The sequence below is a fragment of the Chironomus tepperi genome, unplaced genomic scaffold (assembly GCF_022539635.2).
Source record: "Chironomus tepperi strain 1889 unplaced genomic scaffold, CSIRO-AGI_Ctep_v1 contig_298, whole genome shotgun sequence".
NCBI lineage: Eukaryota > Metazoa > Arthropoda > Insecta > Diptera > Chironomidae > Chironomus > Chironomus tepperi.
Window position 1 is genome coordinate 3445902 of NW_027226420.1, and position 130794 is coordinate 3576695.

General features: G+C 32.8%; 14 protein-coding genes, 1 long non-coding RNA gene, 2 other non-coding genes and 1 pseudogene across 20 annotated transcripts; 6 read left to right on the forward strand and 12 right to left on the reverse strand.

Moving 5' to 3' along the window:
• Positions 1 to 5119: 5119 nt before the first annotated feature.
• On the forward strand, positions 5120 to 6361 carry LOC139092358 (uncharacterized). The gene is made up of 3 exons (XR_011544582.1): positions 5120 to 5239; positions 5337 to 5538; positions 5605 to 6361. It is a non-coding gene; the product is annotated as an uncharacterized lncRNA (long non-coding RNA).
• LOC139092355 (cytochrome P450 4d2-like) lies at positions 5666 to 7452 on the reverse strand. The gene is made up of 3 exons (XM_070642707.1): positions 7199 to 7452; positions 6685 to 7135; positions 5666 to 6631 (listed from the first exon to the last, which is right to left on the reverse strand). Exons 1-3 carry the CDS (start codon positions 7362 to 7364, stop codon positions 5743 to 5745), a joined length of 1506 nt encoding a protein of 501 aa, XP_070498808.1. The 5' UTR covers positions 7365 to 7452; the 3' UTR covers positions 5666 to 5742.
• Positions 7453 to 7555: 103 nt separating this feature from the next.
• LOC139092343 (suppressor of tumorigenicity 14 protein-like) lies at positions 7556 to 9564 on the reverse strand (annotated as a pseudogene).
• LOC139092356 (uncharacterized) lies at positions 8232 to 10506 on the reverse strand. The gene is made up of 6 exons (XM_070642708.1): positions 10400 to 10506; positions 9550 to 10331; positions 9165 to 9491; positions 8783 to 9106; positions 8417 to 8727; positions 8232 to 8357 (listed from the first exon to the last, which is right to left on the reverse strand). The coding sequence occupies exons 1-2, from the start codon at positions 10432 to 10434 to the stop codon at positions 9797 to 9799; spliced, it is 570 nt and encodes a 189-aa protein (XP_070498809.1). The 5' UTR covers positions 10435 to 10506; the 3' UTR covers positions 8232 to 8357; positions 8417 to 8727; positions 8783 to 9106; positions 9165 to 9491; positions 9550 to 9796.
• Positions 10507 to 11241: 735 nt separating this feature from the next.
• On the reverse strand, positions 11242 to 16705 carry LOC139092344 (rifampicin phosphotransferase-like). Its single transcript, XM_070642693.1, has 10 exons — positions 16371 to 16705; positions 15629 to 15907; positions 15383 to 15566; positions 14956 to 15330; positions 14426 to 14901; positions 14026 to 14371; positions 11803 to 13956; positions 11647 to 11748; positions 11489 to 11586; positions 11242 to 11433 (listed from the first exon to the last, which is right to left on the reverse strand). Exons 1-10 carry the CDS (start codon positions 16489 to 16491, stop codon positions 11327 to 11329), a joined length of 4242 nt encoding a protein of 1413 aa, XP_070498794.1. The 5' UTR covers positions 16492 to 16705; the 3' UTR covers positions 11242 to 11326.
• Positions 16706 to 17272: 567 nt separating this feature from the next.
• LOC139092142 (PEST proteolytic signal-containing nuclear protein-like) lies at positions 17273 to 19270 on the reverse strand. 2 transcript variants are annotated; one of them, XM_070642449.1, is made up of 5 exons: positions 19133 to 19270; positions 18995 to 19072; positions 18572 to 18910; positions 17970 to 18509; positions 17273 to 17913 (listed from the first exon to the last, which is right to left on the reverse strand). In XM_070642449.1, the coding sequence occupies exons 1-4, from the start codon at positions 19161 to 19163 to the stop codon at positions 18439 to 18441; spliced, it is 519 nt and encodes a 172-aa protein (XP_070498550.1). In that variant the 5' UTR covers positions 19164 to 19270; the 3' UTR covers positions 17273 to 17913; positions 17970 to 18438. The 2 variants fall into 2 exon arrangements, with proteins under 2 accessions (XP_070498550.1, XP_070498551.1); XM_070642450.1 differs by having other exon boundaries at positions 18995 to 19069; positions 19133 to 19267.
• A 45-nt stretch (positions 19271 to 19315) lies between these two features.
• Positions 19316 to 29829, reverse strand: Hel89B (histone acetyltransferase 1). Its single transcript, XM_070642825.1, has 10 exons — positions 29491 to 29829; positions 25936 to 26034; positions 23769 to 25876; positions 22729 to 23642; positions 21022 to 22272; positions 20496 to 20884; positions 20192 to 20424; positions 19966 to 20123; positions 19785 to 19868; positions 19316 to 19720 (listed from the first exon to the last, which is right to left on the reverse strand). The coding sequence occupies exons 2-10, from the start codon at positions 25944 to 25946 to the stop codon at positions 19379 to 19381; spliced, it is 5490 nt and encodes a 1829-aa protein (XP_070498926.1). The 5' UTR covers positions 25947 to 26034; positions 29491 to 29829; the 3' UTR covers positions 19316 to 19378.
• LOC139092429 (uncharacterized) lies at positions 29491 to 31643 on the reverse strand. The gene is made up of 2 exons (XM_070642826.1): positions 31486 to 31643; positions 29491 to 31426 (listed from the first exon to the last, which is right to left on the reverse strand). Exons 1-2 carry the CDS (start codon positions 31548 to 31550, stop codon positions 29914 to 29916), a joined length of 1578 nt encoding a protein of 525 aa, XP_070498927.1. The 5' UTR covers positions 31551 to 31643; the 3' UTR covers positions 29491 to 29913.
• A 364-nt stretch (positions 31644 to 32007) lies between these two features.
• Positions 32008 to 36491, forward strand: Rab3-GAP (Rab3 GTPase activating protein). Its single transcript, XM_070642778.1, has 5 exons — positions 32008 to 32171; positions 32236 to 32992; positions 33145 to 34856; positions 35012 to 35943; positions 36062 to 36491. The coding sequence occupies exons 1-5, from the start codon at positions 32090 to 32092 to the stop codon at positions 36440 to 36442; spliced, it is 3864 nt and encodes a 1287-aa protein (XP_070498879.1). The 5' UTR covers positions 32008 to 32089; the 3' UTR covers positions 36443 to 36491.
• A 6-nt stretch (positions 36492 to 36497) lies between these two features.
• Positions 36498 to 42755, reverse strand: gig (TSC complex subunit tuberin). Its single transcript, XM_070642776.1, has 8 exons — positions 42502 to 42755; positions 42296 to 42363; positions 41390 to 42231; positions 38901 to 41252; positions 37549 to 38731; positions 37230 to 37344; positions 36996 to 37166; positions 36498 to 36887 (listed from the first exon to the last, which is right to left on the reverse strand). The coding sequence occupies exons 1-8, from the start codon at positions 42685 to 42687 to the stop codon at positions 36690 to 36692; spliced, it is 5115 nt and encodes a 1704-aa protein (XP_070498877.1). The 5' UTR covers positions 42688 to 42755; the 3' UTR covers positions 36498 to 36689.
• A 565-nt stretch (positions 42756 to 43320) lies between these two features.
• On the forward strand, positions 43321 to 45573 carry GAA1 (glycosylphosphatidylinositol anchor attachment 1). The gene is made up of 3 exons (XM_070642484.1): positions 43321 to 43565; positions 43634 to 45285; positions 45345 to 45573. The coding sequence occupies exons 1-3, from the start codon at positions 43379 to 43381 to the stop codon at positions 45462 to 45464; spliced, it is 1959 nt and encodes a 652-aa protein (XP_070498585.1). The 5' UTR covers positions 43321 to 43378; the 3' UTR covers positions 45465 to 45573.
• A 205-nt stretch (positions 45574 to 45778) lies between these two features.
• On the forward strand, positions 45779 to 58663 carry l(3)05822 (lethal (3) 05822). Of its 3 annotated transcripts, none has more exons than XM_070642416.1 (5): positions 45779 to 45937; positions 55296 to 55816; positions 56164 to 56803; positions 57327 to 57578; positions 58123 to 58663. In XM_070642416.1, exons 2-5 carry the CDS (start codon positions 55332 to 55334, stop codon positions 58258 to 58260), a joined length of 1515 nt encoding a protein of 504 aa, XP_070498517.1. In that variant the 5' UTR covers positions 45779 to 45937; positions 55296 to 55331; the 3' UTR covers positions 58261 to 58663. The 3 variants fall into 3 exon arrangements, with proteins under 3 accessions (XP_070498517.1, XP_070498519.1, XP_070498518.1); XM_070642418.1 differs by lacking the exon at positions 45779 to 45937 and adding an exon at positions 52087 to 52209; XM_070642417.1 differs by lacking the exon at positions 45779 to 45937 and adding an exon at positions 55124 to 55227.
• A 2268-nt stretch (positions 58664 to 60931) lies between these two features.
• On the reverse strand, positions 60932 to 64004 carry LOC139092124 (WD repeat-containing protein 3). Its single transcript, XM_070642415.1, has 2 exons — positions 63641 to 64004; positions 60932 to 63582 (listed from the first exon to the last, which is right to left on the reverse strand). The coding sequence occupies exons 1-2, from the start codon at positions 63799 to 63801 to the stop codon at positions 61020 to 61022; spliced, it is 2724 nt and encodes a 907-aa protein (XP_070498516.1). The 5' UTR covers positions 63802 to 64004; the 3' UTR covers positions 60932 to 61019.
• Positions 64005 to 64309: 305 nt separating this feature from the next.
• Rheb (Ras homolog enriched in brain) lies at positions 64310 to 67009 on the forward strand. The gene is made up of 5 exons (XM_070642454.1): positions 64310 to 64469; positions 64563 to 64595; positions 65164 to 65192; positions 65260 to 65477; positions 66016 to 67009. Exons 1-5 carry the CDS (start codon positions 64427 to 64429, stop codon positions 66239 to 66241), a joined length of 549 nt encoding a protein of 182 aa, XP_070498555.1. The 5' UTR covers positions 64310 to 64426; the 3' UTR covers positions 66242 to 67009.
• A 9127-nt stretch (positions 67010 to 76136) lies between these two features.
• On the reverse strand, positions 76137 to 76242 carry LOC139092453 (U6 spliceosomal RNA). Its single transcript, XR_011544596.1, has one exon. It is a non-coding gene; the product is annotated as a U6 spliceosomal RNA (small nuclear RNA).
• Positions 76243 to 77556: 1314 nt separating this feature from the next.
• On the forward strand, positions 77557 to 77662 carry LOC139092455 (U6 spliceosomal RNA). The gene has a single exon (XR_011544598.1). It is a non-coding gene; the product is annotated as a U6 spliceosomal RNA (small nuclear RNA).
• A 12540-nt stretch (positions 77663 to 90202) lies between these two features.
• LOC139092345 (arrestin domain-containing protein 17-like) lies at positions 90203 to 112256 on the reverse strand. Its single transcript, XM_070642694.1, has 4 exons — positions 112190 to 112256; positions 110792 to 110887; positions 109905 to 110415; positions 90203 to 90308 (listed from the first exon to the last, which is right to left on the reverse strand). The coding sequence occupies exons 1-4, from the start codon at positions 112254 to 112256 to the stop codon at positions 90203 to 90205; spliced, it is 780 nt and encodes a 259-aa protein (XP_070498795.1).
• Positions 112257 to 119886: 7630 nt separating this feature from the next.
• LOC139092346 (solute carrier family 25 member 45) lies at positions 119887 to 128192 on the reverse strand. Its single transcript, XM_070642695.1, has 6 exons — positions 128150 to 128192; positions 126968 to 127011; positions 125412 to 125436; positions 122020 to 122155; positions 121865 to 121879; positions 119887 to 120535 (listed from the first exon to the last, which is right to left on the reverse strand). The coding sequence occupies exons 1-6, from the start codon at positions 128190 to 128192 to the stop codon at positions 119887 to 119889; spliced, it is 912 nt and encodes a 303-aa protein (XP_070498796.1).
• Between the last annotated feature and the right edge of the window lie 2602 nt (positions 128193 to 130794).

Genomic DNA, 130794 nt, shown 5'->3' on the forward strand with positions numbered 1-130794 from the left:
AGACCAAACCAGACCGGTTGAATGAGGAAGAATTTAAATGAACGCAAAAACAATCGTGCTGCATACAATTGCAGTCACACAGACCACAAAATACCATTTCTTTACTCTAGTAATGGCAGCTAATTCGAGAGGGAAATTGCGTAAGAGCAAAAAAAGAGCTCACAATGTGTTGGCACTTTTTGTTGTTATTGCTACTGCAAATATAAAGTTATACATTCAATTACCATAATATACTCATTCATATTTATTCATGTTAGCAAACATTGCTTTTATGAGCTTCAAAATCGAATTTAAATTGTAGTAAAATAGATTTTTTTCGATTCGACTCATTATGCTGTCGAGCAGCTTTATTACTACTTGCTCATTTCTTTTTGGATTTCGTGTTTATTCAATGGAAATTCCTTTTCGTAAAAACTTTCTACTTGATCACGTTGCTTGATGCAATATGCTTACACTCAAAAATTCAATTTTTGGTGCTTGATTTTGCAGCTTTTCAGCTACTCGATTAAGTAATTTAATTAAATAATTTATCATATTGACATGGCATGAACATGCGTTAAATTGAGGAGGAAGCTTCATTTCTTTTTATGTCGCTAAGTCAATAGGTCAAATGTAAATTTATTCATAGTGTTCGCATTCACATGATAAGATGCTTAATGCTGTATATACAGCCATAGCTTCATCTTTCTCACTTCCACTTAACTTTTGCCTTCTTTACATCCAATCCATTCATTCTCACTTCTGTGCATTTTGATCAACAAAAGAGAATCTTTTGAGACACGCAATGCTGAATATGCTGCATGGATTTTGTTCTCAATTTCCTTTTCATTGTTGTTGCTGTGCCGAGAATCTTCCATGTTAGTCTAATTCAATTAAGTTGAGCATTTTATGGGTCAAATTGTTGACTCTCGCAGTCACCTCACATTAAGTTAATTAATCCATTTTTGTGTATGACTGAATCATCACTTGAATGTTCTGGACACGTTTTTTCTATTGCTTAATGTCTTCAATTAAATATTTTCAATGTCATTCCTCAATTTCTCAATGAGAACAGCTATTCTGATAAGATTCTTAATGACTTGATATCTATCCAGCCAAGACCATCCACGACATCCAAAATTCTAGTCAATACAATGGACATAAACAGCACAATGCCAACAAAATAAATAATTTGATACAAAATGATAAGATAAGGCACAAAATGCAATCAAATAAGTTCCGATAAATGTCCAAAAAAGTGATAAAAATTTCATCAATTCTTGTTCCTTATCACTTTCTGATTTTTCTTTTATTTCGTGGCTTACATGTGCCGAATGACTATGACAAATGCTTTATTGTTGAAATCCAGCCGATAAGTAAACAATTGAAAACTTTATGTCAGGCACAGTGAAACAAAAAGGGTCGAAAAACTTTTAAGAGGTCATGAAATAGCTGCGAATATCCCCAAATATCTTGATTTTATGGCGATAACATTAACATTTGCCTTTTTCCTAAGAACAATTTTGTTGACTGTTGTCACGCAAAATTAAGTACATTTTGGTAATGAATTCTTATTCGGAATCAGAAAGCAAAGTTTAGGAAAACAATAATTAGTCTTGAAAAATTAATGACTAAATTCTTAGACTTGAGTATGAACATTGCTTCTTGTTAGAACTATTTTGGGTTGGCATGGAAAATTAATATTTCCGAAATGGAATGGCAATTATTTCTGTAGGTCTTGGTCTAGGTAAGATTAACATATTGCGACATTCAGAGTTGTTGGCTTGGCTGTTGCTGTAATTAGGGGAAGTCGGTCAGCTTTGTAGTAAGGGTTCCTGATGGCGAGTCTGAGAACGAGACTTTTAGGTAGTATTAGTCCCGGTCTTGATCTCAGTTCCGGTTTCATCTCCATCTCAGTCTTGGTCTCGTCTTCGTATCAGTCCTGGTCTCGTCTCCGTCTCAGTCCTGGTCTCGTCTCCGTCTCGGTCCTGGTCTCGTCTCCGTCCCGGTCCTGGTCTCGTCTCTGTCCCGGTCCTGGTCTCGTCTCCGTCTCGATCCTGGTCTCGTCTCCAGAATTTGTCCTAAATCCTTACTTTGGCGTCATCTGACTGTCCAAGTTAGTATTTGAGCATGATCATCTGATATCCAAACGAGTCATGATGCATAACCTCAGTAAACATCCACAATCTCAACAATTCTATCCATCTGAATCAACAGCACTGCAGAATATCGCAAGATGAAATCCGAAATATTACTGATATGGAAGTTATGGAGGTAGACATTGATGATTATTAATATTTTATGACAAATGAACTTTCAAGGTAGCAAATGTCATCGAATTGAGAAGGTTGCAACCAGCACCGGATTCAATAATACATGTGATGATTATATTCATAAGCAACTGCTGTCGTTTTCACTTTCAATTCCATCCACATGTTAGAAGTCAGCACATAATAACAATGGGACTGATTTGATGACTCAATGACTTGAGGAAATCCCTTCCTTTTAATTCAATACTGAATTGTTTAAGGGGTTAATTTATGCCACAAGTCTATAAACAGTATAACATTATGCTTTAATGAAGGAATTCGATAGATTAAAATCGTAAAAATGAGAAATTATAGTCAGAATCGGCATGAAAAAGCTTTGTTGTGTGGGAAATGACATTCAAGTATGAGCCAATAAACTTCTTAAAATTACGGTGCATGAAGATATTTTTAAGCATTTGCAGCTTCAAAAGTACTTTAATGAATGATGATTTATTGTCGACGATTTTGTTCACGACTTTCTAGGTCATGACACTTTTTTTTTACAGAAAATACCAAAAAGAACTAATATCAGTAACCTTTATGTGCTTCCACTGTAATCTCTCAATTTCGTGTCACATCATTCTATGTTTTACTGTGTGGTATTAAAAGGTAGAGGAAGACAAATTAAATGGAATTACATTTTTGTCTCTAGATGAAGCATTTATGTGGCTTTAGGCAATCATTCTATATTGGGTAGGTCACTAATTCTGCCATATTGGGCTACATTGTAATAGGCAAAGGTTTGATTATTATTACATTGACATCTTAATTACAGGGGCAAGAATATAAAATGGCAGTAATAAATTTGCGTGACGGATTCTTGCCACTTTTGTTGTTAAGTGGGAATATTAAGTTGTTGGAGAATTGTGAAATTGATGGAATAATCGAGCAATTAGATTTTGAGGTGAGCATTTTTTTTTTTTTTTCAAAATTCTGCTAACTTTTTTGAATTTTCAAAAACCGTTAAAATGTTAATTTTTTTGAATTTTTGAAAACCGTTAAATTTTTGAATTGATATTTTGGACAAAAAACTAGAAATTTTATGATTTTTTGACGAATTTCCAAAATTCAATATTCTGGCAACTTTTTTGAATTTTCAAAAACCGTTAAAATGGCAATTTTTTTTTTTTGAATTTTTGAAAACCGTTGAATTTTATGGACAAAAAACAAGAAATTTTATATTTTTTTAGCAATTTTCTGTCTTACTCATAATTCCACATAGAAATGCGCTCACAAATGTCAATCATCTTCACTTCCTCCCATCTGATTTGATTACTTCTTTATAATGTCAAAATATAATTGAGAAAAACTTTCATTTCACTTTTTTTCCGTTCACAAATTGCCTCCATTAATTCAATGTGACTGTTTTACGTTGGAAGTAGTTTAAGAATCATTTTTGATAACAAATCTGTTCATCAACCTCGAATAGAATTTCTATTCATAGGATGTAAATAGCACCCTATAATCAAGAATCTAATTCAGAAGTTGTCAAATTTTATTTTGGATTCGCACAAATACGTTGATGGCGGTAATTTTTGATTCTAATGGAGCAAATGAGATAAGTAAATTACATATATATGCAAAATAAAATTCTACATCGTTGCCGAAAATTGTGAACCCGAAAAGGTAGGCAAATATAAAGCAAAAAGGTTCATTACCATAAATATGAGAATTTTGTTAATTAGGACTTGTGTGCGAGATCTTATTCCTCGATTACAATTCCTTCCATGCTATTTTAAGGCATAACTTATTCAATCAAAATTAACACTCTTTGTACATATTTGCATAAATGGACATGAAATTGTGTAGCAACAAACTTATTCAAAAAAAAACAAACGTCGAGCAATTATTGTATTCACTTATTTCTCTTTTAAAATAGATCGATACGGTACAATAAACCAACAAGACCACTGTTAAGTCTTTTAATAGCTTATGATCACATCTTTTGCTTTACAGTCGAAGTCATTTCAATTGAAACATTTTTATTTTTTTATATTTTTTTCTCAATATTGCAGTCAGTTGTATAAAATTGCTTTTAATGAACTGCGAAAAATGAAATATAATTGTGATCGTAGCATGATGTGATCTGTCTTAATAGGTCTGAGAGCTTTTAAGTTGTAGTTTAAATAGTAGCTTTTTCAAAGCTTTTGTAGTTTACTGAGATGATTTAATTTGAATTCAAAATTTTCAAAATACAACTCTTAACGAATTTTCAACTTCAAAATCTATCAAAGTATGCTTTGAAATTTTTAAATTTTTTTATAATATTTTTGTACAAAAGGTTCAAAATGAGTGACGATAATAAGGATAATGAACATGATGTTAAGAATGTTCTTAATCAATTTTCGGATCAAGACGTAATAAGAAATCTGTTGTTTGAGAGTCTCGATAGAGAGAAGAAATTGAAAAGATTGTTGAATGAGCAAATTATTATAAATGATAAGTTGAAAATTGAACTAGAAATAGAGAAAAGGAAGACATCAATAAATGGTAATTAATGCTTCTAAAATGCGGGACTTCTGAAAGTGGTGATTTAAAGGCGTAACATATGTGGTTCTAGCCGCTTCTAGCTTAACTCCACCATGTACTTCACTTCACCTTCTCGTCGTGAGGGCCTTCAATCCAAGCCAAAAAGTAGGACGAAGTTAAACAAGGTTCTGGTAATTACAGGGTGCGTTGGTCTATTAAGCCTGCATCCTAAAACACGAGCTAAGAGAACTAATAAGAAAGCCAGACTAGAACTTCATAAATCCGAAATAATTTATATAAAAGAACTCCATAAATTGATAATTGACAATAATACAAAATTTCAATTTATTTACAGTCGAATCTTCATCAGATGAATCCGAAAAATCTCTAGAAAACTGTCCAAAAATAGAAGAAGCACATCCTACTGAAGAAGACTTGAAAGATACATTTGGTACAAATAGTGGATTTTTGATGCAATACAAGTATTAATGTTTAGTTATATTAATGACTTTTCTAAAAGCCTTTGTTAATCTAAATCCCTTGAAATCCTAGCCCTGATCTAATCTCAATTCGTTCCAGATATGACGACCTCCGACAATCGTACACGCGATGTGTAAAAAAACTCAATAAGAAACACAAGCAATTAAAGAAGATTCTTCAAGATGCAGAATATCAAAGATTTCTAAACATTCAATTGAAATCTGAGAATGAGAAGCTTAATGAGAAAATCCAGAAAATTTGTCATCGTTATTTTATACTAATGGATAGAAGATGCGAGGAGGTATTCAATTTAAAATTCCGTTCCTTAATTGCAAAGTATTAAATTTAATAATTTTAATTTTTCCAGAAAAGCTTGCTTGAAAATGAAATTGAGAATCTTCAAATGAGACTGAGGAATTGCGAGGAACTTAATGAGAAATTCTATCGCACACATATTAATTTATTAAAATAGGAAAGGATGATTAATCTTGATAGAAACTTAAAGTTATTGCTTTCTTGGCTTAAATCCAACATGAACTCCACTCATAGACTTCAAAGTCAACTGTACGATTACTTTAAGCTCTATGTCACTCTTTGTCAACTCAAAATTCCTTAAAATATGACACATTGTGCTTTTAAGTTCCAGCATAGCAAATTTCTGACCAATACAGTTTCTCGGACCAGCACTAAATGGAACATAAACAAATGCATTCTCATTCTTTAAAACTTTATCAAGGAATCGTTCAGGCTTAAATTCTTCTGGATCATCAAAATAAACAGGATTTCGATTTGCGTGATAAATTGACAAGCTGACATTGACTGTAGCTGGAATGATTTTTCCATCAAAATCCAGATCTTCATCCAAACTTCTTCCAATCATTGGAACTGGTGGATATAATCGCAATGATTCTTTGATGCAACATTCAAGATATTTCATGTCCAGTAACTGATTATAAGTTGGATCAACATTCAAGTCATCTCCTACAATTTTCGTCACTTCCTCATAAGCCTTTTGTTGAATTTCTGGATGTTGAGATAATAAATAAAGTGTGAATGTCGTTGTTGCTGTGACTGTATCATGTCCTTCAAACATAAAAGTATCAACTTCTTCAGCTATTTCTGCATTTGTTAAAGGTTGGCCATTTACATTTGATTTAAGCAATACATCCAATAAAGCTAATCTTTTCTTCATTCCAACAGATTCATCATCGGAATCAGGAATGTCAATATCCTCATTCACAATCATCTCACGACGTTTTTCAATAATATTCCTAGTAAAGCCATGAAGTACTTCTAGATATTTGTCATGTTGCACCTTATCATTTGTTAGATTAAAGATAACAGCAGGTCGTTTCCAAACGTGCATCATTCGATTCGAGATAATGTAAGTCATTCTGAAAATAAGTTTAATTAATACGTGATATCATAATTAAATTAACTAACTTACTCTCTGACTGTTTGTGCATATTCAGAATTAGTAATCTGAGCATTTAACTCAACTCCCATAGCGGTTTGTGATATGATATCAAGTGACATCAGTGTAACTACATCATAAATGTCAAATGGTTCCACACTTTTCATCCCTTTGAGTTTATTGACAAAAACACGATTCTGTTGATTAAAAACATCCACAAATTGCTGTAGAATCTTAAAATGAAATGTAGGTGTGATGATTTTACGTCTTGTGAACCATTTTTGACCTGTAGATATGAGAAGTCCATTTCCAAGCCATTCGTAAAGATGCTCATATAAATTATTTTTTGTTAATTGCCTCTGATTTGATAAGAGAATTTCAAACAGTCTTGGATCTTTTGTGAGAATAACAAGTCGTTTAAAGACCCAGACTCTCATACTGTCGCCAAATGTATCAAAATAGTACTGCATTAGCGGCATTGTATCTATGAATAAATTGCAGCTTTTATTAAATAATTCTCAATCTATGACTTTATATGATTACTAACCTTCAGGTTTACGATTTAAATACAATAGACTATTTCCAATTATTGGAAATGTCGGTGGACCGGCAAATAAATTTGCACATTTCACTCTACGTGGATCCTTAAATCCAAATTTGTCGTAGATAAGTAAAAGCACGATTATTATCAGCACAAACCATAAAAATAACATTATTTTTTATTTAAAAATCACGAATCACTTGCAACTTATTTAAAATCGGAACTTGAACTGAGCTAAATTTTCATTTAGAGAACTAAAGTCATTTAAATGGAAATGAGAATGAGAGTGATTATAGAATAGCTTTATCAGTGAGATTGTTTATAGCTTATAAAGAGAATATGAGCATATAGTCAGGTACTTAAATTCTCAGACCTAGACATTATTTATTCACATTTTCCTTAATCCAAGTCATAAAAGCATTAATGTCGGTAAATCCAACAGGATTTTCTAACGAACATTTCCCATTAGATCCTGTTACTGTAATACTTGCGATTCCTCTAAGATAATATTTATTATTAATAATCTCAACTATACCGCCACCTGAGAATCGCCTGGACATGCAAGTCCATTTTGATAACTTTTGGCACAGAATGTTGATTCCTCTGGTAATAAGGCAAAGAAAATGTTATCTGTACAATCTTCACGTGATATTACTGTCATTTTTCCATAATGTAGATATCTGCTAGGCTCAAGACTTTCTATTGTCGATCCAAAACCAAGAACTGTCATATCCTTATTGATTTTGTCTTTAATTAATGGTAGTCTTTCTGGTAAACAAATTGGTCTGATAAAGCCAGAGAATTGTAGGATACTGTCCAAAATCATAATTGCTATATCCTGTTTGATTACTTTGTCATGATGATACTTTGGATGCTTGATTATCCTCGACACTCTTCTCAATCTTTCATGTCCTTTTAAACTTTCTAAATCAACCGATCCAAAAAGTAAGTGAAAATCTGTAGCTGGCAATAGTTCCTTTTCTGAATTGACCACACAATGTCCTGCTGTTATCGATGCTTTTGCCGTTATTATAGATGCTGCACATCTATAAAGGGACTTGTAAAATATTGCCGCATGAAACGGAAATTGACCGTCATATGCAGTTTCACCGCCATTTACTCGAAATACTATTGAATTGACAGAAAGTCCGCATTCGTAGTTTTCCTAGAAAATAATCAGAATTAGGGATTTAGAGTCGATTCAAAAGAAGGATATAAACTTACATTAAAAACATATCTCGGAATTTGTGTAGCATTCGGAAATAAATGAAAGGAAGATTCTCAAGCCTTAATTCACTTTTGGATTTACTGACAGGTTTGGCTGTTGAGTATAGATTAGATCTATTGATGTTATCATCTTTCGACAGACAAATGGGAATATTGTCCACATAAACTTGCTGAAGCTTTGGAGCTTTCTCAAAGTCATCGAATTTGACCCGAAAGTTAATGACCAAATTCGACTTTTGACTCCTTCCTTTATAGTTTGATATTGAGAATATCTTCTGGTCATTTGTGGTTGAGTCACCGACATCGTTCTAGAATAAATTTAAATAAGTATTAAAGTTTAGTCATAAGAATCTTATTCCTTACAATAAAGGCAAGCAAGTCCTTGTCAAATAGAAAATCAATTTTCCTTCCAATATTAAATTGATGTCCATAAATAGTCAATATTCCTTCCCAACTGTCATTTTCATTATTCACAATTTCCAAATCAGCACATTCATTGCTGACAATTTCCTCAGGACATAATTGAACATCATTGACCTTAACTTTAAGTATAGCAGGTAAAGCAGATAGCTGATTATAATTCACAAAGAAATTAAATTTAAGCACTTCTCCTCGTTTAAGCATTTTTGAGTCATCAGTTATGACGAAAATTCGATTATCTCGAGATGTTGAATGACTGAACTCATTCTGAAAGTAGTTCCTTTTAAGATGATTTTCTTAATTAATTTAAGTATTATTTCCTCACCACAAATCCAATAACAGCATCATTAAATTCAATCTCAATTTTGATTCCTTTCTGATCACGATTTGGATTATAGTTAAAGCTTCCATACCATCGATTGTCCAATGCTCTTAGAAAATCAATTTGAGGACAAGAACTTGCTAAAATAATCGGTTCATCCAATGGTTCTTGATGATGCTCATGTTGATTACGATGAAAATGTTGAAATTGTGGATGATTTTGATGTGAATGACCAAAATGATTTTGATTATTCTGATTGCGTCGTCTACGGTAAAATCTTCTATGCTGTGCATTGGCACATTCGTGGATTAAGAGTATTAAACTAATCAACTGGAAATTTATCAAATAGATTAAATACTTATATATCAAATTTAAGAAGTTCCTTTACTTTATAAAGTTCCATTTTACAGGATGTTATTTATTTCTAAAAAATCAACTTTGCTTTCAAAAAATTCTCAAATGTGAATGCTTAAAATGTATATTGATGACTGAATGACTCGCTTCAATTGTAATGTAAATGTACTTTTAAAAAATATTTGGGAGAATAAGCAGAAATACTCGAATAATTAAGTCTGTCGAAAACTTTCAAGTGTCTAAATGCTTAAATTTAACTTAGATCATCTTCCAATACATGCTTAATGCTTCCATTCTGCCCAATGTGACTCAGTCCCAAAATGACGACTCTGTATGAATCTTTCAAGTCTTTCACCTCGTTCAATTAATTCATTAATCATAAAGTCAACTTGACGTGCATGTTCTTTAAAGTCCTTTATGTGATTCTCGATGAAGACCTTTTCAACCTTCGATTGAGCTTTTGTGTCCAAAAAATTCTCTAATTGCGAAAATAGATTCTTGAAATGACCGCTAACAATGTCCAAATGAGTTGAAATGTCCAATGACGTAGAAATGTTTAGTTCGTTACTTTCGTCTAGTGATGTTGAGGCTGGCGTATAAGCGTCATCGTCGTGGCTCTGATTGTTTTCTTCCTCAATTCGACTGTATTGATGAATATTTTCCGGAGAAATTAGCGCAGAAACTTGTAAGGATATACAAGATTCAGTATTTCGTCGTATTAGTTTTTTGTTATTCGGTTTTCTTATTAAAGGAATTCCATTTGGCCAACGAGTCTGAACTTTCGGTGCTACATTTGAGTAATAATGTCTGTGATCACTGGATGTTTTCAAAATATGAAGATTTAATGTTTTTTAAAACAAAATTATATAAATTTCAATTCTTACCTCAAGGACCTACGTTTGTTAGGTGTATTCATCATGTTGTAATGTTAATTAAACTTTATATCAACGTTATTTTAATAATTTTTCAAAAATATTCTTTAACCTTAAATGTTGTCAAAAAATCTGAAGTTCAAAACCATACAATTGAATTTGTAAGGTTTTCAAAAAGTCTGAAATTTTGAAAAATATATGGCCGTTAAATATTTTAAAAAACCCTAAGAATTACAAAGTTTAATTAAATATAAAATATGAGCACTAATTCATGAAATATGTTAAACAACAGCAAATGCATCTGACACATTAAAAACAGCAGATAAGTAAAATAAGGACGATTAAATTAACTAACTCTAATTTATCTGGATGATGTAATTGTACACAAATTCGCCGCTACTTCGAATTCTTTATTTGCAACTACACTTTGCCTATCAAGAGCAAGCCTTATTAGATAATCTGCCATACATCCTTTTTCTTCAAGACTTTTTTCCGGATATATTAAAGTTAAATAATCTATTAATGAACTTTTAGCCATCATATTCCGAAATGAACTCTCGCAAACTGACATTAAGCAAATTCCTACTATTGCTAACAATTTTAATTTCCTGGAATACAAAAAACATACTTTAGATAATGATAAATTTAATTAAATTAATTTTTACCTCATTTTAATAGTTTCCTTTTAAAAAATTCTTGTTAAACAACAAAACCTTACAACAGTAGGTAACGACTCATTATTTGAATATAAATTCAAGTTCAAATGAGTTCAATTTTTTTGTCTAATTTTTCAAATATTTGTTAATCGTTATTTTTCAAATATTTTTTTAACCGTTAATAAAAATACCTAGGTAGTTAGACACAATAATGTTCTTTATTCAGTTGATTAAAAATATCACCAAACCATTTCTATGGCTATAAAATTCACTAATTGACAATTTAATTTGCTTTAATTATGATTCCATCATCAGCGTTTAATGTTATTTGATCGCCATGTTTGATCTTGTCTGTAGCCCATTTGGCACCAACAATGCATGGAAGATTGCCTGTAAAGGAATTAGTTATAAGTTTCGTTTTCGCTACAAGTCAACAATAGCTTACATTCTCGAGCAACTACAGCTCCATGTGATATTAGTCCACCAATCTCAGTACAAATTCCATTAATTACGTTGAAGTATGGAGACCAAGCTATATCAGTGCTGTAAATAGGAAATTGAATTAGATGTGGTCTATAATGCTCAATATAAGGTGTAAATTACCAAAAAGTTATTAAAATGTCTCCTTTTTGAAGCTTGTGAATTTCTGAAAAGTTCTTGATCACACATGCTCGACCTGTTACTTTACCGCTGCATACTGGCATTCTGAAAACATACACATAAAGTATCAAGTTCCAGACCTACAAATTCAATACTTACCCTTTCACTAAAATATCACCTTCCTCCATATCTACTTCATCATTTGACTGCGATAATGGCTTTGGAATTCCGAAACAGATTTCCTCAAAAATGAACTGATTATGGATCTCAATCATCTTCTGTCTCCTAATTGCCTTATGTATCAAAGACACTTCTCTGTTCTTTATAACAGCTTGAATCTCTTGAACTGTCAGGTGATAAATCAAGTCTTTATCAGGAAGTAGCCCTTCATTGACCATCTTTTTGCTAAGATGTATAACACCTCGACGCAGCTCATTGACGCTTTCTATCAACATGCTTTTAGCAGTTTCTCTATACTGTACAGCTTTGCGACATCTTATAATCAGGAACCTTAAAAGTTTACGTGACAGACCCGTGACTGGTGTCTTCAATTTGTTGATTATATCCTCAATATCCACTTCAGTAGATCTTTCAGTGCTTGTTTTAGGGGATATCCTTAAATTCGTTTTAATCATCTCAATAACCTTCTCAGGTTCCATTGCCCATGTTTTGGAAAGTAAATCAAATTCTTTAAGTGTTCTGTGTCCATGACGTTCCATAAATATTTGGAACAGACTAAAGGAATACTCATCATTTGTTTGCAGCCATTCTGGACACTTTTTGTCATCAACTTCAAGAAATTCGTTCTCTCTTCCTGTTGCCTTGATGCTTTCTGCGATTTTTTGGATCGATTCGGGTATATTAGCAGACTCGATGTTACCAATGGAACCTAATATAAGAGTTACATCACGTTGATGCTCAGTAGTCAATTCTTTTGATCCTCTGGTTAGGACAGCAAAGATTAATGCATTATAAATTGCACTGTAGCTTGACACATACATATGTCCAATAACAACGTCAGAAAAGCTTCGATTCTCACGTAAAATTAGTTCCAATATTTCTGATGATGTTTTGTATTTTAGTAGGCTTTGCTCTGATAATCTCATCTTCATGTTGTCCAGTCCTTTCTTTGGTTTCTTACGATATTTATCAATTGTATACATGCTGTATGCGAAGAACTTCATTTCATCCATAGCTGCTTTAAACTTATTTGCAAACATATTTCTATGGGACATAATCTCATTAAGGTTTGGATATTGCTCGAATATATCACCTCCAAAGATAGAAAATGATATTGCTTTGTTCATTACTGTTGGTTCCTTTGCCATCGACTTTAAAGCTTGATTGTATGCTTCCATAAATACTGTATCATTAAAACAGGTAAACAGATGTCTATAAAGTGGGCTATACTTTCTACTTCCCATCAGTTGCAGGTTTAATTCTTCAAATGTTTCTGTTATTATGGCATTTGTAAGCTTGGATACAGCTCCATTTAACACTTCTCCTACATTAGCTCTTGTGTATATATCATAACCGCTCATGACAGCTGTATCAGTTTCATGTGCAATCTCAAAGTCTGTAAAGTTATTTAATGCAGTTATGGCACGTGATTGCAACAAGAATATCCTCTTGTCTTTAGTTATGGCAAATTCAATATCTCGAGGAGATCCGAAGAACTTCTCCATGATGATGGCAAGTTTAGCTAGTCTTAATGCTATGTCTTCAGAAAGGCACAATTTTTTACGATTTTCCTCATCAAGCTCCTTTTCAGTCACAGCTGATGAATCGTCCATTTCTATTATATACTTTTTATCACCCGGAATAGCTGCCAATAATGTTAAATCATCTCCTTTATAGTTCTGTCTAATCAAATAAGTATCAGGTTCCGATTTTGCAGATACAACGGACTCTCCAAGTCCAAAATTTGCCGTTATAACAATAACACTTGGATCTCCACTAAGAAAATGTCTTGAAAATAGAACACCTGCACTTTCAGCTACAACCATTTTTTGAATAACAACAGCCATTGAGCTATTTACTGGTTGGATGTTCTGCTTTCGGTATAGTGTACTTTGGAATGAAAATAGCGATGCCCAACACTTAACTATGGCTTCAAAAACTTCTTCATTAGTTTTAAGACCTAAGAATGTTTGATTTTGTCCAGCAGCTGAAAGTTCCTCGGCATCTTCCGTGACACCTGATGAACGGACAGCAAATCGAGCTTGAGAGTCGTAATTAATCTGTTCTAGTTTTGGAGTCATGGCTAGTTTTAAGCTGTCATTGATTTCTGTGGATATGAATGCTTGTTGGACTCTAAAAAGGGAGTAGATAAATAGAATTAAGTATCAGCTACATCAATTGCTTAAGGATATCAGAACATACCTTTTACAAGCCTCTTCCAAGCTTCCTTCAGTCTTTTCATAAGCTATGTCTTCCATTTCCTTCAATGCAATTCTAATCTCATCGTTATTCTTTACATGCTCATCAAAAGCAGACACACTGACTACGAAACCTTGAGCGACAAAGAAGTCAGGTGTATCCACATCATTTGGGTCATGGAATATAGTTTTTGTAATTGATCCTGAACGCTGTCTTCCTGTTTTTGGTGCTTCACTTTCCATTAACTGCTTAGCTCTCATTGATTTTCTTAAGGCTGGGATTGATAAATGATCTACCAGTGCATTGAAGACATGAAAACTGCGACTTCGAGGATCGAGTAGTTGCTCTCCTGTAAATGGATTAAAATTAGCATCGGAACTTACATTTATTAACAATCTATTACCTTTGGTCTCCTGAATCATCCTTAAAGTAGCCAATGAACATCCCTTACCACCAGCTACCAAAACACTCTGAGCTTCCTTATCAGCAAAAGACAGAATCTGCTTATCAGGTGATGGCAAGTCAGTGCGATTAAATATTCTTTTAATCTTGGTCGGAATGTCTTCATACTCAAAATGACGAATATTTCGTGGGTACCAAAAGACTGCAACACCATATCCACGAATACAATTACATACAATGTCAACTGGCACTATAAATGCATTCCATTTCTCTCCTACATATCCACCAAATAATGGAACCTTTTCGTTATTCTTAAAGGTAACTACAGCAATGAATGAATGATCACCAGCCTTAATTTGAACGATCGTTGCCTGTGGAAGTTGGTCTTGATATTCACCAAGTGCTGCTAAATGAAAGTCTGTCCATTTAATTGGCAATACTTCACCGTTGCAAGTTCGGACGCTTCCAAATTGTGAGCTGGAATGGATTATTTTGAATATGCAGCTATGATACTAATATATATGAACTTACTGAGTAACTCCAATTTTTGAACTGAATGCTCCGACTTCGATATTAGTTCCATCCCTCATGCTGCCTATAATGACTCCTGTTCTGTGGACATTTTCATTCTTATGCGGTCCCCAGCGTCTCTTCCTCAATCCAGGTAAATTAAGTTCCTTAATTTCTGCTTTTGGCAACAGACCTTCCATATATGCGTCATAATTCTTCTCATAAACTCTAACTTGTCCTTTACATGCACCGAACTGATCATATCCACCAGCATCATTAAGATTTATTAATTTACTCCATTTACCATCTCGCCATTTTTCTGTTGCCAATGCACTTGCAATCAGTCCAGTATTCCATTCATATGGCCAGAATGAAGGGTCACTAGCTGCTGTCCAACTAAAATTGTTTGTTATTTAAGGACTTAGATGTTAAATAAAGAGAAACTTACATGAAATTAAGCTTCACAAAGTGGTAGTCAGTCTCATCATCTGACAAAACCTGTGATATACCCTTCCTCAGCATTCCTGCATATGTGATTCTCCATCTTGAATATGGCACAAGACATTCTATTTTTAAGCCGGATCCTTCAAACATACTCGGATGTGCATTTGGAATTTTCGTATGCGGATGATCTAATCATAAACAGAGAAATGTTAAATGTGCATCTATAAATAAGTCACGATGATTTTCTAACCAGGCAGTGTGTATGTCTCGAACTTATTATCACATTTAAGTCGCAAAATCATCCAAATTTCTGCAATTCGATGCTTTCGTCTGATGAACTTAATAAACAAGGAATTTCCATCTTGATCAGTTCCATAAATCTTCTGCGAGTCTGTGCTGTCTTCACTATACAGTAATTTTGGAGTTTCGCTCTCATATTTTCTCAGTTCCTTTATGAATTTTAATTGCCGCTTTTTGTTTTTCTTGAGAATATACTCAGCATACATCTTTTTGAGGAAGAAGTTCCATGCTAAAAAAATTGTAAATAAACAATGTACTCATTATTTGACGTAAAGCTTTCAAATGGATGATAAGAGGAAGTAATTGATAAGTATAGCAAAATTTCTACTTTGGACTTTGATACACAAAGTGAGCAAAAATCACTGTGGGAAATAAATGAATGAGTTCCCATTATTGTCTAACAAACATTAATGATCTTCGTTGAGAACAAAATGTTCAAGGTCAACTGATCAGTCGTCAGGAACAAATTATCATAATTGAGGTGTTATTGGATGACATTTAGATTTTTAACGACTTTTTGAATTTTGAAAAATTTTGAACCGGTTTTTAAACCAAATTCAAATATTTTTCTAACTGATTTTTTGTCAAAATTAAATGAATGTTCCAAAAATGTCGTAGAATGTTTTCAAGTTCAGACTCAAATTATATAATCACAATGGTATATAATGGCAATAACATAACACCTAGCTTACCCGGCCGTGTATAATGATCTTTTGTCTTTTCTTTATTCTCTAAAATCAGCAGTCTATAAAAGATAAATGTTATCGTTCCAATCGCTAAAACTTTCATGTAATATAGAAAGTCAATATCCATGTTTGATCCCCCGATATCTTATCTGTCTATCAATAATTATTTTATTTTGTTCTGGAATGTTTATTGTCACTTGTCTCTTCGGATGTTAAATGTCGACTACTCGCTTGTACTCAATATCATTTAATTTTTCTTTCTATATTCTCACACATTTCTTGTTTTTTTTTGTTTTGGTTCTCTCATTTTTGCCAATTGCACGAGCACAGATGATAAAGCTATTGACCGATATATTTTTTTTGTGGGAAGAAAAGCATGTGTACTTGCTCGCTCAGAGCGAGTGAGCGATAAGACATGTGAATGAAGTTAATTAAAAAACAAAAATAAATGTTATGCAATGCGCGTAAAAATGAGTAATAAGTTGGAATGTAACATGTGCTAACTATAAAATTTTTGTTGATATAAAATCACTTGAGAATGGCCTTAATGTATTTTTTGGGAATAATACTGAACACTCCTTTAGAAAATTAATTTTTTGGAAAGGGAGGCTTTGAAATATTTGAAAATTTATAACAAAAAATTAAAGGAAGAAAAAGAATTTAAAAAATAACGGCCAAATAATATTTGAAAATTCAACATTTTACCGGTCAAAAATTCAAGTTCAAAAATTCAAATTCAAAAATAACGGTCAAAATGTTAAAATTCAAATTACCACGTCCAAAAATAATGCACATTCCGTATGAAGTCTTCCAAAAAATTCGTCATGTTTTATTTTCTGAAATGTTTCGTAAAACATGTAAGTCACGCGGACCAAAGGTCATTCAAAAAATAACAAACCAATCATACATGTGTGTGTGTAAAATTCTTAAAAATTTTATTAAAATATTATTACAAAGCTGCAGTTACATCAGATCTTTAATTAACAGAAAAATACTATAAGTACTTGTGAGACAACGACAATATATATAAACTGCATAATTGAGATTAATTGTGAAAAGTAAACAAAAGTACTCACACCTACCAATCGATGTGTATTTGTAGAGTACGAACGTGTTATTTGAGTTAATAATAGAAAGTTTACATTAACTTATGTCCAATAAAAAATAATATATAAATTAACAGCAAATACACTTGATAAGACCGCAACACACTGAAATGATCATAACGAGCAATCCGATGAGGATGCAAATGCCAAGAGGTGATTTAGCAAAAACAATCCACTCGCACTTAGTCTCGATGGTTGATAGATAAGATTCCATTTCCCTTTCAAGCTTACGATGGTCAAAGACAAGATCACTTGTAAATTTTTCACCAATTCGGTCATTTTTAAACATATCCACTATACACTCGCGTTCCTCTAAACTCTTTTGTGGATATCTAACTTGAATGACTTTACTAATCGCACCATAAATAGCATTGTCGAGAATGTCGAGACTTTGGCAATAAGACATCAAGCAAATGCCTAAAAATGCTACTAATATGCACTTCCTATAGAGTAATAAAGATGTTAGGAACTGATAAAGTCAATAAAGCTATTAAATTACCTCATTTTTATCAAAATAATTGTCCAGACAAATAAAACTTGTACGAATGCTTCTGTTACTTAAACACTATTGAGCAGCAACACTATAAATAGACACTAATATGATCTCACTAAACGAATACTCAAGGAGAGAATGAGTTTATTCAAAAAATTCGACAGAGACCGTTAAGTATAAATTTTATAGCTAGAGACGATTATGTGCGTGAGAGAGAATAAAAAACTGGATTTTTTATAGCTTATTTTAGGATTTTTTTTTTATTCATTCTTATTAGGTATTTATTCAATCAATTTTCGAAATGCATCAAAAATCTCTTAATGGATCAAAGATAAAATTGATTCTTATAACAGGGAAATATAGAACATGTACATAAAATTCTTTCACATATCATCGATTTTGGTAAAATTTACTTACTGCTTTGTTTTATGCGGTCTTATTGTGTGCTGTTGCCGCCTTTTAGTCTCATTATAATCTAGTCATTTGAAATTTCATCAGCCATTTGCTTTAATTTCCTTTCGAATAGCTTCTTTGTATCAATAAATCCTAGATGGATGTGATAACATTAGTTATAGAAGCAAGACTTGATATTGTCAAGTAATTCTTACCCTGCTTTGTCTTGCCAAAAGAATTTGGTCCAGATGAAGTCGGTGTATCTTTACCGATATTTCTCATACGCATTTTTGCTTCTGCTGGCATCTCTTCAGGCTCACTGTCGTCATCAGCATTGAATATATTGCTGATTTTCGTACTTTTTTGTATCAAAGGTGCTGGCTTTGCAGGAGTACTTAACTTTATTTGAATTCCAGCTGTCGGCTTTACCAAATTTGATGATTTATTAAAATTCATAGATATTTTCGGTGCTGGAGGTGGATTAGTAGGCTTCTTGTGATGTCTTTCATCGTCACTTGAATTACTGGATGATGATCTGGATCTTTTTTTGTAGTCTGACAAAATTTGACGTTAATTCACAGAATTTCATTATAAAAACCTGTTGAAAATGTACAAACATTATTCTACAGACAAATTACCTTCTTTACTACGATGCTTTCGATGGTATTTATCATCTTTTCTATCAATTGGACTCCTTGATCTTCGCTTTTTAGCTACTAAAGATTAAACTTGCATTTCTGTTTAAAAATCATTGCGAAATTAGCTATGAAACTCACATTCAGATGAACTTTTGTAATGTCTATCCATTTATCAAACCGTTCTTTTAGTTAATGACTTAATTCAAGCGATTTGTACAATTTATTTTACTTCCTGATAATCAATTTTTTTTACGTATGAAAAAAATAAAGGGCAAGCAACTTTGTGACTGAAAAAAAATTCAAATATTTCAAAACCGTTAATTTTTATGCATTTCAAAATCTTTATTAAAACAACTTAATTAATCAAATTCTCATTTAAAATCATCACTTCTTCAGACCTCCAATAAAATTTTCAATATCAAATTCCTCTGCATATTGACTATCATCCCAAAGTTCAGGCAAATTCTCCAAAATATTCTTAACAGAACTTCCACTCTTATTTGCAGACTTTTTACTATCATCATTTTGCTCTATCGAGAATAGATCCAACAGCTGATCAGTTGCCATAGTTTCCATCGACTGATTATTTACTCCAACAACAGTATTTGCTGTAAGCAATTTGAATTTCTGCAAACACATGATTTTCTCTTCCAATGATCTTCTTGTAATCAATCTATAGACATTGACGACTTTCTTTTGTCCAATTCTGTGTGCTCTGTCCATAGCCTAAATGAATAAAACATGTAGGTATTAGCAAATGTTTGATTTTCGGTTAAATATTTAACATTACTTGTAAATCTTTCATCGGATTCCAATCATGCTCAACAAAGATGACTGTATCCGCACCTGTTAAATTCAGACCTAATCCACCAACCTGTAAGTAAAGTTATCATTAGTGAATTTGTTTTTCAGAAGGAATTAAGTAAATCCTAGGATTAAAATAAATCCATGGATTTAAAGTTAAGACTTACTTGAGTAGTCAGCAGTAAAATGTCATATGAAGGATCATTGTTGAACTTGGACACAATTTCATGACGTGAATTAGCTGGAACCCCGCCATCAAGTCGCAAATATGAAACAGTTGGCAAATGTTTCTTCAGCAGGTCATTTTCAATGATGTCAAGCATAGCTATAATTAATACAAAGTAAATTAATTAATTAATCACGTATTTAGTGACATAAAATTATTGGACATACATTTAAGCTGACAAAATACTAATGCACGATGTTGATTAACAGATATTTCGTCATTATCATCCGTTCCGATGCCGCAATCTAATAATAATTGCTTAAGTGCTGGTAATTTTGCTGAATGTTCAATTTCGTCTAGTGACGTTTTATTGCGCTGCAAATCGGAGATAATATTTTGATATTCAGGATGATGTGGCTTCAAAACAAGTTTCGGATGATTGCAGACATTTTGTAGATATCTAAAATTAAATAATTTTATGCTATTTAGCTACAAATTGTTATTTCAAAAAATATAATGAATCTTAATTACCGTAAAGCTTGAAAGACGTGGGTCTTCTTTGTCACATTATCATTGGATGATGACATATTGTCAAGGCATTCCTGAAGATCTGTATTTAAATGCGTTTTACTGAAATCTTCATAAAGTCGCTCTTGTAATGGACTCAATTCACAAAGTAAATCCTGTGTAATCTTTGGTGGTAAATCTTTCAGCACATCTTCCTTAGATCTACGCAGTAAGAATGGCAAAACTTGTCGATGTAACGATTCCATTGCCAATGCACCAATTTCTTGCTCTTTTGGTGAACTCTTCCCGTCTCGACTTGCGAGAATTGGACGACTGTATTTCAATTGGAACTGCTTCTCTGATCCCAAAAATCCGGGCATCAAGAAGTCAAAGAGAGACCACAATTCAAGAACCTGTAAAGAATCAAAAATAACTGTCATTAGAAATTTAAAATTTAACGGTTTTTAAAAATTTGAAAATTCAAAAATATTTTCTAACGGTTTTATCCAAATAGACAGTAGTAAGTAAAATGATAGGAATTCAATTTTACCTGATTTTGTATAGGTGTGCCACTCAATATTAATCGATGATTTGCTATCAATTGTTTTATTGCCTTTGATGACTTCGTCTTTCCATTCTTTATTATATGACCCTCGTCAAGAATACAATAATTCCATTGAATGGTTTGGAAAAAGTCAATATCTTTACGGACAATATCATAACTGGCAACGACTAAATTATGATATTTTATCTGACTTCGCAATCTTTCACGCTCAATGGGCAATCCATAATAATGGAGAGGCTTTAAAAATTGATTAGCGACAAATTTTTTAACTTCATAAACCCAATGACCGGTTAATGTAGGCGGACAAATTACAATGCTTGGCAAATCAGCTTGCCTTTCAACTTGCCGCTGATGATGATCGCCGGCGACAATACAAAGTGTTTGAAGTGTCTTGCCAAGACCCATTTCATCACACAAAATTCCATGTAACTTGTATTTATTCAGGAAATAAAGCCAATTGACACCAGCTTGTTGATAACTTCTTAATGTTGCATTAATTGGTACTGGAACCTTATAATCAGGTATAGACTTTGGTCGAAATAGATATTCTAAAAATTCTCGATCCTTCATTTTCCTTTTCATCAGTTCCTCATTCAAATTTTCCTTTATATCCGGTGAATTTCCATCCAAAGGCATCAATTGGATTAAAGTAGCAAAACAGCTTGTTGATATTAATCGTACAGGTTGATCTTGATCACTCATACGTCCTAAAACAGGCACAATCATGAGAACACAATACGGAACAATGTCAAATTGTAATTTATTGACAATTGATGTTATTGCCTCAATAGCTCCTTCCCGATTTATTGGATTTTCAATTTGTCCCAATAATGGTATTAATGAGTCAATCACAAACAGCATGACACTTTGTGAATCAATAGCTGCAAATGTTGCTAAGCATCTTGCTGCCATATGACGAATCGCCTTTAATGGATGCTGAATAAGAAAGCATAATTTTGTGAGACTTTCAAATAGTTCCTTATGCAAATCTTTATGTAAATGCGGCGATGCAATCTCAATCAATTGCAATGCTATTATAATATTATTTGTCTCATCTTGCGGTATCAATTGACATGATAATTGCCTTATGTATTGCTCATCAATTTTCGATAATGTATTAAACATTAATTCCCATAAAGTTGGAACTTGTTCGCGTAATGATGCGCCGAAAAATTTACAAACACTTTCAATTGCAAATGTGGATCCAGTTCGTTGAATTTTGTTGGATTTACGTACCTATGTAATTGTAATTATGGAAATTAGTCAATGAATAAATGAATTACGAATGCATTAAATTACATCTTTGGAGGTTCCGAATTGAATTACATAAAATTAAATTTAAACAATGCAGAAACTACATTGTATGTGATAGAAGCTTGCATAAAATTATCATTAATCACATAGCTTGCTTTAATTCAATGAAAGTGATAAACGATTAGAAATTGCACAGTTTAAATGTTAAGAGTAGTGTTTTGCATACGACTTTTGACATATAACCTTGAGTATCCCAGTTATTTGAGACTAAACAACAAAAATCGCACTCTACAAACGACTTTCAGTATCATGTCATCAATATGTGACATAGGTTATAATAAACACCAAAAGTCGCATTATGGACACAATCTTAGTCAAATACAACTCAATTCATACAGAACCTCCGTAAAAACACGTTAATTAAATGATATAACTCACTGGATCATCATTTTCGACTGCACTTTCATCAATTGACAATTGATTCTCTATATTAGGAGGTCGACCACGCCCAGACGATCCATTATGGCTCTCTCGAAACTTTGTTTGTTTGTCTAATGAAATGATTCCGTAATAAGCATTTTCGATTAGACTATTTGGCTTAAAATGCATTAATTCACGATCAGGAAAAATAAGCTTTGGTGTAAAGTCTTCATCGGATTTTAAGAGAGTCGATAAATTAGTTAAAATCTTTACATTTGGTGATGGCTGACGATCTGCAACTTGACTCATCAAATAAGTCAGACTTTCGGCCGTCAATTTTTGTAAAATGACATTTTCTTCACGCTTAATTGATTCCATTAAAGGCTTCACAACAGGATTCAATTTCTCGGGTAGACATTTCAATCTGGCGACAGCAGAAGCCAATGCTGATTGTGTACTTATATTTAAATGCGATTGTTCAGTGCTGGTTATTGTGTATGAATTAAATAAACTCTTCCTACGATCATCCAATAATGTTGCAATTTTAGTCTTTAAATTGAAGCGAACTTTGAGATTTTCTGTTGCTGTTGTTGATAATTCCTTAATTTGATCCATTGTTAGCATATTTGTTCCTTCATAACCTGGGATAATTACTTTGTATTGTTTCATTGATGCTACAAAGTCACTTGCTTCTTGTAAAAGTCTTGTGACCATTGATGCGATTTCATCGAAGTAGATGTATTCAGTTAGTGCTGATTTTAAGCGGGTTTGAAGTTGTTCATTTGTTGTTAGTGATGGATTAAATTCGCCCCAAAATGTAATAATCATGCTGCTTATCAAGCGTTGAAGTGATGATCTCGAACTTAAATATCCAAACAGCAGTTTGCAATAACATTCAAGTGGACTTTCTAATGTATTTGTGTAGACAACACCTGAGTGGATTAAAATGATTTTATTAATAATTTGCTCGTATTTTAACGTCTTTTTGAAATTTGAATATTTAACGGTTTTCAAAAATTCAAATTTCAAAAATACGTTAAATTTTGACAGAAATTTACCTGGAGCCGGCAAAACTAGATATTTGCTTAACAATCCAAGCATCCGACATGCTTTGTATCGAGCTCGAATGACATTTTTCTCACGAGTATCCTGAGGAATTGTTTCTAAACCTCCTAGAAATGCCTTTTGCATTGGCATTGAGTCACATACTAATCGATTGCTTTTAGCACTAATTAATAGATTTGGATCAAAGGCTAGTCTAGCTGGTTGCATAGCAAGACACATGAAACAAGAGACGAATGGACAGGCAGCATGAAGTAGTGCTGATAAATCAGCATTCATTACAATATTACTCCAGACATCCTCGACAAGCGATTGAATGTCCTCAACATGCTCTACTAAGACTCTTTGATAGATGTGACGAAGTGCTTCTTGGAGTAAATTTGGTGGCCATGATCGAACGCCAAAATTAAGACATAAAGATGGTTTTCCATCATTATTAACATCATTTTTGTTTGCCTCAATAACTTGATTATTTGTCTCGTCCGTAAGTTTCTTTAAGGTCTGCAGAGTTGACCGTCGAACACTACTTGATGGATGACTCAAAAATGGCCATAAACGAGGTATTAAATTAACCATTGGTTCCATTTCAATCCACTGAGATGCATTTGGTAAACTTAAAATAGCTGCCATTGATGCCATATAGGAATTGCATGCGGCAGCTAATTCATCTTGATCAAGCAACAAATCCCAAAGCATTTTTACAATGCATGATACTTGTTGATGAGTTAGCAACTTTGGTAAATAAGATGATATAGGAATTAAAGAAGATGCTGACACGGAGCTTACATCATCGACAGTATCAAGTAATCCATCGAGAATATTTTTGATGACAAGTGGCAAAATTGTGGAAATTAAGTCTTCACGTACAACAAGCATGTACTTAATTCCAAGTAATCCACTATGTCTTACTTCCCAATCATCATGTTTTACGAATTTCTGAAGAATTTCAATGACTTTAAGGACTAAACTTGTATCCATTTCTTTTAATATTGTTGCTAGAACTTGTGAGCATGTCTCACGAACTGGAGCAACGACCTGATCCGAAACGAAATCTCCAAATCGATCAAGTGCCAAGACACATAAAATTCTTAGTGCTATATCTTCCAGCCATTTATCATGCGATATATTTTGTTCATCCTTTGTCATGTAGACACTACGTCCGCCACCTTTAATGTGCGTTTTAAGCAATTCACGTAATGCAGTTGCTGATCCATGTCTTACTTCCCATCGTACACTAAACAAGTCAATCATTAATTTTGAACAGAATGAATCAAGTGGCCAATCAATTGCATTATCTGTCCATGATCCAGTCAAGTCAGGCGTTGGCTCATTCTCGAAGTATTTGACATTATGCTCTGACTTGATTTTCTTCTTGTCTGGCTCATCCTTGACCGAGTTTGTCCGACTAATGGTTTGATTCTGACGTGCCTTACGCTTTGCACGATTTATCTCTCGACTACTCATACCAACAACTGACGTTTGCTGACTAGATGATGCTTGATTAATTAGAATATCCTGAACATTAATTTTGCTCGTCTCATTTTCAGTCTTGATTTGTTTCATTGGAGTCATATCTTCAAGCGTTACCATATCATCTAAATTTATGCCAAGATTCTTGGCGGCAGCAAATCCAAGCTTCTCATTTAATGCTTCTCGTTGCTTAATCAACACTTCACGATTATCGATATTATCGTCTATAAAGTCGAATTCTCGACCTTCACTTCCCATTAAACGAGCTCCTTTCTCAAGGATCAAGCTTAGATTGAATTTCTCGAAACTTAATCTTGTTTCTAATCCATTGCTATCATTATTAGTTATACTATGTTTAGTGGATGATCCATTTGTCTCAGTCTCTTCTTTCTTAATAACATGAACACGTTCTGTTGGATTCCATTGTGGGACATTTTCGAGGATAGCTTGTACGGCTTGAGTTGCTGCAATTCTTGTGTCCCAATTTTGTGAATGAATGAAGACAATCAAACGACTTAGTAAATTATGTAATTCGTGTGGATGTAACTTTTGAACTTCGCCAATTTGCTTCGCTGCCGCCTTTCTTGTTACTGCAGATGATCCTGACTCAAGCAATATGAATAAACGATCCAATCTATAAATAAGCAATTGTTTATGGATGTTTAATTAAAGAGATAAATTTGTGTTATTTACCGTGATGTCATCTTTCTGTTGTATTTACTTGATGTCTGGATTTTCCAATATCAAAGTACTTTCTATCGATGCTACGTCTTCAATTTAATTGTATTTACTCTGTAGATTACAAAATTGTAGTAATATTAAGCAATTATTAAGCTATTTTATTTGAAATAAATTGAAAAGTGATGAATGTTTACATTTTGCACTTTCTTTGTCTCTAACATTTTTTTCGTTCGTATTGCGTAGTTATGTCTCTTTATTGAAATTTTTTCATATTCTAACAACTGAATAGAGCGTTAATGAATAGAACAAACAGATGTAGGAACTTTAGAAACACATGCTTCCGGTTAGATTTTTTTGCCGGAAATTACTGGTCATATAATTTTCAAATAAAATTTATTGCATTAGAAAAACGAGAAAAAACTACACAATGAAATGTCCCAATTTCCCATTTATTGTTGATATTTAGCACCTTTATGATTATGAAACAAGTTTTGATCCACACATTGAGTGATTTACTGTGTGAAATTGATATCATATTTGATAAATTATATTTAGACATGCTGAAAATTTAAATATTCATAAAATTTCCAATGATGAATGATTGACATTGAATCATTCTGACATTTGAATTCAAAAAAGTCGTTAAAGTTTGTTATTGTAGACAAATGAGTTTAATTAATTAATGCCACTTAAACTAACTAATGTAAACACACCTTTGTTGATTACTTTCATAATTAATGAGTCAATTAATAATTAAATTCCATCACATCTAACTTTCATTAACACGAAATGATGAGCTTATCGAGTTTAGGAATCAATGCCCTCAACATGATAAAATATCAAATAACAAAGAAATTAAAAACAACTAACTCATGATACGTTTAATTCCGTCATACAAAATATGACAAATTATTCGCTGACGACAAAAACAGAATTACATTTGTGTGTCATTTATTTTGGCCATGCTGCTTCTATTACACAAAACTGAATTATATTCAAATAAATGCTAATATAAATCCATATATGAGAAATTATTGTGTGTACGGAAATTGTGTGCATGTATACAGAAAGTGGACAGAAGTCAACTCGATTGATTAAAGCTTCTTTATGTCATTTTTATTCGTGTTTGTGTACATAAATTATATCGATTTATTTCATTGATTAGCACACTGGAGTCTTTGGTTTAGATAATTGTTATGCTGTCTGCAAAATATACGTTGCACAAAAATTCAAATTTCAAAAAGGATGCCAAAATTTGAAATTTTGAAAACCGTTAAAAATTTAAATTCTGAAAAATCGTTAAAATTTACAAATTTCAAAAAACAGTTGTTCAACAAAAAAATTTATTCCATTCGCAGACCCCCAATTGCATATCAAAATCCATTTAGTCATTCCATTCATCATTTTTATCTATGTCCATTTTGGAGCCTGTTATCAGTGACAAGAATGTTCGATATAAAATTTGAGAATAATCAATCGACGAAAGCAAAAAAACTTCTTGTTTATTCACCTTCTGTATGGTGCTTTATGGGTCAGAGCTATAAAAACTGCTATCATTAAAAAGATTAAACTTAAAAAATATTTTTAATTTTTTTTCGTGAATTTTTTAAATGACAAAAGTATGAAATACACAAGGAAAAACATTCGAGTTGACCTTCATGAAAATGATAATGTGATTAAATAATGATGTAGGTACATAATAAGCTATACTTAATGTATTCATCGAGTCAAGTTTTTCATTATTCATAATGTTTTTTTGGACTATCTTCTGTGAAAACTGGTATGTAGCTTCCAGATATCTTCTACAGGATTTTATGCTAATTTTGTTGATTTTCAAAATTTTTAATTGGTTAAGTGGATTCCTGACATTTTGCAAATTAGATGCAAGTTCCTAATTTTTTTTTTTGTCAACCGTCATTGGAAAATTAAATTAATCAAGCAGGAAAAAGAGACTGCAAAGATTTAATAAATCTGATTGGCACTTGCGTCTAGACAATCGTTTAACTTTGCTAATGGGATTTGTGGCTTAATTCAATTACTTACAGCTACCTTCATTTGAAAGATTATGCAAAGCAATGTAAATAAAAACCGTTAAATTTTGAATTTTCAAAAACCGCTGAAATTTTGAACCTTTAAAAACCGTTGAAGTTCAATTTTTGAAAACCGGTAAAATTCAAATTTTAAAAAACCGTTATATTTTGAATTTTTAAAATCCGTTACAATATCAAATGACAAAAAAGAACCGCTACAATTTTACAAAAAGTATGCTACAAAAACTCGATCTAGACGAGAAATTCCAACCAAAAGCAACTAAACAAGAAGAAATTTTTTTCCTCGTCACTTTCGTCATTCCGCCTTCGACGTCTTATTAGCTTGTCTAAGAAAATCTAGTCTCCATTAATAGTGTTTAATGTCTACATGTTAATTTTTTAGTTCTTTGCATAATCTATTTTTAGACAATCCAAACCAATTATCATCTCACGACTTTTGTGTGTTAGCGGACTAGAAGAAGAAGCGTATCGGCACAATTCATATAATATAAAAAATTATTTCATCTATTTTGTGCATGTAGCTATTATAAATTTCGCGGAGAATTCATTGTCATGCTTGACATAAATATAGCACGTTAAGATGTAATATGTAAAAGAGAATCCCTTAAGCATGAATCTTTTATTGACATTCCGTTAAGTCTAACGTTGTGTGTGCTGTATACAATGGCATCTTCGACTGGAAGAAGAACTTTACATGATGCATATGAGATTGAGAATTGATCTAGACGTGAGATGACTGAATTTTTACAATAGCAGTGCCTCCGGCTTATGAAATTACAAAATAGACTTAAATCTGAATTAAATCCTAGGATTAAAAATTTAATCCTGAGATTAAAAATTTAACTCGCCGGAATTAAGTCAGTCAAAACCAAACAATCGAGTTTAGAAACCTGATTTTGTATCCACAACAAATTCCATATCCCATTCTACGATGTAAATTATGCACATATAACAATATGTAAATCAAGGAAAACAAGAAACCCTACCCGTACCCCAGAGAGTAAAAATGAAAGGAAATTAGAGAAGCTAACCATCTGCCTTTCTAAGAAGTTTTTTATGAGTGTATTGTGTATATATAAATTTTTATTATCTATCATATTCGCAAGCACCTCAACATTTTTATACGTGCTTAGTGTCTGTAGATGTAGGTTTTGATGTTATTAATAAAATATAAAAAAAAAAACTTGAAACACACACGAATAAAAGTTGTGTATATATACACTTGAGGCAAAACTGCAAATAACCCCCAGACAATTTTAAAAAGATTATAATAAAAACTCGTAAAAATGAAAAAGAATTCACGAATATGTGAGGATAGAAAGGAACAAAAAATCGATACTAAAATTTTTTTTTCCTTTTTTTTCGAAAAAAATTGAAATAAAAAAAAATTTTTCATAGCTACAAAATTCGAGGAATTACGGTAATTTTACGGCAATTTATGCCACATAGTCATAAAGATCTAAATGATTGCTAATCAGTCCACCACTTTTCAATAATTAATTTGTCCTTAACTTACCCGAAATGTGTCTGAAATTATCTAATAAAAGTCGGATTTCAAAATGTCGCAGGCGTCGTAGTGAACTTAAAAATTCCATAAAAATTTCATTCCTTGATTCTCATTTTTAATAATCATTAAATCATTTATTTCATCTGCCATTTGTGAGAACATGATCTAAATGGCCATTATTATATATATATTTTTTTAATTCCAATTCTTCTATGTGCACATCCACTTTCAAATCACTTTTATTTTAATGCCTTTCAATCGAACACTCGGTTTCTTCACAAAATTCACTAAATTTAAACGAAATTTTTTAGATTTCCGTCTCATGGCTTTTGCTTTATATAGTCGAATGAATACGGCTCACTGTGGACGGTCTGTTTTTGTGCCGAACTGCTTCATATTGGGACATGAAACTTTTTTCGCGTCACTCTGTTTTTATGTTTTCCTTTTTAAATCGCTGTGTCTGCATCTTTTGAGATCTCCTTTGAGTGCGAAGGAATGATTGCATATTGCACAATTGAATAGCTTCTTCTTTTCGTGTTGTGCCTTTATGTGCTGCTTTAAGCCATGCTTCATTTTGAAGGATTTATCACAAATATTGCATTTATGTTGGGACTGTCGGTGTGTGGCATTCTTATGTTGGTAGAGATTCTTAGATCCTTTGAATGTCTTATTGCAGATTAGGCAGATGAATGACGTTTTTCGTGGCTTCCTTTGCTTGTTCTTTGATCCTTCTTTCAGTTCCTTTAATAATTTTAAGTAATTCTTCTTAACTGTCTTCATATGCTTACAATGAAATCTTTTATGGAACTGCAAACTCTTTTCTGTAGAAAACTTCTTCCTGCATACAGCACAATGATTCTTTGACATATCCTTAATTTTATGCTTTACAATTTTATGAAGCAAAAACTGCTTAAATGACTTGAACTTCTTTTTACAGCAAACTCTTTTTGGATGTGCTGCTTCTTGTGTAGATGACGGTGTTATAGATCTGCTGCTTTGTACTTGAATATCTTCATCAAATTCTGTTTTTACATTATTGCCGTGATTTGATTCCTTTACATAATTATGATCATGCATGAAGATTGTGGATATATAGACATAATTTTTAATTAATTCGAGTTCATTTTCACCGTCTTCCTGATCATTAATCTCTACTTTAAGCTGCTTTGGACTAAGAATTTGGATCTCATCTTCTTCATAGCTTGTGTCATTAACGACATTCTGTTCTGATATCTCACATGTTAATGCATTAGTCTCAAATGGAAGGAAATTGAATGGCTTAATATCTACAATCTCTAAAATTTCACATTTCTTCTGATTTGTACTTGTTCGATTCTGTTGCAGTGCTAAATGTTCCTCAAAATTCTTTGGTGCCAGTCTTGGAATATGCAATTCATCTTCTATTAGTGGTTCTAGCTTTATACTTCGCGGGATCTCGTCTATTCGTCTTATTGGAACTTCCTGATTTAGCATATTTTGTGCCACAATCACACGATCAATAAAACTTGAAAATGTATTTAAAATTTCATTGCATTCACAGCAAATTTTCTGCATTAAACTAAGATTAAAATTTACAAACGGAAGACACTTTCTCATGATAGAGAAGTTATTGTCGTCTATTAGAATTAATGACCTTTCTCTTGATAATGTTCTACAAAGTCCACAAAACTCGTAATTTTCAGTTTGTTCTTCCTCAACAAGGATCACTGGTTCTTGAATTGGCACTTGATATACTTGTCTAACATTATTTAATGATGGAATTGCATGTCTTTTAAGTGATTTCCTTGAATTAGTGCCATTTTCGAGTATGTCTGAGGCTTTAAAATGCTGAGAACATATTGATGAGAATTTTGTGATTTTACGGGCTACATTATCGCTGTCCTTTGATACATTCTTAACAAATTCAATCCATTTCTCGCAAACTTCTTTGTTTTGGAAAGGAAATCTAAAATAATTAAAGTAATCAATGAATATCATTAAAATTATTTGCTCAAATGAACTTACTTGTGAAATGAAACAGAATCTCCAATTTGCTTAACTCTCTTACATACACAACAGGCTGATGGCATTGTTATTGAATATTAGCATAATATAAACTCTTGTTTATGTTTTTTGCTTAGTTCCTCAATTGCTCAGTCTTATTAGACACAAAACTGTTTTGAAGGCTGAGTGCATCAAATTGAATATTCACACCGATTGTTCATCTGATCAGCTGTTTTTCAGCATGCTATGATTATTTTGTTGTTTCTTCACTAATTGTTGTAATTTTCTGCATTTGATTCAGTCTTTTATGGCCAAAATTTAATTAAAACAGTATTCTATAAATATCAATCCTTGTCACTGACACAAATCCACAAAAAAATAATAAAATCATAAAATTCAAATATTTAAAATACGTTATAATAGTTTTAACTACAAAAAGTCGGTAAATTGTTTAATCAGCAACTTAATCAAAGCAACTTGCCAAAATCAATCAATTGTAAAATTGTTTAAAGGAACCAGCATATAAGGTGTGAATATATAAATAGATTTTTGTCAAAATAAATTCTCTCAATCTTTTTTTCTACTATTTAAAAACTTCTAATACCTGCTTTAATTAGTTTATTAAATGTCTTGTGAAATCAATATTAATGCAATTGTTAACCATCTTGATGATATTCAGTCGTTCTTTGGATTAAATGGAATAACTGGTAAATTGTCTTTGTTTTGATTTTACAACAAAGATCCAGCGTATTAAATTTTATTTACGTTTAGATAAATCATGGCTTAATGGAATCTTTATGAGTTATCATAGTGATACATTGTGTATGGGCTATGGATCAAAACTCACAATCTTGTCATCTTATTATGATAAGGAACAACAACAGAAAATTTATTCAAATTTGAAGAAAATTACACTGGAAGATGAAAATCAAATCATAACAAACTCGTTGACATTCCAGGTAACTGGAGGTAGTAATTATGTCGATTGGACATGTATAATAATCGGATTAAGTACAGGAGTTCTACAATTCTATTCCGATAATGGTGCTTTATTATACGAAAAGAATCTTAACAATGAAGCTGTTTTAAACATCCGAATTATTGGCGATGATCTTACAATATTCTATCAGTCATGCATTATCGTATACCAAATGAGTCACTTGATCCCGTTGTTGAAAAGTTTAAAGGAAATGTTCAATAAAGCCAAGACAACTAAAATTGATCTTATGGATAAAGATTATATGGTCATGTACAAGAAATGGGACTACAAAACTAAAGAATTACTCATTTCTGATGGATTAATGATTCCACAACAAAAGACATGCCTTTTTGATCACTTAGTGTCTGAAGGATTAGAACTTGGATTCACCAAAAAGTATAGGAATACACCAATACAAAGTGCATCTGTGATTTCTACTGGTTCAAAACCTTACATTAATTTCCACCTTGCAAGAGAAGGATTCAAACAACAAGGTGTATTGACGGATGTTGCAAAAGCTTTAGCAAATAAGATTACATCTAGATTGCCGTGAGTTTTAAACGTATTTTATTAGTTCAAATGTTTTAAAACCGTACAAATGTTCTGAAAATTCAGTTAGAAATTGTATGGTTCTGATTTTTTTGATGTTATTCAAAAACTGTATCCGTTAATTATTGATTTTTTATTATCCACAAATATAGGTCATGGCTAACAGGATCTCCACAACAACAAAGTTCGGACAAGTCTGAAGCAAATGAAATAATAAGTGAGACTTTATATCCAAGACATGAATTAGTTGATTATCAACGTACTGGATGTAATATTTATATGAGTCCAATAAATTATCAAATAGCAGCAGTTACTGACACATTAGGTCGAATTGTATTGATTGATATTGCAAAAGGGATTCCAATAAGAATGTGGAAAGGATATAGAGAAGCACAATGTGGATTTATTGAAGTTAATGAAGGATCGAAATCAAGGAAGGAAAATAATGAAGGAAGAAGATGTGGATTGTTTCTTGTTATTTATGCACCGCGTAAAGCAATTATAGAAATTTGGTGCCTTCAAAAAGGACCAAAAATAGCAACGTTTCAATGTAGCAAGCACGGTTTTCTATTATATGATAATCACTTAACCGATTCAAGTCATCATCACAAATCAAGGCACAACAAAATTTCATGTCTCTTTTTTGATTCCCATGACAATTGCTTAAAGACATTCTCCATTCCATTTCATTGCATTTTAAGTGAAGGCAATTCCAAAAGTGCTGAAGATTTTCATCATTTAAAGAGATTGAAAATGACTTTAAAGAACATTAATCTTAATGACGAAGAAGCTGTCCAATCTGGAATCATCCAAAATTGCGAGAAGATTCAAATGCCTGAAATAAAGCTGAAATGTCTAGAATTAATGACAAATTATAAGAAAATTCAGCCACAAATACTTCGTGACGTCATTGACGTTTTTGAGTCAAAAATGGAAGAGCATGTTGATGTACAGGAAGGTGATGAAGAACTGCATGAAGGAGAAATTCAGGATGAAATCTACAGGAATCAACTAAGTGCATCTTGTGATAATTATAAGAAATTAATTGAATGCTATGTCCTGGCTACTTCCGATTGTGAAGGTGAATGCCTGAAAAATGAGACTATCGAATTAATGGAACCTGAATATTTAACAATGCAGCGATTGATTGAGTTAATGAACATCAGCAAGAAGAATCAATCGAGTACATCTAAAAATGTCACATTTGAGGATGCAAAGGAAAAAGATGAGTCAATTGTGGCATTTTTTGGATCTTTTATAGTCACTGAAAAAGATAAAATTCTCATAAATACTGAGCATTTGGATAATCATTACGATGTAATCGGTTCCGTACTATTTACACATGTTTGGAAGGAGAAATTGCCGTCCTCAAAACTTGCAAAAATCTTCGAATTAATTAATATTTCCAGTGAAGAAGTCATGCGATGCTTTTTGCATTTCTACCTTAAACAAGTTACTGATTTCTCAAATGAGGACAGCGTTCTAGCGGACATGACAAAATTCAAAGTTATTCTCGATGAAGTGTGTAGTTTTGCAGGCGACAAGGTGACTTATGCTTATGACTCAATTTGCATTTTCTGGCAAGATGTTCGTGAATATTTATTGGAAAGCAATAATCCAATTAATGGATTGTTAGCTGCTATTCTATGCAAAATATATGCATTAAAACAAGTCCAAAATTCAGATGAGGCTAGTTTTGAGCAAGTGACCCAAGAAGAATGTCAGTGGGTCCTGTTGACCGAGAAATTAAATGACGTAGCTGTTCTGTCCATTTTTATACGGCATTTTGCAGGTAGTCAAGTTCAGAAGGGGAAATATGAGATGCCAAGCATTTCTTTGAAGAAAATTCTTAATGAGGGAAAAGGTAAGATTCTTGAATTTTAACGGTCATTCTGAATTTAAAAATCTAAAGGGTGTGAAACTGATGAATTTAAATTTTCGAAATCCGTTAAAATTTTGAATTTAAAATGACCGGTATAATTGCATCCCTATTATTAATTAACATTTTAATCTGAACAGGAATAATCAGCGAACTCGTTGCACAATGGCTTATCCACACAAACTTATCAATCGACTTATTATTCAAGAATTCGACTGACGAAAATCTCGAACCAGATGAGCGAGATGTTATAAAGAAACTGGAAATACTAAAGATTCATTTCCCATACAGTCTCGATCCATCGATAATTTTATCACAATTGATATGGATAACAATGTCACATTGGTCGAAAAACTTGTCTGAAATTCATTATCTCAAAAGTAGTATTGAGTATTTAAATCTATTTAAAGAGACTGAATATCATTTGAAGCATGGACTTTGCGTGATGTTATGGAATGGAAATTTCAAAATTCCACTAAAAGCGACACAAAAGTTGATAAATAAAACGGGAAGATTACCAAAGGAGAAGTTATGTCTGCAAAATACAATGATTCCTGACTTTTTGATTCCCCAGTTCCTTGAACAGACTTTAATCTTCATCAATCACTTCCAATCATCTCGTAATTTCAATAACTTAACATTCAAATGTGAGGAAATATTACAACAAGGCTCAGCATCCGACCAAGCATCACTTTGTGAATTAATTTTACAGCAAGCTCCAGGAAATTCAACACTTTTGACCCTCCACTATGAAATGGTGTCTATATTGGAACTAATAGCATTTTTAAACATCAAATATACAAAACCAATGCAATCTTTATTTGACGAAATGTCAAACGAGTCATTCTTTATGGATATTAATAAGCCTTTGACATACAACCTTCAAAAAGCAGACGAAATAAGGCAAAATACGAGAATATTTTTCCTCAAAAAAGCTATAAGTTGTACGATTGATTTGATTGTTGAATGTCAACAAAGTACATATTTTGATGATCATATCAAATGGATTGAGAAGGTCAAAAAAGTTGGTCATCTTTGGGATTTGGACGGTGGATTGCTTGATCGCCATCATGTAAGTTTTAGTTTTATTTTTACATATCAAATTACGTACGTATTTTAAGTTTACATATCATTTTACGTACGTATTTTGAGTTTACATATCATACTTACATAATTTGTTTCCAATACAGGTCCTTGAACTTTATGTCTACGGGTACGATGACCTAGCTGGTGAACTATTCGACAAAGTGTCAGAACGTGAAAGAATCATTAAACAATTGCTCGATATATCCGCAAAAAGACTTAATTTATACTTGTCAAATAATCGTGCCGGATGGAAACAGGTCGCTTCTGGTGGAGCACTTCTTACAAATTATTTGGAGACAATTCATGCACGGAAGGATGACGCACTGCTTGACAATGTCCGATCATCAAGCACTGATAATTTATACAGACTTGCTTATAGGATTTTCGAAGTTGCTTCAACGAGTAAGAATTTCAGCGATCCACGAGCTCTTCGTCTTGCAGGTCAATTATTAGATACTAGCCTTTTATTGAAAAATGAAAGTTAAATAATGTTTTAATGAAGTTTTTAATGTTGTAAGATTTTTATGCGCCTTATTCTGTTTATAAAATATTTTCTCCAATCTTTTATGGTTTATTAGTTCCATATAATTTTTTATAATTTACATGATTTCCTCCTCTTTCCAAAATATTAATAGCATTGATGCAATCATAAATAAATTAATTAATAAAAAGTGAGACATATGCGCATACAAATATTATAATAATAAAAGAATTTGACGATTAAAAACTCTTCTATGTATATTTGGTGAATATATCCTTCAGAAATGATGTTGTGGAAGTTGTTGACACTGTTGTTGTTGGAACTGATTGATCTGTTTCTTTTAATATGCGATTCTTCAATAATTTTATTTTACGCAATCTTTCCAGCCAATTGTTAGCATATGGACTAATTTTTGGATTTTTTAGCGATGTTGAAACTAGTGAAGCCATCTAGATAGGTAAAGGAATCAGAAATTAATTAGAAAATGGTATAAAAATTTTTAATCCTAGGATTTAAAATTAAATCCATCGGATTAAAAATTAAAAGCTTATTCTTACATTAGCATGAAGCGCAAGCTGCCTCGCAAGCAAGGGAGCGCCACGATCTGATATAATTTTCGGTTCCTGATGTCTAAAATAGTCTTCGATGTCTCCCTTTGCTCTAATCGATATTAAATTTGATCCCATTTCCAGAGGTTGCACAATAATACATGCATAATTGAATTGACCCTATAAAGTCATAAATAAAATAGAATTACATCGTAATTATAAATAAAACTGTATGTCAATTACCTTAATTGTATTAAGATTATAGTCCTCGCCACTTTCGTTGTAGACAATTGTTGCAAAATCATTTCCGATGTATTTCTTCTTTTCATTACAATTAGGATCTGACTCGAGTGTTGGCCTGAATTAAATTTAATTGATTAATTATATTAATTGCTGGTTATTGATATTAATCGATATTTAGGAGATTATTGAGAAATGAACAAAAATTCGTACAAAAAGTCGTTAAAAATTCAAATTCTACAAAATTAACCAAAATTCAAATTTTACAAAACTGTTACAATTTCAAATTCTCAAAAACCGTTAAAAAATAAAATCAACTTACATTAAAGTAGCAACATGGAAAGTCATTTGAATGATGTCATCATGCCAGACATATGTGAAATTTCCTTCCCTTTTAGCTTCCATATTAACAAAAAGTTTCTTTTCTTTTGCATCCTTGATTGCTATAAGAGTTCCAAGATTTTGAAGGAACTGCATATATCTAACACTTCCATTGACATTTCTCAATATTTCTGACTCATTATTAGCTTGTCCAGGTTTAACATAAACGACTCCAATTTTATGAATTTCATAAGGTGGAATCAGATCTAAAAGATTCAGTGTACCCATATGCTTATCACCAACCAGCAATGGCTTATCAGCTCCTATATCCATTTTACCAGTATTGAATAACTGAACAAAAATAAAGCTTGGACAGATACCAGAAGTAGCAACAGGTTGTGATTGTTCAATTGAGGATGTTGAGACTGAAAAGTCAGAATTTTTCGATTGATTCTCAAAGACTTCCTTGTTCCTTCCAATAACTGAAATAGTTTTTGATCTCGCACGATAAGCACTTCCTTCGTCACTTTCAAGTGGAAGTTGATGACTAACTTGACGACTTATAGTGACTTTATATCTTGGTGATAATGGTAAATTACTAGATGATGCTGATGTCCATTCTGGATTCTTTAATGTTGTATGTATAGGAATAATTGAACCTGCTGACATTGTGTCTGATCTTCTCAATTGAATTGTGTCATCTGCTGAATGCTGCTTTTTAGGAATATTAGTGACATTAGCTGTTTCCTGTGCTGATATTGATGATAATAATTGAACTGGTCTGTGACTACTTAATGTCTCTTCTTTTTGTCCAGAAGTGCTTACTTCTTCAGGAATTGCTTCACAACTAACTTTTGTTTCTTTCGAATAGCTTGACTTCTTTTTCTGCTGAATTTCACTAATTTCTGATGAATTTTTCTCTTCCTGTTCATCAGTTACTGTTGAACTTGATCCAGACTTACTTTCTTTTTCACTTCTTTGTGCCTGTTTAGCCATATTTACTTTCCAGTTCGATCTCATTTCTGGCGATGAATTAACTCGTCTTACTGGATTTCTCTTTGGATCGTCAGAATCGTCGTCATCGTATGAAATGTCATCTTCAGCTGCAATTGGTTCCGGTTCTGATTTAGTTACAGGGATATTAATTGGTTGTGTCACAAAACTAAAGACAGATGAATCACTTGCTGTTGAATAAATGAAAATAAATTAATTTCATGGATTGACTTAACGGTTTTTAAGAAGTTTAAAAAGTCCAGTTCAATTGAAGTTCAAAAAGTCGTTGAAATTTGAATTTTAGAAAGCCGTTAAAATTTTGAATTTCAAAGAACTGTTAAAATGTATAACTTATTTTACCTGTGGATTGTAGTGGAATTTTCTTCAATTCCTCATTCATGGTTAATTTCTCCATTAATGCTAATGTCTCATCTGATCTTGACTCTTCCTCTTTCTTCTTCCTTACTAATACACCATTTGGATTTGCAGCATCAAGTTCATATTCTGAGAATAATCCTTTCAAATCATGGAACGAAAATTCATTTGCAAATTGACCGACTTGATTCTGAAACTTCATCATCCACGATAACATTCCAGTTGGACGACGAATTGATATTTCAGCCCAATCAGAACAATAACATGAACAGCTCGCCCAATCGTGATTATCCATGCATGCATTTGTCGTTATTGTAACTACGACATGTCCAACAATCCATGTTTTTGACTGTCCACCTCCTCGCAATAAATAGTCACTATTCGGTAATCTTGGCAATGCCAATGATAATGAATAAGTATGGCGTGTCATAAAGTCTATACATGTCTCTATCAGCTCAATATGAAAGCTATGCATGTCAAATGTTGATAAGTTTTGTAGTGCAGCACGTTGTGCCTTCATTTTCATGATTTGTGGATTATTTAATTCCTTTCGTCGATTAGATTGTTCTGTTAAACTTGAGCTTCTTTTTCTAAGTGATGAATCCTCATTAACTAATTGTAAGCCTTTATTGGCATCGTCTTGTACATGTCGTTGAAGTTGTTTTGCATCCTGCATGGATTTGTCAATATTTTTAGCAATTCCTTCAATTATATAGTCAGCATATTGTTTACGCCATTGAAGTCGTGATTTAAGGAACCAACTGGAAATGATGTGATGAGCAAGTGACACAATATAATGATCATAACGTGCTGGACTTGTATAAGGCAAGCAAGTCGCAAAGACATATGAAAATTGCTTCTGATTGAGATTTGTAAATGAATATGGTAAATGTGCGATTGTGGACATAAATTCTAAAATCGGAAGTGCAACATGAACTGTATCAGATACTTTAGAAATGGCCAATACAATGTCAGCAAGCTGTCTTTCAAATATATCACAACGTTCCATTAATAATGTTGTAAATGCCTGAATACAGACACTCAAATTTCCATCCATTCTCACTTCCGATTTGAGAATTTCGACAATTTTCTTCTTGGTGATTGTGCTGAGAAATGAATTATATGTGATTAAGCTTGCAATAGCTGGAATAACTAATGCCCGAAAGTCTTTTTGCTCATTTGTTGTCGTAAATCTTTCAATCAGCTGTTCCTTGCCATAACTAAGACGAAACAGTTCAGACAATGATCGTGCAAGGATATCGACATCATTTCCTTGTATTAAAGTCTTATTTTGCATAATCTTTGGAAGTTCACGTAGCACCAATTGTATAGTATGCCAGTCTTTTTCATTATCGAGACATTTTACGATTATTTTACATCCTCGTTTGATTGAAAGTGCTGTGACTGCATTAAAATTAAATAAATTTTCTGGTGGCTTATCGTCAATTGTTTCTTGAATATTTGGTGTCTGTGGAAGCGGTGGATGTTGAAATTCACCTTCAACTGCTAAATAGTGACTATATCTAATATTTTCACTTATTAATCTTGGTGATGGATATCCTATATGATATGTTGAATTTGCTCGAACTTTCAACATCCAATTTAATATTGAATATCTTATTTTTGTTGCATTCTCAAACACTTTTGGCTGTTGATAATGCGTCTCTAAATGTCCAATTAAAATATGATAAATCTTGATTGGATGACTTGTAGGCAATTGATGGAGTTTCTCTAAAAACAAATCAATCAGTCCAAGGACAACGACATTTGAGTCTTCAAAGTCATGTTCATTCTTAAATGACGTGTTACTTAGTGAATATAAATCAAATGGATGATTCATGACTTTTTCCAATATATCAAGCAGTTCCAAGCATCTTTTTGTATCACAATGTGAACAAATTTCCAATAAAAGTTTACAAACGGACGATCGAATTTTTACATCATGTTCCTGTGCTATATCCGAAAATATTACAATCACGACTTTTTCAAGTATCTCTTCCTCATAACATATCCGATTTAGGGCAATTATTTCCTTCAAATGGTCAATCGTTGCTAATCTGATATTTTGATTTGCCTCATTTCGATAAAATCTTTCCATGAATATATTCAAATGTTTAAGCCAATTTGGCATCATTGAATTTAATTTTGATGCTTTATGATTAATTAGATTTAAAACGGATGACTCTGAACGTTTGTGGCTGATTCTCTCAATTACTGAATAAATTCTATCCTCATTCGCATTGATATTCTCCTTATTATGAACTAACAATTCCAGATTGTCAAACATTGTATGCAGTTGAATCCAAATGTCCGAATTTTCAGGAACTTTTTCGCGTTCTAATTATGAAATAAATGAAAATTTAACGGTCAAAATTAATTTAAATTCAATACAAATGTTTTATAAAACCATACAAATTCTATCAAAAATTTGTACGGTTTTAAGAAAATTCAAATCAGGAAAGTTCGTTACTCACCAACAATATCCACAATTCTCTCCAAAATGTCAATAATCACATCCCACGATGGTTCACTTAAATCTTTTCCACATTTTTTGATTAATGTGTGTAGACTGAGTATGACTTCATAAGTCACAATCATTGATCCCGATTTTAAGACTTCATAGTAGCTTGTTAGAACTACAGAACTATATTTGATTCCACTATTATTATTTCCAAACCATAGATTAATATTTGTATGAAAAACAGCACCACGTAGGACATGAGGATCGATATGATAAGCACTTTCTTTGAGCATATTACACATTGTGAGAAGTGAAGCATAGCCCAATTGTGTTCCTAGCAAATTTCGCATAATTTTATATGATGGCTCAACATACATCTCGAAATTAACAGCTCTACACAAAACGATTATACACGAAGCCAAGATTTCATTTGGAAATACACTATAACAAATAATTGTCTCGATTAAAAATAAACATTGAAGAAATGTGTCCCGATCGTCAAGTGACTTAAAGCAGATATCATTACAAACTCGTTGGACGATTTTAATGATAATTTCTCGATCGATATATGCTGAATTGAATTTGATAAGATTCACTAAGAGATCTAGATACGCTGCAGTTAATTGTGCTTCGATTATTTCATCCATCCATGTGAGCATGAAACTTCCAATTTCCTCTTCGAAATTTTGAACATCACGTCCATTTTCTGTGAGTGTTTTAAGCATCTGTAGACATAATGGCAGGTCTTCTGGAATCTTGTGGGTTTGAACCACTTGAAAGAATTTCCCTCGCATAATCGCCAAGTCACGGTATTGACCTTGAATTAATTTGGTATAAAATGATAGTGCTGCCTCCCTGAAATACAGTAGATCCAGTCGTCAGTTTTGATACTTTTAAGTGATTAGGTATTTAAACTTACCGGACATCTTGTGGTTTCTGTGGATCTAGTAAATCGTTCGTCAGTGACCAGATTTTCTGAATTGCAAACTGGAATGGACAATGAATTGGCAATAATTAGCAAAATATACAGAAGAATCTTCAAAACACAGAAACATCCATTAAAACGTAATTTAAGGAATTTCAGCTTCTGACATCACTAAATCTGATTGATATTGACTTAATTACCTCTTCTATTCTGGTTGATACTAAAATTTCTCCCAAATCTTTAATTAATTTTAATCTTTTCTCGATCGAATTATCTTTTCTCAATTCTCGCTCAATTTCACTGTTTAATACTTGTACCCGATCTTGTCCACTATTCGCCTTATTACTCCGGAAGAATTGCTTCAGTTTGTCTAGGTTTTTACTCATCTTTAGTTTAATTAGTCAATTTTTGAAAGAAAATTTAGTGTCGATATGAAATGAAAACAACAAGGATTTGTTCGCTTATGATGTCAATAGAAAATTTGGGTTCTGTGTCTCCTCCTCAATTTGTCACGTACTGTGAATTATTTCTAATTGTTCTTAGATGTTTACTCGACTTGATATTATCAATGACTGCTAAATTAATTAATTTTTTTGAAAACTTTTCAAATATTTCTAATGAAGTTAGCTTTGAATTTTCAAAGTTTCAATACCTTTTGTTTACAAAAAGTACATATCATGTCATGTATTTTCATCCTCAATTCACATAATGTCATGTCATGTTTCTCATCTTAATTAATACATAAAAGACTGTTGACGTCATATTTGAACAAAGCCTTCTGAGGGTCTTCAACTATGAAATCAGCAAAAGAAAAAATAAAGAAATTCAAAAATTTAATCTAACGTTTGTCATTTACTTTTATTATGCTTATTTCATAGCAAACTAAGTTTATAACCATATAATTATGATTAAAATCTCCAACTCTAATGTAATTAACTGAAAATCATCTTTCAAAATGCTCAAATTTCAAGTTCAAAAATAACGGTCAAAAAATATTCAAAAAATTTGTAAACAAAAGTTTTGTTTTGCCGTAAAAATTCTGAGAAAATTTCATAAAATAATTTAATTTAGGCAGAAATGGGTCTCCTATCAGATCCATCGCTTAGTGCTAGTGACAAGAAATTAAAGTACATTAATTTAATTAGTAAATATGCAAATGGTTTCTGTTTTTTGCTGTATTTAGTTGGATTTTTGTGGTTTTGTGCTTTAAGTTTTCCTCAATTACAATCAAATACATATTTCTCGGAAAATGCTTTACTTCCTGGTAAGTTAAACACATGAAATATTAAATGACATGACCATCTAACATAATAATTGCTTAATTCATCTCAGGACTTGTGTTATCCGAAATTAAAATGGATACAGTTAATATGGCAAGAACTTTATTGACTGAACTGGAACATGAGAGAGAATCACACAAATCAGCTATTCCATATCCATGGATGCAAGCGAAAATGAAGCAAATAGGACTAGAAACCTATGTGCACAATTTTACATTAAACTATCCATTCGGAGGAGGCAAGACATTTAAAGGCAAAAACATCTATGGAATCTTGAGAGCACCAAGAATTGGATCAACAGAATCAATAGTATTAAGCATACCTTATAGACCACCAAACACAGCACATACATCAATTACTGCTGGAGCTCCACTATTACTGGCATTTGCTGATTTTGCAAGACGACAAAAGTATTGGTCAAAAGACATAATATTTCTAGTCACCGATCAGGAACAGCTTGGAATGCAGGCATTTTTAGAAGCTTATCATGGTGACGATGAGAATAATATTCTAGATTCAGGAACTCTTTATGGAAAGGCTGGAAATATTATTGCAGCTATTAACTTTGAGATTCAAGACTTTGACGTCGAGTTTAACAACTTGAAAATTGAAGGACTTAATGGACAACTGCCTAATCTTGATCTTCACAATTTAGTCGTCAAACTGTCACACAAATTCGTCCTTCCAATTGGCTATAAAATGAAAATGTCTAGTCATAATCGTGAAGATGTCGTCGAGAACTTTTTCAATCTCTTATCAATGATGTGGACACAAAGTAGTGGAATTCCAAATGGTAATCATGGATTATTCCATAAATATGGAATAGAAGCATTAACAATTGAGAGTGTAAAACGAGAATCAAGTGGAAAAAATCAAAATATACATCATAAAATTATGGCACTGATGAAAATCATTGAAGGCATTAGTCGCAGTTTAAATAATTTATTGGAAAGATTTCATCAAAGTTTCTTCTTTTATGTAATTGTTTCATCTGATCGATTCGTATCAATTGGTGATTATATGCCTAGTTGTGGATTAATGGCAGCGAGTTTATTCGTGAAATCACTTTTGATATGGCTTATGGCCAATAATAAGCCCGATGAGGAAGAGGCAAATGAAAAGAAGAGTGATGATGATAAAATTGTGATTATAAGGAAGTCGAGCATGAAAATTGAAGTATTGAGGATTGGCACCGTCATTTTATGCTCACATCTGGTTGGTGTTGCTGCACTTTTTATAACAACGAACAAAATCATCCATGACTATTTATTTTCTATGAACATTCCGACACAGACTGGAATCTTTTATCTAGTCTCAATAATATTAGCATTTAGCATATTAATACCTAAATTCCTTAAACTAAATACATTCGACGCTCAATTCTTAAACATTGCCGTTCTCATTGAACTAGGAACAATGTTATTGTCTGTAAGCATGCTGAATTTCTCACTCGGCTTCTTCTTATGCGTACTCATAACACCTTTTGCCATATTTATCAATATTCAAGAAGACACAAAGAGAAATTTATTTAAATTTCTCATTAGAAGCTTATTACACTTACTTATCCATCCAATTACCATAATTTATGGAGTTATTTGTATCTTAAGCTACATCGCATTTTCTGAAATGAACTTTAATTATATTGTGGATAAATCGATCTCAGCGACTGTTGATGGAATCACATATGCTGTTGTGGACTCGCTGGTAAGTTGACTTACTTTATTATCTGAATTTACGTAAATTAATACTTCTTCCATTCACAGATTTACGGCAACTGGTTGTTTGATCTCACATGCTTAATCCTATTGCCATGTTGGATAATATTCTGGATCATGAATTTCTCTAGACCCATCGAGAAGATAAACAAACAAAAGGCTGAATAGAGTTATGACAATCGGGAATTATTTGATGTATGATAAGATAAGAGCGAAATGCTTTTATACGTCATTTGAATGAGCCAAAGTTTATCAATAAAATGTCTTTTATTCGTAATTTAATTGCGTTTTAATGCTTGTGTATTGTAATGTGTTAATTATTTGCATCATTTAATGATTTAATCACATGTGCAACGGAAATTCTCAACGGAAAAACGTTAAAATTATTTAAATTTGCGTAGTTGTGTGCACTTAAAATTCAAAAAATTCCAATACAGGAAGTCGTAACGGATTTTCGAAAATGAAATTAAAGAGGTTTAAGTGTTTAAGCAGGTTGCATTGTACAGAACAATACATTGATTTTCTTCATTTAATTTCTAGAGTTTAACTCGTCCAAACGTCCATTTAAAATTAGTTGCCAGTGCTTTTTATCAGTAAAATTAGCAATAAAGTGATTGCTGTTATTTAAGTGATTAAAAAAGGTAAATTAAAATGCGAAAAAAAATTGCAAAGTGAAAATTTTTATATTATTTTTTTACAAATGTCGCAGTTAAGTTCAGGTTTCTTGATATCTGGAATTTATAATGAGCTCAATTGAGCGAGACTGTAAGGAATTAGATTAATTGATCTAATCCAGAAGTGTAGTGATGTAAAGGAAATGAATTAAATTCTTTGTGTGAAATAATAGACGTTACAGGAAGGCACAAAAAGGTGAAATAGAGTATATATTGTGATGAAGCAAGTAACTAACATATACGAGAGTGTAAAGAGACAAAGAGGAATAAGAAGAAAATGGATAAACGATGAATCACAAGAGAAAAAGAGCGTTAAATACCGTTGAAAAAAACATTTTTATTCATTCAATCATTATTGTATGTCGTTCTGGTTATTTTTCTAAGGAAAAGGTTCATAATTTCATGTCTGATTCCATTACTTTATAAAAACATCGGGTAATGGGTGTGTAGATGCTCACTAAATATTGCATGTACGAAAATAATTTAATTAACGTACATATGCCCACATATACAAGAAGAAAAAGTATGAAAAGACATTCAGGCTAATTAATTTTTGTTAACAAAAATTATACAACAATAAGTCTAAGCTTTATATTTCAAGTGTGCGAAGCCTCCGTCTGTCTCTAGCAATGAACCAAAACAAAAAAAAATAACATAAAGCTTTACATTGAATATGTTTTAAAGACATTCATTCTCATATGCTTAATTTTCAAGGTGATTAGCGATTACTCATGAGAATCACGATAATTAGACATCTTTTTGTGTTATAAGATGGAATATTATTCGCTGACATGAGTCGAATTAGCATAACGATAATCGATAAATTATTAAACAATTTGCAATTGCGACGTAATGACTACCGCAAAGATATACACAACCAGTTATCTAGAGATTATAATTTTGATCAGATGTCTGTGACACACTGAAAATCTACTGTATCCATTGATTCAAAAGATTACTAGGATTAGGATTAAATCTTCGGATTAAAAATTAATCCAAGGATTTAAAAGTTAAATCCCAAATATCAAAGTTCATCAATCCAAACAAAGAGCTTTCCCATCCATTTTCAACGGATCAGCACACAAGTTCACGTTAATAATAGTACAAAAGTGAGAAATCAAGGCGCTAATAACATAGAACTGAGAATATACTCTAATACATTCTCAATCTACTTATATTTATTTATATCTAAAAATGGAAAACAACAATGGAATGACTTTAAGTAAAAAAGAATTAGTTCATACAAACAGAAACGGAAGAGATTGTAGATAAAAGAAAATATTTTTTTTAGAAAAATTGAGAACAGTCTCGTATGTACGAAATTTAAAATTTTTTTTACTTTTCATTAATTGATGTTTTTCGGCTACGTGACAAGACAGGAAACAATTTTAATTCCATTTCATATAAAAGTTCACAAAAAAATTAATTTTTGAAGAGTACATGATAAGTTTTCACTTTCAAGATGTCCATATAATGAACGATGAGCACAGATACGCAAAATATATTGTTCATTGTATGTATTTTGTCAGTTTACGGCAGTAAATAATAAATACTACGATTGTATAACGTAAAGGATAAACGGTGCGAATTTTATATAGTTAATGTAAATTGACAGCAACTCCAATGCGCACATTTACTCAATCAGTTTCAATTTATTAAGTATTTCCATTATACAGGAATTCAGATTCCTTAATTCAATTAAGCTATCAATTTGCATAAAAAAGTAAGAATAGAATACACATGTGGATATTTTCATCTTTATGCACAATATCAAGGATGAAATGGTTTAAATTCATATTTTTTTATTATGATTTGTTGATGCTTAAAATAGTTCAGGGATACGTGAAGTGAGAAAATATCGTAAAGATCAATGAAGGTCACTTTCATTTGATCATTTTAGTTCAACTATAATGTGGAGGCTTGTCGGCGAAATCTTATAGAAAAATATAGCTTTTTGATGTGTATTGAGAGAGACTGATGGAGGCTGGCCATATGGTTGAGTCATGCTGGGTGTTTCCTGGAAGGCATAGTTAGTTGTTTATGTGAGATTTATATAGATTCTATAGAACAAATCTATAGGTACTCTTTAAATCTCCATTCATCCCAATTGACCTTTGTGCTTCATGCAGACATAGATTTAGTGAATTGTCACTAGCTTTTACATTAAAATGCCTAATTTCCAACACTTACTTCCTTAATATTAACACAGTTATCTCCCACAAAAGTCAAATCCCCTCAATATCACCATCTAGCCATCCCATCCGTAAGGTACATAATAATATCGAAAAATAGACATGATGAAATTGTATATGAATTTGTTTTCATTAAAAAGATGTAGATGCATATGTATGAATGAAACCTCTTGAAACGTACATAAATTATTTATGGAGCTTTGCCGTTTCCGCTTACTTCGATGTCGTTAGTTCACTAGCTTATGCTCATATCTTGAAAATCTCTTGTATATTATTATTTTATACGTTAAATCAAGTCTCTTTCTCTCTCTCCCTTTCGCTCAAATTACTCAATCACATGGCTTTCAAGATATTCGTATACTAGTTTTAGTTTTGGTGCTTATAAGACTGTGAAGGAAAAAAAAGCAAGCTAAAATTTCGTTTTCATTGAATTTAATGTACCATTTTATCTCACATTTTTAGCGGATAGAAGAAAATATCGCCAAAGTGGAAGTGCAAATAGTCGTCTGTTTAAATCGTGTATCCATTCAATTTTTTGAATGAGAAATCACTTTTTTCTGCCAGCTTTTTTTTTGATGTTGGATGTACGATGAATTTCATTTAAGTATTTTAACGGGCTTTTTATTTCTTTTTTGTGAATTTTAAAAAAATTAAAATTACAATAAAACTTATTCGATTGAGTTGAAGTGATAAACGGAAGTCAGGGTTATTATTGTGGATGTTTTTGAGGTTAAGACACCGCAATCTGTTGATTTTATCGATGCTTGATGGTGTAATGTTTTGTTTATAAACGGATAAGAGCATTGTGTTGGCTGTGAAGTATAAAGTTAGGTACCTGTAGCTTTATTTTAAAGATTGTCTTAAGGATGTTATATCAAAATTGACTGCAGAGTTGGCTTTGAGTATTTTTGGTACTTTGTCTGTTTTGGTGTTCGACAGACATTTGAGACTTGGTGCTTGTCAGCTTTTGCAATACTAAAATTGAGTAGACTCCACATGATGATTAGTTCCTATTGATCCAATGTGAATCGTAGGGCGTTGATATAGCGGATGAACAGGTTTCTGTTCCTACGGCTACTTCTGTTAGTTTTTTATGTTGTTGCTCTGCCTTTTTCTCTATAGTTGTACGTCAAGTGACTACATATGAACATATTTAATAGAGCTCGAACTCGGATTTTGAATAAAAAAGTCAACTAGAGTAAACTCGATCAACAGACAATTGGAGTCGACTCCATCCAAAATTCCAGTCGTCCTCAAGTTCTGTTCAATATAGAAGCTTGAAAAATTCAAAAACAAATATTATGAAAACCTTAAAAGATCATTATAGTCAAAAGTGACTCAATCATATTCACATTCTATTATCAGCAAACTCAGACCACTTTTACCTACACAGACGTGAATTTATAAAGTCCCAAAATACAGCTGATATAAAATTTTGAGAGAATTAGATGTCCATAATTAGATTTTGTATACTCTTAAGTAATCCTATTTTGGACTACGTGATTTAGTAACACAAAAGTCAATTTTGGACTGGATCTGAGATCACATGCAGTTGTCATAAATCCTTTCATTTTGCTCAAATTATGTGACATAATTAAATTAACTTTTACTATTTTATTCGTTAATTTCAATGTCACGTCAAGTTAAGTGCCTTTCTCCAGCCTACAAATTTCATTGTCTAAATACTTAATGACTGAATTAGCAATTTATGATTGATTCCCTTTGAAATACACGAAAACAAAGAGAAACAGCAGTTGTCGTCAATATCGACAACAAAAGAGTTCACTGATCTCAATACCTAGTTGGCACTTAAACTGCAAAAAACTTTAAATACTCGAAGACCCTGAACAGATTTCCTAGATTTAATACATTCTGGGTCAAGTTTTGTCTGATCGAATCATCTGACTTGATTGATAGGCATAACAATGCGCAATTTTAATCGAGCGAATTAAATTAATTAAAGCTTTCATATTCAGCGACTGTACGTCATAGCTTAAAAATAATAATATTTTGATAATGTTGTGACTCAAAATTTTGCTGTTTTTTTTCTGTCGAATTCGACGCGTTAAGTCACAAAAACCTATTCGTCATACAATCCGCAACTGATAATTCTCGATCATATTCATCTCAATGCTATCTGCCTCAAACTAGTTGCTTTATCAGTGAATATTGCGAAAAAAAAAGCTGAATCGTCATAAGAAAACGAGAAACGCAATAAGAAGTGACTTTTTTTTTATCAGTATGTAAAGTGCAACAGACGATTTACAATAGATGAATTGATGCGCGAGCCAGTTTATAAAAGGAAACTAGTTCAGTTATGTCAGCGGATTTAATGGCAATGTATTAATATGCATTTATGTACATCAGACTTGCTCTTTTTGTTAAAGTGATTAAAATGATTGTTATGGGAAACTTTTCAATAATATTGATAATTTCACGGTCTTTTAGATTGAGGCAGGCAACGTTGAAGTGAAAAGAAGTTCAAGTCGCAGTTTCTAAGATTGTAAACTTTCTTCTTGCTATTTTAGCATGCTTTGCATGGATGAGAGATTTTGGGTTTTGTCTGCATTTTGGATGTCAAATGATCGACATTCTCAAAAATTGACGGTTATTTTTTGAAATTTGAATTTTTTGAAAAAATTTGGTCATCTAGGTATTTTTGAATAATTTTCAACCGTTATTTTTCGAATAATTTTTGACCGTTATTCATAATTGTCTGTTTTTAGCTTTAATATTCAATTCCACTCAATTCAATTAAATTAAATTCAATAAAATGCGTTCCCGTCTCTCCCTCAAGTCATCAATCTCCATCATTTACTGCCTCTCGTCTCTCATTAGTCTGTGCTTTGATTATGCAGAATGAGGTTGAAAGTAGATTGAGAAACAATTATATTTTAGTGCGTCAGCCACCTGTTCTCATGCTACCTTCTCCTTTACATCAGTTTAAATTTAAAAAGTAAGCTGTGCTGTATATAACAAACTACAAAAAAATAAAATTTATTTCGTTCTTAACATTGCGAATCATTCAAGGTGGTTGTTGGATGTTGATATAGTAAAGTTTAAAAATAAAAATGCATTGTTGCCAATATCATTAAATGCCTGCAATAAAAATCATATAATTTTAAAGATATATAAAAATGACATTTATTGTATTTTTGAACTACATTGTGTCGCATTATTTTATCATACTTGTTTCCTATTCGTGATAAATATTTTTCTCTCCGCTGCTGATTGTGTACAGCACATTTGTTTATTTAGTCATTTGGACTAGATGCTTCTTTTGTTGACATAAATGAGGAACAACTTGAATATTCTCTACAATTGAAGATTCTTTTGAAACTTTTTTTATTGTTTACTTTATCTTCTCACTTTGTAGTGAATTAGAATGTGTAATTCAATCATTTGTGAAATAATGATGAATGATGGATGTGAAGTGCACGTGGAGAGTCAGGCTGTAGTGTTATGAAAGCTTGAATCTTTGAAAATGTATTAGATTTCTAAATTTATTACAATATTGAAGCATCCTTTTGTAGTTTATGACTAAAGTTATGAGACTTTCTTTATAACGACTGGAACAGACCAGAATATGCCAATCTGGAATGTGCATTCATGTCTAAATTCATCAAAAAGTTACTTGCTATAAAAATTCCTTGAATTTGCTATAAAATTTGAATTTCTGAAATTCTGAAGGTATAAAAATTCAAAATTCTAAAATACGTTACATTTTATAGCAGATAATCATGAATTTTGAATTTTAGAAAACCGTTAAAAATTCAAACAAAATTTTGAATTCTTTTCCAAACAATAATGACTCAAATTGCACCATAATCACATTAAAACCTCCACATTCCCTACTCACGATAAGCTTTGCTATCTCAAATATTTTTCACTTTATCCACAATAATTCTTGTTGCCATTTATAAAGTACAAAACAATAAACAAAGTCGTGTTTCACGTTTCACTCCAAAAAATCATTAAAAATTTCTTGCTGAGGCGTTTTTTTGCTATTAATTATTTTGCTGTGCAAATCATATTTAATTCATAAATGTGAGTAAAGTAGAAACGAAGCTATTTTTTAGCCACAACAAAAAATACAGGAAACTTGTGAATTCTTGCTACATACAAAAATGTTCTCAATCTATTTTAATAATGCTGGAAAAGGGGCCTTTGGTTTGAATAATTGTTACTTAGATTGAAATTGTTCTGGAATAATCGGTTAAAATTTGAATTCAAAATTTCCGTTACAAAAGAAAGATTTTTCAAAGAAAGCTTGACCAGTAAAAATTATCAAAACCGAGGACCCCCTCCAAATCCAAAACATTGTAGGCAATCCTGAAAATAGCAGTTCTACATGCAATAACTGAATAAATTTGCATAAGCCACACAGCTTCTATAAGGTTTATAATAATATTATGCAGTTATTAAGTGTTATTAAATTATTAAATAGATGCACTGAATTCATTGGGGGGACCTAGTTGTTTTGTTTTGATTGTTTCGAGTGCTGCACTACGCAATAGTGACTAATGTTTACATTACATTCTCAAAAGAAATTTCATTAAACTGAATTTAATAACGTAATCGTGAAAATATTTTTTGTTTCTCTCTGTTTTCACATTTACGTAGTCAGTCGGCTATTTATTGCTTACGATATAAAGTCATGTTACTTACTATAGACCATTTGTCTTGCGTCATTATAACAACTTTACACACTTTACCGTATTTCTAAAGCTTTATCTAACACAATAAAATGATAAATATTGGATTTTATTTTATATGAAGCTTAAAAGTCTATCTCTTTTGTATGTGAGCACACTTGTTTGAGCGATTGGAATGAAAACCGATTCATACGACCTTCAAACGATGAAAAATTGATAAAATTATGAAAATCAATCATCAAAGCATGTCATAAATTAGGGAAACACAATTTCTCATTGCAAAATTTTGCAGCAGTTTCTAGGCGGTTCTCATTCTTGTGAAATAGGAAGATTTATGCTGAATTTTTGGGGTATTTCCATGACGATTTTGTAACAACACAGTATGACTTGTAAAATTTCTGAGAATTATTAGGCGTTAATGAAGGCTATTGCTTTGATAATTTGCGCTATTTAAGGCACAGTGGATATAAAGAACATTAAATGAGTCATTTAATGAATTTTAATCGATTGAGGAAGTGATAAGGGTATAAAGCTATAAATGTGATGTGGACAGTGATGAATAAAAGTGTGTTTAGGCTTAGTATTGTAACCAGACTTAATTAAATAAGGATATAATCAGAATTATTCAAAGTGAAGCCTTTCCAATTTTGGAATGTGCTACCTCCATCTGAATCATATAAATCCATACTGTGTATAAACATTAGGAACTTCGATTCAAAATTACTCAATTCGAAGCCATCAAGTCGTCCTAATACCAGCCAGACTCTCAAAGTAAGCTAGACTCTTAAATGAAAATGAGTCGACCAATCCAAACATATTCGAGCCTCTACATAGTCTCTGCCCAGATATCTCTATCCAAATATTGAATCAACTCATCCTCATTATGACAAGATCCAACATACATCAGCAATAAATGATCTCTGTCATGTATTTAATTTACATATTCTGACGACTCGAAAGATTATGTACACAAAAAAAGGCAGCAATGCAATAGAATGTCGTTTATAGCATAGCATTGAACTTTGTTTAATCTTCTGTACGACAACAAAGTATTTCTGGATCAAAAAAAACTCTAAATTATGAATTATAAGCTATAATAAAAGTAGTAATGACTTTTTCGGCACGAATAGACGTTTTAAGTAGTTCATGCCAGCTTGAAGGTTTTGTATTAACATATCCTTCATGTCTGTGTGCTATAAATTAAGAAACTCTATTCAAGATCCTTGACTGAAATTTTACACGAACTTACGAGGCTTAATTTGCATAGGAAACACCTAACAAATTAAGTAATAAGCAGAAGAGACATAGGAAGCAGTCAAATGATTCAGTTGTTTTTGAAAAATATTGTATACACAATGTGTGTTGTCTATCCAAACTATTACGCGCTAATATTTTCAATTCTAGAACGTCATTAAACTTGTTATCAGCCACAAATCATATCAACTTGTTCTTCAAGGCTAGATCTGTTTATGTTTTAGAAAATAGACTAGATTATACAACTAATGCCTTATCCAAGTAGTTTAGAAAACCTTTTTGAACCTTGATAATGATTTTGCAATGTTTGCTTTGATCTTTAATGCCGTAATCTATTTTTAAAGTGTTTATGATTGGGTTTATTGGCTGTCGATGATTTTCTTATTACTTGATATGCCTTTGTTATTGTCTGAATATTTGTTTGTGAATAACTTGTTTGGTGTTCTCGGAATCTTCATTAATTGAAATGGAGTGTGAAAAGATCAAAGTCCAAAAAATCATGATAATGGTTTTAAATCCATGGATTTATTTTTAATCCCCGGATTAAAATTTGGAATTAAATTTGAAAATTGAAATTTAATTTTAATTAAATGACGTCAAGTCAAATTCTTGGATTCAATGACTCAGTTCCTTACTCAATTATTCGCAAAAAACCTTTGTTTACAATAATTCTGAACTCACTTCCAATATTCTCATCGTTTATTCAATAATAATAATAATTCGTAAAAATTAAACAGCACTAAAGACTTCATCACTTTCTCTACTTTATTTTAACACAACGATTAATAGCTAATGAGTAATAAAGCCTATAAAATGGCCATAAAAAATGAATTAATATCGATCATTATGACTGATTATTTATCTTATTGATGTTGTCTATGGCACAATTACATGCATTTTTATTCGTCAGTGTTCTGCTGTACATTTTTTGCCACATGTTTTTGATTGCTCATTTGTCGTCACCAACCAGGCACTCAGGCAAAAAAGTTTGAAATTGAACAGACATTTGTTTTATTTGAAATAAATTTTTTTCTCGACTTCATTCATTTGCAGAGTGAAACTCTTAGTGTTTAGTTCATAGTCGTGACTTGATCAAGAAATTTGAACTTATTTTCATCTCTTTTGTGCCTGTCTGTTGGAATCCACATTGCAAAATGTATTTTTAAAGTCATTAATTAATGTTTCAGCACTAATCAAAAATTTTCCATTTCTTTTTCTTTTTAGAAATTCTTTCAAGTCAAAATAATTAAGTAGAAAAATATGAAGTACGTAACACGACCAGCTCCAGCGCCTCCAGGCTCACAATTAATGAATAATCATGTAAATCCAGCAATGAGTAATAAGCCTAAACCACCTCGACCACCACCGCCGAGGGTGACAGACCAAAAACCTCCTGCGAAGGAGCCAATGAAAATATTTTCAAACCTTTTTGGTGCTTCAAAAAAATCTAGTAATAAATCGAATGAGAAATTATCACAAATGGAAGTTAAACTTCCGCCACCAAGACTTCCTCCACCTACATCAACATCAATAAGACATAATCAAAATTTTACAAATTTATCATCGACTACAACAGCAGCACAGCTTATAAACTTTGATGAATCACCGCCAGCGTCTCCCGTTGGTTTCATTAAGAAATCAAATACAGGTGGAAGCGATTCGGTGTCAATGGACAGCTTCTGTTCGACAAATTCATCACCTAACAATTTTGGACTAAATTCTGGCACAACATCACAGGCTGAAAGGTAAATGAGACGTTTGATGACCTTTAAATTGATGGTTTGTTCATGTGTGATGTCCAGCGTAAACATTAGTTGTTAAGCTATTGAATTATTAATATAACTTAATTTGTTTTGAGATTTAACGGATTTGTAAAATTTGTAAATTTTGAATCTTACAAAACCGTTAAAAATTTGAATTCTACAAAACCGCTAAAAATGTAATTCTTCGAAAAGAAACAAATTTAAGTACATTGTAGACATCACAAGTGAACAACTCATCAATTTCAATTATTTTGCATTCTACATGCTTCGTCAAAGTGACCCAGTAGTTGACATTTAAATAAATTAAACTTTTGTTTTTCTTTTTATAGTGGCTTCGAAGACGATTTTAGTGTGTCTGACTTTAAGGTTTCATCACGCGCCGCATCGCGCTCAACAACTTTTTCCAATGACCCATTTGACTGTTTAGATGAATTTTCATCATCGACGACAACAAATCTACCCGTGAAAAATAATATTCATGGAAATATTCGTAATATGAAGCCATTAATTCAGCCCAAACCAGTCAGTATTGGTAACACAAACTTTTATTCATCATTATCATCATCAAATAGTACAGCACCATCGCCTGCTAATTTTGATGATACATTAAGCAATGGCAAGAATTTGGTAAAACCAACAGTGTTAAGCATGCCAACAATTATAAAGCCAGCATCACAGAATAGTAATCGTAAACCATCACCAATTCATGTGCCTTTATCATCACAGAAAAATGAAGTGAATAAGAAGAAATCAATGGCACCACTTCCGCCAGTTCAATACAAGCCATTAGATTCGGCAAGTGATGAGAGTTTTGAGGATGATCCACCATCACCTCCAATGCCTTCAATTCCAGCTCCTGTATTAGTTCTTGACGCACTTAATAATGATGTGGATGATGAGGAAAAAGATAGCTATGGAATAGCTCTTTATGATTATGAGAGTGAAGTTACTGAGGACCTTAACTTTAGAGTGAGTATCTTGTTATTTCAATAGTGGTGTTTTACGTACGACTTTTGACAATTTTGTATTGAGAGTACCTAGAAGGTTTGAGTTGAAATCCCAAAAGTGGTGTGCATTGTACGACTTTGTGCAATGTTTTTAAACTGATAACCTACTTGCAATATTAGTGATGACAAAGACCTTTCAAACTTGCATATTGACATTTAATTACGTAAATCATGAATACAAATTCGTGTGCTGATAAGCCTCTAGTAGAAATGCACGTGTAGATAGCGGCGATCTATTTAGTCAACCGTATTTATTTCAAATTAAATATATGATTCCTTTGATCGTGTCAATCGTGTCTGGAAAAAGGTCGTTGCCAGTCTAATATGTTTTCAAGTCTTTTAAATTAAAAATGAATACAAGCTTAATTAACGACTACGTAAAAACAGCACTCGACTCGTGCTCACACAAGGAGATTCCATTCCCAGAAATAGAAAAACAATTTATTGCAAAGATATTAAATAAGTAATTTTGCTTCTTTTTGCAGGCCAATGAGAAAATCTATTTAATACAACAAATGAATGATGAGTGGATGTATGGGAGAAATAAACGAGGCTGTGAGGGAATATTTCCAATAAGTTATATTGAAATTAAAGTGCCAATAAAGAATCCACAAACTGATTCTGGCACGGCATCAAGAAGTGAATCAGTTAGTCCGGCTGTAACAACAACGAGTGGTCATCGAGTACGAGCACTTTATACATTTGAAGCAGAGACTGATGGAGATTTGACTATCCTTGTAAGTATTGCAAAATTAACGTTTTTCAAATATTCAAATTTTACCGGTTTTCAAAAATTCAAAACTTAGTGCTAAAATATTTTGAACTGTGCTAAAACCGTTAAAATTTGAAAATTTAAAAACCGTTGAATTTTCAAACAATAAATTTTCCAAATAATTTGCTTATCTTGTGGATATTTCCCTTCCGCTACTCATTAATAATACTCAATATCGTAATCGCAATACTACATTTCCTCTTCATTGAGCGATTTTATTGTGATCTGGCATTTTATTCCGCAAACTGTAATTGATTCTGTAGAATTAGCATGAATGAATTGACTAAAAGTCTAAGGTTCATCAGAAAATAAAGACTGAAGTTGATAAGAAAGAGAACATTGAAATCGCCAGACGCCAGTAGCTCACAATTTATACATATTGTGCGATGTAGGCGTGAATTAAAGCTTTTATATTTTGCGCAATTAGAAAAATCCCTCTTATCAGTTCCAGCAAAATGAGAATGAGAATTTCCCCATTAATAATTTATAATCTTTATCATTATTTACAGGAAAATGAAATTGTGAATGTCATGTACGAGATAAACAGCGAGTGGCTTTATGGATCGAATAGCTATGGACAGTATGGACAATTTCCATCAAATTTCATTGAATTTATACCACATAATCTACCACCGATGCCTAAATAAGCAACAAGCTGAGCTTCATCTATGGATATATTTTCAAAATGTGTAAAGATTGTATATAGCTTCAAATTTACTTCTGTTAGTGCATAAAAGAACTGTAATTCTACTCATATTTAGATTTAAAAAAAAAAGTCAAAATTTTGCTCTGATTTGAACTGGAATTTTTTCTTAATTATTGGAACCAGAGAAAAAGTTTGTAGATCTGTAAAATTTATTCATCGTGTCCTTTTTCCCACATTTATATCCCATAAATAGTTTCTACTATTTTTATGAATCCGATATACTTACATGCATATGAACTAGAATTATTTTTAATGCTAAAGTAATGAACTAAGTATTTAATGTCCTTTAATGCAACCATGCTTAGGAAATAAAAAGAATGAAAAATTATGAAAACATGAAGAAAGTCCAATTAAATGGAACTTTTATTGCGTTTCAGGAAAAGGAAGGTGTGTTAGAGTCAATATTGATGCCTTTATCTACCTACGTGATGATATGACAATCCTCTTGTAGGTGTAATCTATGTATAATCCATAGATAATCATTTGTTGACTTTCTGACACATTCGAGAGATTATTTTCAGCTATTAAGGTGTTTACAGAGTAAACGGTCAGTGATATACATTGTCTGGTGAGTTGATGCGTCAAAAATCCCTAACAGACAAAGAGATCGCTCTCTAGTATTCTTCTGTACAATCAAAGTATGTTCCTTGCCTGTTAGAAAAATACAGCAAAAAACTCCAATTTTCAACATGAACAAATTATCCACAGCATCACACGATTTTGAACCACCCTTCATCACTATCAAAGAGTCTGAATCCATTTTTTTTGTCAAAAGTCGTACACTCAACACCACTCTTGTCACAATTCCACAAATAATTACATAACACAAAGAATTTAGTTTTATTGACAGACATCTACCTACACAACAACAGAATACAACTTGTAACATATGCTGATATGTAGACAAAACACCTGTTCAATTAATACGTAAACGCTTATCAAATACAATCTTGTAGTTTGATGTTTTTGTCGATGACTAGTGCCTTGAGTTACAAACTTAATTTGGAGGTCGATTCTCAAAATCAGGAATAAAATCGTTTGTAATGTGCGGGTTTGGGTGAATTTTGATCTTCATACACAATATTAGATGAAGTTGGCTTTGAAATTGCAAAAGTCGTTTGTAACGTGCGGATTTGATTTCTTATAAAAAATTGTTCAATGTCATTAAGCTTTAAGGATCAATAATTAGTTCCAGAAATAGATTTTTAATTTGTATTAAGTAACAGGTTTATGTAAGTGGGTTGATATAAAGTATACAAAAGTAGTTTACAATGTACGATTATTGATGATAATTGAATGCTTTCTAAGGTTGTCTTTGTTTCAAATAAAATGTCAAAAGTCGTTGTTATTGTGCGACTATTGAAAATGTCTTCTAAATCTAAATGAATCTTTGTTTCAAATAAAATACCGAAAGTCGTTGTCACTGCGCGATTATTGAAAATTGAGTGTCTTCTAAATATAAATTAACCTCGTTTCAGATCAAATGTCAGAAGTCGTTGTCATTGTACGATTTGAGTTGTCAAAGTATCTCAACTAAGAGTAGTCTATGTCGTTTAGATGATAAAATTCGTTTGTAACGTGCGACTTTTGTAATTTTTAGAGGTATGATGAACTAATGAAGTCTTTCATCAAAAATTAGTCAAGTTTATCACAAAATTCAGCCATTTTTGGTCAATTTCATCAACATCTCCATTTGAATTGTTCATTTATTAAGCATGTTTACTGACAAAGCATTCCACTGACTGTTAAAGGAACTGACAAAGTTCCTTTATGCAGCTGTACACACACACAGCAACTGAAAGAAAAATCTCAAATTTCCACCCCAATATCCTACATGTCGGCATTCAACAACCCCCAAAAAGCAGCACAGATGCTGTGCGCAACTGCAAATCACATCTCCAAAGGAAGCGAATGGAACAAGAATCATTTTTCTAAGTCAACAAGATAAAAATCGATTTTGTGCTCGTTTTAGACACGAAAAAAAAAATTAAAATAATCAGGAATTAGCTATAATTGCGCATAAAGGAACTAGCAGGAGTTTATACATTAATCAATTTAGCATCAATTTCAAAATAATCACAACAAAATGCCTAAAACAGATAAGAAAAATCTAATGGACGGTAATGAACTTAGTGCAGGCTAAATCAAGCTATAATCAAGCAATTGACTGACTTGCTTACTATTTATTTTTAGACGATCTATCAAATGAGTCTGTTGAGGAACTGAGAGCACGTTTGAATGCCATGAAACGACTTGTGGCTGAACGACAGAACACGACAAATGCGACACCAGATAGAACTGAATTTTGGACAACAAATACGAAGCAGTCATCGGGTATTATTGATGGTAACTTCCTCAGTATTGCATTTGGTGGAACTTTGTTGACCATCATTTGTGTGTCCATTTATGCATTCTATAATCTATACAATGCTGTTCTGAAGAAGTTCCCAAGTCGTCATACTGAACTGTAAAGTAACAGACATCATGTTGTGATTTATAAAGTGCTGTATGATCTTGCTAAGGTTGATTCCAATGGATATCCATTAATACACCCCATCTGTGTACAAGACATGACGGAAAAATGCGCTTTGTGTGATGTATTAATCCAGACATTTTTTACTAGTTAATTCCTTTTTATTCTTAATTCTGTGGATTATTAATTAATAAAAAAATTAAACGTATATCCATAAAAAAAAAGTTTTAAGCTGCAATCTGCATGTGCAATCTCTTAGCAATTCGTCGCTTCTTCTGTCGCTGATTCTTGACTCGTCTCGCCCTTGTTGCATCCTTGAACAGCTCAACTTTGTCTTGTCCTTCAATTCGTCGTTGTAATAAGCTCATGGCATGTACATTTTCACCGACCATGTCTCGTACTTCCGTTACTGATTCTTCGAGGCTGTTGATGAGCTTTTGGATGGACGGAAGTAGAACTTGATTTGTTACAATTGGCTTGTGATGGATACGAAACAGGAACAGCACAACCTTTGATATTAACTCGATTTGATCCTTTCGTGTCTCGGCGATTTTTGGAAGTCTTTCAAGGATCTCACAGACATTAGAGAATGGCAACAATAACAGCGATTCCTCTAAGTCACTAGATCGAATTTTAGAGAATACACCAAGCAAGTAGTCATTCGAAGTTGTAGCTTCATAAAACTGCATAATTGGTGGGATTTCGTTACTTCCTTCAGCATCAAACTTTCGTCCAAGTTCAAGACTTTCGAGGATATTCTCAGCAGCCTTTTCAGCACCAACTGTTTTCTTCGATGGAAGATTAAGTCCCGGTAATCCAGGAACTGCTGAATCTTCACCAGTTGCCAATTCACGATTCTCAGCTTCTTCACGTTCCTCTTCCTCAACATCCTGTAGAACTAAAACTTCATCACTTCTTTCATACATTCTCAATGTCCTGTCTGATCCACATGTAACTACATATCGTCCATTCGGACTTATAGTCAATCCAAATGCCTCACCAATGTGACCAGGCAATGTGAGAATCTTACTAAATGTATCAGCATCCCATTGCTTTATCTTTCCATCCTTTCCGCATGTAAAGAACATGTGAGTTTTAGGAATAAATTGCAGTGCCATGACTGAATCATCATGTGCAAATAGTGACCGATGTACATCACCAAAATCCATACCCCAGATTTTCACATTACGATCAGCTGATCCAGTTGCAATGAGGAGATTATCATAGCAGATGTCGAAACATAAAACGGGCAGTTTGTGGCCGTAAAGTGATAAGAAGAATTTAAATGAATCCATAAAGAAGATTTTTACAGTGGAATCGAGTAAGGCTACTACGATGTATTTATTATCTGGACTAATTTTAGCGACCAAAACATTCTCTTCCAGTTCCAATGTATTTTTATGAATGACTGATAAAACTTTATTGGATTCATTGTTTGGATCATTAATCAGCTCGAATGACCAAAATTTGACAGTATTATCGCCACCTCCAGTCACGCAACTTCTTAAATTAGGTGCTAAACTAACACTCCATAGTTCCTTTTCATGTGCACGAATTGTTTCAAGTATTTCACCGACGACAATATCAGCAATTATTAAATCACCTTTTTTCGTGCCTAACAAGACATGTCGATCGCCAGGTACAAAGCATGTTGATAAGATATAATCAGTTTCAATTGTTCTTAAGCATGACAGTGATGATCGATTCCATATTTTTAATGATTCACCAGATCCAGAGGCAATTGCTAAATTATCGGAACTGAATGAGACACTACGGCATTCTGAGTGATGTCCTTGTTGTGATATTGATTTAAGTAGCAACGGTTCAGGATGTTTTTGAGCGGAATTAACGCTGTATAATCGGATGAGATTATTGCCAAAAACAGCACCAATACGAATTTCACCTGTTGAATTGGAGATCATGTCTATAGACTTGACTTTCTCTTTTGTCTTGATTGATCCAATTCTCTTAATTTCATCTGACAGACTCAGTTCCTTACTGTCTTCATTCAACTCATCTTTCTTGACTGAAAGTTTTTTGAGTCTTTTGGACAGCTTCTTTAATGACTCTTCTGATGAATTAAAGTAGAAAATTTCAATTTCATCGTCTGTTCCTGTACATGCTAAATATTGTCCTTGACTGTCTGTTATTAAATTAACTGTTCGACCTCGTCCAGCTCTCTGAATTGTTCCAACGAAATTACATCTAATTGGACTAAATGAGTCGTCATCTGATAACAGCATGCTGGAATCTGAGACTGTCTTATTATCATTGTGTGACTTGTTTTCTGTAAGTTTATAAACTCTTAATGCTGTTTCTTTACATCCAGTTACTAAAAATGATTCATTCCTGAGCAATGCAAGTCCCCAAACTTCACTTGTATTGTCGACGATTGTTTTAAAGCAGAACTGAGTCTCAATATTCCAAAACTTAATTTGCATATCTTTTGAACTTGAAATTGCAATATTCTCATAATTTTCTAAAAACTGGCATGCTGTTACAGCACCTCTGTGTCCACTTAATCGACATTTTCCAGCTTGATCAACAAGATCTGATACAACTAAGTCTGTATCTAAACTTCCGGACAGCAAATTTAATCCATTTTTATCAAATTGCAGACATGAGATTGCTGATTTGTGTGGTGTAAACATGCATTCATTAGTTCTTGTGTCTAAGTTGAAGATTACAATATTTCCATCACTATATCCTGCAGCTAACTTGTTTTCAAAGGACTTTAAGTATGTTACTTCCTCTTTGTCGCGATTTAGTTCTGCTACTTTTTCTCCGGTTCTGTAAGATATTAATATAGTTAAAAACTGTTTATTTTATGAGAATATAGTATAATTACCTCAGATCCCATACGAGAACATTTTCAGCAGCTCCACAAGCCCAATATCTTCCATTTGATGTCTGATTGAATTCTACAAATATTCCATTGGCACGAGAACTTGCTATAATGTTGAATATTGATGTTGGCTTATATCTCATATACTGTTTAGTGACTCCCATGGTTCAATTTATGCTCTCTATATACTTTTATCAATTAATTCCGAAATTCCCTCATGAACTTCACGTGTTTTTGATTTGTTTACTTTTTGAAACTAACGATTTTTTAGTTAAATTCACTATGATATACTGTGTCTAATATATCAAATTGTAGGTAATTCAGGTAACTTTTAGGATTATCCAAAATTTAATTTAATTAAGCTTTAATTCACTTATAAAACGATAATGTTTTGAAAATTTTATTAAATTTGTCCCCTTTTTAAACTACGCGTGGAATTTGTTTGTGCTAAAATTTTTAGCACTGGATCTTCAAAACATTTTCTTGACTGCTGCATTTGCAGTAAATAACGTTGGAAAATCCCTTTCAATCATAATTATCTGCCTACTTTGATGCATCTAAATACATAGAAAATAGATCCAGCACATGAAAACATAGAAATTAAGTAAATATCGACATTTTAGTATAATTTAGCACACAGTTCTAAAGTGCCACAGACCTTAAGTGATCAATTTCTGGCTTAGAAGTTTCTAACAATAAAAAATAAAATATTTTAAAAAAATTAATTTTCTCATAAAATCACAAAAAATCACATCATTTGAACTAGTTAACTTAATTAAATAATACAAAATGAAGGTTAGAAATTTGGCAATTATGGGATATCGTTCAGTCGGTGAGTTTAATTAAGAATTTAAAATAATTCGCATAAAATACTTTGATCTTTGTAACATTTAACATAATTAATGCGCATTAACATGATTTTCAGGTAAATCGTCATTGAGTATTCAATTCACGGAAGGTAATTTAATATATAAATTGAGAGAAATCATTAACGATTAAGTGATATGGATGAGGAAGAAAGAAAGTACCATTTATGCTCAATTTTAAGCTTCTTATTGTTCCACATACTCAAAAATAGTTATCAGCAATCAAAAAGTTCCAAAAGTGGTTTTCGGAGAGTCAAAAAAAACGCGAATTCATATCATAACTAAGTGTTTGCAGCATAAGTGCGCAGTATCTTAATTAAACTAAGTCTGACTCATGTCTAGATTATGTTTCAAGGATATTTCCCTCAATTTTTCTTCTTAACCGCTTAATAATGCCTATATATGGACATTCTTTAAATCTATTAGACATGATGATCCTTGAATTTTTCCATGATATACTCAAAGTTATGGGATTTCTTTATTTATAACGAAGGTCATTTCTCTGAGTTCTAATGAAGACTATGTGTGCATCCATAATATTTATATTATAACTATAAACACTTCATTATGATCACTTAATTCGTGAATGATTAATGAAAGTATTTCTATTTTATTGATTACGACTTTATTAATTATAATACTTGTTCCATATGTCCACAGGTCAGTTTGTCGATTCCTATGACCCAACGGTAAGTTGTTTTATGTCAGCAAATAAGTCATCAGAATTTTCCATTAATTAACTCCGTCTCATTACAGATTGAAAGGACATTCGCCAAGAGCATTAGAATGAATAATACGGATTATGAAATTAAACTTGTTGATACAGCTGGCCAGGATGAATACAGTATTTTCCCTGCTCAATATTCTATGGATTATCACGGATATGTTTTGGTCTACTCGATCACAAGTCAGAAATCATTTGAAGTTATTAAAATTATTTATGACAAATTAGTGGATGTTATGGGAAAGCCTTAGTAAGTATAGAGACTATATTTAACCGGTTTAGAAGACGAAATAACAAAATAAGCAGTGAAACCACCTGTTATGGATTATTATTAGATTCTCAATAGGAATATTGGACGATATCCAACTCTGGATTTCTTACTTCCTTATAACTATTTATAGAACATTCAAGAACAGTCTAGATATAACCACAATCATCTTGAATGATCGTCAATTCAATTTACGTTCCAGAAAAGCCTTAAAAAGTCTAAATGTATTGAGTATGAAGACAAAGACAATTCCCACTAGTTAGCATGTCTTCGTCAATAACCGTAATTTCTGATCCACACATTCTACACGTCCATTTAGGGGTCATTTGGATGATAAGTAACGCAGATCATCAAATTGTTCTGAATTTATGTGAAGCATGACTTAACGTTACGTCACATCCGAAAAGTGTGAATGAGAATCGACATTAAATTTATTTCGTAATCGCCAACAACAATGTATAGTCACTGATATAGTTTATGTCATTAACTGACGCATTCTTCCTTTCACTTCTCATTATAGTGTTCCAGTCGTCTTAGTCGGAAACAAAACGGATTTACATCAAGAACGAGCTGTGACATTCGATGAAGGCAAGAGATTAGCCGAGAATTGGAAGGCAATTTTCTTGGAAACATCAGCAAAACAAAATGAATCTGTCGACGAAATCTTCCTTAAAATTTTAGAGCTTGTTGAGCGAGAGAATAACGGCAATCAACAACCAGCGAAACCAAGTTGTATCATATCTTAATCAAATGGAATGAGAGCTTTTTTCATAAAGAATAATCATCATTTTATTGACGAAATTAAGGATTGAACTACCACACACACACACAAAAAAAGAGTAATTGGAAATGAGGATAAAAAATATTAAATATTTTATAAGCTAGCGACAAATGGATGAAAGAATTAGATTTTAAGTTTATAACAGTGTCAAACAAAAAAAAAACCAATTTTACAACATAGCTAAACAAAAAAAGTAACAATGTCGTATGATTGAGCTTCTTCTGATGAATTTATGTGTGCTGATAATGTCAAAGCTAGCTTAAAAAAAGGAAAAATCTTTTTATTGAATTAGTTTAACTGTAATAGGGGCGCAATATAACAGCAACAAAAACACTATGTGCCCTAACATACAAAGAGCATACTTTAAGTATGCTCATTGATGTGAGCATGCTCTTTGTATGTTAGGGCGATGAAAATGAAAAAAAATCTTATTTTTGCACATAATTTTTAAATGGTAAGAAAATTTATAATTTTTTATTATTACACCCACTACCTTTGTTTATTGTTCTTTATGCTACATACTTTTTTCTATGTAATTTAAATTAATAATAGTTAATCGGTTTTTATTTCTGGATTTTATCCTAATTGAATTAACAGCTTTTTTTATAATTAAATACTTATTACTTATTTTATTCTCAAAATAGAAGAAAAAACAATGAAAAAAATGAATTAAATTCTGAAGAATACATTCTGTAGGACTATAAAAAACAAATAAAGTGTTCATAACCGAAAATATGGCTTTTGAAAATTTTACTGAGCTTGGTTCTGATTGAAAGCTTTTTAGAGCTTTTTGTTGGAATGAAAGCTTTTGAATTGAGAGAGCTTTATCCGATTTAAACTTGTTCTTTTGTTTATTTAGGATAGTGTTAATGGAGAATTTAGGTAGAACAACTGAAGCTAGCTCAAGCTCATACTATTAGAAGACATTTGGAGGAATCTACAAGGAACGGTTATATGCAACCTGGTTGCCACAACAAACTAGAGTACCGCCAAATAGAAATGGAAATGACATGAGCCGTATGTCGTATGTGGTTTCAGTTGTGACTTACCACCAATGTGTGCTGCAAAAATAAAAGGTTGTCCACCACTGGTCTAACGAATGACACAAAAAGCATTTAATTTGAGAATTTAGCTGACAAATTTTGAGTTTTGGATCAACTAAAAGCATGTTCGAACAGGATGTCGTCAATAAATGCAATAATCAAATATCAGGAGCTTCTAGCTGACAAACTAGCAGAAATCATTATGGCTCCTAATAAGACTTGAAGTCATGTATTACAATATCCGCACACACGCTCGTGTTTTCACATCTTCCTGAGCTTTAGTCATTCAAATTTTCTTATGGATCAGTCATGTGGTCAGGAGTGATCAGATATCCTAAGAAACGATCTGTTCACAACGCTATATTTTGGATATAAATGGAAATGAGCTAACAATAAGATTTTACTTACTTACTTCGCTGGCCGCACAGATCAATTGTGATCAATGGCCTCCCTTACTTTGTGTCTGAAGCACAACAAGCTCAGAGGTGGAATAATGTGTGTCCTAAACACTCGAAATATATCTAGGAAGCACCAAGAAGAAGAAAGAAGCTCCGTAAAAATCACTAAAATTCTAAAATGATGAGTCGGAGCTGACGTCATTCATGACCATCCCATAGATCCTGTAGCTTCAAATTAAATAACACACTTATCAAAGCTCACTTATAATCAAATAACAAAAAGCTTTCACCAAAAGCTCAACTTCACATTCAGTGACACCGCTCGTGCAGCTATCAATCATTCACAAATCTACTTCCCATTGTTTTATTATCTTTTCTGTAAAGGAACTTGAATTTTTTTTTTTTATTAACTTTATTGCCTCAATAATTTTTATTATTTCTTAACTTCATAAATCATAAGGTTTTCGACATAATTTCAATAAATTTGTCTCCTCCTCGTACTCGTGTCGGTTTTTGTGTCTTTCCTTTAACCATCCGTACATGCTCTCTCCCTTTCGAACATTATTATGTGTTTTATGATTATTTTATTGTCGTTGGTAGCATCCAGTTATGGCTTTATTTCATTTTATCTCATACCATTTGTCAACGTGCTCAGGTGATTAATTTTAATATTTCGCATTTTATCCTTTTTTATGTGCTATAGAAAAAAAAAAAATTATTAATGGCTGAGGTTAGTTAAGTAAAAAAATGATTCCATGTCTATATACACCATCTCCAACAATTAATTCATGTTTTGCACAAGTGACAAAAAATACAAAACCGCCAATAATTTGTGAATGACCGCGACCACATGAGGGGATTAACTCAACAACAGGAGGATAGGAAGTCATCATTATAATATTTTTTCAGGACCAAAATTTATGAAAATATCTTTTGGTGCCTCTTTTTTTGTTTGTTGGATATTAAAAAATTGCGGAATGACTGAAACATTAAATGTCAAAAAAATCATTAAATTCACTTTAATTAAAATGTAAATAACTCTCATTCATGTGATGTGGATGAGGATGGATGAGAACAGTGAAGTACTTTGAGTGCTAGTTGATGAGCGCATCTGTTGAAATAGTGATATTGAGATACATGTTGTCATTCAATAATGACGTTTAGGCTTTGAGTCTTTGAATTACAATAGGGATGTTAACAGACGTGCCTCAATCAACCAAGGTACAATAAGGCGACCATCTGCTGTATTATTGTTAAAACTCTGCAGTCAAAAGTATGAAAATGTCCCATTACTCGGCATATGGTGCATTTTACAGCTTAAAGCACCTTTTAATATCCATGAACCTATCAAGAGGAACCAAATTTATGTTGTACAAGACGCTTATAAGGGTCATTCTACTATATAGCTCTAAAACTTGGAATTCAGCAAGAGCTGATGAGGACTCACTAGAAGGTGTCTTTGAGAGACGTGTGCTACGAGCGATTTATGGTCCTGAGAAGGAAGGATAACCTGTCGATAGAGATAGAGCAAGCTTGGCACGGAGCCAGCGACGACTAGTGAGAGGCATATGAATCTATCTGTGCGAGCGAAGCGAAGTAAGTAAGAAAGAAGGAAGGAGAAGAATACCAAAGTAGACATAATAATAAACTTTATCTGTTATTCCAGGAAGCAGATATATGGACAGTTCTACGTGCTAATAGCTTGAGATGGACAGGCCGTGCATACAGAAGGCTAAGTAATGCCTTAATTCTTAAAGTAACAACTGCAGACTTTGTGAATGGCAAGAGATCGTGAGGAAGACCGAAGAATTCTTTGACTAATTCCTGGATTAGATAGCTTCCTTTGAAAAGGACGTCCACGAGTCCTTAATATCCTGAACTATCAGCTTTGAAGATTATGAGTTCCTCAGGCCGCCTAATAACATGTTCAGCCCACCGCAACCTGTTCACTTAAATGAAAATGCTCCTTAATATCGCAGAATGTTTCGAAAGCAACCGCTTGCCAATTTCTGAGATGCCCTCGTGTGCTTCAGCCAAGAAAGTAAGAAGTAAGTTACTCATCACCAGACTCCAACAACTCACTTTAAATTTAAATAAAAACTAACTTAAACAACCCCTATTATGAACAAAATGTATAGACATAATGTCAACAAAGACAGCATGAAAGTTATCTCCAACAAGTTTTTGTAAAATTATTATAATAAGTGTCGGTAATTACAAAGAAGAATTATGAAAGGGGTTAAAAACTTCTTCCTTCTTTTTTTTGTCACAAACTTAATTGAATTAAGTTACATAATGAAAAAGGAGGTAGCAAGCAAGTAGGTGTTAATGAGTAACATAATTTAATGTTAACATTAAAAAAACCATCGATTTAGATGAGAATGAGTAAGCAAACGAAGTAATATTAATGCTAAATGAGGGATTCATTCGACACTTGTACCGTAATTATGTTTAAGGAAGTGTAAATAACAAGTTGGAATCATGCGGTGTGGTTAAACGTAAACACTTTTAAGATTAATGGATGTTTTTTTTCCATCCCTCTTATCTTATACCTCGACGCTTCCATCGAATGAGGAGGATCTGCAGATGAACATGTGAGTGTAAAGCATGTGCTTATACGTATGTAAATAATTAGATCATTTCTGATGAGATAATTCCGTAAAGTTAATGAATGAGGATGAAATTAGTCATAATAAGATCAATTTTATGCTTCCTGCTGCATTCATTCAATAAACTTTGGTTATTTAGTCTTTGCTTTGTGAGTAAACATTCTTGGTATTTGGATGGACTAGTGTAATCAAAAGGAATAACAAATGAATTGATATTGGGATTAGTCATAAGCAATCCCGAACAGGCAAAGATCATGCTCTCATAGTACAGAAAGACTGCTACGGTGCCTAAAAGCGGCCTCTTTGACTAGGGAATGTCAGGGTTAATTGTGTTCAATTATATGGATCAGTAGGCCATGGAATACAATAGATCTGTACAGCGAAGTAAGTATCCGTAATTATATGTGTCAGTGCTTCACAAACTATGGTATGCGAGATATTAGCATGTTGCCAAGACTCTTCGGGTGTGTGCTGACTTACTTACTGGAACCAAGATCCGACTTGCAACGTAAGTTGCCTCAAAAGGCTTTACTGTTGGCTAAATCACAAAGCTTGTACAAATTCTCAGTTTTGACATCTAATTGGCATTCCTTCATTACCGTCCTACGCCATGTTGCTCTTCGGGTGTCTAGAGCGGAAAGGAAGAAGAACAGAAGTGTCTAAGCCTTATTTTATCCGTTTAGTTCTATTTATGTCCACTTAACTCATAATCATTATATCCTGAAATCAATATCAATTCCGATGTCCCAATATTACTTCCTAGAATTCCCTAAATCCTTTAAATTTGTGGGATTATATCAAGTTACCATCACTAATTAATTATGTCATTAAAAAGTGTGAAGTTTTAAATTCAAATCTGATTTTGTGCCTAAAAATATCATTCATCAAGTTCCAAGAATTTTATTTATATGAAAGGTCTATATCACATTATAGCTTTATTCAATTTCTCGTGTACATCAATACCAAGAATCCATTTATATGTTAGAATTGCTTAAAATTGTGTTGCTTGACATTGTAAATAATCTGTAGGAGGATTAATTACAATGTTATATAATTAACTCTGTATAGAATTACATGTACAAAGTAAGGCACTTAATGTTGCTATTTTAGATGTATAAACATTATCGACTTGTACTGTAACACACCTGATAACTGGGTAATTTAATTGGTATTATGACTTGGCAATGAGGAATTGTTGATGATTGATCTGAGGCAGCTTTCGATCAATTTCAGGAAGCAGAACATTAGGATACTCCTTGGGCGTATACAGAGGGGGAAGTAGTAATGGGGAGTTTAGGAGCGAGGATGGGAAGGGAATAAGGGAGTGGATGTTCGACACCCAAAGCCTCCTTTGACACAAATAAAAATCAATTTACTAATTAAAGTTCGACAAACTTTAAACTTAACTCCCAATTCCACGTCATTACCAAAAAGTAATTCCTTATTCTTTCAGTATCTAATAATTAATTAGACCAGTCCACCAAAAACAATGGAATATAAATCCCGAATGGAATTCTTTTTTAAATGACAATAATGAATGAGAAATCATCCTACTGTAAATTTTCACGTCCGCAAATGGTGTAGGAGGTGAACAAGTGATAAAAGCACTGTAAGCACACCACTCAATCTTAAATACCAGTAAATTGAAAATAATTGATTGCCATTTGGTGTATATTTAGGTAGGATGTGAAGGAATGTTGGGCTGGTTCTCAAAATGTGCCAAAAATTCAATTTAAGTTAGCATTGATCGCATACTCATGAACCTTAATCCATGTTATAACGGTCATTTGTAATTCAAATTTCATACAATATTTTACATAGTTGAAATCCCCTTTCCCAATAAAATGTCAGTCTGTATTTGAACTCTGATGAATAAACAATTTACGATTAATAATTTAAGATTTTGTAGTGAATCTTAGCATTGATAAGCTCAACTGCAAGCAATTGCACGAACTGTTTATCATCATTCTGATATCAAAATTGATCAAAATAATTGTTGAAATGATGAAAACATTTCAAAAACATTTTATTTATTAAAATTTTCTCAAGAAGGCTATGTAAATAAGTTTTAAGGGATTCTTATGAGGTTGTTTATGATTATAGATGTCTCTTTGAGGATGGGATAGACAGCAGACTAAGATTTTGTGATAAACATCCAAACAATCTTATCCAGATCAAGTTGAATTGTCAATTTTAAGTCTTAAAATCATCAATTTAAGGTAATCACGCCAACTGGACTTCCTTTAATTACTGAGAAGAAGCCTCAAAGTCATAATTCCTCAATGTCATTGTTTTATCGCTTAAACAGTATGTCCTGACCCAAAAGAATATCATAACCTTATTGTGCATGATAAAACAATCAATCCATGATACCTAAGAAGCTCCCAAACATCTTCATCCATTCGTCATGTCTCATTATTTTGAATATATTTTGTTTATTTATTCATTCATCCATGCTCATTGGAATATATCATAATATTCAAGTCCATAAATTTATGTCTGCTTATTTCGCATTCATGATGAGCTTGAAAGCTTTCTTCATTTATCTTCGGGGTGGAGTCTCTTGCTCATTGCTTTTTATACCAAAAAATTTAACTATCAAATGATGTTGAAAATTGAGTCACCAACAACAAAAACTCAAATCAAAATAATGACGATGAATAATTTTCGGACATAGCTCACAGCATCCATATAAATAAAATTAAGTGAATGACTTGCTGAGTATCTTTTCATTCTTTTGGTTCCATTAGCAGCGCAGACCACAAACAACGAATAAGAAAAGGAATTTATTGCACCCTTATGAGGCATCTGCTTGCGTTCAACAACACTTAAAATGACGATCGTATATCATAGCAAGCAGCGAAGCTTTTTTTTTTGTTTATTCTCTCAGGTGACGACGACTGTTGATGTTGAATGCAAGCACAATAATAAGATAGATTGCAAAAGAAAAGCTTTCAGAAAAAATGACTTGTGATAAATTCAAAATAATTTTTCATATTTTAGCGTGATTTTTAAATGGAATCATGGTAAAAGATTCATACAGTCAGCTGTTAGTCGCATGTCCAAATTGTAAAATGTGAGCTTTTTTGTGGTTTATGGTGCCAGACTTTTTATACAGTTTAGTCTTTCGGATGCTGTGATTTTATCACTAGATAGTTTTGTTGAAAAGGGAGAGAGGATGGAAGCAAAAGTTTCAGATGCAAATGTTTGTCTGAGTTTTTGGAATGGTTGAAGACTTGACTTGCTGATGTAGTCGAAATGTTTGTGGACTTGGATGTTGTTTGGAAATGGAATTCAATTGCCATGAGGAGACTTGGATTTTGTAAATTAACTTCAAATTGATTTTCTGGACATTAGCTCTGTCTGATTTACATGCTACAGTGGCAGTAGTGGGTCAACTTTCACTTCCTCCATGTTTTCTTCATCGTTGCTCGGGTTTTTCAAGACAATAATTCCAAAACATACCATAAAAGGTAAGTTTCCATCAATTTTTGAGAACCACATCCTCATCCATCTCCTCAAAAACCTTCTGGATACGCCCCTGACATGCTGTATCATTGGTTACATCATTAAAACTAATTTTGAATCCAGAAAAGAAGCATTTGTATTGAAATCCTGAATACAATCCCAAACGACACAGTGCGAACTGTAACACGACGAAGTAGCAGTAATCTAGGGAACACGGTGTGCTAATCAGCCATTAAAGCTCATTGCTACTCAAAAAACTTGAATCTACCTTCCAAAAACCATATAATCAATGAATACAAACATTATATAATCCACAACTGGATCTCAGAATCTAAACAAAACCACAAAACCTTTAAAAAACAAAGATATCCTTTCCAGTGAATGCCCCTAAAACTGGAGCAAACTTACTCACGTATGAAAACTTTCCTACTCGCTTATTTTCCCTTTTTTTCCATCCAATTCATTTTCCCTCCAACTTCTTTTACATCTCTACCTTTTCATTTACTCATTTTTCTTCTTCTTATAGAAACTAAAAAGCGGGCGTTGAATGCTGAACGTGGTCGTTTGTTGTTTACAGCAATGTCATATGACGATAATGGCACCTCTGCTTTAAGCTACAGCTGTATAATAGGATATTAGTACCAGCACAACAATGATGATTAATTTTTCATGTACACGACTTAAAAAATTATGATGATTTTTTATGAATTACCAACAGATGAAAATGCATGAAAGGAAGTAAGACGAAGGGAAGGAAAATTTTCCATTGTCGTGAATCAAAAAAGAAGTCTTACAGGTAAAAAGAATTTCTTTTATTCTGGTTTGGAAAGATGAATGGAAGTTGAAGCAGCAGTGATAATGGTAAATGGAAGCGCATTGAAGGATGGATACTCGATTTTGAATTTTATAAGGAATAAAGTCTTTTCTATACAAGATCCGAGTCAACTACGAGATCTGACCATGACTATCCTGGTAACTCCTTAATTGAACTGCAAAACCGAGCGGCTTGCTGAGAATTTCAAATTGCATTTTTCAAAGACAAATTGGACCAAAAATTGCCATCACGGTACTATAGTGTCATTTTCGACTTGTAGTCAACGTGGCGACGTCAAGCGATGTCTTAGCAACTTTGTTGTTCTGTCCGGGCAGTTAATGCTCCTCTTAATGACAACTTTATTCAGACCATTCCCAAACCAATTTATATAGATACCAACTTAAGGTAAACAGGACTAGATTGGTAACATATTCCCAATGCAAAACGAAATCATCAACTCTCATTCCTGACATCCTGGTCTTCCATAAGTTTGCAAGACATTGGAAGGTAATTTAGCATTGAAAAAGGTTGAGACCTAAATTGAGTTCGTTCAAGTTCGATAAGAACCGATTGAAATGTGTATGAAATGTTATACTTCACAAGAGCCAGCAGAAATGATTGACATGCAAATTGAAATCATTTTTCGGTAAACCGAAGCGGATTGAAGTCGACTTCAACCTCTAGTCCTGGAAGTAAGATCTAAAACTACTTGACAGACTGAAGGACAGCAAGAAAAACTTTCAGACAATGAGATTCATTTACAAAATTGAGCTAAAAATGATGAAGTGACGGCTAGGAAATAAAAAATTTCTCTCTGTGAATGCTCAGCCTGTTGCTGAAGCATTTTTATCCATATGAAGCTTTAAGGGTAGAAATGTTCTCTTTTTTTTCATGCATAAACCAAAAAATCCTTCATGCGTACTCATTCGTCTCGCTCGCAAAACAACAACAGCAACAAAAAAAAATTATTTATTGTATGTTTACAGCAATTTATCTATGTGTACATTACATGATATAAATCTCGTATCATATGGAAAAAGTATGTCAGAATTTTCATTGTAGCTGTACAATTGGAAGTTTTATTCTCTTATTTTGTACTTTTTTTGTGTGTCATGTGACACTCTTTGAAAAGTTTAAATTAAAGTGAGGGATTTAAACTTTTTTGTGTGCTTTAAAATGAGGAAAGCACCTTGAAGCATGTGCTCAGCAAGCGTTAATGAAACTTTGCCATACCTTTTTAAATGCCAAGAATCTCGAATGATATTTATACCTACACAAAAAAATCTTGTTGAATGTCAATAACTTGGACATTCCATAGACTTAACTTGCTTGAAATAAATTGGAAGGATCGATATCTTAAAATAGATCACGTCTTGTGGACAATTTAAGGCTGCAAATATTTTTAGAAAAGGTAAAAAAAGGTTTTCGTCGAGAAAATGTGCACCGACTGAGAATCGAACTCATGACCTTCACATTCAGCATTAAAGCTTCCTTCCAAAAAAGAACGTGATAAAATAAATTTTGGCAAAAAAATGAGGAACGCTTCACGATTTTGCGTGTCATCCTTGCGCAGGGGCCATGCTAATCTTCTCTGTATCGTTCCAATTTTAGTATATGTTCTGCCGAGGCAGAACGAGGAACTTTTGGCTAAAATGTATATTTAAGTTACAAATTTTGAAAACTTCTCTTGTGAAGTATAAAGATTTCATACAAAATTGCAAAAATCACTGGACTTCAAATTGATATGTTTTCAAATGAAATTGAAACTTATTCCTAATGATGTTCATATCAATAACTTAATATTTCTAGGGAATTGAGAATATTTGCTCATTCATTTGTAAATTCCAATTGATATATTTTACATACATATTAAATATCAATTTCAATTCATTTTAATATTCACTGGAACAATATTGAATGGAATATAATGTTACTTTGTTCAATCAGAACTGCAAGTCGTCTCAAATTTCATATGGAGTTTAGTCTACTCTACAAAGTCCGAGTCGAATTTTAGCTCTGATTTCATTAAATTGTATGAATTTGAGCGACAGAATACGACGAACCGTAAAAATTGATTAAAATCAGCAGTCACTGGGACATCAGGACAACTTCTCGTCTTGTTGTTCAATGATACGTCAAAGTAGCAGTATCCTAAGACACACGTTGTGCTGTTCGGGTTAAAATACTTCCTGAAACATCAAAAAAACTCACGTCAAACTTGAAGTAAAGGCTTAAAAAACTTTCTGCAACTCTGCGGCACTTCATAAATTTTCCATCCATCCGCATAATTGCATTAGTAGACAGATCAAAAGATGAAGCTGTGGTTTCCATGGACATTCATCAAACTTTTATGTTTTTTTGCTTTACCATTAGCGAAAGAAAGATTTAATTAAGCATTTCCACTCAGATAAATGATTAATCATCGTAGAAAAAAATAATTCGAATGGAAAATGAGATTTCTTCTTATTGCTAAATACTTCTGTGTACGGTTGCCAAGATGCAGGAATAAGCCAGCAAAAAAGAAAAATCTTTCAGAAGAGAAATTGTAGTCATTATAATGAATGTACATGCTCAACATTAATGTTATTAATAATTAAATATATTACGATAAAGATTAGCAAATGTGTAGTGGATATGCTTAAGGTACATGTTAATTGAGAATGTCAATTAAGTTTTGATGCTTTTCGAACAGCTAACAGTATGGAAAATTTAATTTATGTAATGTCCACATGAGATATACATCTTGACATCTTGATCTTATCAAATTAATTAAAATCATCCACATAGTTGATAAGAAAATGACATTAACATATGCTGGATGCCTGAATAATTTAGTCCGGCTTTGCAAAAAAGACATTTTGATGCAATTTTGTATGAAATCTTTATACTTCACAAGAGAAGTTTTCAAAATTTGCAATTTAAATAGACAATTTAGCCAAAGTTTCGTCGTTCTGCCTCGGCAGAACATATACTAAAATTGGAACGATACAGAGAAGATTAGCATGGCCCCTGCGCAAGGATGACACGCAAAATCGTGAAGCGTTCCTCATTTTTTTGCAGAAATTTTCGATTTTTCTTTAATTTTTTTGAATATCAATATGGAATTTGTGGGTTCGATTCTCAAATTGAATTCATTTTTGAACAATTTTTCATAGTAAAATCTTGGTAAATTCAAGAATTTTCCTTGCATTTTTGAGTTTCTTTTCTATGCTGAACATATCTCAAGGATTGAAAAAGTCAAGATTGATACAAGAATTCCAAATAAATATAAATTCTTTAGCATTTGCCATAAAAATGTCATGAAAATGATTAAATATTCTTAGAATAAATATCAGATCTTAACATTTTGCAACAGATATGTCGAATATGTATGCACAGCAAGGAATGAATCTTAAAATAATTCATTGACTAACAAAAATTGTTCATTCATGAATATTATAAATTCCTTACTAAACACTCATGAATTATAAAAGCATGTCATAAAACTATAACCTTTAACAGCACAGACATCCACACAGACTTGCTCATTTTGTTCAAAATTTCAACCCCAAGTCCTGTTCAACAATTTTATTGAGACTTTTATAACTTTTTTCATTGACATTTGCATTTTTTTAAAGCAGCATTTACCAATGGAACAAAAAGAAGATGAGGAATTAGAAAGAAGCTCTTCCAGCACGTAAAATGGAGCACAATACAAAATAACATTATTTTTTCTCATCACGCTTGATGTGTCGCATCATCAAAATACCAAATTCGAATGAATTTTTAATGAACTCCATTTCTTTTGTCTTCTATACGATTCCTCCCTGCCTTCCGACATCACTCAAAATTCGACATTCCTAAAAATGTATGGCATATAAAAAAAGAGACACACAGAATAAGATGAATATATTGAGTGGTTGTTGAAAGGAGAATGAGAAAATATTTCAGTTTGAATTGCAAAATTTGGGGGGTGTTGACTGGTGACGTCTGTCACACAATTGGATTATTAAGCTTTGCTGCTGATATTCCGATCAGATGCTGTTATTGGTGGCTGAAGAATAAGAATTTTTTTGGCTTTAAATCTCAAATTGTCTTTAAAAAAGTAAGAATCAGAGTGTGGCCGTCTCAAATTCGATTTAGATTGTCGAAAAATTTGAACATTTTGAACTCTCAACTTAATTTAAAATAAAAATTTACGTTACGAAGAAAAGCTAAAGTAACGGTCAAAAAAAATTTGAATTTTACAGACTCTGGGGTGGTAAAATCTGAGTCTTAGCCTTAATGGCTGCACGTTAGACATTAGTATGCTTTGCGACACAACAGTGCAGTGTCCAAGCTGTGTGCCGCGTAACACTAGTGTCATCATCTACCTTAGTCATGGTTTTAGTATAGACACAAATTGACAATTTTGGCTATATTAAGGCTGCCTAGACATACGTAGTGTTAAGCTACACAGTGTCCAGTCATTGACTATTGCTGGGGCACACTTGTTTGTCAATGTCTAGGTTTAGATGTTGTCTAGGAAAAGGTTAGTATGAGTCAGCTAGGCACCCTCTTAGGCTATTATCCAGGAGGATTTTAAGAGGTATTCATGGGAAGATGGGGGAGGAGGAGCAGTTGGGGATCAATCCCCCTCCTTCCATTTTGGATAAATTCTTCAATTTACTATGATTTTTCCCATCCCATTCAATCATCATCCCCTTCCCACCACATCAGCAAACCACTAGATCCGGCTCTGTCCATATCCAAAAGCACCTACTTGACAACCTTGCCCCCACAAACCATCAAACATCACCATTGAACATCCCCACCAATAGAAAGTGAAGTGTTGGATGAAATGGGAAAAACATCGTCGGAAACAGCAAGCGAGATTGAAGCTTTATAGGCTATAAAATTCACCATTAACATTACGTGTATTTTATTAGTCTAATTTTGAGTCCCAACTCATACTCTCCAGCTTGCATATTGGTAGGAACAACAACAACATCCGAAATGGCAATAGCTGGGCCCATTTTCTTTAAAAGCTTTTTCATTTTCCCTCCTAAAGACTCATTTGAGAATTGTTAAATTATTCATGTCTAGCTATATCAATGGGCAAAGATTTACAAATAAAAATTTTATGTCCATTTTCCTCGAAACATTTTGCTTACTTCCGTTCGTTTATTTTCTTAGCGATTTCCACCCAAATAGTTGGGTATTGGGTGCTTACTGCGGAATCTTTCAATTTGTTTAAAGTCTTTTGGCCCCAAGTTGTAAGGTTAATGGTACTAAGTAGCATATCTGATAAATTCACTCACATACAAGGATGTGGTTCTATTTTCTGTTACCAATTTTTTGGGGGATATGCTTGAGGTAGAAAATTAAATGAGGATGTGAATTTTCAATTTTATATTCTGAGGCATTGTTGAGTATGATTTTGATAGTAGGCAATGAATTTTAAAATTGAGTATTTATTTTTGGGAACTTTTGTGATTTTAAGGAATCAGGTTGGGATGTTGCAGGATTATAATGTTAATAGGAATGGAATTCTATGATTTATGTATCATCAAGGGCATCGTCTTTAACTGATATAGACAGGAAAGGTGCATTAAAGAGTTGTCTTGAGGAGATGCTTGTTGAACTGGACTAATGGACTAACTGGATGTTGTCTGGACTAATACTTAGTAGATTGTCACCGACAAAGCACCCGAACGACACAAATGAAGGGCTTCTACCCGGAGCTACCTCCGGAGCTACCTCTATGGGTTAGATAAGTCTATCTAATATAGCTGAGCTTCTTTCAAATGTGTCCCTTGGAGAAAAGATCCGATTCTAGAATTTGAAAAAGAAATGGCTGACGCCTGGTTTGATGCCTGGTCATGGATTGTCTAGTTAATGCTTAGCTTGGACCAAGTCGACGTGACTCTAGCATGAGACCGAATTTTACTAAATCCGACTCCACTACAGAGTCAAGCTTGCATGGGGACACTGTATTTAATACCCATTTCAGGTCGTGTGTCTTTCGGACAAGTCGACTATGCCATCCAAAATTTTACATTGTCTCCTTCAAGCTCTGCCTCAATGTCCTATGAATTACATGCCGTGTGCAGTTTCGGTTTAGGCTTACCATTAAGGTGTGGTCCTACCACCAAGGTATTCCATGAGCCACAGCCCATGCCACAAAAAAGGTTGAACAGCCCTGATTCTAATCCCTCGTGCTTTAAAATCAGTTCCACATCTCAGTCATTTTTGATGATGTTGTTTCTATTCCACTGCCTGCCTCCCTTTAAAATTGAAAATAAGAATAAATTCCATCCATTCTGATTAAAATTCTATGATTTCACATTATACCAAGATGATGGGATGAATTTTCATGTTCATGACTAGGCGAGAGGAAAAAAATTGAAATTGAATTAAATTGGAATGTTTCAGAAGGTGATGGAGAGATTCCTTTAATGCTAATATTACTTGGGGAATATGCAGACATACAAAAAAGGAACAATTTATTCATCTTTTTTATGCTGAACAAATGTCCGACAATCCTTTTGTTTCGAGAGATATAAAAAAACTTTTGAAGAATCTTGAGGATAAAGGAATAAAGTTTTTGAATGCAGGACGTGATGTTTGAGGATTTGAGAATTGAATTAAATTTTAGTTCCTCAATTGATTGCCATTACTTAAATAGGAATTGATTAAACAAATAAAGCTATTGGAGATTTTTTGTATCAACATAAGCTCTATAGCTTCTTCATCCACAATCTCTGATCAATGCTGAGGAACTGATTTGCAAGTTACGCTACTGTTTCAGTTCCTCCATCTCCTCAGCACTTGGCTTTTTATGTGTCACATTTCAAAATATCACTTCTCTCCTCTTTTTTTCATAGCTTGACAACTTGAAAGACCACAAAAAGTTGTAATTTCAAATTCCTCCCTTACTGCAGTCGTGAATGCTTAAATGTGACAAAATATCATGACTGTCTCCCGCTTTGGAAAATAAAATCTTTATTCATTTCTCTGTTGAATTTGAATTCAATGGAACTTTATGCATATGTATAAATGCTAGATGAGGAGTTTGAAGTTGTTTACAGACATTGAAGTGATAATGACGCATTGATTTGGATGTTTTGAATAGTTTAAGGTCTGTTGAGGGATCTCTTTTGAGCGACAGAAATGAAGAAGGCTCTGACATGGATTACATGGACTACTCACATCCTTAAAGCTATTTGATGCCTCAATCGACTCAAGCTTTTCATGGCAGTCAGATGGCGACCACATGACATTCTATATTTATACATGACAATTGCCACTTGGACGCAATTTGGGAATCATCTTACTGCTTCGAATAATTGGTGTCTATTGGGCACTTTAGTAAAAAGCAGGAATAAGCAGTTTTCTATTTTTTACGTCAAATCTTGGTATGAAGCCTTGATCAAAACTGCACGTGGCTTACGATTCATGGTACTTCCAAAACAATTTGTGTAAGTGAGTCGCGAAGCTCAAGTTGCAAAGTACTAGTCTAATCCATAATTCTTATAATAACGACTTTTGTAAATTCAAAAACACGTGGTTCAGCCAGTTTGAAAATTTTGCTCCATCTCGAAAAGAAAATCCTGAAAAACTCTAAATTTACAAAAGATTAAGCCATAATTCCACTGAATATCGATACAAAAACATGGCAAGCATCACATACAGCAAGATATTTCAAATTTGATGACCTTCAATAGCTTAAAAATGCAAAAACCTGGCTTTACAATCTGAACAAATTCAAGACATTCACAAGTGAATACTGTGAGAATTCAAAAATCAGTCTGACTAATTAAAAATCCAATTATGCACCAAAAAGCCTCTTAACTGCCTCTTTTTGTGAAGTAAAAAAGAAGCCATTCTTCTAAAATTGCTGATAAAATGTAAAACGAATAGTAAAAGTTCCTTTTTACATCTCTCAACCATAGAAACAAAAGGAGCTGTTACTTTATGCTCGATTGAATTTACATTGTTGGGTGCTCAGTAAGTGGAATTTATTCCACAAAGCGCTTACACTTGGTAATAATATTAAAAAATGGGAGAGTGAGATGGAAAATGGGAATAATGGCATCTTACACATGTGTAAGCTTGGATGGATGTAACTTTTGTGTACGGGAAGAGAAACAAAGCTGTAAAATCAGGATTTGGATATGACGTCGTCTAGCATGATGAACAAAAGAAACCTTAAGATACTTGATTATTACATCCAATCATGACTGGGTAATTTATAGTGATCAATGGATTACTATTATGCTGTCAATGAAAACCCATTTATTGAAATTGATTGGTGCGTATAAGACTCAGCTCTTACCGTATATTGAGTCACATATATCTCAATTTCCTATGCGATTTTCTGACGAAATGAAAAGCGATGAAATGATAAAAAGCACAAGGAAAGGCAATAAAAAGCTCATACATTTATTCTAAAAGTTTATCTCCTATAATGCTCCTTTCTTTCATTCTCTTTTCAGCTATTATTTCTCTCCCTTCTACTGTAACATGAGCACACGTATGTGTGTATTATATTAGGCTGTATATTTTTATTCTTTATGCTGTGGGGGTTGATGCTTGGTGTAGGATGATGAATTTTGAGTACATTTTGCAAAATTTCTTGGTTAGGTTCAGTACAATCTTATAGAGTCAGTGTGTTCTATGGTACCCTTATACTACTATACGTAAGATACTTTAGATTAAGGCGATTTCCTTACATCAACCCAAAATTTGGCATTTTTCGGTCCAAGTCGGTTATCGATTCAAAATCCAGCACCAGGTTGACGTTACTCTGGCCAGATGCTAGACTCAAATTGAACCCGACATCAAGTCAGAGTAACTAAATGAACCTAGCAATACTAACACTAGGTCGTGGATACTTTGGCATGGTGTCGGACTTAAATTGAGCCCGACACTAAGTCAGAGTAACGTTGGACTGAAGCTTGATTACTGGCACCAGGTCGACAATACTTTGGCAAGGTGCCGGATTTAAATAGAACCTGTTACTAACTCAGAATCATATCAGTCTGAAGCCAGATTACTGATCGATTAATCAATTTGTGCTTTTTGGGTATCTAAGCCAGTGATGGGTAGCCTGTGTGTCGCGGTACACTAGTGTTGCTCACCACTAACCTAAGAATTAAGCTGACCATCGTAATCAGAGATTGATACATTAATCATAATCAATAGCGCCAATGCTCGTGTCCTGCAAAATTGATCCAGTATCAATCTCAGTATCCAGTACCTCTGGATCCAGTCGACACCCTAGTAAACCAAGTATACCAAGAAAAAATATCCATAAAAGCAACCAACCTCCTTCCGCACCATATTCTTACAATATATAAGATGTAAATATGAGCAGAACAATGCTCATTGTCAACTGATGGTGCGTGGCGAGGAGCAACAAACATCCTTACACAATACACAATACAAAATACAATTTATTGTATTTTATGCTTTAATAAAAGTTCAATTTATTCGCAATCATTTTGCGTAATTTTTATAGCTGGGCAATTTACAATCAATATTGTGTATTGTGTTAAAGCAGGCAGAATGAAGAAATTGCAATTCCTTATAATATCTGTGTGTGTATGAAAGAAACTGTTGAAGACTTCCTCCTTTATTTTATCACATGTAGAGCTGTAGATTCTCACATAGATACACGATGCTATGTAATAAATTCTGAATATGTCAGCAAATATTTGTTCTACTTTTCTATCTCTTCCTACATACACCGTCATGTGATTTGATTCAGCAGGATTTATGATATTCAGTGTTAAGTCATAAAAAATGAGCTTTATTAAGGAATGATAAAAGAAGCTGTGAATTTGCTTATGTCTTCTTATTGAATAAACTGAAAGTGAGCAAAAATATATTGGAATTCCAATTGGATGGGTATGAATGGATTATTATGTGATGATTGTGCTTCATGGTTTGATTTCGGGTTGATCAAATAATTAGGATTGGAGTCATAAAGGAGTTGGAGTGAAGCCATGTAGAAATTTAAGAGAATTTTGGTGATTTTTCCACTAAAAACCCTACCAAATTGAAGGAAAAGGAGGGTTCGACCCCCAAAAATCCCTACTCTTACCCTGAATACACCCCTGCACAGTATAATCTATACAGTCTGTAGATTGCATGACTAACAGATGATTAGCTTTAATATCAAAACATTCAACAAGATTCAACAGATTATTTTGGTCTCATGAGACTTTGAAGGATGTGTAGTCGTGACTTTTTGGCATGATACCCAAACAGCATCATGTGTGGATGTCACTGGTGGATTGCTACGTCTCCGTATTACCGTTAAGACACATTAGTTGAAGTTGAACTGTCTGCATCGTGACTATTGATTTATATCTATTTTTAAGGTCGATAAATGAGGTTTGCCCTGGATATGACTAGACAATCTATGCAGTCACGTCTAAATCAGTTTGACCTCATGCTGACTGAAACTGCAGCACTTTTTGTTCCATAAAGTTATGACTAGAACATTCATATCTCAATACTGATAATATCCAACAGTTTTTGCATGAAAAAGCTGAAATCCAGCCTTTTTTGACATGGATAAAGCTAATTCCAATTCCAACTTCCCAGAAAATCAAACGTCTAAAATATAAATAGCAAACCGACTTGACTCTACGTGAACATGCAATATTACCTGCTTATATTTCTTCGAAAGTATCCCATAGGATTCAATGTTCTATTTCAATGCCTAATATTGCCATGACCATACCATACACAATTTGTGTTTTCCACATGTTTCATGTAAGTGTCCAGACAACAAACATTTCTCCGGATAGACCATCAGACACGAAAAATTTAATGAACGTCTATCCAACATACGAAAAAAAAATTGTAGGTTTGCGTGTGTTCCTGCATGGATATTTTCATGACCCGTATTTTGGCTACAGCATTTGTGTACACTTTAATGTATTTATTTTAACATGTACGCAGCATGTTGTGCTACATGATGTAATATTAATATTATTATTATTATTTTAACTAATTGTAATCATATTTACATCTCATTTGGATGGAATGGAAGCGATGAAAATGTTTATTTTGTAGATTTTTTTTTGTGAGCAATTAATTTTATTGCGAGTCAGCCTCGTTATTGCCAACAAAAATTATTTAATTCGATGTTCAGCTACACGAATTCGATGGAAGAAGTAAGCATTCCTCTTTTTTGGATGTTTAATCGTGTAAAGTAAAGCAATTTCTGCGAAAAGGTAAATGTTTACATTTATGTATGATATGTTCGTGAATTGTACATGTTTAATGTGGGGAACTCCATTGTTTACGCTGATTTTCTGTTGATTTCTAACTTTTACAATATGAGGATTCATATTTTTTATGCGGATTTTCTTTGTTTCATATCGCATCCTTTATTTCTTTTTTTCTTGGTTGTTTATCTTATACTGGTTGTGAATATTCGCGTTTATGAAAAGCTCTAGGGATGAGCTACTTAAGATTTACTCATGTGATGCCATTTCACCGTTATGTGATTCAAAAATAATTAAGATCTCTGAGATCCATAGCTGTGCGTTGTACATAAACGTTTCTAGGATACTAGTCGCTAAATGAGTGAAGATTTGCCAGATCTCCTGCTCAAACCTCGACATATACTTTATATTGGGATCCATACCACTTCTTTGATGACATAACTACCTGTATACTTCAAAAGAAGGCTGGAAGTCGCGTTGTCAGTTCATATGATTCGAAAAAGAGCCTTCCTCCTGCCTAGTTTCGAACCCATAATCACTGAGTTAATGATTAAAATTGTAGATAAAATGCACCGAAGGAAATTTGACAATGAGCACTGTGTAGAGAAAAATCTTAAATGTACACTTTGCCATCCTCTCTATCAACCCCTAGTAGCTCAGTTGGCAAGAATGCTTCGAGATGTAAACGAGTGGACGAGAGTTCAAATCCCATTCCAGGCTATGTTGTGGATAAGCGTACTTTTACTACTCTAGAACCCTAGTATTAGTAAGGTTTTGAACCTAGTTTCTAACTGGATTATACTAATATTGATAATTTTAAGTACAAAATCACAAATGTGCCTCCTCTTAGGCCTACTCCTATAGAAAATCACTCCATAAGTAACGTAGGAAGAACCTGTAGATGCTGCTTTTAGAAAAGAACTTAAAGTTTGTATTTGTAAATGGCAAATGATCACATGGACGTCCAAAGAATTCATGAAAGGAAGCTGTTGATAAAAATAGTATTTGACTTGAAATCGGAAAATCGCGAGCGGGGTAGTCAGCGATAAAACTAGATTTTGGCGACATTTATAGGAATCCATGTATCACAATTTATCTGAATGGCCAGCGAAGTAAGTAAGTAAGTAGCGTAAGGGGTTAGTTTTACTATAAGCGACCAACCTCAGTATGAAAATTGGAAGTTAATCTCCCTTGTACTTAAACAATACACGTGGAAATATTTATTTTATTCCTTTTTTCAGGTTTTCTGACATGAAAATGATAAAAAAATCTTTCCGAGAAAGAGCGAATTTAAAAATTTAAAGCTCCATAATCCCCCAAGGATTTACATCCGTAAAAACTGTCTTTCCATCATAAAACATTAAATACATTTTCTTTAATTTCTAAGAATCTCCACATTACTTTAATTTAATCCATCAGTATATCCTCCAATGACATAGTTCAGTGGTCTACTTTAGGATATCAAAACAATCACGAGTTTCCTGTGGCATTCTGTGTATTTTTTGACCGTTACTTTAAACACTGCTTCGTAGTAAAATCCAAGATCAAGTTCATGACGTCACACGAAGTCATGCGCAAGCGTACATGCCTGAATTGAGAAGCATTGAAACGATAAACCGAAATTGATGCAAAAAATTATTTAGGAGGTAAAGCATTAAAGGCATTTAACAATGTACGATGTACATATCAACAGATCATAGAGGAAATAGTGAGGCATTATCACTAATCTTTATCATGTAAAGGCTAACCCTTTATTTACGAGTCAATGGGTTCATTTATGAATAATAAAAAAAATTGAGGATGCCTTGCGGTTAGAGACACAGAACAAAAAAGTTTTATTGTATCAAAAAAATCTTTTTTTTATTGAGTTTAAAGCACTTTTCTGACTTTGTATGCCTGTCGATGTGAATTTTCATAAAAAAATCACATAAAATTATTATAGACTGTAAATCTAGTTTAAGTTTGGTCTTGTGAATTTTCATGTTTGGGAGAGTTAAATGCTTTGTTGCTGAGTGTTCCTTATTTTTATTTTGTTTGAGGATATTGAAGAAATGCCTGTTTATTATGAGTTGGTTTTGATGATTCATTGTTATTTGTGTGTAGTTTAGGATTGGAAGATTGTAGGCAATTTGTAGATAAGGAATTGAAAGAAAAGGCTTAGAATGGGCTAAGATACATACTTATTCTTAGCGATGAAGGTTCAAATCCTTCAAAAATTTTGAAATCTTTAAGTAAAATTGGACTAATCGATTAGAGTTAAGTCTCTACAGAAATAAAGGCCTTGACTTGATCATACCCTAGTCTAAAGACGTTTATAGAACATTTTTAAAACATTCCCGACAATCACATGCTGAAATATTGCCACCAAGTTGACAAGGCGGCAGGATTCTTAAGGGTATACTTAGAATCTAGTGGCAGTCACTGAACAGAGGAGTGGATTGGAGGAAGCAGAGAGTGTTTACAAGGGTCTTTCAGAAGGGAGGGGGTTTGACCCCTACAACCTCTCATTGCTCCAGACTCCATACAAAATGTTTGCCAATTTCGAGCTTTGCAGATTTATCCAACCTACCCCTAGTCCAAACTAATCCTTGTCCTATCTTGTCCTAAATTTATCCTGTTCTAGTCCCTCACTGTCCTAGTCTCACTCTGTCCTAGTCCTATTTAGTCTTAGTCCTATCTAGTCCTAGTCCTACCTAGTCCTAGTCCTACCTAGTCCTAGTCCTACCTAGTCCTAGTCCTACCTAGTCCTAGTCTTACTTAGTCCTATTTCTATCGAGTGCTAGTCCTACCTAGTCTTACCTAGTCCTAGTCCTACCTAGTCCTAGTTCTCTCAGTCCTAGTTCAGCCTAGTCCTGACCTACCTTAGGCCATGTCATAAACTATATCCAGAGGGTATTCAAATTGTGTCTTGCTATTCTAATCATCCAAATCAGTTTGCATGATTTTACTGTATTCAATCTATAATTCAATCCAATTTTACCAACCAAATCGTGTAGGACTAAAGCGGAACATCAAGCCAAGTTAAAGATTTGCTAATCACCTTAAAGGCAAATTTGATATTTTATTATCTCTCTTATTTCTTGTTCCTTTCTTCTTTCCTTAACTCAAATGTTTTTACCCTTTTTTTTGGTTCATAAAATGCTTTTGACCCTCCTAAAAAACATTAATTGCACCCAAAATACATCAAGCGAATTTCAATTATTTTCCTTGGAATTATTTTTTTAATAAAATTTCCATTCCATCAGAACTTTATAACGAATTTACATCTTCCGACCTGTATCTGTATCGGAGTAAAGAAAAATAAACTCGAAACTCAATTTAGCACTAGTTTTACATCTTCATCGTTCTGTTATTCCTTCATATACATTTACTTCCAAAAACTTCATTATTATCATCGCTGCTTGGTAAATTCATTTTTGGGTATGATTAAATTTGAGATCACTCCACATGAACCGTGAGACTTTTGTACAGCAGCATTAGAGCATCAGCAGGAGTCGACAAAATATTTTTCAGCAGTAATATCACCCAAAAAAAAAGTAAGGTTATGGATTAAAGAAAACTGAAGTCAAGCATTATATGACACTCGGAAGCTTTTTTGCATACAATTTAGCATAGCAAAGTTTTATGTATGTTCATAAGGATTTATATTTTGTTGTTTTGCATATGTAGGAAACATTAGTAAACAAACATGGATTCAATGTAGAAGAAAAAGATAAAAGCGTGTGGAGCAAGTGTTTTTTTCTGAGGATGAATGGTAATGTAAAACAAAGTGGAAATGAAGTGGAAAATAATTTGTCGTTCGATTTGTTGATAATTTAGAGCGCTTGTGGCTTGTTGTGGAAGGTGAAATTGGAAGGTGAGCTTCTAAGGGAATAAAGGAGCTTGATGTATTGCTGTGGATTATCAGTCGTAAAATTGATTCTGTACATTAGTCATTCAATGAGTCTATTGGATGAGTCTATCGAGAATACTCCTAGGTTCTCTAGATAGAACTGTACCCATGATGATGCTTAACGGTTGAAGTCAACATTGTTATGCTAAATCGTTGAAACTAGAGTTTATACATGGGTTCCTTAGATTTTGCTCATAATCTAGAAAAGTATTATCATTTTAGAGCATACCTATCATTGTTTTTGACATAAGCGTTCTCAAGGTGCGATAAGCAAGATATACATATCCGAGATAGGAACATCTTCAGGAGGTTCGGGGTAACCTCCTTTCTCCATTCTTACTTGATTCCTAGTTAATATTAATCAAGTGTGAATCATAGGGCTCCTTTGCTAATGAGAAGGTCGAAGATAGGCACTTGGTTACGAGAGGTAATGTGGAACTGGCTGCATGTATTGTGCATCATACTCTTGTACTTCGCCATCGCCATTCTAAAATGGATTCTTCAATTTGCTTTCCATACAAAATAACCCGGACTACACTCGTGCTTTGGTGTCGTCTCGATTTCAGGACATGCTTCTGATGCCAATGATTGTAAAGTTGATCTCTTTCTATTGTAAAAGATGAACAACTTAATGTTTTCAATGATTGTCCAACTAAAAAATGCTTTGAAGCTTGCCAAGGCATTGACACTCGTCATCTGCTTTCATCCAGCCCATACAATCTTTCATCCGGATGAAATTTTTGTATGGAGATGAAGAATTCTTTCATTCGGATGAAACATGTGTCAATGCCTTGAAGCTTGCCCAGTCGAGTTTCGAACCCATCACCAACGTGTCGATGTTCCAACAATTCAACAACCAATTCCACGTAATATCTACAAGCCACACCAATCAATTTACAATTTCTACTACATATGGCAACATCAACCACTTGAGATGCTATCACCAAGCCTATTGTCATGTAACATTCTATCCTGACATTCTGTCGAGCACTTAAAATACCAATTTTATGAAATCATTCAATTCCATTTTTAAGACAATTCAACATGTTCACTTTGCATAGTAATAGAGTAAAATTCATAAAAAAGGCTGAATTTCCATTTAAGAACTATAAGATATAATAGCAGTCAGACAAGAAGCCACCAATGTCATCATTCTCTCCTAAAATGTCGCCATAAAAAAGAAAGGCACAAAAAAAAAGAAAAGTTTTAATGAGAAGCAACATTTTATCTCATTTTAATGTTATTTATTCGTAGATAAATTCACAAGATTACTTTTCATATGTTAAACACTCTAAAAATGACAATGAATATGTGTGTATGCATGACTGTAAAGTAATGTAAATGAGAGAGATGTATTTGTATTAAAATTGTAGACACAATCCTTATTCGTGTATCACACGCAATAAAATGAAGTACAATAAGGCAACAAATAAAATGAAAAGTTTATATACAGCATAAAGGAAGCATTGGAAGTAATTAAAAAGGATGGGAAACTTTGCCATTGAATTATTGATGAGCTGAATTAATTATCTTGTTTAATCAAGAAGAGATTGTCGAGTCGAGAATTTATGAGATTCTGTTATAATTAAGTTTGAAGAATTCAGTTCTTTTTCATGCTTAAGATTCTCTAAAAGTTATTTTTAAGGGTAATAAAATTATTATAAAAAAGTTTTTCTCAAGCTATAATTGTTGTTTTTCTACATAATTTAAATATTTTCTTGTTTATACACTTTGATGTAGTTGTTGATGAAGTAAGAGTTAATTAAAAAAATTGTTGTCAATATTTATAAAAGTTAAGAATATCTTGTAAATATGTACTCAACTTAAACTGTACGGTTTATACTGAGATCCTGACTGAGATAGTGAGGAGTTGATTGAAATAATAGCTTAGTAGAGGAACTGAGGATAAAACTAAAAATGCTTTTAAGTAGAGAATTTGCTTCAAGAATGCGGAATTACAATAACTATTCAAATTGGCGGAACTTATCAGTTCCGAAACTCAATTTATTTTTGAAGGGTCCAGTTTGTCTTGAGCCTTGTGTATGATGGATTGAGAGTTCGGTCTCGGTTGGGAGTCGAACCTACGTACTCACAAAAGATAGGTACAGATATCCGAATTGTTGGCTAACCACTCGGCCACAGAGACCTTATACTCGGATCGGCAGTTTCGTCTATATATGGCTCGATATCCCAGATTCTAGTCTGTTCAGGCACCACAGTGAGTAAGAGCGATATCCATCTTAGTTAGGCTAACAAGTGTTTGGTCCCCTATACTTACTTACTGACTGGAACAATGCTTCGACTTGGAGCCTAGACTATTACAGAAGGCTTTCCATCTGACTCTATCTGTCACATCACAAAGCTTGTATAAATTACTGTTTTACCCATATTTTGACATTTTATTGACATTTCATTTCCGCATTACTGTTCTACGCCAAGTTGCTTTTGGAGTACCAAGGCGCCTTTTGACTTGTGGATTCCACCTAAGCGCAGTAAAACTAGTTTGTGATGGTGATCTATGTCGATTACTAACTGTCTGTGTCTATCAACAGCCTTTTTTCTATGAGGATGATTTAAAAAAAAAACACTTTTGCTGGGAATTGAACTCATGTGTCTCACAACATAGAGGATAACATACTCTATGTCGACTGCCTATCCTTTCAGTCAATGTTCTCTTAAACTGGCAGATTTATCCTATATGACTCAAACCCTATATGGCTCGATCCCAATATGGCTCCCTATATGGCTCGATCCCTATATGGCTCGATCCCTATATGGCTCGATCCATATATGACTCGATCCATATATGGCTCGATTAATTTTGCACTTCTTCATAATCTTTCAAAAAGTTCCTCATCCCTAGACTACCATCACATTAAAAACAATAATCTACACCACCGTCAGTACATCACAATTTAAATTGAAATGAAATATTTAGCATAAAATATTTAATCTCGCAGAAACTCCCCCCAGACCCGCTTTTCAAATTCATCTAATTTCCCATTTGTGTTAATTTGCTCACTGCAAACATAGTCAACGGAAATGAGCAAGAATTGCAAATTATTTCATGATCAAATTTGTACAATAAAAAGGAACAAATGAGCGGTTGATGAAACAAAAGACGATAGCAAATTCGCGGGAAAAAAAGTTGAAATGCGAGGAAAAAAGGAGAGTAAAAAAAATTGGTAAACGGAAGTAAAATTTATAGCTATAATAAAAAATCAATTTTGCCATTAATGGAGGTCATGAATACATTATATTACTTACTTACTCACAAATTTTTGTTCTTTATTCATCTCAAATAAATGATTTTCATCGGGCTTTTTTTGTGTTGCTGAACTTTTCGCATTATTGGTGCTGTTGACAGTTTGACTGTTCATGAACTCTATTGAGGAGCTATTCAGGAAGTTGCAAACTGTGGGGAAATTAAAAACTATATTTTCGAAAGTGAAAATTTCCATGTTCGAAAGTTAAAATTTTCGAAAGTTTAAAATTCAATTTTCGAAAATCAAAAATCTAATTTCCGAAAATAAAAAATTTCCATTTCGAAATTCAAAAACTCCATTTTTGAAAGTCAAAAAAACCATTTTCGAAAGTTGAAAATTCCATCTTCGAAAGTTAAAAAATTCTAATTTGAAAGTTAAAATTTTCATTTTCAAAAATTAAAACGTTCATTTTCGAAAGATAAAAATTCCATTTTCGAAAGTTGAAAATTCCATTTTCGAAAGTTGAAAATTTCATTTTCGAAAATTAAAGATTCTATTTTCGAAAATCTATATCCGAAAGTTGCAATTTCCATTTTCAAAAGTTAAATATTTCATTTTCGAAAGTTGAAAATTCAATTTTCGAAAGTTAAAAATTCCATTTTCGAAAGTTAAAAACTCCATTTTCGAAAGTTAAAAATTCCTTTTAAAAATGCGCCTAGTCATCACCAAACCAGCAATCAACAATCATTATTTCTTTTATTTATCCATTCATTCCTCTCGTTATCTCTAATTCAACTTGAAAGGCGAATTTCCTTAAGAAACTGAATCAAATTGATGATGAAAGAAGATGAAAAAAAGCAGCACACAAATGAATTTCAAATTAATATTTTTTTTTCATTCTTAGGTATAGCGGAAGTAGAATCACAAATGTGGATGTACCATAAATATGAGGAAGCATTTGCTAAAACAATAGACAAGACAGAGAGAGAAAGAGGAGAAGATAAAGCATGGGAATGAATTATTATTCTTTCCTTAAGTAAACCATTAAACACTCCATGAAATGAAATTAATTTATTTATATTTCCGCCAGTTGTTGTTATTTTATTTATTATACATATTTTGTTGAGTCGTTAAATGACTGCTAACTGCAAGGCACAAGTCCTTATGGAGGGAGATATGAGGGGATTAGTGAAGTATGGAATGCAATGTCATGGTGTTTGGTTTGAGGTTAGAACGCATGAACTGACTGGTGTGTCTAATGTGTCATGTTTTGGCGCCAAATATCTCGGAATGGATGAATTTTGACGCCTAATCTCTAGGGCAGGGGTGGGCATTCCTTTTATCTTTCCCGGTACACTTTGGAGGTAAGCCTCGACCGAAACCGTACACGGTATACGGTTTATGGCATTTCGATGAATTATTCGCAGCTCATTATTTTACCTCGGCACACAGGTTGTCCACCACTGCTCTAGGATCTCTGGAAAGAGACTGTCCATAATGAGGTATTTGGTTTTGGTAGTTGGAAAGCTACAGACAGCTTCAGACACCATTTAAATATGGATCTCCGACAGAGTTGCAAAACAGGCACCTGTGACAGGCGAAAACCGTACAAATTCTTGATAATTTGTATGGTTTTGTAAGAAAATCCATTTAAATTATCAAGAATTTGTACGGTTTTTGCCTGTCACAGGTGCCTGTTTTGCAATTCTGAGATTCTCAGATGATCCGAATGTCCAGCGAAGTAGGTAGATGAGGTCAGTCAGCTGCATCCCTTTGAGGCATGATTCAGAAGTGCTACAGATCAGTCAATTCTTATTCTATCATCGAATCCGACATTTATGACCAAAATGTACCAACATTCCCTCAAGATGTATCAAAAGTTCACCTTAATGTCATGATAATAATCCTATTAAAGCTACTTATTACTGACTGTCGACGCCTCAATAAGGATTCACCTCAAAAGTTCAAAAACCTTTTTATAAACTGCTTAATGTAAGTCATTTGACAGGCAGTTGCTCTTTAGACACAAACTATGAACAATAACTCCCTCAGAATATTCTTAACTACCGGACGACTTCATGCAATACGTATGAAAGCACATCCTTATATCTTTCTTTATGTCTTCTTCTCAGCAGCACTGACAATAATAAAACAATGATGACGATGACGACATGAAAAGGAATTGCGCTTAATTTTTTTTTTGTGTCTCATTTTCTTCATGAATTGAAGTGTCAAAACAAGAACGAGGAAGTAGGAAGCATTTTTCGTCTTCATTGTTATGAAAATGTATGACATGAATTAAAATAAAAGAGTAATTAATTTAAAACTAAAAACTTTGCCTTCTTCTTCCATTCATATCGTCATTTTACTTCCTTGCAAGTTGCTTGCTTGGTTTCTTTCTCGTCTTCATTTGTGTCTCTTTACTGGCTCTATACCAACATGCTGTACATTTACATACACACAGTGAAGGAATATAGACAAAGAGAAAGGAGCAAAAGAAGGTCAAAGTTTCGACTAATTTCAAATTATTAATAAAGTTTTTTGTGTACAGGGCTGGGATTGTAAGTTTTTAGAATTTTTAACGGCTTTGTAAGATTTGAATTTTGATGCATTTTTAAGATTTGAATTTTAACGGTTTTGTAAAATTTGAATATTTTTGGTTTTGTAGGATTTGAATTTTAACGGATTTATCAGATTTGAATATTAACAGTTTTGTAAGATTTAAATTTTAACGCATTTAGATGATTTGAGTTTTAACTGCTTTTTAAGATTTGAAAATGATTTATCAGATTAAAATTTTAATGGCTTTTTAAGTTTTGAATTTTAACGAATTTACAAGATTTGAATTTAAACGAATTTTTTGAATTTAAATTTTAACGACTTCGTAAGATTTGAATTTAAACGGTTTAGTAAAATTTGAATTTTAACGAATAAACAGGATTTGAATTTTAACGGTTTTTTAAGATTTGATATTGAATTTTAATTGTTTTTTTGAATTAGAATTTTTAAAAATTTGTAAAATTTGAATTTTAACGGTTTTGTAAAATTTTAATTCCAATACTTTAGAAAAATCTGATTTAAATTATCAAATTTTGTATATGCTCAAAGATCACAGCAAGCACAACTTAATATTCCCAACACTGATGTCCTCCTTTTTGCCGTTAGATTAGCACAAGTAGCACCGAAAAAAATTTAATAAGACGAAAATGTTCATGTGCTGCTTCCATGAAAATGAGCTTTTAGAGAGTTAAGCTTCATAGCTGGCAAATCTATTTTGAGGATTATTTGATTAAGGAATTAAGGATTATTGAAATAAGAAAATAAGTTGATGTCGTCATTTATTATACTCGAGTTTTTCTTCCCACACAGAAGATTGAAAATAAGGATGAAAATTTGCATAATGATGAGAAGCTTTGATAGTTCGTGAATATTGAATTGGTGTATTTATTTAAGGCATTTTATGAAACATGATGTGATTGGATTTTAAATCGCTTTATTTTAAATCTCAAATTGAATAAAGTTCAATTCTCAAAGTCCTCAATGTTGATGAACCAATAAAAATTGTTATTTTGAGTATTGTCAATAATCTCCTTTGGGGGGAAGCTTGCTAAGAGCTTTAGAATTATTTTTGAATGTTTCAGTATTTAAATTTTTATAAGCTGTTGTGGGAAGTCAGTCATTATTGGAAGTTACAAAAGTGTTGTTGATTTTAAATGCTTGAACGGATTTGAAGATTTTGAATTTTAACGGATTTGTAGATTTTGAATTTTAACGGTTTTGTAGAATTTGGATTCAAACAGTTTTGTAGAATTTAAATTCTAAAGATTTTGTAGAATTTGAATTCTAACTGTTTTGTAGAATTTGAATTCTAACGATTTTGTAGAATTTGAATTCTAACGATTTTGTAAAATTTGAATTTTAACGGCTTTTTAGAATTTGTTTTTTAAAGTTTGAATATGAATGAAACCGTTATAGGTTTTGTAGAATTTGAATTCTAACGGTTTTGTAAAATTTGAATTTTAACTGTTTTGTAGAATTTGAATTTTAACTGTTTTGTAGAATTTGAATTCTAACTGTTTTGTAGAATTTGAATTCTAACAGTTTTGTAGAATTTGAATTCTAATGGTTTTGTAGAATTTGAATTCTAACGGTTTTGTAAAATTTGAATTTTAACGGTTTTGTAAAATTTGAATTCTAACAGTTTTGTTTAATTTGAATTTTAACGGTTTTGTAGAATTTGAATTTTAACGGTTTTGTAAAATTTAAATTCTAACAGTTTTGTAGAATTTGAAATCTAACGGTTTTGAAAAATTCAAATTTTGACGATTTTGTAGAATTTGAATTTGAGCAGATTTGTAAAATTTGAATTTTTAACAGCTTTCAGTACATCATTTATGAACGACTCCCAAAAACTGAAGAATTCAGTTCGTTCATTAAAAGTTCTAAGTCCTCAATGCTCTTTTAAATAATTCAAAAAAATTGTTTACAAACTTAAAATTCATAAAGTATACAAATATTTGTTCTTTTGAAATGAACGTCAGCATCATCATCAACAGCAACAACAATGCCAAAGAAAAACTTTTTTTTATAATGAATAATTATAGCAAAGTTTTGCATGAAAATCATAATTAATTAAATTAAATGAAGTTAAATTAAATTAAGAAATTGCTTCCTTCATTTAATCATTTAAGGACACAGAAGAACAAATAAAAGCATCAAATTGAAGCACGTGCCAATAAACTATCAGAAATTGAAAATTCTTAAATTGTCGATTCTGATTTAGTGTAAAATAGAACTGCTGCTTCTATTATCACAAAATTGAGGACAGAAGTGAAAGAGTGAATACAGCTTTCACAGATTATTGAGTCTGCATTGAATTGGATACTTCCGTTTCTACATCTACCGAGCTATCGTCATGCGAATTAATTCCAATTTTCCGTAGATTAGTATAATTCTAATCTTCTGACTATTGCCTGTGCCTGCTCTCTCTCTGTTCATCTCTTATAGACTATTTTTTCCCCAAAATTTGCCACATTTTCTACCCGATTCGATTCGTTTCATTCAATTGGATTATAAGACGACTTCAATTTTCATAAAATGCCTCAAAAGTACTTGCTACTATAGATTGAAGAGAATGGAGCAATGGGATTTAGTTCCTTTTTTTTGTGCAAACGTTTTCAATTTAAGCTTGAAGTGTTTCATTGTTGGATTTGGTAAAATGGTCACATTGTATGATTTAGATTAAAAATTAAGAATTATAAACTTTAAAAGTGAAAATTCGAATTTCAAAAATTAAAAATCTGAATTTCGAAAGTGAAAATTTTGAATTTCGAAAGAGAAAATTTTGAATTTCGAAAGTGAAATTTTAAAGTTAAAGTGAAATTTGGAATTTTAGAATAAAATTTTGAATTTCGAAAGTGAAAAGTTTAATATCGAAAGTTAATCTTCAATTTCGAAAGTTAAATTCGGAATTTCAAAAATACAGCTATTGATTTCGAAAGTGAAAACTTGAATTTCGAAAGTGAAAAATTCAATTTCGAAAGTTAAGATTTTAATTTCGAAAGTGAAAATTTGAATTTCGAAAGTGAAATTTTGAATTTCGAAAGTGAAAATTCTGCAAAATGCGTCCTCATAATCCATCCAAAGTTCACTGCCTTCCTCACAAAATTTCTTGATTTCCAATTCATACTAAATGTTTTGATTCAAATGCTTATTCCGTTTGCTTACAGCAATGACTAGCTTTAGTTGAATCCATATGTAGATACACAAAAAATATATGTGTGACTGACTGTTTCTGTTATGAAAATCATTTGTTGGCCAAAATAACAAACATGACAATAGCTTTAATCCAATGAAGCAATTGATAACTGCTATTGGCAGCAAATGTTGTCTTTCCATCTCCCTTACAAGCTTCCTCCCTTCACTTAATACTATCATACATAAGTTCATACTCTAGATACAGTGTATTTTAGATGAAATGGAAAATTGTTTAATACCGTTGGAGAAAAGAAGCATCAAGGCAGTAAGCTTTATCTAAATTGCTTCATGATGTTCAATATAATAATATTATATTATAGATTCAATGGAACGTAAGAATAGACTTTGTGTGAGAGATGATTTTTTGGCTGCTAAAATTGGCCGATTTTAATGCTATTTTTATGGCTCTCTTGGTGGTCAGGGAATGAATGCATTTTAACCACAATTGCAGATGATTCCAACTTCTTTTATTCCATTTAATGATTTTACTAGAAAATTTTATGGATGTTATTGAGGTTATTTTATAGTTTTTAAGATTAGGGAGATTTTATATGGTATGGTATTATTTAGTTTATTATGTCTAAGCATGTAGAATATAATATGCATTAGGATTGGGAATGATTTGAAAGATTTTGAACCGGATCAATAAAACTTGGATCAAAACAGTCAGTAATAGATTAAATTTATCAATTTTGAACCGGATCAAACATTTTTGAACCGGATCAAACTATTTGGAATCGGATTAACAATTTTGAACCGGATCAATTAAATTTGAATCGAAAAATCAGTTTAAGATTGAATAAATCAATTTTGAATTGAATCAATAGTTTCTCGTACTAAATCAATGCTTTTGGAATCAGATTGTCCAGTTTTTGAACCGGATCAATTAGTCAAACTCAGACCTAAATTTGAGAATCTGTGAGCCCGAACAATCAAATGAAAGCAATTATTTTAGTTCTGAATTAATCAATCATGATCCGGGTCAATTTTTTTTGAACCGGTTCAATAATTTTGAACCGGATCAATAATTTTGAACTGGATCAAAACCACTGAAGATAGTCAATACTTCTGGAACCAGAATGTTCACTTTTTGAACCGGATCAATAATTTTAGAAAGTCAAGACTTTTGAGACAAGATTAAATGGCTTTTGAACCGGATCAATAATTTTGAACCGGATCAACAAAATTGAACTTCATCAGTCAATATTGAATCAGATCAATCCACTTTAAACTAGTCACAATAAGTATGCAAGTAATGAACTCAAATAGTTCTTATCAAATCAAAAACATCAGACGCAATCAACTATCAAAGCCTTTACCAAATCAAAAATCAGCCAAACCGCTTCCAAAAATAACATTATATGCCCACACTAATTCAAATCCTTCTCCGAATATTCAGAAACCTCAAAAGAACACCTAAAGCATGTATAAGTAAAAGAAAATAGTAACAATTTTCATTGAATTTTCTTTCTCTTTTGTGGCTCTGATGAAAAACTTTCTTTCCTTCACATTTTTCTGTTCTGTTACATTGTTGATGTTGGGAAAGTAGCACGATGAGAAAAAAGTGAAGGGAATAAAAAGAAGAGAAACTTTTCAATCTTTATTGGATTATCGCTATCTGAAAATTTTTTTTTTCGTTCTTTCCTCTCACTTGCTTCACATTTACATCGGATCTTCTATTCCTTTATATCGCCAAATAGTATAGTGAATGTAGATATTTATACAATATGACTTTAAGTATATTTTTGAGGGAAAGGATGAAAGGGGTTTGGGGTGGATATGAATGGAAAAATGAAAAGGAAGATGAAGGAATTCGTTCGAGTGTTTGAGAACGTGATATCATGCACAGTAACTTCAAAATCGGGTATTGGAAGAGAAATGAATTCTTTATCGACATGGCCAGAGGCGTAGCAAGCCTTTAAAAAAAATTATCTCAAAAAGTTCACGGATTTTTCTAACTTTATCAAGGCTAAAACTTATTTTCAGCATCTAAACAATAGACAAACTTCGCTAATACATGGCTTAATGCTGAACTTTATAGAGGTTATTTCCCAAAAAAAAAGCAGCAGAAACTTCTTTGTGATACGTCTCTTGGGCATGACCTTTGAATTTTCTTTTTCGGTTTCTTGTACAATGAAAGGAACTAAAATATGAATGATAAAAGGATGATGACTTAAGAGAAGAATGGAAACTTGTGGAAGTGTAAAAGTTGAAAAGTCATTGAATTGAGAAAATGGTTGGATTTGATGACGCGTATTTGGATTGCTTTGATGTGGATTTGGCGTTGGCTATAGTAGTTGTAGGATGTTTTAGAGCTTCCAGAGCATTTTTAGTGCTTAAAATTAAGTCTAGTTGACTAAACAAATCCAAAAAAATAAACAAAATTTTAAATGCAATTAACTTCAAAGATTTAATTTATTGGGAATCGAACCCTGTTTCTGAGCGCAGAAATCAGATCTTTGTCTTTCGGCTCCTATAACTTGGAATATATCATTTGCAAAAAGTAGCTTTTAATTAATTGATCTAACACATAAAAGAAGGAGATGTCTATAATCCCCATTTATACATCATAGAACATCAAGGGCAGTTAAGCATCACTATGAAGTAATTGGACAAGACTTGGTTTAAGTTTGAAGTAATTTATTAGAAGGTGGCCAGTTAAAATCCTACAATTTCCAAATTTTTGTTTCTTATCAGAAGCTTTGACTGTTCTAGTGCTGAATGTACTTTTGTACATTAAAGCTAGATTGAGGCACTAGGCAACGTTGAATTCAAGAGAGGATCAGGATCATGAAGCGTAGAAGAAAAGGAATAGAATGATGATATTAAGAGGCCAAATTCATTGTTATTCTACAGGAAAGCTTATGGTGTTAAAATGCCTGAAAATTTGACATCTGGTTAGCATAATTCTAGCCCTAGACCAGATTCTAGACTTTGTGGATGGTAAAAGAGCTCGTGGTAGACCGAAGAACTAATGGAAGGAAGCTGTCGATAGAGACAGCATTGCATTTGGTATTGACAATTGGCAGGCGGAAGCCGGCGATTGAACCAGTTATGGGCGACATATGAGGGAGGCCATGGACCACAGTTGATCTGTACGGCCAGTGACAGAGTTGTCTTGGCTTGAGAGGGCCTTTTAGGCTATTTCTACTCCATTTGTCTTTCCGACTGAAAGCAGATCAACGCAAGATCCTGACAATTTGTCTACATCTAAATCTATTGGCTACATAGACATACTACAAACATCCAGCACTATTCCCAACTTCTTCAGAATCAAAAACTACAAACAATTTTTTTTTCTTTCACACAGAAATAAATAAATACCTTCCGAATACACAATAGGCTTACTCACATACACACAAAAAATAAGAAAAACACATTGAAACACGTTCTTTACAAAAAAAGAGAAAGAATGAAGAACATGTTGGAGCAAAAAGAATAGAATTCCATGAGGGACTTCCAAGTGGTCTTGTTAAATTTCTTCTCTTTTTTTCCAATCCAATTCCTCCGAAAACAACAAAAGACTTTTAGGCATCAGAAGAAAAAAAGTTTTCAATTCCAAACTTATTTTTCAAAAAAATAAGGAAAGTCATTCAACCCCTCACAAGAAGGTACGAGTTACTATAAAACTACAATTCTCGGTATCATTATGAAATGGATAGTCTCAAAAGTATCAATTTACACAAGCTCAATTGAATGTTTTGTTGCTGAATTTGTTAAAGAAATCTTTTTTTTTTTATCTGACAAATTCACGTGCTTGAGCTTTAATTGGAAAAGAAGAAGATGTGAAGCACCACAAGCACGTAAGGTCGATAAACATTTTGCTACAATGAAGATTTGAATGAGGATCTTTAATAAAAGAAAGTCTTTTAATAAAAGGTTATTAAAGCAGATGGGTTTGATAGATATTGGTAAGATGACTTATTGGTTATTGGCTACTCTTTTTGATTGGATTGAATATAATTTGTAATCAATTGAAGGGCTTTTGAACCGGTTCAATTGGTATTGTAATGGTTTAACTACTTTTGAATATATTTGGGCGCTTTTAAAAATGACTAGAAGCAAGTTTAGGATTGACTTGCTTAATTTTTAAAATAATAATGAAATTTTGAACCGGATCAATTACTATTGAACCGGATCAGTTATTTTTGAACTGAATTAACTGTTTCTGAATTTGATCAGCTGTTTTTGAACTTCATCAACTGTTTCTGAACTGGATCAACTGTTTTTGAACTCGATCAACTGTTTTTGAACTGGATCAATTGTTTTTGAACCGGATCAACCGATTTTGAACAGGATCAACTGATTCTGAATTGGTTTAGCTGTTTTTGAACTGGATCAACTGTTTCTGAACTGGATCAACTGTTTTTGAACTGACTCAATTATTTCTGAACCGGATCAACTGTTTTTGAACTGGATTAACTGTTTCTGAACTGGATCAACTGTTTTTGAACTGACTCAATTATTTCTGAACCGGATCAACTGTTTTTGAACTGGATCAACTGTTTGTGAACAGGATAAACTGTTTTGAAGAGAAGTAACTGATTTTGAACCGGATCAATTTTTCTTGATCATAATTAGGTATTTTTTAATTAGATTGGCTCATTTAGATCATTGATTCGGTTCAAAAACTTTTAAATTGATTCAACCATTTCTGAACCGGTTCAATTTTTTTTGAACCGGATCAATTTCTTTCAAATTCTCGATTCCTAATTGCTTTTTTAAAATGCCTCTTTAATTATCCAATAACAGCCCAACAATTCCTCCTCATATCCTCTACTTTCACAAAGATGAGTGAAAAAGTTATGAATCTTAAAAATTGAAAAGACGAAGCCTCTATACACGACATAAAAAACTATTATACCATCTTTTCTCTTTCTAATACAAAAAAAAAAATATTTTTTATCTCACTTTTTTTTCTGTACATTGGCACCATATTTCACAGTAATATCGCTATTGTGAGAAAAGCATTCAGAATGCCTCGTAAAAATTCAAGCACTTAAATGTGGAATGAAAAATCGAAAACTTTTTTTATGTCCCCCCATAAACTTGTGTTATGTATGATTAATCGTTTTATGTTTGTGCTGGACTTACCTTCGATGAGATTTTCTCATTCTTTATCGTCATCATCATCTATCTATAGTGAAGATAAAGATTATCGATTTTATTGTCGAATCAGAATACATAATGGATAGACGATGCTTTAGTTTAGAAACTAAAAATGGATATTTATGTTGAGGGTATGAAAAAAAGTTTTAGTTTTACAGATTTTTCGGATATGATAATACGATTGAAGATTTTATAGATCGATAAAACAAAAATTTATTCGCCTTTCTTTTTTTGGTGAATTGAATCTGTCTTAAATAATCTTTAAGGTTTTAGGGGTGGATTTTATGACTTTTTTTTCTTTTGAATAACAATTTTTATATTGAATGAAATTGCTAATTTTTATGTAATTTTGAAGGTTTTTTTAAAGTTCACATTAAGTTCTTTAAACAGCTGCAATTTAGCTGCTTATGCTTACTGCTGTGTATTTATGGTTAAAAGTCTAATTTTGTGATTTTATGTCCAATTTATTGCCGAAATTTGCTAATTTTAAAGAATCGTAAACAAAAGGGGTGTTCAACTACAAACATTAGTTGAAATTATATTCAAAATGCTCAAATTCGTTAATATTCAAATGTTAAAAAGTCGTTTTTCAAGAATCAGTTAAAATTCGATTCGAAATTCCTAAATTCGTTAATACTTAAATCTCAAAAAGCCGTTAATAACGATGTCAAACCAAATAACTCGATTTTCAGTACAATTTCCAAACAAATGCAATCCTGATGCAGATAACAATCTGAGAATCATTCAAAATAATAAGGGGTCATTCACTAATTACGTAACGCTTATTAGATAGTCAAAAAGCGTGTGTTTAACGTTACTATTACGATATTGTCACTAATCTTTGAGTGAATCGCTTAAGATGGGCATATCATGTGAACAGACGACCACAGGATTAACATTTGCAGACTTTGTGGATGGCAGAAGATCGATTGATAGACCGAAAAGCTTCTGGATTGGTTGTTAGAGCTAAAGTTCTCAATATGCAGATCTGACAGAACTTATATGAAGATAGAGCTGTCTACAGACGTTCTCTAAACGCGGCAATGGACCCCCGTGCACCCCCAACCAAGGAAGTAAAGCAAGTAAGTAAGTTTCATGTCACATCCCCAAAACAAACTCACATACCAACTCCTTAAAATTCAAGAACATTTTAAAATGCACTAAAAATTGAAAAAATATAATCCAATTTTATATCCAAAATAAACAGCATAAGTACCCCATACTCAATGAAAATTCGATTTGTACAAACTTACAAATTCTTTGTGTGTAAAATCGATTTGTTCCATCATCCCAATTCCTTATTCAAAAAATGTACTCTTGAAAATAAAGGAAAATAGACATGGAATTATCTGTGCGACAATATGAAGGCAGTAAGAATTGTTGATACAACGAATTTTTTATTTTCTGTAAAGGAAGCAAAAAAAGAAGGAATTTAGGGAAGATTGAAATGAAGATTACTAGACTGAAAAAAAAGTATCAATTTTCCCTGATTTTCTTCTTCTTCATCTTGTTAGTTCTTTATAGGTGGTAATGCCATATTGATGTCTCTCCTGAGTGCTTTTTATAAGATTTTAAATGAAGATTCTTATGCTGCATTTTTGCTGACTTACTTACGTTACTTAACGTTTCTAAGTGATTTTTAAGGAATAAGTAATCATAGGGCTGGGGTGGGGTAGGGTAAAGTTCTGGATTTTGACACGTTTTTGGTTCTTCTGTGGATTATTAAAATTGTCCGAGGATGATGCGTAGCTAGGAGGAGAAAGGAAGCTCGAATATGGCTTAATGCTGTTCAAATCGGGACATGGCGTTGCTATCCAACAAGACAAACGTGGATCCAGGAGAGATAGGGCCCATCCTCATGCTGTTTTTGACAAGATTCAATTCAAAATATTGGCAATCCATGCACAAAATATCAAATTATCCCTCAACTACACTACATTTCTGCCACAAACAACTTGATGTTCATGACACACAGATGACAGTTGCATGGCAGCTAAGCATGTGGCCAATTCTTCAACTTGAAAGTATTAGACGTTAGGGACAGTTCAGATCGATGTTCAACCGAGAAGTCTCAATAATTTGAAGATTTATGCCATTCTGGATGTGGATTAAGGTTTCCCGAAGTCTCAGTCTCGACAAATTCTACTGACCGAGACTGAGAGACTGAGACTGAGACTGAGACTGAGACTGAGACTGAGACTGAGACTGTGACTGTGACTGTGACTGTGACTGTGACTGTGACTGTGACTGTGACTGTGACTGTGACTGTGACTGTTACTGTGACTGTGACTGTGACTGTGACTGTGACTGTGACTGTCACTGTGACTGTGACTGTGACTGTGACTGTGACTGTGACTGTGACTGTGACTGTGACTGTGTCACGACTGAGACTGAGACTGAGACTACTCGGGAAATATTAGTCTCGGTCTCAAAATCAGGAACCCTTAATGTAAACCTAACCTCAATGTCCTTGAAATCCATCCCATCAAGCTCATTTCTCCCTAACTTCCAAATATCCCCACTGAAATTCCCCTTAAAAAAAGCTTCTTTTCCTTCAAACTTCTTTGATCAGCCAAACTTTCAACTTGAATGATTTGACAATACGGCATTACCTGAATGTCTTTATCATTAGGTGTGGATTACATTCATTTCTTTTCCTTGTTGAAAATTACCGCTTTTTTACATTCTTATCGAGATATTTTCTTCCATTCCATGTCTTTGCACTCACTCTATCGTGTCTGCACCGTATCAGTTCCTTTATTTTATTTTATTTCGATTTCAATTGAATCAACATCGTTGAGGATGTGTACGATGTGAGTGTATACGATTAAGGTAACGTATGCGTAAAAATAATAAGGAATAAGAGAAGCAGGAGGAGGTGGAAGAAGGAAAAGGTTAAGGCATTGGATTAGAAAAAAAAGAAAGAAACAACAAGCAATTTCTTATTTTGTTGTTTTTCTTTTTGGAAGGATGAATTTGGAGGTTGTGTGGATTTGAAGGCAGTTTGGCATGGTGACTTTAACGGTTTTTGAGAATTTGAAATTTCAGGGTACTCGAAAATGTGAATTTTTGAAAGCCGTTCAATTTTTATTTTGAAAATTTTGAAATTTTGGTTTTTTTGAAAACTGTTAAAATTTGAAATTTGAAAACCGTTAAAATTATAAATTTTGAAAACCGTTAAAATTAGAAATTTCGTAAACCGTTGAAATTTTGAATTTTCAAAAATCGTTAAAATATGAATTATAGAAAACCGTTAATTTTGAATTTTTGAAAACCATTGAAATTTTAATTTTTGAAAACCGTTAATTTTGAATTTTTGAAAACCGTTGAATTTTTGGAAACCGTTTACTTAGAATTCTTAAACCCTGCAAATTTTGAATTTTTAAGACCGTTCAAATTTGAATTTTAGAAAACCGGTAAATTTGAATTTTTGACTGCCGTTAATTTTAAATTTTCGAAAACCGTTAAAATTTGAATTTTCAAAAAACCGTTAAATTTCAACCATTCTCGCATCATAGAAGCTTCTTAAAATTGTAACCCCAATTACAAACCAACCTTAGCCGAATACATAGTTCTTCTTATTCATCATTTTTTCCTCTTTACTATGCCTTTCACAGGTAAATAACATCGTAAACATCAATTTCTCGATTGAAGGGATTTTCGTGGTTGGTTTGTATTTTATGATAAGCATTTACTTTTTATCCCTTTTAGAATCTTCCATTTAATTTGCTTTTTTTTGTTGCTGCTCCCGTCGTCATTTCCCATTCCAATGCAAGATTCATCTTTAAACATAATCATTCGTCATGCTATTTGTATATGTCCTTCAATCCACCTAATCTCGTCCATGATTTAAAGCATTCATCGATTCAATTCCAACCAAAATTGGTAAGGTCAATGATGGCTGCAAGCGTATAAATTGAAGCAATCGTGCATCCAAACGTACTTGAATTTTATAATAGATCTCAATGATTTGACATGATTGACGTTGAGTTGGTGGTATTAAATTAGGAATTTTTATGCTGCACGTAAACTTTACTGAATGCCTTCGTCCAATCTTTGGTCCAGTTACTCTTGTTAATGTCCTTTCATCTATTTTATTATTTTCTTTTGGGATTTTACTTTGTCATTATTTTTTTTGTGTCCGGCACGATGGATGGATGAATTTTGTGGACGGTTTGAGTGATGATTTCAGATTTTCATCATGACAATTGACATAAAGGAGAAAATGGAAGGAAAATGTTTGAAATTTGGGTTACGAAAATGAAAGATTGTATCAGATTGATATGAACAGGTTCTGTTTGCATTGTGGTTGATTTTTAAAGGAATCAGATTAATCGAAACATTTTTGAGAGAAAATCAAACAATGAAAATTGTGGTTTTATTGACATTTAAGACGAAATTGAGATTTTTGTGGCTGTTTAAAGTTAAGCTTTAGTGTAAATGCTCAACAATTCAGTTCTTTTTATGAAATATGTAGTGGAAAAGTGTAGTTCGAGCTCGTGGCATGACCTCTGCCCTTCTTTTTGTAGGAACAAGAATACTACAACATGATTATCCTGCCTGTTCATGATATAGTTTCTTTGTTTAATACATTTGAATAAAGCACAAAAACTATATGCTTGAAATGTATTTGGGCTTACTCATTAAAATCTAATTAGAATTCACGCAAAATAGCCATTAAAAGCTTTAGGCTTATTACAAAGCCATAATAAAAATGATGAACTCTTAATGAAGATCAAAATAATTTATTCTAGATCTTTGGGTTAACTAGACATTATTTTACAGCAGAGTTGCAAAACGATCAACTGTGACAAGCCAAAACCGTACAAGTTCTTGATAATTTGTAAGTTTTTACAAAACCATATAAATTATCAAGAATTTTTACGGTTTTTGCCTGTCATAGTTGCAACTCTGGTTTACAGAGCAATTCATTATACCCAAATTGTCGATTAACAGTTTCAAAATCCCGACGTGACTCTGACATGTTGCCGGATTGAAACCGAATTGAACTGATTTGAACCAAATGCCGACCTATAGGATTTACATCGAATCAGACATCAAGTAAGAATTATTAAGTTGTCGTCCTGTTGAATTTTTGATTGATTAACCAATTAGTGCTATATACAATCTTTGAAGAGCACACCCTTTACAAGACCCTGCAAAATACCCTGTAATGCACTTAGTCATAATTCTTGTATGCATGATTTCGACAAAAATCATTCAAATACTATTCTTTTAGATATACCCAAAATGCAAATGAAGGCACATTATGTGTCATAGACCTCAAAAAATTCCAACCCAAAACATGAACCAAGTTTCTTAACAAGAACGGTGAAATGACAAAGAAACTTCGAAAATTAGACATGATCTAGAATTGAACCCACGACTTTTGATATGTTAGGCCACTAATGTTATTTCCCCGGAGCGTATTCAAGAAGGTAGAGGTGATTTTGGGAGTCAATTTTAGCATTTAAAATTTCTTTTCCATTTCACCGCATAAGCTGTGTACTTCCTGTGAAAATATATTTTTAAAACTCAAACTAAAAAAAAGAAAAATCGTGTACTTCCGAGAAGAAGGATCACAAAATCTTGGGTATGGTTAAAATGAAATTCTTTGTAAATCCTATTCTTAGGGATTAAAATAGATTTACTGGAAATTTACATCCTTTTCAATCACATTAAAATTATTCTAAGTGCATTTCCATGTAGCTATGTGCAGATTTTGGATGGAAAAGAACTCGAGGTAGACCAAAGAGCTCATGTGAGCAACGATGCAAAAGTGCTGGGAATTAGAAGCTGGCAGAAGTTGTCTAAAGACAGATGCAGCTTCAGATGAACGTCTAAATGCGGCGATGGGCAGTCGTGGGTCTTTGCCAAGGAAGTAAGTAAGCAAGTATGTTGAAATGTCCAATTTTACTAGTAATTTCATAGATTACTGTATAAATCAGTGTTGGACAACCTGTGTGCTGCGGCACACTAGAGTGTTGACAAAAATGTTTGGAAATGCCATGAACCGTATGCCGTGTACGGTTTTGGTCGAAGCTTTTCATCAAGGTGTGCCGCAAAAAGTAAAAGGTTGCCCACCACTGATGGTACAGCTATATAATATGTTAAAGTATGTAGGCACTCACCTTTTGTAGTTAGCAATTTGAATAAATTCCACAATAATTTTACTGACAACAGCATAACTCCGATTAACCAGCTCAACGTGGAGTAAAATGTCATCGCCCACAATAAATTCAGTATGTGGTATGCTTATCACAATACATAATGGTCGTGGAAATAAACAATAAGTAAATGTTGTTGATAATTCAGCTCTAAATGGATAATTTTGTAAATCATATGGACGTATTATATTATGTCCAATTATAAGTCTAAATGGTCTAACTATTGTAATACTTTCATCATTCATAATGTCCAGAACAGCTGTTACTGTATAACGTATATAACCAAATTTTCCCTCAAAACTTGATGGTAATGCTGTTGGCAATTGATATATAAACGGATATTTGTGTATTCCACTGTTTAACAGCATAAACTCTTCCGTCTTTCCAAATGGATCATTATGGTCAAATATATGGATGACTTCCTTAAAATAATTCTCGAAATTTGTAAATGTTGAATACATTGGACTGTCGGAAACTATAAATTAAGCATAAATAAAAACATAGAAAAATTAGGATATGATGCACAAAATTCTGCGGTAGATGTGATGCTGTAAATTTTGCCTGCCATACTTGCATGAGTGCTAATGACTGAAACTAGTTTAGTAGCCACATACATATCAGAGTGTGGCTTTCTCAAAAATGACCGTTAACTTTTTCAAAAAAAGAATTTTTGACGTTAATATTCAAATTTTTTTTGACCGTTACTTTTATTTTTCTTCATAACGTAAATTTTTATTTCAAAATAAGTTGAGTTCGAACTGTTCGAATTTTTCGACAATCTAATGTCGAAAAATTCGAATTTGAGACGGCCACACTCTGATACATATAATGATTTTAATGAATCTAATTACATGTCAATGACGGCCATTTCACTTCACCAATACCCTCAATTGTTACATGGATATGACGAAACTTTTTCTCATCCGATAGCGTTAATTCAATAATGCCTGCAAAATAATTTTATAAAATAAATCATTTGGGCTTCTTTTTTTTTAATTGTGTAATTTTATGCGATGCTGCATCATGTGGATACGGAGGTATATGCAAAATCCGTGGGATGTCCGGGCGCTATTTTGAATTCATTGAACTGTTTCACATTAAGTATGAGTAAAAATTGGAGGGTAAATGAATTGACAATTCGAATTAATTTTTTGACCTGGATATAAAAAGGAGGAATTGGTAATTTGAGTAATCGATATGATTCTTTGGTAGGTGAGCATGCTGGATGTGGTTGGTCTAATTATTCAAAAGAATAGCTCACTTGACAATATGTGGGAAATGAGCGACGAATGATGGTGTTGAAGTTGAACGGATGCAAATTTGCCACTAAACTCATGAGTTCGAATCCTTCCATCAGACATCCAGATTGTGGTAGCCATATGACAGCCAGATGACAGTCACATGACAATCAGATGACGGTCATATGACAGCCAGATGACGGTCACATGACAGCCAAATAACAGCCATATGGAAGCCGGATAACAGCCATGTGGGAGCCAGATATTAGACACATGATGATGGCCATATGGCTGCCAGATGACACCCAAGACATTCAGACGTTAGCCACATGATAGCCAAATGTTGGCCATATAAAAGCCAGATGTCGGCCGCATGACAGCCACATGACAATTAGATGTCAGCCACATGACAGTTAGATGACGGTCACTTGTCAGCCAAATGATGACAACATGGTCAGATGACTAACCACGTGGCAGCCAGATGACGGCAAAATTACAGCCAAGTGCCAATTTTCATGATAATTGCCATAAAAATTGCCACTAGGAAGCCGGAAGCCATATGACAGTCACTTGGCTGCGCAGCCATGAATAATTTGTGCAAATCGGAACAGCTTGACACAATCCATAACATGATTTCCCAGAAACTTCAATGTCAATTTAAACTTGCCGGAAGTACCAATATAATCAATCTAAAATTTCCAGGAATACAAATTGAGCATTTAAATTTTCCAAAATTTCCTAAAAAAGCTTCCAGTCATGATTTATTTTGGTCAATAAAATAATTTAAGTCCTAACAAATTGAGTCGCATCTGTTTTGAAAGCTCGTAATTGTTATTACGTTAATTTAATTTAAAGCACTGCTCATAATGTTGAGCTTAATAGATTCAACCAAAAAAAAGGCATTTTACCTTTAAAATATTCGACAGTAAGCCACAATATAATACGATTACAGCAACGCCGTCCGAAATGATCATGTTTGTTGTACCTTTAACTGCAATTATGGATATTTACCTGATATAATTTCACCGCTCTTAATATTGTCGTTATTTTCATTGAATATGATAGCACATTCGACCATTATTTCCTTCTCTCTCTCTTTCCCTATTATTGGTTATTTTGTGTGTACGGTCGTAGCTGTTTTTGTCAACATGATATGAATTTTTTCCAAAAATAAAACGAAAAATTTTGTATTTTTTATTTTCAATTCATGGCATACTACGGTTAATGTTTATAATATTCCGTAAATGCCAAAAAATAACATTTTCTGCTTCCTTTACTTTAAGTCTCATGCTGGATAAAAAAAGGAACTGCTGTAAGTGAATGGAAAAGAGATGTTTTTTACTCGTGCCAATAGCATCGTGCATGAAAATAGGAAGAAGACGTTCCTTTTTTTGTCAAATCATCACAGAAATGTTGTTGATGAAGGAAGGAGCTGTTTTTAGTCTTGGTTCTATGCTGCTTTTTTCTATTTTCCTTGCTCTGTGATGTTCTACTTCAGTGGTGGACAACCTGTGTGCTCCGGCACAACTTGGTGGCAGAAGGCGTGCGGTTTTTGGAACTGACCGAAAATTATCCATCATACAGATCGTGTTCCGACACACAGATCGTATTCCGACACACAGGTCGTGTTCCGACACACTGGTCATGTTCCGACGCACAAGTCGTGTTCCGACACACAAGTCGTGTTCCGACACACAAGTCGTGTTCCGACACACAAGTCGTGTTCCGACACACAAGTCGTGTTCCGACACACAAGTCGTGTTCCGACACACAAGTCGTGTTCCGACACACAAGTCGTGTTCCGACACACAAGTCGTGTTCCGACACACAGCCCGTGTTCCGACACACAGGTCGTGTTCCGACACACAGGCTGTGTTCTGACCCACAGTTCGTGTTCCGACACACAGGTCGTGTTCCGACACACAGATAATGTTTCGACTCACAGGTTATGTCATGCCACATAGATCGTGTCTCGGCACAAAGGTTGCTCACCCCTGTCCAACTCAGTACATCCTTGGCATACAAAACACGAAAAATGCTCCATTGCACAAAATTTTTATTGTTATTGAGATGACACGATGATTATGAATGTTGTTATGGAAATAATAACTAAATTAAACATTATCAGGAAGTAGTGGAAGTACATTGCCTTTTATATTCATAATTTTTGATGGAATTTTGACATGATGAGAATTTAATATTATTCTGGATAAATGAGGATGAATTGTTGGATGACTTTGTGATATTTTATGTATTATTGGAAATATGTGGTGTAAGTAATGTCAAAATATTATGGAAGTTCCATAGAAATGTTTAGAATTGCTTCATTTAGATGCTTTAAATCAAGAGCTTTCCCGGAACATTGAGCTCAATTTTGACAAACAGCAATCAATGTAGGGACTTAAAGGCTTAATATGAGCTTTTCTGATCAATTTTATCAGAAATTAAGCTTTACAGGAACCGAATCATCATTTATCCACCAAATGTACTTAATTTCTGTGCAAAACCTTTCAATTAAAAATTAACGGACTTTTCTAATTCAAATTTCAACGATAAAATTGAGTAAGCATAGTTCCAAGCCCTTTTTGTGTACAATTGCTGCAAAATAAATCAAAATTGTTAGAATTAATTAATTTAATCAAATTTGATGTTAATTATGAAGCGGATATCATTTAACAGCAATAATCTGAGGTCAATGCAAGCTTGGAATTCACACAATCAACGATTTAAGGAGATTGAGGTATGTTTTTAATTAAATTTGTGGAAATTATTCAAATTCAAATTTATTTCAATCAAAGTTGGCAATTGACATACGACAATCAGCAAAAGCCCAACGAAAAGCATCTACCATAGGCAGTAAGTCAGCAATGGCCGAAGACAGCTGATTGTCAACTTTAATTCCAATTATTAAGAGCTTCAATACCATTTTATCAACATCCAGTTGGATCAATAACTAGTCGAACTACGTAAGTACTGAATAATTATGATCTGTGGATTAACGGCGTCTATAAATTCTTAAAACCAAACTGAACATAATTTCTGTCAAGAAAAACATAAGAACATAGTAAGCTCCATACTTATAATACCAAATAAAGCCTTTTTCACTTCCATTTACACTTTAATCCCAAAGAAAAAGACTCATATACAGCCTGAAAGCAGAAAAAATGTTCTAGTTGTAGGTGTAAATGACTAAAGCAAGCAAGAAAGCACATTTAATTCCTTCTTATTCTTCCATTCCTTTTTCTGTCAATTTTTACGTGATACCAAGGAGCAAATTGAAATTACGTGTTATGAATGCTTTTATGATGGATATTCCAAACTCAGACCTGTAATGGAATGAGAAAAAAAACTAAAAGAAAATAATAAGAAGTTAAGATAGGAAAGGAAGTTCATATTCTGTCAAGGAATCAGATGAGAATGACATTACTTAGCTGTAATGCTGATGTTTACACAAAAATAAATGATTTTTTCTCACTTGATTCCTTGCTAGAAAGTGATGACAAATAAGAAAATGTAAAATTAAGCATCAACAGTCATTGAAGATTGACTTTTTGTACTCAGTAAAGCCATTGACAATGTTTTCAAGCGAAATAAAATCTTCATTGGAAATCAAAACATTGTAAATTGGGACAACAACATGTCAAGGAGAATCACTAGAATTAAATTCCGGTTCCGATGTGCTTTTCCTTTAGTTCTATCGAAATAGAAAATTGAAAATGTCCTTATTGCTATATACTGACTATTCTCTGTCTAGGGTAGGAAATTGATAATGTTTGTGTTGTCGTTATGATGCTACCTTTAAGTTTAATGATGCTCGTTATGCTTTAAAGAGAATTGGGTTGAAGATTGCTGTAGTTTAGATTAAATTTAAGATGTTGCTACGTAACGAATGGTATTTTGAAGCAAAGTAGCTTTAAGATCAAGGGGTGTCAAACTATGAATATGATTTTATGAAAAGGGGTGTCAAACTATGAATGATGGAATTCTACTGGAAGGGAGTTCAACTATTAATAAAGTTTCACGATAAGGGGTGTCAAACTATGAATTCTACAATTTCACTGAAAAGGGTGTCAAACTATGAATAATACAATTTCACTGAAAAACAAATCAAAATATGAATACAATTCTACAAAAAGGAATGTCAAACTATGAATTCAGTTTTACGATGAAGGGAATTCAACTATGAAAATAATTTCACTAAAAGGGGTATCAAACTATGAATAAAATTTCACGATAAGGGGTGTTCGACTATGAATTTTACAATTTCACTGAAAGGTGAGTCCAATTATGGATACAATTTCACGATGAGTGGTATTCAGTAAAAGGGGTGCCAAACTATGAATACAATTTCACCATAAGGGGTGTTCAACTATGAATAATACAATTTTTATACAATTTCTAGTCTAAATACTCAAAACCACTCAAACAATCCAATTTGATTCTTTATTAAAAATTCATTAACTGTTCAGCAACATCCCAAAAAATTCCTCATGCATAACAAAAATTGAAATTAAGAAAAAAATCACACAAAAATATCACAGATGAATACATAATGCGAAAACATTTTGCAAAATGCTGCATAGTGAGAGAGACACAGTCAAGCAGAAGATTTTATGACAATATTTAAAATTACTAAACAGCATAAGAGATGCTTCATACAGTCTTAGACTATCAACAAGAATGAGAGATATTTTCTTATATCCAAAACCATGCGGATGTACATGTACATTCATTTAAACCACATCGTGTATCGTTTTTGTTTGTATAGTAAGTAAATACAATTAGTGTACGAAGTAGAATACAGCATAAAACAATGAAATGCTGCTTGAGCAAATGGATATGTGAGTTGGTGGAGGTTGAAGATTAGTTTGTAGTTTTCAAGATTATAAGGTGCTTTGGGAGATTATTAGGGATTATTAAGGTAGGATGTATGGTGAAGATAAAGCAGCTTTTTGAGATTTGAAGGATAACGGCTTGTTGAAATTTGAAAAATAACGGTTTTTTGAGATTTGAAAAATTACGGATTTTAAAAATTTGAAAAATAACGACTTTTTGAGATTTGAAAACATAACGACATTTTGAGATTTGAAAAATAACGACTTTTTGAAATTTGAAAAATAACGACTTTTTGAAATTTGAAAGATAACGGCTTGAAAAATAACGGCTTTTTGAGATTTAAAAAATAAAGGTTGTACTAAAGCTAAAGTACGACTTTCCGGCAACAGCAACCCCTAACCTTCTCATAACGAAGATGTAAAAGACACCGTAGGAAGCAGCAGTAGCAAAAAAAGGAAGAGATTAAAATTTAATTTACTTGTGCTTACTTTCTTTACACAAACATATGTACAATTTATATTCCCCTTTGTTGCTCACTTCTGCGACATTATGAAGTTCCTCTCATTACTATTATTATCATCGTCATCATGATCACTACTGCTGTAGTATGTAGTCATACCAATTAATCTCTTAGATTGCAACCATGTGCTTTATAGCGTATTAAAACAGCAAACGACATACAGCATGATATATGCTTTTTGTCAACGAAGGAAATTGGGAATTTATCATTCGAAAAAAACTTTTGCCACGTTTTGATTTTTTTATTATTATTGAAATTAAAAAAGTTTTAATCATATGAGAATTCTTGTCGTAATTTTTCGTGTATTAAGCAGCTTTTAATGAGCATACGCGTTATACTCGACAACTTTTTAATTATTTTTATTATGTGTGTGCATTTTAATGAATGATTTATGACATTCCAGTTACTAAATGAAAAAGGCAATCAGTTCCATGTTAAGTGCATTTGAGGAAATTGAAGGGAAAATTCAGTAATATTGTAGACCCCTTCCCATCTCAAACCCCCTAATATTGTAGACCCCTTCCTATCTCAAACCTCCTAATATTGTAGACCCCTTCCCATCTCAAACCTCCTAATATTGTATACCCCTTCTCATCAAAAACCTCAGAATATTGTAGACCCCTTCCCATCTCAAAGCTCCTAATATTGTAGACCCCTTCCCATCTCAAAGCTCCTAATATTGTAGACCCCTTCCCATCTCAAAGCTCCTAATATTGTAGACCCCTTCCCATCTCAAACTCCCTAATATTGTAGACCCCTTTCAATCTTAAACCCCTTTATATTGTAGACCCCTCTCTACCTATACGTTACGTAATATCTGAATGTTCCTCTACCCATGAATTCATAAACATTCTACAACAATCAGGCAAAATAAGGCAATTTAAAAAAAATAAATACTTTTAAAAATCAACATAAATATTTAAATATAAACGATCTATTAAAACCATTTTAATTATTAAGTACTTGCCTACTTGAGTAAGCATACACATCATTATAATACTTGTTTTCCTACTTTTTGACAAAAAAAAAAAGTTAATTGAAACTGATTAAATTTTTTTTTGAATGTAAATAATTAATTGTTGTTTGATTTGCTTTTAAACGAGAAGAAACTGCTTGAAGCTTTTAATTATGCGTTATTTAAACAAAATGAGAAATATTGAGGTGGTGGTTTTTGAGGTTAAGGCGCTTTGGATTTTGATATAGGAATGGAAATGATGATTGTTTGAAGATTTTTGACATTTATTTGATGGAAGTATTAATTCGAAGAATTGAATAATTTTTGAAAATTTTTCAATTTTTAACGGTTTTTTAAAATTCAAATTTTTACCTATTTAGGAAAAATTAATTTTTAACGGATATAAAAATTTTGAATTTTTAACGGAAATTTAAATTTCAAAATTTTTTAACGGAAATTTGAAATTCAAAATTTTTAACGGAAATTTAAAATTCAAAATTTTTTTGAAATTTTTTCAAAAGAAAAAGCAAATTTCCAAAAAGTACTAAGTCACATTCTACATGTCAAACTGCCAATCCATCCCTAACCCCAAAATTCTCAGAAATCAGCTACTCAAAAAGTATTTAAAAAGAGATTTTTGATGTTTTCAACCAAATTTAAATTTTCCATTAACAGCACCAAAAAAAAGGCACAAAAAAGTGATTCTAATTGAGTTATGCTCCAAAAATATCTATAACACATTCAGTCTTGCTAAGCATGTATGTCATTTCCATCACATTAATGTGTAATACCCTCAACATTTGAGTTTATTCAACTCACGTTTGTTGTGTATTTGGATGTGAACATACACGTACATATTTTGTACAAAAAATATTCTGTTTTGTGTATATTTATGTTAATGTTTACTGTATGTTAATAGCATATGGGAGTCTCTCCTTTTTGTGTTCCTACTACGGTTAATGGGAAATGTTATTAAATTTTAATCAATTTTTGTCATTTCAAGGCTGTTTTTGGAGTGAAATAAGGAGGAAGTGACTTTGGTTTGTAGCTTTAAATTGGATGCATTTAGGAAGCTGTTCATGAAGGCAACAGATGGAGGAGCAGAGGGCGGCTGTTAAGGAGGGAAGTTAAGGAATTGAGGGGTGAGGCCCAGATGGGATGAATGGGGAAGGGCTGTAATGGGATTAGGGGAGAGGGGAAGGGCTGGACGTTAGTGAATGGATGAATAGGGAGGGTAGAAGGGGTGGACGACGGAAGGGTAGTGCAGGGACGGAGGAGGACAGTAGTGAAGGGATAAAGGTAGGAAGGTATAGAAACGAATGGGCATGAGAGGCTAGTGAAGAGATGACTCGGGGAAGGGTACAGAAGTTGTAGACGGGGAAGGGTACAGAAGTTGTAGACGGGGAAGGGTAGTGCAGGGACGGAAAGGGGGGGTAGTGAATAGTTAACCCCTGAAGTGGTGGTATATGGAGGAAAGAGGGTAGTGAAAGGATTGAGATGAATAGAGTAGTGAAGGGATGAAGGGAGAAGAGGGCAGTTGAGGAATGGAGAGATGGGTAGTAAAGGGATGTGGGTTGGGGTGCTGTTTGACAGAATTCTTCAATTTGCACCCCTATTTGCTCCATACTTTCCTCCTTGAGAACCCTTTGGTTGAAAGTTTAGAATATCTATATTCAATAGGAATCGAACCCTGAATCGAACACATCAATCCTTTGAAATTATGACTTAAAATTCTTATCAGTCCACCTTGTCAGTAGATTTAAAAGAGCTTTGTTTTACATTTGCATAATTGAGTACTTAAAGTTGAGTTTCGAACATAAGGGAACGTTCGTGAATTACGGAATGTAGCTCAGATTGGTGGAAGGGATTGGGTCATAATTCATGATTTTATTAAAAAGCGTTTAGCAGGGTTATGTGGGGCAGGCGAGTTAGTCCGACATTTCCGAATATTTTCCTAGCACTCCACTCTTTTCATCCATCAACCTAGAACATTTGATCCTTCCTCAAATGAACTATTTTATGTCAATCGAGTAATGCAACTCAAACATCATTAAAATGCAGTAGTAAACAGTAAAATAAGCTTTATATATATAAATTTTTAAATAAATTTCATTATTCATGCTGAAAATAACTTTATTTTTCCAACAAACTCCTGTAAATCATCAAAAGCATTTTTCCAGTGCATTTTTTTAAAAATATATAAATCCTCTTAAAACTTTCCCATAAAATTGAAAATATCTGTTAATGTACTGCAAAAAAAAGGGGGAGATGGAGGAGGATGGGACATGAAATCATAAAAGCACGATTAAAATTTCAGATTTTATGGAATGCAGTAGATTACATCATTTCCTTTCATTTATTGCATATTTATGTACAGAACAACAACAATAATAATATTCAGTTGCCATCCATTCGTGCTCTCTCCTGACATTTGTTTAAACAATATTGGTAGCCCCATAGCGTTGCATATGACTTACCCACAATCATGTAACTGCCAGCAAATAATGCACGATATTTGTGCGATCTCACAAGCATAGCACATGATTCGAGCATATTTTTATGGATATTTGGATTTGTTTCAGCTTGCATGATTGTTTTGATGACATCAAGGGGTGCAATAAGAACCCATGATAGGATACTTGCCGTCATGATAGCCACTGATGTTAGTATCTCTTCTCCTTTTATAGCTAATATACTATATTGCTGCTTGTGCTGCTGCTCTTGTGATTGCATTCTAATCGTCCTAACGAATGTAATTCTATTACTGGCTTCATACATATAATCGTATGCGACAGCATATATAGCATATGGAAAACAATCTCGAAATATCATCGGCACTAATCCTCTATAAAGTCCATAAAGTCCCTCATGTTGAAAGATATATCTCATGCAATTCCATGAACGTCCTATATAGCCTAATGTTTGTAAACGAATTTTAACAACTTCTATTGGACAACTGAGTAAGGCTTGAGTTAATCCAGCGCTACTGCCTGATATCAACATGTGAATTTTTAGAAGCTTTTGCCTTTGTATATCCGATGTGCATCTATGAGTAGAATATAGTAAGTTATATTATGGATATGATGATAATGACGGTAATGATTGTGATGATGCTTGGATAAAGAATGGAAAGGAAATTAATTTGCAGTTGGAATCTATTTTTAGTTCACAGTTGGTAGGTGGTGGTGGTTGCTGTGCATGCAGTATGTCTATTATTGTATGTCGTACTGTGATTTTATTAATGAAATTCTTGGTAAAATATTTTAAATGAAAACATTAATTTTTTTTTGTTGTTGTTTTTGTAGAATTTTAAAGTTAAAAGGTGGGGATGTGGGTTAATTTGAGAATTTGGAGCGCTGAATATTTGATGGAAGTAGTTGGAATATTTTTGTATAATTGCTCAATTCATATTTTAAATTTAAATTGCGGAAAGGTTATGATAATAATTAAATTTTGTAACTTTTTTTTAGCTTTATAATGAAGCTTTGTGAGGTTTCTACCTATAAAGAAGAGGAAAAGGCATTGTTTGAGGCCTCAACCCTCAAATCAGGGGCGTAGCCAGGCAATTTTTCTAGCGACTTCCCTACTGACCGACCGGCCGTTTTTTTATGATTTAAAAAAAAAAAAAAACAAAAAAAAAAAAATTATTAAAAAAAAGGTTACAAAATTAAATGTTTTCTAATTCTCAGAGGGGGAAGAGGGCTCGTGCCCCCAATGGCCCGTTCTGGCTATGCCCCTGCCACATATCTTGAACGGCTTCTAGGGAATGGAAGGTAGAAGGGGGCGTGACAGGTGGCTGGAGTGCTAGAAATTCAGTTTGCACGAAAACTTTGTTGGCATCGAAATTCTGTGATGGATGAATGGAAGCCCCTCGTCCCCCTATATACCCAGGGAGGGTGGCTGTAGGTTGGGTTAAAAAGTCGATTTTTTCGGGCTACGTAATAAATGAACACAGACTCTAATTTGGATTGGATAAAATTTGTTAGCATGGAAAGCTTGTGACGAAAGAATTGGAACTTCTCTAAACCCCAAAAACCAAGAAAGGAGAGATGGGGTCGAAAATTCGATTTTTCACGTTGCTTTATAAGTTAGCGGACCCCAAGAAGGGGGAGGGGTGTTTAATTTTTGAAAGCTTCTATTTGACTTGCTCTGTCTATTTGTTGCCATATAAATTTCAATTTTAGCCAAATTAATGTCTATACCCCACCAAGCTAAAGCTCCTCAATTGCCATGACAAATGACATCTAACTAAAATTCAATTGTTAAGTTATGAAAAAATGCGCTTAATTTAATGAGAATTATAGAAAAAAATTCTCTTCATAATGCTTATTCCACCGCCTTTCTGCACTTTATTGTGCCATATATTCATCCTCACCTGCTTTGAAATACTCTATGGAAACAGTGAAATTGAATGTGAATAATGAATGAAATGTTAAAAAGCGAGAAAATTGAAGAAAAGAAAAGAAAAGAAGAAAAAAATATGAAAATTAAATTGTTTTAGGTGCAATTTATATATTTTCATCATCATACCTCATCACATTCCCATAGAGTGCAAAGACAAGTGCATTTATTGTTCCATTTGTTAACAGGGGAAAATAGAAGCCTTTATAGAAGCCATTCAAACCATTATTTCGAATAATTATGTTATACATTGTTGTTGATATTCCTAGCAATGAATAAATGTTATTTTTTTTTGTTCGTTTTTTCACAATGTTGTAGAATAAATAGCATTAATTTCACATTTTGTGAATTGTTCGAGGGAAAATAAATATTAAATTTAATCGATTGTAGAGTTGGGATTTGAATATTTTTGGATATGAAATTGAAATTTTCAAATTTTCCAATATTTAAGCTTATAAAACTATTTTTCAGTTTTAAATTTCAAATTCTTAAATTTTCATTTTTTTGAATTTTAAAACATTTATATTTTTTTTCAATTTTGAAACCTGAAATTTTAAGTTTTTTTAAACTTTTTTCAATTTTAAAACTTAATTTTTGAATTTCAAATTTTCAAATCTTCCGAAATTTTTAAATTTTCAAAGTTTTTAAACTTTTAAATCTTCAAAATTTCTAAATTTCTGAATTTTCAAATTTTTAAATCTTCAAAATTTCTAAATTTCTAAATTTTCAAATTTTTAAATCTTCAAAATTTCTAAATTTCTAAATTTTCAAACTTTTAAATCTTCAAAATTTCTAATTTTTCGAATTTTTAAATCTTCAAAAATTCTAAATTTCTAAATTTTCAAATTCTTAAATCTTCAAAATTTCTAAATTTTCAAATTTTCAAATTTTCAAATTTTCAAATTTTCAAATTTTCAAATTTTCAAATTTTCAAATTTTCAAATTTTCAAATTTTCAAATTTTCAAATTTTCAAATTTTCAAATTTTCAAATTTTCAAATTTTCAAATTTTCAAATTTTCAAATTTTCAAATTTTCAAATTTTCAAATTTTCAAACCCCAACCCTGTTCGATTAAAAAAAGGTATAATAGTAATAGAGGAGTAGAGAACATAACATTAAGCAATTATGACAATTAGCAACTTACATTTCATTCGATAGAATGAGTTTCAAAGGTAATTAATGATAATGATATTAAAGGCAATTCTGTCTCTTTTTTTCCTCTCATTTACAACAAACGAGTTGTAAAGTTTGGATAATTAACTGTGGAACTTTTTTAAAATGATATTAAATAGTTGTCCTTTTTCTATTAATAATTATAATTTTTTTGGGATTCAATTTGTGAAATTTTTATATTTAATTAAATGGTATATATGCTAAACAAGTACTACAGATGATAAGCACATCCACAAATCGGCATAAAACATTGAAATTAATGATTTTTAGGAAATTCTCTTTTGTGACATAAAATAACTTAATGAATTGCAATCTCTTTGTGATATTTGAATATAGTTTGTATCTACAAAGATGAATTGCTTTGTACCTTTATTTAAATGAATGTTCATTTATTTCAGGAATGAATTTAAGTCTATTATAAATGAAATTTCTAAGAAATTATATCAAATCAGATCTTTGAAAATGTAATGAAATTTTAGAGAGAATTAAGTATTTTTGGACAGAGTTGGGAAGGGGTGTGACCATGATGGGGTTTGGGGGTTGACTTCCTGACCCCTCCAAACCCAAGTGCTCTCTTTTGATACGCCCCTGGGCTCCAATGTAAAGGATTCGCAATTGACGTCCAAATCTCAGTAGAAATTTGACTTCATGGAGTCGATACTGCAAAATAATGTCGATCAGGGTATCACAAACCATAGTGGAGGCGCTTTTTTGGACTATTAATGTCCGGATACCCAATTAGGGGTGTATTCTGAGAGGGACTGCGGATCAACCCTTGCCCTCCTTTTGGAAACAGTTCGATTTCGAGAAAATAAATCCCAAAATTTTGGCATTCCATTCACAGTAGTCCTTCCAACCCTGTTTCTATAATCTATTTTACAAAAACTTTTCAAAAGCATTGAGCCCATTGAACATTTTCAAAATATATTTCCAATATCAAAATATATTTAATAATACTCATTCAATTGAAATAAGCAGCTTTTGAATAGATTTTATATTTAAACTATTTTAATCCATTTGAAAATTTTCTATAAAATTTAAACTAAAGAAGTTATGTTTTAATAAGTTTATATGAACTTTATGATTGTATTCATGAAAAAAACTTGAATGGAAGAGCTTTTTGAACTTGCTTATTTGAGGTTTTTAATGCTTCTCGGTATGAAGTCATACAAAAAAGTTTTAAAATTAGGCTAGATGCATCTGATGCAATATCAATTGTGACTCTGAATAGAATAAGTTAGTTAAATGGTTCAAAATTCGGAATCAGACGGGCTTGACTATGGAACTGTGTTGGATATAAGCGGCAAAATTCAGGCAAAATAACACAAACTGGTTAATCAATCAAAATTCCGGCACCAAGCCGGCGTGACTCAGACTTGGTTTCAAATTTAATGCCAATTTGAATCAAGACCCAAGTATCTAGTACCCATCTAGTATACTTAAAGCCAAGTGGCAGCCACTTGGCGAAAACAACTGGATTTGCCAAGTGGCTTCCATTTGGCTTTAAGTATACTGCCACCTCGTCGCCGTGTTGGCAACATTTCAATATGTGCCGATAGGGAGTGTTACGCTGAATTTGATATCGGAATTTGAATCAATTACCGACTTCCAGGGTCGGGACTATTTACTGCTCATGTCTGACCTGTTTGAATGAAGAGAGCTTTGATGAGGACTCGATAACAGAATGGATAACAGTCGAAATTGGAGGTATTTTAAGGACCAATCCACAAAATGATAAATCTCCTATAATCAATACCGAGATCGAGACTGAGACCTTGATTGAGATCGAGACAGCTACGGAGACTACAAGAGAATTGTTCGAAGCCTTAGTCCTGATAAATAACGAGTCCGAGCCTAAGAAGCTTCAGTTTAAATCTCGATAACCCCTTAAATTCTTAATTAATGCTATCTCTGACTCCACAATCAAGTCATTGTGCAAATAATTGCCTTTCCAAAGCTTCCCTCAATTTCAAAAACTCAATCTAACTTCAAAACCAAAAATCTCACACTTTTATAATGCTGCGGTTCCTTTAGAAACCAGTCACACATTGATACACAAAACAATACAAAAGCCTACAAAAAGGGTACGAAAAAATTGAAGTAGAATGAAAAGCACGTCATCATCATCAACATCATCGTAGAGTGTGGAAATGGAAGAATCATGCTTTTGATGAAAACGACCTGACATTACCAATGATGAAGCATGTATGGCTGCCTGTTTTTTTTTAAATACATTGTGGGTTTACATTGAGTAAAAAAAAATTTTGTGAATGGCTTGATGAAAAGGAGCTGGAGGAAGTATAGATTCGAGCATATGTTAGGATACGGAAACTTTTTAATTAACTTACTTGTTTTATAGACTTGTTGCCATGTCTATTCAGGAAAAAAAAGTCAAAGAGAAAAAAGAATAACTATGAAATGTTGAGACATGATTCATGAGAAAAAAAAAGTTTTAGTTTTTGATATATTGAGTGGCCAATTTTTTTTATTTCTAAGCCTGAATGTAGATCCTTTATTCTTTTTTGTTGATAAATATGAGTTTGGTTTCATTGAAACTGTGTTGTGTTGTACACTGTTATGGATTGTGATAGTTTAGCTGTGCTGGATCTGGTTTATTGTTGGAAATTGGATCAACTTAGTCATATTGTTTCACTGTGATATGTTGAGTGGTAATTAAGTGGTCTATCAGGCTTTATATTGCGACTCAAGGCTTCATTTGACAGCCATTCGTAAGCCATATGAATAACACAACCCAGTTAATCAAAATGCGACACCAGACCGACGTGACTCTGAAATTGTGTCGGATTAAAACCGAGTTCAAAGCGAATCCAGCACCAGGTTAGAGTCACTCCAACCTGGAGCCAGATTTTTGATCGATTTATCAATTTGTGCAATTTTGTCTGACTTGGTTCTACTAAAACCGTCACCAAGTCAGAGTCACGTCGTCCTAGAGATATCCTTTGGTCAATTCAAGCCACATTGAATCCATTTGGATTACATATAGATTGCTATACCTGATAGATCACTCCTGACTGATACTCTATCTTCCAACTTCTACTCTTAGCTCTCAGCTAGAGTTACAAGTTGGTCTAACTCTAATTTTTGATTGATTAACACATTTATAGCATATTGGTGCGACTAGCAATAGCGGAAAAGCATCCAAATCCAAAATTTCCCTGGGATCGAACCCGGGTCGTTAGAATGTTAGGCTGACACCCTAACCACTACACCAATGCTGTTTTTTCGCTGTCATTAATCATATCGACCATTTTCCATACACCATGTCCGAGTCAACTTTGTGCTCTATGTCAAACTCAAACTGTGGTCAAGCTAAGCGCCACAATGTAAACTTTTCAATAATTGCAATCAACCCATAAATCAGACACCAGTTTAATCACATTATGACAGATTAATTGAGTGTCAAACTTTACACGAATTGTTTTATGCTGCCCACTATTGATTAAATGTTCTGAACTTTCTAACAATTAAACCATGGAACATGGCTAGAAGGTATTTTATTAAAAATTAATTCATTCAATGTATTCAATAAAAAGTTTAGTGCTGTTTTACATGAAATGTGGGTTAAAAATTTACATTTAGACCAAATGTCAAGATAACATATATGCCAAATTTGAATTTAGTTGAGATTGAAGAGCTTCTAAGAAATATTAGCTAGAAAGTCAAATAATTAAGCAACAACAACAGGAACTTTAATTTTGAAAGAAAATCCAAATTTTCCTTAAAATTTCTTCAAATTAAGCTTTAAAAAATCATAAAAAACCATCCAAAAACTTGAAAATTAGTCAAAAACTCAAGTCAACCTTAATTTACTTCTTTTAAACTTCCCCTAAAAATTTATTCAGGTACAATACTTAACATATTTTCAAAAGCATCCTTTTCATACCTTTATCGTGTCCATGGGATGCCCAACAATAACAGCACACGCTCCTAAAAAGTTTGTTTTAGAAAAAAAATGAAGAGAAAATTTAACTTTTGCAATAATTCTGTTTCACAACCTATCCATTCTATGAATATTAATTTTCATTAAATATATAAATTTTTTTAACAAATGAGAGAAAATGAATTAAAAAAAAGTAAGAGAATGAAAACTTTTCATGTCTGATGTACGAGAAAAACTTTCTCCTTCTTTTCATAATCAAGAAGAACTTTGTGCCTTTAACTTCTTCAAAAAGTCTTTCATTTTATGCCTTTATGTGAACCTTGTAAGTACTTAGGAAGGAAAATACGATGGTGAAAGGCTAGAAGATGGATTGGATGAACTGAGAAGTCAATTTTGCATATTTAAAAAAAAATACGAGAAAGTTTTCTTTTCGCTCTTTTCCCCTCGCTCATCATTCAATTCACTCTTTTGCAAAATCGTTTTGTATTTTGCGCTTTAATTTTAGTTTTATTGTTTGAGATTTTCAAATTTTTTGTTGTTGGGAGAAAATTTTGAATCAATTTTTGAACCGCCTTCTTAAAGAAAGATTGAATATTGTTGCGTGCTCCGCTCTAAAGTGTCAATTACCACAAACAGCTTCACAAAATAAGTTTTTTGTGAAGAGTAATGGAGCCTTAAAAATGCGATGTGGGAAGTCCATGAAAAAACGGACTAATACGCTTAATTCTTGCTTGCTCCGCTCTAAAGTTTCATTTTTCACAAAAATAATTTCAAATTAAGCCTCCCGTGAAGAATAATGAAGCCTTGGAAATGCGATGTGAGAAGTCCATGAAAAAACGGACTAATACACTTAATTCTTGCTTGCTCCGCTCTTAAGTTTCAAATTCCAAAAACAGCATCACAAATTAAGCTTCTAGTGAAGAGAAATTAAGCCCTAAAAATGCGATGTGGAAGATCCATGAAAAAACTGACTAATCCATTGTCAATGAAGTAAAATTCAAAACTTAACCAAAGCGTTGCCTCAAAATCTCTTCAAAAATTTCAATATTTACTCATTCAATACAAGGAAGTGCGAGAAGAAATTTTAAACATCATAACAAGTTTATGTTTTCATCCAACTTTTCCTTTCTCATTTTCATCGAGAGTTTTTTCATTGCATTATTATTTTTTTTCATCATCTCATACCACCAACATATCCAGCTAAAAAATCGCAATATACAAGTTTCATTGTATCAGACGCAATAATAGCAAACGAGAGTGGCGAAATAACAGTTATTAAAATCGATTTTTTTCCCCGACCCGACCACACTTTTTGCTGTATTTATTTATTTTTTCACATAATACACACAGTCGATGTTGGCTTGCTGCTTGCAACCACTCTTATTGTTTACTCTTTTCAAATGACACAAAAGAAGGAAGAAAATAATTTTTTATTGCACTTAAAATGATTTTTGCTATTAAACTGCACTTGAAGATGTAAGAGAAGAATTATTTTTAGCAGGATTTATTAAGAGATGAGTTTTGAGAGACTTATTTTGGATTTTTGTATTAAATAGAGAGGTGAATAGTTATTATGGGAGTATTGGAGTAGGGGTGAAGCTCCTCATTTAGGGGTACGAAGGTTTTATACAAGTGATTCACTACTAAAGAGTATGATGGCCAAGTGGTGGGTTAAGACAGTACTAAGTTCACAAGTAAGAGGTACGAAACTTTCACTTAAGGGGTACGAAGCTCACACAAAAGGGGTACGAAGCTCAAATTCAATAGGGTATGAAGCTCACATTCAAAAGAATACGAAGCTCACTTTCAAAAGGGTACGAAGCTCCCATTCAAAAAGGTACGAAGCTCCCATTCAAAAGGGTACGAAGCTTACATTCAAAGGGGTACGAAGCTCACAATCAAAGGGGTATGAAGCTCTCATTCAAATGGGTACGGAACTCACATTCAAAGAAGCACGAAGCTCACATTCAAAGGGGTACGAAGCTCACATTCAAAGGGATACGAAGCATACATTCAAAAGAGTACAAAGCTCATAATCAAGGGGTTCAAATCTCTCAAGGAAAGAGTACGAAGTTCACATTAAAGGGGCATTAAGTTCACCGGTAAGGGATACGAATTTCTCATTCAAGGGGTACGAAGCTTTCAAATAAGGGGTACGAAGCTCTCATTCTATGGGGTACGAAGCTCTTATTCAAAGGGTATGAAGCTAATAGCTTAAAAAGGTCAGTGAACTAATCAGTACATTCCCAAAAAATGCGCTTTATGTCACTTATGGTGCCAAAAAATACCGTACTCGTTTTTTGTTTGTTTGAGAATAAAAAATTTGATAAAAATACAGCAAAAGATGAATTGAGCGGAAGAAATAAAAATAGAAGAAAGAGAGAGAGAGAGACTAAAGCTACATTTTCGTTACATTTGCAGTCAGATGTTTTTCAGTTGCATTGTACACAACACTATTTTACTCGATTTTTTGATTTATTTTTCATTCATGTAGTCACGAAATAGATTTTTTCTTCTCTCTCACGATGCACATGGTGCATGTAAGTGAATCTTTATTCATTTTATAGTACTTTACTATCGAAAGTATACAAATTTTATTTTCATTGAACTGTGATTTGCTGTTCCTTTCTCACTCTGATATTATTTTTTTTGTTGATTCTGTTTGTTATTGCATTTCATTTTTCAATTTATTGCTTGTGAGATTGCTTTCTCGTGTTCTTATTGGAATTTGTTGGAATGTTGCAAGTTGTAGAAATCTATTGGTAATGTGATCCGTGTAAAGGTATACACTTGTGTGAATTGGAGGTTGTGGGATGCTTTTTGAGGGATTTATTTTTGTACTTTTTGTTTTTATTGAGAAATTGAGAATCAGGCTTGGATTTCTTAGATGTTAAGTAATGACTGTTCTAGGATACTCTATCTACTCTAATTCCGCTGCAGCTCTAGAACATCAAAGATAGGATGTGACAGGGTTACCTAGGACAACTTGGATAGAGAGTGAAATACTGCGTACCTACGTAGAGCACCCCGGATAGATTAACGCGAAGAATAATCCCGGTATAGGAGCATCCTGGGTAGAGTAGTCCGAGTAATGTACCTCGGGCAGAGTATCCCGTGTAAAGTTACCCCAGGTAGATTAACCCCGGATAGAGTTACTCCGGGTAGAGTTAACCAGGGTAGAGTTACTCTGGGTAGAGTTACTCCGGGTAGAGTTACACCGGGTAGAGTTACACCGAATAGAGTTACCCTGGGTAGAGTTACACCGGGTAAAGTTACCCCGGGGAGAATTATTCCGGGTAGAGTTATTCCGAGTAGAGTTACTCCGAGTAGAGTTAACCCGGATAGCCCGGATAGAGTACCACCAGTTGAATACCCCTTTGAGAGTATTCCAGGGAGGATACCCGGTTAAAGTAACCCGGGATAGCACCCCGTGTAGAGTATCCTTGCTAAGTTAAGAAACCGACTCCGGATCAATTCCTAAAAGTGCCAAATCCTTGCTCTGTATTCATCTCTAAAAAAATCCCCAATAATTAACTCAAGTAAATCAACTTCTTAATGCTTGAACTCTTTTCTAACAAGTTTGAATAAAAATCCGACAGCAAAAGGACGTGATGTTGACTAAATATACGATGCTGAATAACTCCTTTCATTCCAAACAAATTCAATAGAAAATTGAAAATTGAAGGAATCAATGAATGAAAATTGAATGATAAGTAGAAGAACAAGAAGGAAAGAAAATCAATTTGTGCACAGTTTGTAGCTATGCTGAATGCATTTTCTCCATCTCAATTGACAATCATGATTGAATTTATGTAATCTAGAAGTAGCAA

Coding starts and splice junctions, on each gene's coding strand:
- LOC139092355 (XM_070642707.1), bottom strand. CDS start 7,364: ATGTTATTTTTATGGTTTGTGCTGATAATAATCGTGCTTTTACTTATC. Junction 7,136..7,198: donor TTTAAATCGTAAACCTGAAG/GTTAGTAATCAT, acceptor ATTTATTCATAG/ATACAATGCCGCTAATGCAG. Junction 6,632..6,684: donor TATGCACAAACAGTCAGAGA/GTAAGTTAGTTA, acceptor ACTTATTTTCAG/AATGACTTACATTATCTCGA.
- LOC139092356 (XM_070642708.1), bottom strand. CDS start 10,434: ATGATGAATACACCTAACAAACGTAGGTCCTTGAG. Junction 10,332..10,399: donor AACAAACGTAGGTCCTTGAG/GTAAGAATTGAA, acceptor GAAAACATCCAG/TGATCACAGACATTATTACT.
- LOC139092344 (XM_070642693.1), bottom strand. CDS start 16,491: ATGGATATTGACTTTCTATATTACATGAAAGTTTTAGCGATTGGAACG. Junction 14,372..14,425: donor GATGATTCAGGAGACCAAAG/GTAATAGATTGT, acceptor ATCCATTTACAG/GAGAGCAACTACTCGATCCT. Junction 11,587..11,646: donor GACATTTTAATAACTTTTTG/GTAATTTACACC, acceptor TCCTATTTACAG/CACTGATATAGCTTGGTCTC.
- LOC139092142 (XM_070642449.1), bottom strand. CDS start 19,163: ATGGATAGACATTACAAAAGTTCATCTGAAT. Junction 19,073..19,132: donor TTACAAAAGTTCATCTGAAT/GTGAGTTTCATA, acceptor TTTAATCTTTAG/TAGCTAAAAAGCGAAGATCA. Junction 18,510..18,571: donor TTTTGGCAAGACAAAGCAGG/GTAAGAATTACT, acceptor ACATCCATCTAG/GATTTATTGATACAAAGAAG.
- Hel89B (XM_070642825.1), bottom strand. Junction 20,885..21,021: donor GCACACCTATACAAAATCAG/GTAAAATTGAAT, acceptor GATTCTTTACAG/GTTCTTGAATTGTGGTCTCT. Junction 19,869..19,965: donor TTTTACTGCTGACTACTCAA/GTAAGTCTTAAC, acceptor CTTTACTTACAG/GTTGGTGGATTAGGTCTGAA.
- LOC139092429 (XM_070642826.1), bottom strand. CDS start 31,550: ATGCCATCAGCCTGTTGTGTATGTAAGAGAGTTAAGCAAATTGGAGAT. Junction 31,427..31,485: donor GATTCTGTTTCATTTCACAA/GTAAGTTCATTT, acceptor TAATTATTTTAG/ATTTCCTTTCCAAAACAAAG.
- Rab3-GAP (XM_070642778.1), top strand. CDS start 32,090: ATGTCTTGTGAAATCAATATTAATGCAATTGTTAACCATCTTGATGAT. Junction 34,857..35,011: donor AATTCTTAATGAGGGAAAAG/GTAAGATTCTTG, acceptor TAATCTGAACAG/GAATAATCAGCGAACTCGTT. Junction 35,944..36,061: donor GATTGCTTGATCGCCATCAT/GTAAGTTTTAGT, acceptor TTTCCAATACAG/GTCCTTGAACTTTATGTCTA.
- gig (XM_070642776.1), bottom strand. CDS start 42,687: ATGAGTAAAAACCTAGACAAACTGAAGCAATTCTTCCGGAGTAATAAG. Junction 41,253..41,389: donor GAGAATTGTGGATATTGTTG/GTGAGTAACGAA, acceptor TTTCATAATTAG/AACGCGAAAAAGTTCCTGAA. Junction 37,345..37,548: donor TTCCATGTTGCTACTTTAAT/GTAAGTTGATTT, acceptor AATTTAATTCAG/GCCAACACTCGAGTCAGATC.
- GAA1 (XM_070642484.1), top strand. CDS start 43,379: ATGGGTCTCCTATCAGATCCATCGCTTAGTGCTAGTGACAAGAAATTA. Junction 43,566..43,633: donor GGAAAATGCTTTACTTCCTG/GTAAGTTAAACA, acceptor AATTCATCTCAG/GACTTGTGTTATCCGAAATT. Junction 45,286..45,344: donor ATGCTGTTGTGGACTCGCTG/GTAAGTTGACTT, acceptor TTCCATTCACAG/ATTTACGGCAACTGGTTGTT.
- LOC139092124 (XM_070642415.1), bottom strand. CDS start 63,801: ATGGGAGTCACTAAACAGTATATGAGATATAAGCCAACATCAATATTC. Junction 63,583..63,640: donor GTTCTCGTATGGGATCTGAG/GTAATTATACTA, acceptor AATATCTTACAG/AACCGGAGAAAAAGTAGCAG.
- Rheb (XM_070642454.1), top strand. CDS start 64,427: ATGAAGGTTAGAAATTTGGCAATTATGGGATATCGTTCAGTCG. Junction 64,470..64,562: donor TATGGGATATCGTTCAGTCG/GTGAGTTTAATT, acceptor CATGATTTTCAG/GTAAATCGTCATTGAGTATT. Junction 65,478..66,015: donor GATGTTATGGGAAAGCCTTA/GTAAGTATAGAG, acceptor TTCTCATTATAG/TGTTCCAGTCGTCTTAGTCG.
- LOC139092345 (XM_070642694.1), bottom strand. CDS start 112,256: ATGGTCGAATGTGCTATCATATTCAATGAAAATAACGACAATATTAAG. Junction 110,416..110,791: donor GAAATGGCCGTCATTGACAT/GTAATTAGATTC, acceptor CTTAATTTATAG/TTTCCGACAGTCCAATGTAT. Junction 90,309..109,904: donor CAAATTGCTAACTACAAAAG/GTGAGTGCCTAC, acceptor CTTTTACAATAG/AAAGAGATCAACTTTACAAT.
- LOC139092346 (XM_070642695.1), bottom strand. CDS start 128,192: ATGAAACTTGTATATTGCGATTTTTTAGCTGGATATGTTGGTG. Junction 127,012..128,149: donor TTTAGCTGGATATGTTGGTG/GTATGAGATGAT, acceptor CAAACTTTTTAG/GAGCGTGTGCTGTTATTGTT. Junction 122,156..125,411: donor GCAACAAGTCTATAAAACAA/GTAAGTTAATTA, acceptor ATTCATTGCTAG/GAATATCAACAACAATGTAT.